Source organism: Eriocheir sinensis, unplaced genomic scaffold (assembly GCF_024679095.1).
Source record: "Eriocheir sinensis breed Jianghai 21 unplaced genomic scaffold, ASM2467909v1 Scaffold780, whole genome shotgun sequence".
NCBI classification, from domain to species: Eukaryota; Metazoa; Arthropoda; class Malacostraca; order Decapoda; family Varunidae; genus Eriocheir; species Eriocheir sinensis.
In genome coordinates this window covers 82,501-210,280 of record NW_026112143.1, presented here as the reverse complement: position 1 = coordinate 210,280, position 127,780 = coordinate 82,501, and the positions used below count along the sequence as shown (strand labels likewise).

At 44.7% G+C, this 127,780-nt stretch overlaps 1 pseudogene; it reads left to right on the top strand.

Annotated features, from left to right (window-relative positions):
- Window positions 1-30,597: 30,597 nt before the first annotated feature.
- Window positions 30,598-78,544, top strand: LOC126994365 (omega-amidase NIT2-like; annotated as a pseudogene).
- The last annotated feature ends 49,236 nt before the right edge of the window (window positions 78,545-127,780 follow it).

Genomic DNA, 127,780 nt, shown 5'->3' with positions numbered 1-127,780 from the left:
GATCAGGACGCTAGTATTCTCCAAGAGTGAACTCAACAGATTATATGACTGGAGCGGATAAATGGCAGATGGAGTTCAATGTAGGGAAGTCTGCAGTATTCTGAGTGTAGGTAGGAACAACCCTCACATAACTATTAGCAAATGACACTCTCATAAGTGAGGTCTGGGTGATTGCGAGAGGATTTAGGGGGTCTTAGTGAGCTCTGATCTCTCGTCCAAGGGCACAATGCATTTAAGCTAGAAATCGAGCGGCTAATAGGGTGCTAGGATTTATTTCTTAAGGCGTAAGCAACAGAAGCCCGAAGTCTTCCTCAAACTATATTTAGCATTAGTTAGACCTCATCTACTTGACTATGCGGTTCAGTTCTTGGTCACCTACTATAGAATGGATATCAAAATGTTAGAATCGGTGCAGAGGAGGATGACTAAAAGATGATTCAGGGGTTGAGAAACTTGCCATACGAGGAAAGACTCAAACAGTTAAACTTGCATTCTCTAGAAAGGCGAAGAGGTGCGTGGAGACATGATCGAGGTTTATAAATGGATGAAGGCTTTAATAAGGCGAGACATTCATAAGGTTTTGTTGGTAAAGAGAACCGGGTAGGACACGAAGTAACGTGTTTAAACTGGATAAATTCAGAATCAACAGGGATATAGGAAAAAATTTGTTTACTAATAGGTTGGAGGATGAGTGGAATATGATTAGCAGTCATGAGGTGAGTGCAAATACAATTGTCACATTCAAAATAGGACTAGATAAATTCATGGACAGCGATATTAGGTGGGGTTAGATACACACGGGAGCTTAGGGTCAAGGAGCTGCCTTATCGTACAGGCCTACCGGCCTCTTGCGAACTCTTGCCCGTTCTTTTTGTTCTTATGTTCTGATGTTCATGCTGCTCTCCAGTGCTCACCTCTGATGCACTCACAATCAAAGATGTGGTATACCTATGGTAGCATTGAGTAATCTTAGGTCACTTGGTAAAGTGTTCACGTAAGTCCGACCCAAGCTGACAACATAAACCTAAGCGTGTTTTCAAGCTGAGTGTTTAGAATATTGGCATAATAATAAAAGATGCTGAAATGGATTCCACTACTTTATTGAATATATGAATAATTATATACTGAATTTGTAATGGAGCCAAGATAAAAAGCTATGATTTCAGTGGTCATACCATGATCTCATGAAAATAATTAGGTTGATATATATAATTAATTACTACGTATTTTGGTATGATGACCATTGCACGTTAATATCATAGCTTTGGTGAGCACTGAGTAATCTTAGGTCACTTGATAAAGTGTTCACGTAAGTCCGACCCAAGCTGACAACATAAACCTAAGCATGTTTGCAAGCTGAGTGCTTAGAATATTGGCATAATAATAAAAGATGCCGAAAACTAGATTCCACTAATAGAGTAATTATATACTGAATTTGTAATGGAGCCAAGATAAAAGCTATGTTTTCTGTGGTCATACCATGATCTCATGAAAATAAATAGGTTGACATATATAATTAATTACTACGTATTTTGTTATGACGACTATTGCACATTAATACCATAGGTTTGAATCCAATGATGAATATCTTCAAGCAAGACACAAAATAGCAACAGATTGGTCACCAATTCACTCGGTAAACACAATACTCCAGAAAAGTATACACTGAATTCACAATAAAGTTTTCCACTTGGAACTTTGTAAACAGAAACCAAGTAACCTCGTTTTACTTCACTTATAAGTCATGATGTTCGCGATGTGGTCACCTCGACCTTGCGGTCCTCCTCCCTCAAAATATCAGACGTCTCTAACAAGCTTTCTTACCACCATTATCTCAATACGAAAAACCGGCAGGAGTAATTTGTTTTCTAACTTGATGTTAAAGCAACAATAATTATAAATCATATTCTAAATTACATTTTTAATGCAATTTAATGTCATCTTTTTCATTTGCATGTGTGTACCTTTCTGCTACAAATAAAAAAAATTCCCATGTTTTGTTTTCCTTAACTCAAATATTTCAATTTTTAATCAATAACAAAGGCATCAAACACTAATTGTTTGTTCAATCTATGTTTTTTTTTTCTGTTGACATAAACTACATCGTTTTCCTTTGGTGCAATTATTTTCACATGGTTGCAGTCTATCACCCCAAAACACCGGCAAGTTGGTACAATTCTGCTTGTTTTCACGGATCTCCACCCTATCAAGGGAGACTGGATAAACCTCGACTACCTACGGGGCACTGAGGGCGGCCAGAGTTTCACAATCACCCTGCTTACACTACTCTGGCTTACCCCAAACTCATCACTTGAACACTGCAGCATTTTCCTGTAGCCAAGCATCTTTAAGTCAAAATCACTTTCAACCCCGGGGTGAGGGAATGTCTTGAACTGGATCTGTAGCTCTTCACCAAATCAGTCACATACTCTATTCCTGCACGGTCTAATATGTATGTCTTGACAAGTTCACCATCGTTATACAGTTCCAAAGCGTCCTATCGAACTCTAAATTGCGGAGGCGGGCTAAGGAGGAAATCCGGCGGCCATGTTGATATGGGTCTGGGTCTGGGATTCACTATTAACTTTACTATTAAGTGTTTAGAAGTCCTCGCCAGCACTCCCAAGTTAATACCAAAGTTAAGAGTAGGTATTAGGCTAATAGTTGTTGAGGATACACTATGAGAGTGAAGTTAATACTAAAGTCGAAAGTTAATACCAATTTTAGTATTAATAGTTGTCGAGGATACGGGCCCAGGGGTGACCGGGGTGGGGGGAGGGGATGGGCCTTTTTGCGTGAGATAGTGGAACATTCCAAGCAGTAACGGTTTCCGGCGATACATATAGCTACTTACAATACTAAACCTACCTCTTGCTTCCTACATATCTATTTTTCCGTCCTTATTTAGATACTGACATTACACACACACACACACACACACACACACACACACACTAGGATTCAGTTGCTACAATATGTTCTTTGCAATTCCAAGGTACTGTGAAGATAAGTTATCAATGAGTTCAATAACATTTAATTTAATTTAATTGAAATACTTATTTTTTTTTATTACAAAAAAATAATACAGTAAAATACTAAAGCCATGTAAACGTGTTTCATTTTGCTTGAAAGTCAAAATAGGTTTAGAGAATATTGTAGGAAAATGTCTTCAGCATAATATAATGACATTGGTACCAATGAAAATGAAGACTGTGCAACCTTATATATTAGGCTATTAAATAAAGATGGACTTATAACCCAACCTAGAGGACTTTCTAGCTGAAGAGCCTCACATGAGCAAATAGTAATCTAACCTTTCACCGCTGAAATAGTAATATTTCCCCGCATTTTAAAATATCAAAAACGAGTAATAATAATGGAAACGGTTACCAGAGTGATGACTAGCAAATACGATCTAAAAAAAATATTTGTTAACTTTTAGAGTGAGTTGGGTGTACTTTTAGAGTTTTACCAAGACAGGTATGGCTCACCAAAAGCTGGCTTCTGTTCATCTAAACTCTTGTAACACGTCCAGTCTATTAGACTCTGGCCATTGTGGCCATTGTGAGCCTGTTATAACACCTAGAGCCCTGTGGGAGAGATCACAAAATAATTTTGGCTGTAGGGGCGGCAGGTTCCCTCATCAGCTTCGATGACTGGACCTGAGGTGAACGATTGTTTCAGTCCTTGTAGCTGTGCCTCTCTCACAATGATTTCCATAGACAGTACAAAGGGAGGGCGGTTATGACAACAAGACACACACAATGGGAATGTGTGTGTTTTGCTGTCATAACCGATGGTAAATGACCGGCGCGGTGCTCGAAGGGCCAATAATGGCGCCCAGCAGCCTTATACACAGGGCCGCCTATGTCGGGACCCAGAAGACGGACAAACAGAAGACGACCATAGCAGCACAGTTAATTAATAGTGACCCCAATCAGAGGCAAATACCGAGTGGAGATATGGAGACAAGAATTGTAAATATGATAGGAGAGGAAGAAAGCAATTAGTCAGATATACAAAGTCAAACATCTGATAAGCACTAACACTAACAAGAGAGGTTATGAAAATACCCAGACCCAGATATAGAAAACAGATACCCAGTAGGCGTGGTCAGAAAGTGTAGATAACCATTCAGAAGACTCTAACATGTCACGTGCTGTGTGACGAAATGCTAGAAGCGAATAACTGAACAGAGAAGTCACTGTGGGAGTGTCTTAAGAGTGAATCACGAATAGCAGGAGAAATAAACAATATAATATAATGAGCGAGCCAATGGTCGTTGACAGGAAGTATTGGCTACTATTTATGAAAATGAAGGTGTGTCAAGGATGTAGTTCCGCCTCAAGCAAGGAAAAATGTGACCTAGACAACAGTGGTATGGGCAGACCGAGCCTTGCACTCGCTTCAAGCAGTGCTGCTACTCACTCAGCTGAGAATGGCTGTTGTGATCTTGATCGTGAGTAGAAACTCGAGAATTTAAGGGAAACCGACTGTTTTGTCCTGGATATTATAATGTAGATGTGTAGTAGGATTGTGAGTGGTACAGGATAGTGATTATTTGTTTGCGATGTTACAGAGATGGAAACCACTGCGTGTGGTATGATTTGGTGTTTCCGTGAATTGCAGTAGATTATACTATAGGATGTGTTTTTAGGATTTCTGAGGAGAGTACTTAATTACTGTGATGTAAGCAGAGAGATACAAACCACTGCTTGTGGAATGATGAGTGTTATTATTATTGGCAACATTGAGCACATATTATAGTATTATGTTTAAGACATGTCGTTTGTCATATATTGTATCCACTGCTGAATATGCCAGTGCTATGATCGTCTGAGCACAGAATATTGCGTAAGGCAATTATTTTTATTTAATTTCAAATAAATGTATATTGTTTTTTTCCCTTGTCTATCCCCGAACATTAGTCTCCAATAACAACTTAAGCCGGATCACGCTACCAGGGATACGAGACAGTGAGATAATTTGAGTACTGATAAAGTAGGACAAAGAATTAAAGTAAGAAAAGGAGGGTCCAAAACCTATGTCCGGACTCTCAAGGAACTCTACCGCCCCATCGACTGAACTGATTTTAGACTTTTTTTTTAACAGCTAAAGAAACAGCTCAAGAGCAACAAAAAAAAAAAAGGTGTGAAGAAAAGCCAGTTAATCACTGTTCCTACAGATATTCAAGTTATGAGCGGCCAAAAGAGAGGTCAATTTCGGAAGGAGAGGTGTCTTAATACACTTCTCTTGAAAGAATTCAAGTCAAGGGCCGGAGGAAATATAGACGAAGGAAGGCTGTTCCAGAGTTTATCAGTATAAGGGATGAAAAAATGAAGATGCTCGTTAAAGGGATTTGGACAGTAAAGGGATGAGCTTGAGCAGAAAGTCGTGTGCAGCGGGGCCGCAGGAGGGGGGGAGGCATGCAGTTAGCAAGTTCAGAAGAGCAGTCAGCATGAAAATATTGATAGAATATAAAAGGAGAGGCAACATGGCGGCGGACTTTAAGAGGTAGCAGACTTCCAGTCAAGGAGGAGAGCTAATGAGACGAAGAACCTTAGACTCTACTCTGTCCAGCAGAGCTGTGTGAGTGGAGCCCCTCCACACATGAGATGCATATCCCATACGAGGGCGGACAAGGCCCCTGTAAATGGATAGCAACTGTGCGGGGAGAAGAACTGGCTGAGACGGTACAGAACGCCCTGCCTCGAAGAAGCTGATTTAGTAAGAGAAGAGATATGAAGTTTCCAGTTGAGATTTTGCGTTAAGATAGACCGAGGATGTTTAGTGTTGAAGAAGGTGAAACCTGGGTGTTGTCAAAGAATAGGGGATAGTTCTTGAAGATTGTGTCGAGTGGATAGTGGAGAAACTGTGTTTTTGAGCCATTGAAGAACACCAGGTTCTTCTTGCCCCAATCGGAAATAATAGTAAGATCTGAGGTTAAGCGTTCTGCTGCCTCCAGCCTGGAATCGTTTGGTTCCTGTTGGGTGGGTCTTCTATTAAAAGAAGTTGAGTAATGCAGAGTGGAATCATCGGCGTAGGAATGGATAGGACAGTTCGTTTTGGAAAGAACAACAGAAAGAGAGTGGGAGATAGGACAGAACCCTGTGGGACACCACTGTTAATAGGTTTAGGGGAAGAATAGTGACCGTCTACCACAGCAGAAATAGAACGGTCAGAAAGAAAACTGGAGATAAAGGTACAGAGAAAAGGATATAAACCATAGGAGGATAGTTTGAAATGCAAAGATTTGTGCCAGACCCTTTCAAAAGCTTTTGATATGTCCAGCGCAATAGCAAAGGTTTCACCGAAACGGCTAAGAGAGAATGACCAAGAGTCACTTAGGAAGGCAAGGAGATCACCAGTTGAACACTTTCCGGAACCCATACTGGCGATCAGATAGAAGGTCAAAAGTGGAAAGGTGCTTTTGAATCTTCCGGTTAAGCATTGATTCAAAAGCTTTAGATAGACAAGAAGGTAAAGCTATAGGTCGGTAGTTTAAGGGATTGGAACGGTCACCCTTCTTAGGCACAGGCTGTATGAAGGCATACTTCCAGCAGGAAGGAAAGGTAGATGTTAACAGGCAGAGGCGAAAGAGTTTGACCAGGCAGGGTGACAGCACGGAAGCACAGTTTTTAAGGACAATAGGAGGCACTCCATCAGGTCCATAAGCCTTCTGAGGATTGAGGCCAGAGAGGGCATAGAAAACATCATTCATAAGTTAAGAATCTTAATAACAGGCATAAAGGAGTCAGAGGGGGGATGAGTAGGAGGAATATGCGCAGAATCGTCCACAGTGGAGTTTTTAGAGAAATGTCAGGGGTTTGTCGTAGTTATTTCACTGGCTAATACTTATGTATTATTGTTAGGTATAATAACTGTGTATTATTAATAGGTATAATTATTGTTTATTATTATCAATGCTAATATTTCTTGTGTGAGTTGAATTATTAGAGAAGTACGAGTGAGTGAGTGTCTGAGATAGCTAGATGTTCGAAGCTCCAACTTCCACCTGACCAAGCTTCGAACAGAGTAGACTTGCCGCTGTCCCTGCCGCAGCTGGCCACTCGCTCTCTGGCTCGCTCCAACTTTGCCTCCTGTGGTGTGTACCAGTCCCGTGTGACTGTGGTACGCCGTCGCCCACTAACATCTGTGGTTGCGTATGGACGAACTATTAGACTGTGACGCCTTCGTCTCCACTACCCGCTGTGCGCTTCTTGCAGTGATGGCTGGGATCCGATGGACAGTGTAGCCACGCCTGCCCCGCGCCTTGTTCACTCCTCGACCAGCTGCGGGATTACGCCTGGGTGAATACGTCACGTTGTCTCACCTGCTCACGAAGACTGGCCCTGCGATGGTGAACTGTACTAGTTGACGTTACCAGCAACGCGGATCCCGGCGGCAGTGAGACACTACCCGCTCAACCCTCAGTATACCTACGAGGGCTCTGTTATCCTCCCGACGGCGGATGTGCCGTTTCAATGTTTTCCATTTTTGTTTCCTTTTGTTTTGCGTGAATGTGTGAGTGCATGTGTGGGATGCTCTTGTGTATCTTATCGTCATGTTTATAAACTTATTTAATTTATTATTTTGTGAATGAGTATTTCCCGGGTTAATATTGACAGAACTTGGGGTGTTGGCTTAACAACTTGCGCCGAACCCCTTACAAGTGGCGCAGTGAGTAGGATTAACCCACCTGAAATATACTCATCCGTTATTTGTTACTGAATTGTAATTGACACTTGTTATTTTTCCACAGTTATTTATTGTAAAGGGAGCGAGAGAGCTGTGGGTTCGCTGCAGCAGTGGCAGCGGCAAGCACAGGAGGCGAAGGTCAGTTGATAGTTAGTTGTATGCCTGAGACGAGTCATCGATAGAAGTGTGACAACAGGTTATCAGTTTATCACTTTGTGTTTATACCTGCGTCAGACGTGCTAGGACTCTGCGTGAAGCCGAGACTAACATTGCCTTCTTTGCTAGCGTTACGTGTGTAAGTAGCATTTAATTTGTGCCTTGTAGGCTTGTCCTTTGTGACTGTTTGACCCGAGCAATGCGTTCCGGGTGTATTCTGTTTTATGGAAGTGTGACGACTTGTTTTTGCCTGCGTCAGACGTGCTAGGACTCTGTGTGAAGTTGAGACTAACACTGCCTTCCTTGCTAGCGTTACGAGTGTAACTAGCGTTTAACATGTGGCCATATTGGCCTGTCGTTCGCGACTGTTTTACTCGAGCAGTGTGTTGCGGGTGTATTTTGATTAAGGAAGCGTGACGACCGGGGTCATAGTGTAGTTACCGTACATACCGGCGTCATACTTGATAGGACTTTGCGTTAAGTCGAGACTAACTTGCCTTCCTAAAGCAAGCATATATTTATAACTTGCTGTTTCTTTTGTTGGCTCTAATTGCCTATCCCTTGTGACTGTAAACTGAGCAGGGATTACCCTATTCAGTATTTTCGTGCCTCGGGTTATGAAGGGTTTTGAGAGGAAGAGTGACGATCCCTGTTTAGTGTTTCTCAGATACAGGCGTCAAACTTTGCGTTGTGTCAAGGCCATCATTTCTTCCTCCGCACGTTCGTGTGCAACTGTAGGGCCCAATAAGGGCTAAGTAACAACCGGAGGAGCTCATTAAATATGACAGCAGTTTTGGTTTAGCGTCCCTGAGGATCTGACCAGCCTGCTTCGTTGACGTTTTCTTGGAGATCCGGTTGTTAGCACCGTTTATAGTAAATACTTCTGCGGAGCTAGTTCTTAAGTATAAGCGTACATACCACCTTGTTCACGCCTTGTTCTTTTATTGCTTTGGACCCCTGAAGAATTTGGTTGGCCTAGCGTAATTTCTTTTGCAAAGAGCACCATGTCTTCCCTTAACTTAGTTGAGCTGATAAAGAATGCGAAAGAGGCTGGTCTTGAAGCCTCCGATATTCAGCTTTTGGTGGCTAAGGAAGAGGAACGACAACAAATTCAACAACAAATTGAGAGGGAAGAGAGACAGCAAGAAAGAGACTTAAGAAAATTAGAACTTGAGGGAGAGGAAAGAAAATTAGCATTCCAGAGAGAGGAGAGAAAATTAGAATTTCAGAGAGAGGAAGCTGAGAAACAGAGAGAGCATGAATTGGTTCTCGCCCCGATGAAAGCAGGTGAATCGAAACCACCTTCGATTCATGATAATTTTCCCGGCTTGAAGTTACCTCGTTTCCAAGAGGGAAAAGACGAGATAGATGACTTTTTGAGGCGATTTGAGCGATTAGCCGAAATTCAAAAGTGGGGTAAAGAATCATACCATGTTTATTTGGGATCTTTACTTAGTGGTAGGGCTTTGAAAATATAAGTTAGCCTACCAGACCACGTATTAAAGGACTACGAAGAGCTGAAAGAGGGACTTTTCAAAGCTTATGCAGTGGACGCAGAATTTTATAGGAAGATATTCAGAGAAAGTAAAATGAAAGATAATGAGACCTATGCACAACTTACTACTAGAATGAGACAAGATTTGGATAATTGGTTAAGTCTGAGTGATGTTGATAAAGATTATGATTCTGTTTGTGAGTTCATGGTTCAGGATCAATTACTTAGTAATTGCCCTTATGATTTGAGACTGTTTCTCAGGAACGAACATTTGACTCCACTCTTTCTCTAACTCGGTCAGCAGATCGTTTCAGATCAGCTCACAGAAGCGTGAAGCCTCGTGGCAAACCGGAAGGCTGACTCATCTAAATCTCAAGTAAAGTGTCACCACTGTCACAAATCCGGGCATATTAGACCTAATTGTCCCGAGATCAAGAATGTTTCAAAACCCGGGTCTCCTAAAAAGGTCAATAATATACTAACCTCTGAAGTTGCCCCTCGTACAGCTGTGATTGACGAAGGTACCGTGTTTGGAAAGCCCGCCAAGGTTCTTCTTGATACCGGTTGTACAGCAATCCTCATCGAGGATTCACTAGTCCCTCCATCTGTCAGACGAGGTAGAGTAGTTAAGCTCTATGATTACCTTGGAGTCGACAGAAGTTTCCAAGTTGTACGTTGTTACGTTAGCAGTAAATTCCTCAGTGGATGGGTTAATGCTGTTGCGGCCCCACTTAAATTTGCCGATGTCTTAATTGGAACAGTTCCTGGTGTTTAACTACCTTTTAACCAGGCTGGTAGTGAAAATGCTTCTGAAAGAGATCAGGAACGGGTGATGTTGTTATGGGTGTTCAGACAAGAGCCCAGAAAAAGAGTAGCGCCCAACCACCTAGAGAACTATTTGTTCCGGACGTTCCAGCCAGTAATTTTGATAGATCAGATTTGATTACTGCCCAAGCAAATTGTACAACTTTAGAGAAAATCAGGAAGCATGCCTCAGATCAGTCTATCATTGTGGTTAAGAATCGTTCGGTAAAGTATGAATACATTAACGGCATGATTTATCGTGTTTGTCTCATAAGTAAGAAAGAACACGAAGTAGGGATGAAACAACTAGTAATCCCTAGTACGATGCGTCGTATCGTTATGTCAACTGCTCATGACTCTGCTCTCGCTGGACACCTCTGCCACCGGAAAACAGCTGATAAAGTTTTCCATAAATTTTTGTGGCCAGGAGCAGGCGCTGATATCAAACGGTTTTGCCGGTCCTGTCATGCTTGTCAGAAATCCTCTCCTAAAGGTAACGTGGGTAAAGCACCCCTTGTTTCTATGCTCATAATTAGTGAACCATTTACTGAGTAGCCATCGATCTCGTTGGTCCCCTAACTCCATCTGGTGGTCACAGGTATATACTGACTCTCATTGATTGTGCTACTCGCTTCCCTGAGGCCATTCCTCTCAAGAATACTATTGCTGAAAGTCTCGTAGACCTCTTTTCTCGGTGGGTATTCCCGCAGAAATTTGAGCGACAGAGGTACGCAATTTAAGTCTGATCTCATGGCAGAGGTAAATATATTGCTGTCAATCAATGCTCTGTTCACTAGTCCGTATCATGCATGTTGCAATGGTACTGTAGAGAGATTCCATGCAGTGTTGAAGGCCATGTTAAAAAAGATCTGCTCCGATAAACCTGATGACTGGGATAGATATTTACCATCTGTTCTTTTTGCTTATAGAGAAATCCCTAATGACACTCAAATTCTCACATTTTGAGCTGTTGTAGGGACGTAGAGTTCGGGGCCCTCTAAGCATTCTCCATGATCTCTGGACAAAGACTGAGCTTAATGATGATGTAAAGACCACTTACCAATATGTTCTCGACTTAAGATCAAGTTGGAAAATTCTGCCCATAGCCTCAGATAATGCCGCGGTAAATAGTAGTCTATAAGACCTATTTTGACAGAAAGGCTAAGTCACGTGTGCTTACTGAGGGAGACGAAGTTCTGGTCTTACTTCCTTCATCGCATAATAAACTTAAAATGCAATGGAAAGGCCCTTACCAGTAGTAAAGTGTTATCAAAACGAGTAGATTATCTTGTCAAGACTCCTATCAATGTTAAACTGTACCACATCAACATGCTAAAAAATATATCAGACGAGACGAAGATCTTCCGATAAACCCTCAGTCTGTCAAGTCTGTATCATCGATGACACCTATCAATGTTAAACTGTACCACATCAACATGCTAAAAAATATATCAGACGAGACGAAGATCTTTCCGATAAACCTCAGTCTGTCAAGTCTGTATCATCGATGACACGGAAGTCCCTAGTGATGCGTGTGACGTAACTGTGGTGAACCACATAACACAGTAACGTAAATATCAACCCTAAACTTACAGCTGAACAGGTATCTGAATGTAATGATATGGTAAATAATTTCTCTGTTTACTGATACCTCTGGTCTCACCACTACAATCACTCACAAGATCCACCTGACTTCAGAGATTCCTGTACATCGTAAGCCTTATCCTGTACCACACCATCTGCAGACCTATTTTGATGAAGAAGTAGATAACATGATCAAACCAGGAATTATTGAACCCAGTACTTCACCATATTGTTCTCCCTCAGTGCCCGTTAAGAAGGCCGACAAAACTTGGAGATTCTGTGTAGATTTCCGAGGCCTTAATGACGTCAGTTTATTCGACGCCGAACCAATGCCTCGTATGGATGAAGCCTTGGGTAATTTTGTTGGAGACAAGTATTTTTCAGAAATAGATCTATGTAAAGGATACTGGCAGATTCCCCTTTCAGATGATAGTAAGCCTTTAACAGCTTTTGCTACTAAACAAGGACTTATGCAATTCACCAGGATGCCATTAGGACTTAAGACCGCTTGTGCCACGTTCATTAGATTAATGAGGAAAGTATTAGTGGGTTTAAAGAACACATAATGCTATTTTGACAATATTGTGTTTCATAACTCTAATTGGAATGATCACTTAGCAGATCTGAAGGCATTACTTGAGCGACTACGAGAGCATGGTCTGAAAGCTGGACCCTGCAAGTGTTTCTTGGGTCATCAGGGTATTAAGTATTTCGGATTTTCTCTGGGTAACAATAGTTTGAGTCCACTTTCTGATAAAATTAGTGCCGTGAGAGACATCCCCCTTCCTCGGACTAAGAAGCAATTAAGATCTTTACTCAGTTCAGTGTCATTATATCGCAAATTTATACCTAACCTGTCTAATATCATTGCCCCTATTCAAATACTTTTATAAAAATATAGTAGTAACACTCTGCAATGGACGGATTTACAAACAGACATGTTGAATTTGCTGAAAGAAAAGTTATCAAACCCTCCTATCCTTGTTTTGCCTGACTATTCTAAGACCTTCTACCTCAGAACTGATGCTTCAGATACTGGCTTGGGCGCCGTATTGTTACAACCCCATGACGATATGCTGAGACCTGTTCCTTATGCCAGTAGAACCCTGTTGGAACGGGAGAGGAAATATGCTGTGATTGAGAGATAATGTTTAAGCATAGTATGGGCAGTCGATAAATTTAAGAACTATTTATGTGGTAAGGAATTAATCTTGCAAACAGACCATCAGCCCTTAACCTACCTCAGGAATATGAGGAATGGTAATAGCAAATTGATGCGCTGGTCCCTCTCATTACAGCCATACTCCTTTTCTCTAGATTACCTATATTAAAGGCTCATCTAATGTTGCTGATTTTTTGAGCCGCAGTACTATCCAGTGAAACCATACTCTCTAAAAAAATCCGTGATTTTTAGCCGGATTGGGGGGGCTTTGTCAGGGGTTTGTCGTAGTTATTTCACTGGCTAATACTTATGTATTATTATTAGGTATAATAATTGTGTATTATTAATAGGTATAATTATTGTTTATTATTATCAATGCTAATATTTCTTGTGTGAGTTGAATTATTAGAGAAGTACGAGTGAGTGAGTGTCTGAGTTAGCTAGATGTTCGAAGCTCCAACTTCCACCTGACCAAGCTTCGAACAGAGTAGACTTGCCGCTGTCCCTGCCGCAGCTGGCCACTCGCTCTCTGGCTCGCTACGACTTTGCCTCCTGTGGTGTGTACCAGTCCCGTGTGACTGTGGTACGCCGTCGCCCACTAACATCTGTGGTTGCGTATGGACGAACTATTAGGCTGTGACGCCTTCGTCTCCACTACCCGCTGTGCGCTTCTTGCAGTGATGGCTGGGCTCCGATGGACAGTGTAGCCACGCCTGCCCCGCGCCTTGTTCACTCCTGCCTCGACCAGCTACGGGATTACGCCTGGGTGAATACGTCACGTTGTCTCACCCGCTCACGAAGACTGGCCCTGCGATGGTGAACTGTACAAGTTGACGTTACCAGCAACGCGGATCCCGGCGGCAGTGAGACGCTACCCGCTCAAAGATTGGTACCTCGGTTCTCACTGACGAAGACAGGCAAAGCCTCTAAGAGGATTTGCACAAAATTTCAGCTTGGTCGGATAGATGGGAGATACCCTTTAACGTAAGCAAGTGCCAGGTCCTTCAAGTTGGAACGAGGAATAAGAAGTTCAATTACGAAATGCACGGCGTTAAACTCAAAAGCGTTTAATGCGTCAAGGACTTGGGGATCAAAATCGCGTCAAACCTCAAATTCTCACAGCAATGCATCGATGCAGCAAATAAAGCGAAGAGAATGTTGGGCTTAATTAAAAGAAACTTTGTATTCAAGAATAAAGATGTAATACTCCCGCTCTACAATAGTTTAGTCAGACCCCACTTGGAATATGCAGTACAGTTTTGGTCTCCCCACCATGCAAACGATATTGCTAAATTAGAAGGTGTTCAGCGTCGGGCAACGAAAATGATCCCTTCCTTGCGCAACAAATCCTACGAAGAAAGGCTTTCTACCCTTAACATAGTCTCTCTTGAGAAACGTCGCCTCCGAGGAAAACTGATCGAATGTTTTAAAATACTTAATGGTTTCACGAATATAGACATATCAACATTGTTTACGATTGATGACACTTTGCGCACGAGGAACAAAGGCGGAAAACTCAAATGTAGCCAAGTAAATTCAGACTGCACCAAGTTTTTCTTCACCAACGTTGTAGTGCGAGACTGGAATAAGCTTCCACCATCAGTGGTCCAGTGTAACACGATTGACTCCTTCAAAAATAAGCTCGACCGTCACTTCCTTCAACTTAATATCAACTAGAATAGAAATGCAACGTTTTGGAGCCTTCTGATTAATGTAAAATCACTTAGGTTTAAGGACAGACCACCTAGTCTGGACCGTAGAGTCTGTGTGGTCTGATTTTCTATGTAAATCTATGTAAATATACCTACAAGGGCTCTGTTATCCTCCCGACGGCGGATGTGCCGTTTCAATGTTTTCCATTTTTGTTTCTTTTTGTTTTGCGTGAATGTGTGAGTGCATGTGTGGGATGGTCTTGTGTATCTTATCGTCATGTTTATAAACTTATTTAATTTATTATTTTGTGAATGAGTATTTCCCGGGTTAATATTGACAGAACTTGGATTGTTGGCTTAACAACCTGCGCCGAACCCCTTACAAGAAAGTTCAGCTTTAGTGATAGATGAGACGGCGGTGTTGATGAGACGGCGGTGTTGCCGTCATGACTAAGGAGAGGAGGGAAAGATGAAGAAGTGAAGTTGGAGGAGATGTTTTTGGCTAGATGCCAGAAGTCCTGGAAAGAATTAGAAATAGCAAGGTTTTGGCATTTTATATTAATAAAGGAGGTTTTGGTAAGTCAGAGAATAGATTTAGCACGATTCCGGGCAGAAATGTAAAGATCATGGTTAGCGGGAGTTCGAAGGCTCTGGTACCTTTTGTGAGCTACTTCTCTATCTTTGACAGCACGAGAACAAGCGTGATTAATTCAATGCTTTAGGCATGAGGAGGTGAGACATGGAATGAATGCCTCCATTCCAGAGACAACCACCTCTGTGATGCGCTGGGCACACACAAAGAGGTCTCACTCCTGGAAGCAATAATCATTCCACGGGAAATCGGAAAAGTACATCCTCAGGTCGTCCCACCGAGCTGAATCAAAATGCCAGAAGCATCGCTTCTTCGGTGGGTCCAGAGGGTGTACAGGAGCGATAGGACAAGATACAGAAAAAAGGTTGTGACCGGAGGAACCCAACGGAGAAAACATTTTGACAGAGTAAGCAGAAGGGTTAGAGGTAAGGAACAGGTCTAGTATGTTGAGCCGGTCTCCAAGACGGTCAGGAATACGTAGGGTGCTGTACCAACTGCTCTAGGTCATTGAGGAGACCAAAGTTGTAGGCTTGTTCACCAGGCTGGTCAGTGAAAGAGGATGAAAGCCAAAGCTGGTGGTGAACATTGAACTATCCTAGGGTGGAGATTTCAGCGAAGGGAGAGTGGGTCAAGATGTGCTCCACTTTAGAGTTCTAGTAGTCAGAGAATTTTACATAGTTAGTAGAGTTGAGAGAATGATAAACAGCACAGATGTATTTAGTAATTAAATGACAATGAAGTCTTAGCCAGATGGTGGAAAACTCTGGAGTAAAGGTCGTGGGAGAGCAAGTGATGTCATTGAGCACGTAGGCGCAACATCCAGCTTTGGATTGAAATTTAGGATAGAGATAGTAGGAGGGAACAGAGTAAAGATTCCTGTGTTTCGGTGAGGAAGAGAAGGTGAGGTTTAGAGGAGGAGAGATGGTGTTCCACAGAATAAAAATTGGAGCGAAGACCGCGAATGTTGCAAAAATTGATAAGAAAGAGGTTCGAGGAGTTATCAAGACGCCTCTCAAGTCGGCAGCCAGAAGGGGAGTCCTCCCTGGGGGAATTTGTGCCCCCCCATGCGGGGACTCCGAGGCACCAGTATTGTACGCCATTTTGAATTTTGAATTTTGGGAAAAGGTGTGTATGTTGTGTGAATGTTCTGTGATGTGGATAGAGAGAGGATCCGTCTTTAGAGAGCATGCTGAACTACTCTCCGGTGTTGATGAGACAATAGGGAAACGGTTAGTGAGGACATGGGAAGGGTCTTTTGAGGGCTTCAGCACCCTCCTCACTTCCCATATATACCCATATATATGGGTCAAGGCGTGGCTTAGCAATAGGAAGCAAAGAGTGCAAATCAATGGTAAAAGATCTGACTGGGACTTTGTAACTAGTGGGGTACCACAAGGTTCGGTATTAGGTTCACTTTTGTTTATTATTTATATCAATGACTTAGATACAGGAATTAGTAGTGATGTTAGTAAATTTGCAGATGATACCAAGATCGGTAGAGTAATTGAGTCGGATCAGGACGCTAGTATTCTCCAGGGTGAACTCAACAGATTGTATGACTGGGCGGATAAATGGCAGATGGAGTTCAATATAGGGAAGTGCAGTATTCTGAGTTTAGGTAGGAACAACCCCTCACATAACTATTGCTTAAATTACACTCTCATAAGCAGGTCTGGGTACGAGAGGGATTTAGGGGTCTTAGTGTGCTCTGATCTCCGGCCAAGGGCATAATGCATCCAAGCTAGAAATCGAGCAAATAGGGTACTGGGATTTATTTCAAGGAGCGTCAGCAACAGAAGCGCCGAAGTCTTCCTCAAATTATATTTAGCATTAGTTAGACCTCATCTTGACTATGCGGTTCAGTTCTGGTCACACTACTATAGAATGGATATCAAAATGTTAGAATCGGTGCAGAGGAGGATGACTAAGATGCTTCAGGAGTTGAGAAACTTGCCATACGAGGAAAGACTCAAACAGTTAAACTTGCATTCTCTAGAAAGGCGAAGGGTGCGTGGAGACATGATCGAGGTTTATAAATGGATGAAGGGCTTTAATAAAGGGGATATTCATAAGGTTTTGTTGGAAAGAGAATCGGGTAGGGCACGAAGTAATGGGTTTAAACTGGATACATTTTGATTCAACAGGGACATAGGCAAACATTGGTTTACTAACAGAGTGGTGGATGAGTGGACTAGGCTTAGCAGTCATGTGGTGAGTGCCAATACAATTGTCACATTCAAAAATAGAATAGATAAATTCATGGACAGCGATATTAGGTGGGGTTAGATACACGGGAGATTAGGTTCAAAGGAGCTGCCTTGTACAGGCCTACCGGCCTCTTGCAGACTCCTACGTTTTTATGTTCTTATGTACCTCACCGGGAGTGGCTTGCGCCCGTTCAGTAGGTAAATTCCTACCTACTCCTGCTAAACTCGAGACTTGAGTTTGTTGTTGTTGTTGTTTTCTTTATTATTTTTGTTGTTGTTTTTAAGATATAGAGAGTAAAACAAGAAGGATCAAGGAGATTGGAGAAGAGATGCGAGAGAGAGAGAGAGAGAGAGAGAGAGAGAGAGAGAGAGAGAGAGAGAGAGAGAGAGAGAGAGAGAGAGAGAGAGAGAGAGAGAGAGAGAGAGAGAGAGAAAGGGAGAAAGGCTGCGGCTGTTATCGCTACACCTGTCTTCTGGGTTTATAGGGGCAGGTGAGAAACAGACAGGTGAAAGGAGGAGGAAGAGGAGGAGGAGGAGGAGAAGAAGGGGAAGGAAGAGGAGAAGGAGGAAGCGTATTGGTCAGATTATGCGGAGATAAGACGGTTTGTGAGTAAGGGAGAGTAATTGAAGGAAAGGGAGGGTGAGAGGGAAAGGGAGGAAAAGAGAGAGAGAGAGAGAGAGAGAGAGAGAGAGAGAGAGAGAGAGAGAGAGAGAGAGAGAGAGAGAGAGAGAGAGAGAGTTTAATAACATGTCAACAACAACCTTCAAGAGAGCTGATAATTGTCTCCTCTTCCTCCTCCTCCTCCTCCTTGATGAGACATCCTTGAGTAGTATTAGCGACATTGTACAAAGTGATATAGTATAAATTATCGATAATATTAAAGTAAACAAAACGCCCGGCCCAGATAAAATAAACCCGCGTATTCTTAAAGAGGCAAAACATCAGATCAGCAAGCCCCTCTTGAGCATATTCTCAAAGTCACTAAACACAGGAAATGTACCACTAGAATGGAAACTCGCTAACGTAACTCCTATCTTTAAAAAAGGCGACAAGGCTCAACCGGGTAATTATCGACCGATCAGTCTAACGTCCATCGTGTGCAAAATTTTGGAGACAGTCATTCGTGGAAAAATGGTAAAGTTTTTATTTTTAATTTTTAATAACAGAGTAATTAAGTAATGGTTTTCGAAACAAACGTTCTTGTTTGACTAACCTTCTCGATTTCTTCAACTACATTTTTAATGTATACGATGAAAGTCAATCAGTAGACATTGTATATTTGGACTTTCAGAAAGCATTTGACGAAGTCCCTCACAACCGCCTCCTTAGTAAATTGCAAGCTCACGGTATAACTGGTAATATTCATAAGTGGCTCAAAGACTGGCTTACTGACCGCAAACAGAGAGTTGTTATGAATGGTATATCATCTGACTGGCGAGATGTCAAAAGCGGTGTTCCACAGGTGTCGGTGTTGGAACCTGTTCTGTTTTTAGTGTACGTAAATGACATTGACGAGGGGCTATCGTGTAAAATATCGAAATTTCCAGACGACACAAAAATAGCCAGCAGAGTCACTACAACAACGGATAAAGAACACTTCCAAGCTGATCTCGAACGTTTAAGTAGTTGGGCACGAACATGGCAGATGAATTTCAATGTTGAAAAGTGCAAGGTTATGCATATCGGAATCAACAACGATCGTATTCACTATCAAATTAACGGAGTGCGATTTTCTGAAATCAGCAAAGAAAAAAGATCTTGGAGTAATAATTTCGAACGATCTTAAACCGAGTCAACATTGCACATAAGTAGTAAAAAACTGCCAACATACTGATCGGATTTATTGGTCGTACATTTGAACACAAATCAGAAAAAAATAATATTGACACTGTACAATTCGTTAGTTCGCCCACATCTAGAGTATTACGTTCAGTTTTGGTCTCCCTATTACATAAGATATATAGATAGACTCAAGAGGGTACAGCGTCGATCAACTAAAATGATCCCGAGACTGCGAAACAAACCCTACAAAGACAGACTTAAAAAACTGAACTTATTCAACTTATCAAAGTGCTGGACACGGAATCGCCAGCAGGTACAGTCGCGATATGAAGTGATGTCGTCGTGTACGCTTATTTTCGATCACGCAAGTATCGTTATATATTTTCAAGAGTACCATTATTTTCCTGTATCTTCATCATAACTTAAATAAATATATTTTACAAGCTAGAAAAAAAAATAGAAAAGAAATATTCAATGATGTCTTACGAAGAGTTGTCGAAATATTTTGACACAAAGTGTTTTCGTTCAGCAAGGAACAAGCCAAATGAAGTCGAAATATCGACATATTACTCAAACAGAAAGTAAAATTATCTTTTCATGATCATTATTGACAACAATAAATCTAACATATGCACAATATATAGGACATGATAATTAGTCGATATCCTAAACTAGGATGGCGTAATTTATTTAATTTATACTCTCGTTTGATGATGACATCATGGCCCGCGCACCATACCTATTATTCAGCCCTGAATCACTCTTTGCCTTTCGTGGTCAACATAACGATAACAAAAGCTTACCGTGGACTTCTAATGCATGATAATGATCAAGGGAAGATGCCCACAGCCTATAACTAGCGTGGGATAGTCGGAGATGGAAAAATAAGAATAAATAGCTTCAGAATAGGATAGTCGTGTTTTGTAACTCAAGCTCCTGACTCTTTGCCACCAATCGCAAACATCATTGCCTTTCTTGGTCAATATAACGATGACAATAGCTTCATGTAGACTTCTAATGCTTGGAGGTGATCCATGGAACATGTCCACAGCTCATAAGTGCCATAGAATAATCGAGGAAGATGGGGAAAAAAGAATATATGGCTTTGAAATGGAGGTGGTGGTCGTGGTGTGGGCGGGTAATCGCAGCGTTGCCAAACATTCGGCTATGGTCGAGTGTTCGTAGAGGCGTCCGGAATTTTGATAGTTCAGATATAGCAACTCTACCTATGAAGGCATTCTTCAGTCATCATCATTACTGAGCAATGTTACCACACATTCCAGTGCCCATGCTTATGATAAGAAGCCATCATAGTGAATAAAAGGTGTTAATGTGAAACTTTATTATTTGATCGTTTCAATCAATAAAACCCAAAATAATGACAGTAACTGTCCATTCGCTTCGTGTCATACTGTGCGTGTATCGCAACTGTATTAATAACTGCAGAAGACAGTTCATGGAATGACCCAGAAGAATATATATATATATATATATATATAAATATAGATATATATATATATATATATATATATATATATATATATATATATATATATATATATATATATATCGCCTAAATCTGAACGATGTATAACAACTGTTTTGCAAAGATAAGCACACGACTTGAGCTAAATCATTTCAAGGTTGTCTTCAGTACTGAAGACAACACATGACGTTCTCAGTCGCATTTTTAAAACAAATGAATGTATAATTGTAATTCAGGTACTACTACGTTATTTTACCGTCTTTTACATCACAACGTATTATCATTAAAAGGGAACATTATAGCATAAGCAATAAATACACATCACTTCCGTTACCTTCAAATGCTCCCCCTACGAAACATTCTGAAAGCGGCGACATCACTTCATATCGCGACTGTACAATGTGTAAGCATGTGTTTGTGATTTATTTGTCCACTGTAAAGTTGCATAACACTCAATTGACTGTGATGGCATGCTGGGTGGAGTTTGTGTCTGGCGAGTGATAAACAAACTGTTAATAATGCAATGCAGCAGCACAATCTTATAAAACCTCAATAGCCTTCCGATCCATAGAGAAGTGGCTGGAGAGATGCGGGCGTGGTGTTTGCTGTTGTTGGAACGCGGCGTCAACAGTTCTGAAGCAAGACTTATATCAGACGACGGTAGTTGTTGCACCGCCCTTAAAGTCTTCTCTCTCTCTTAATCCTCCTCCTCCTCCCTCCCCCGCCCCTCAATTCTTCTCTCTCTCTCCTCTCTCTTTCTGTCGTTGTTACATAAGAAGGGAGCACAGTGACCTTCAGTGGATAGGCTTAGAGAAAACATCAGATACCGACTATTAAAACAACATCCCTTCTTCCAGCTCATAACTTTTTTCTTATTTATATCATTATTACACTTTGTTATTGCTAGTTTTACCTTTTTATAATGTAAGCGTAATACAGTAACTTTGAAAGAGCGGATAGGCTTAAAACAATAGCTGCGGATAGTAGTAGTAGTAGTAGTAGTAGTTGTAGTAGTGGTAGTAGTAGTATAGTCTGTTCAGAGCATGAAGTCGGTTCAAGGTGTGGCACATTCTGGAATTCCCATGAGTGCGGCCATGCCAGTTCGACCGCCAATTATCAGATTAGCACCGTCTCCCTACCTATCCACCCACAACCCACCTGTTTATCTCTCTCTCTCCCTCTCTCTCCCTCTCTACCCGGGGGAGGGACCTAAGGGGACACACCGATCACCACCACCACCACCACTACCACCACCACCACCACTACCTCCAAAACGTGGCAACATGGGAAAAAATCGCTGCCACATATCATAGAATTTACACAAATCGTTGTTATAATCCTAAACATCGACACTCATTGTATTATGTAACTTCCTTTACTGTATACAGAATATATAAAATACCACTTTCAAATAGCACATGGATGGGAAATAAGAGAGACGCATGTACGAGGGTTGATTTGGCAGAATGTGTAGAGGTAAACGACCATACCAGCTCCACCCTGAACCGACTTCATGCTCTGAACAGACTGTAGTATTAGTGGCCTTTACAGCTATGAACATCAGTATACAACACACTTTTTTTCACAATTCCCCCTTTTATTACCTATTATTCATTACTTATTTATTTATTACTGTATTTTGATGCGAAGGGAAGGAAAAGGAAGGAGAGGGAAGGAAAAGGAAGGCAATGGAATGGAATGGAAGGGAAGGGAAGGGAAGGGAAGGGACGGGAAGGTTAGGGGAGATATCTGAAGGGATGGGAAGGGTAGCGAAGGAAAGGCAAAGAAAGGTAGACAGAAATTAGGTAAGGAAAGGTAAGGTTAGCGAAAGGGAAGGGAAAGTCAAATAAGGTAAGGTGAAATAAAGTTAAGGAAGGTAGGGTAAGTTAAGGGAAAGGAAGGGAAGGCAAGGGAAGGTTAGCGAAAGGAAAGGAAAAGCAAAATAAGGTAAGGCGAAATAAGGTAGCTAAAGAAAGGTAGGGTAAGTTTAGGGAAGGGGAGGGAAGGTAAGGAACGGTTAGGTAAGGGAAGGGAAGGAAAAGTCAGCGAAAGGGAAGGGAAGGGAAGGGGAGGTAAGGTAAGGTAAAATAATGTGAGGGGGAAATAAGGTAAAGAAAGGTAGGGTAAGTTAAGGGAAGGGAAGGGAAGGGAAGGGAGGTTAGCGAAAGGGAAGGGAAGGGACGGGAGGTTAGCGAAAGGGAAGGGAAGGGAAGGTAAGGGAAGGGAAGGTAAAATAAGGTGAGGTGAAATTAAGTAAAGAAAGGTAGGATAAGTTAAGGGAAGGGAAGGGAAGGGAAGGGAAGGTTAGCGAAAGGGAAGGGAAAGTAAAATAATGTGAGGTGAAATAAGGTAAAGGAAGGTAGGGTAGACTTTGGAAATAACTTTTATGATAGGCCTTAACACATCCACAATTGATAAGGCTTTAGTAGAGATTGTATCGTTTTTTTTTATGGTTAGTTTTCTGAGCCTAGTGATTTTTATTTATTTATTTTTTATTTATTTTTTACAGCAAAGGAGACAGTTCAAGGGCACAAAAAAAAGCAAACATTAATAAAAAAAAAGCCCGCTACTCGCTGCTCCTAAAAAGAATCCAAAGAGGTGGCCGAAAGATAGGTCAGTTTCGGGGGGAGAGGTGTCCTGATACCCTCCTCTTGAAAGAGTTCAAGTCGTAGGCAGGAGGAAATACAGATGAAGGAAGATTGTTCCAGAGTTTACCAGCGTGAGGGATGAAAGAGTGAAGATGTTGGTTAACTCTTGCATAAGGGGTTTGGACAGTATAGGGATGAGCATGAGTAGAAAGTCGAGTGCAGCGGGGCCGCGGGAGGGGGGGAGGCATGCAGTTAGCAAGTTCAGAAGAGCAGTCAGCGTGGAAATATCGATAGAAGATAGAAAGAGAGGCAACATTGCGGCGGAATTTAAGAGGTAGAAGACTATCAGTATGATAGTTTGACAAGGCTTCTGCACCATGAACCTAAAAACACTCATGAGAACCCGACTAATCTCAGTGGCCTTTGGAAATACTAGTTGTTGTGGGACCCCGAAAGCGCAAATTTCTCCCAACATGTCGCTCGTTTTTATTGGCAGTTGGGCAAAATGAGCAACCACCAACAAGATTTGGCGGATCGGGAAGGATGGACAACGGTTGGTTGGTTGGTTGGTTGGGAGAAATCGGGGTCAAATGATATATGTGCTATAAGCTGTAAATCTAAATTGAAAATCAATCATCGTACATATTTACTCAAATTGTCATCTGTCAATTGTCAACCAGTCCTCCGCGGCTAACCAAAAACCCACCCAAGGAAGATAGGCGACGGTGCACCCATATCTCAAGGCCTTGTCCCTCTCTCTCCCCCCTCATCCCCAGAGACCAACGACTGACAAGTGTCATCCCAAAATAACCTCTCTCTCTCTCTCTCTCTCTCTCTCTCTCTCTCTCTCAGACAACAATGAATCATACTTGGACTCGAATGAAGTAGTTGCCGCCGTTCTCCTGGTTTCAATCAGTCCTTTAACCATCTGAACCTCCTGGCCTCGACATTTGTGGCGACCTCGCCAGGATTATACCTCACTGATTTCTAAGGTTTTATGTTCTCTCTGCTGACCCCTTTAAGTCGCCGTGAGCGCGCACTCATTGTCCTGGCCCTGAAGTGAGTATTTGTAGCACCACTCTACCGCCGTGTGGTTGTTATTTCCACCGGCACTTGTTTCAGTCGCTAGCTTGTTTGCTGCACTGGTGTTTTGCTGTTTATGTGCAGACAGTCTGTCTTGCACTCGGTTCGGATCTTTGTGGGTTCGTGCTGTCCCGGGAGTGTGTCCTTCCGGTTGTTTTCTTTTGGGGCTTTGATTTCCTGTTTGTTGTGATCTAATCTTTAAGTCTCTTGCTAGGATGTCCAGCTTCGAAGAACTTAAGGCTCAGGCCCTGGGACTGGGCCTCTCGGGAGCTGAAGTCGGCCGCTATGTGTTGGAGCTACAGGCCGTATAAAGGGAAGAACGCGCCTTAGAAAGGGAAGAACGGAAGAGGCAAGAAGAAATGGAGTTTGAAGAACGAAAGAGGAGAGAAGAAATGGAGTATGAAGAAAGGAAGAAGGAAGACGAGCGAACGTTCGAGTTAGCGAAGCTTGAGGCCGAGAAGAAACTGGAGCTGGCTCGGATCGCCGCTTCGAGTAAGTCTGCTCTTCGTTTTGTCGGTGAGTGTGTTGACCGTCCTCGTTTACCTGCTTACAATGATGGAGATGACTTTGCTTCTTACCTTACCAGGTTCGAAAGGATAGTTGAGCTTTTGAAGGTTGACAAGGATGCTTATGCTGTAAGATTGGTAGCCCTATTGTCTGGTAAAGCTGCTAGGATTTACACTTAACTTTCTCCTGAGATTGTCGCTGACTACCATCTTCTGAAGAAGTCCCTGCTGAAGAGCTTTTGCAAGACTCCCGACGGCTTTAGAGTGGACTTCAGGTCAAGTAAGATTCAGCCAGGGGAAACTTACGACCAGTTCAGCATTCAATTTGGCCGCTCGTTTGAACAGTGGTTAGAGGCTTCCAGTATTGACTTCACCTACGCTTCTTTAAGGGGCGCATAGTCTTAAAAAGCATATGAAGTTTCATATTTTTGGCTGTAAATTTTACACAATTAAGTAGACCATAATCTAACATCTCTAACAAAGTTTGAGCTTGATTGACCAAAATTTTTTTTGACCGAATTTGAGTTCTGAACAACTTTTTTTGTATATAGGTTTTCAGCTTTTTTGTTCATTAGACAATGTAAAGTAACCTCAGTGCTAACATTTGGACAACATGTGTTGGCAATGTTTTGTTTCCATATATATAATAATATTTTTATTTATTACGTAACCAAACACATATCGCTGTTTTGGTATAAACTATATGAAAAAAATATTCTATGGCACTTAGAAGAGTTTTGTCTTGATGGAAATATAGTCCTACCATTACCCTATTGAATGAACTTATCCAATTGGAAATGTCTTTTATAGGTTATCAGAATTTTAACCAAAAATGCCAATAACTTACATTTCGAGAAATCATTGTTTTTACATTTCGTTACCATAATATGTTTAATATGCTATTTCTGAAATGTATTTTTTATTCTACAGATATTTCTGAGTTATGGTACCTGGTCCCCTCCTTTTCAAAGGATATTATACACTCGATGGTGTGGGTATTATGGGGTATCACCCCAATCATTTTAGATAAGTTTTTACTCAGAAGCCTCCAGGCTTATAATGTTTTTCTGCTGCCTCACTGGCTTGTTTTCTTGTCTTTTTCTTCTTCCTCTTCTTGTTTTTGGTTCTGCTTGTCATCTTTTCCTTCCGCTCAAGAGAATCTATGAAGTTGGAGGACCTCTTGAACCCAAGCGAGGTCAGGAGGTTGGCTTCACTGTGCCCAAAGTTATGCTCCAGGATTCTGACCTGGGACACAAAGACAGTCCTATGTAGGCCACAGAACTTGTCTTTTGAAGCCTTCCTCCAGACCTTTCCGTGCTGGTCCAAGCGGGGCGGGAGGGATTGTGAGCCGCCCGCCACTTCTCCTGCCGCCTGACGCCTACGTCCACCCGGGTCAGCCGTGAGGGGCAGCGGCGACTCCAGGCATGGTGCTGCTGCTTGCAGTTCGGGCACAATGCTGGGACAGCCTCCCCGGTCGCGTATTTGGCCAAACAGGCCTTGCTCATGTGCGGCCCGGAGCACATGCCGCACACGGCTGGGCGGTTGCAGAGGGATTGATGGTGCCCGGACTGTTGGCACCTGTAGCAGCGCATCGGCTCCTTGTTGAAAGGGCGCGTGTAAAACACGCCCCAGCTCCCCAGGTCGAGACTGCCCGGGAGGGTGCCCTTCATAGTGACGAGGACCTGGCGGGTGTCCAGCCCGTCGCGCGACTGGCACCTGTCCGCAGACACGACGTCCGGGTGTCGGAGGAGGGCCTTGAGGGGCATTGCCGCAGGGTAGGATGTCACCACACCCTTGGTGGTGGCGTCGCCCGTCTGCCGAAGCATGACCTGCTTCCCGTCGACGTCTGTCGTCTCCAGCAGCCGGCGGAGAACCTCCTCGGAGGGAGGGGTGACCAGCACGCTGCCGGACTCTAGGAATCGCATCTGCATGCGAGTTCCGAGTTGTCGTTCCAAGGCCTCCGCCAGGTCTAGGGCAGAGTCGAACCCTGGTGTCGGGGGCACAAGGACCTTGGGGCTGGCTGGAGTGGGAGCGGCGTGGCGTGAAGCAGGTGCATCGGGGTGCGAGGCGACACGGAGCGGGGCGGTATAGGCAGCAGTGGTAGTCGAGGGAGCAGCAGTGGGGAGCGTGGACGGCGGTGCGCGCGAGGTGTTGGGAGGAGCGGTCGAGGCAGGTGTGGAAGCAGCTGTGTTGAGGGCGGAGGGCGACGTGCGGGAGCCGTGAGGTGTGATGGGTGGAGGCACGCGGCGTGAGTGGCGGCGCCTGCGCCTATCACAAACTACCTCCCACTCGTCGTCAGACGACAGCGGGAGCGGGGCGCGGAACGCCTCATCATCACTCTCATACTCAAGGCGGAGCTGCTTCTCAGCGGGGGAGTACGACGCCGAGTCATCGGAGTCAGGAGCAGGGCGCTCACGCTTGTCAGTAGCAGTAGACATCCTAACGGCAAGACAGCCAACAGGCTGAACCACAGCTACACATGTAAAAAAAAGGAAAAAAAAGTGAAAAACAAACTGACCTATGTATAGCCGGGCTAAGTCTACAACAGCGGGAGGACTAAACTCCCCCACCCTCTAAAGGGCTCGGTAGAGCCTCGCTGTTGCCCCTTGCGGGTCTTTGGGGGACCCAACTACCTCTGCTGCCTCCTATAGCCACCCCTTTATCTTAAGGGGCCCCCTCGTGGCACTGCCCTCGGGGTTCGGCGTCGTACTACAGCAGAGCTACCGGCACACACACACACGCTAAAGGGCGTTGTAGCAGCGCGGCAACCAGGGGCGGACTATCCAGTCCCTAATGGACGGCGTCCCGGGACACGAGGTTGCTGAGTCACTTGTAACTAGTGACAGTGAACAGTGACGCGTATAGCGCACGAGCACTGACACAGTGGAAGCGGGGCCTGGCAGGAAGCAGAGCAGCTCGATCGCTCGCCCGCGAGACCAGCCTGCTTAGACGGTGGGGGAGAAGTGTTCGCGCTGCCAGGTCCGGGAATCCAATGAGCTACCATTACAAGCCCTCCATATATATTATCACAAGTGTTTACAGCAGGATATTTGATTAAATAGTGTAGAAGTTCACAATCACCACATATTCAGTGAATGGTATTATATACGGTTGTCACGTCCCTTAAAGCAATGTTTTGATAGCACTGTGACGTTTTCTTCCTTATTTTGGCAGCGGGTCTTCCTCTTCTTCTTCATTCCTCCTTGTGTTGTGGAGAAATCTGCCCTACGTACGGGTCACGATACCTTACGCCATGACTGGAGCTGCCGTAAAGTTACGGTGCCGGAAGAGTGTCGTAACTGTTTAGTGAATAGCCCAAAGCAGCCGAAGGTTGCCTTAAAACATTTTTTGTGACTTACGAACGTCGTAACTCGTTAAGCTCCAAATACACTGCCGAATTTTGTCTCACGAATGTGCGCGAATATGCAAGTCATCCTGTGTTGCGAACAAGTTCGGCATCTTTCTTGCCTGTTCTTGGCCGTTCGGGGACATGTCTGCGTCCACCACGCGACTTTTGACAGTTGGTCACGACCGCCACGAAAGTTTCATGTTGCATGAAAAATTCGCGGCCGTTCGCCGAATGTGCACGAATGCAAAATGGACGCCGAATTGTCGCCGACAATTCGGCGTCCGATTCGCGGTGTTCGGCGAATTGTCGCCGAATTTTGACCGTTGAAATTTAAATTTTATTGGCAAATTTGTCGCCGACATGTCGCCGACTATTCGACTATTCGGGGACATGTCTCCGACATGTCGCCGAATGGCCAAGACTATTCGGGGACATGTCCCCGAATATTCGGCGAATTAATCACGACACGGCAAACGGGTCGCGGTGGGAGGTGTACACGGGGGTCTGTCTATCTATCTATCTATCTTTATATTCTCTCTCTCTCTCTCTCTCTCTCTCTCTCTCTCTCTCTCTAATATATATATATATATATATATATATATATATATATATATATATATATATATATATATATATATATATATATATATATATATATATATATATATATGGAATAAAAAACTATAATAATAAATGGTAAACAAGAAAATATGAAAAACAAGAAGAATCATGAATACATAAAATATGTATGGAGCCAACATTTTAATTTATTTCATAATTAATCTACTATTTATTATTTTATTTATTTCTTAATATCATTATTCTGCCATTATTTAACCTTTGTTTCATTTTCAGTTATTTAAATTTATTTCTTCTTTCAGTTATTGTTTTGTTTACTGAGATTACGTGAACATTCATTTATTCTAAAATATTTGAAGGAGAGCAAAACAAAAACAAGTCACGTTTATACATTTTAGTACACATACTATCATACATATTACCACACATATTACCACACATGGTATTTACTCGCCCACAATTCTGTCCTGTCAGGCCACTGCTCCCCGGGTGTTGTAGTAGTCCATGAGGTAGGCGCGGATTCCCGTGCTTTTATATGCCACAGGGGCATCAGATGATCAGCTGTCAGAAATCTTGACACTGTCGGAGAATTGTCCCCGACATGTCGCCGACACTTCGGGGACATGCGAAGACAATTCGGAGACTTGTCGCCAGTTATTCCACGACAAAAAAAACGTAAAAATTTCAGATTTTGAGCTCGGCGACATGGACGCCGAATAGTCGGCGACATATGTCTCCGAACTGTCCCCGAATTGTCTTGAGTATTCGCCGACATGTCGCCGACATGTCGCCGAATGGTCACGAACTGTAAGAATCTTGGTCATGCCGGCGAATCGGTCGCCGAATTTTTTCACAAACTGATTCGGCGTCAAGTTCGTGGCCAAAATTCGGCAGTGTATTTGGGGCTTTAGTGAATCTAGGCCCAGGGAAACAGTTTTTCACGCAACACCGTGCCTATCACTCTGCTGGCTGGGGTGGGTTGGTGCAGGTGCTGTGACGGAGAGCTCAATTGAGTTTGTGTTATACCTTTGTACGTAGTTTGTATTATATCGTTGTATTGTTGTTTATGTACTTCAGTTTAATTTTTCATGATTTATGTTAATGGCAAGGGTAGAAGGCTGACTTATACCTGGAATCTACATTTCAAGGGCTTAAGGTCCATATTATCAAAGGTACTGAGCTCCCACTGTGACACTTTCCCAAGGTCACAGAAAATTAGCCAGGGTTTTATGGGCATTTTTCCCGTTCAAGATGCAGAGGTCCTGTCAAACTATCGCCAGCATCACTAAACAGTCCATGAAAATCCCAGCAACTTCTACGAGCGGCCTTTCAAACAGGCAAACTGAAGGGCTGATAAGTTTAAAAATACAGACTTAAGTTTGTTCCATAGTAGAACACAGCACAGCCTTGGGGCCAACCCTTACAGGAGGTTGACTTCCACAAGAATGTGCGTCAGTTCATCATTATAGTGATGTAGCTCTCATCCTAATGCATTTGCAGTGTTGTGCGCACTACCTGCTAAAAGTAGTGGCACTACCGCTACCACTACTTCAGTCAAATTGTAGTGGCACTACCGCTACAGCTACTCATTTATAAATGTAGTGCACTGCCGCTACTACTGCCGCTACCGCTACTTGTGAACAATAAGTACTGAAAAAACATGATTCTCTTTTATACATATTGTTACCTTCCACGTCCCTGATAGAGTTCTGAGTAAGTCACTTTACACTTTCTGTACGTGAGACAAGATGATTCACTCACCTCCCTCTGCTGTGCTAGTTAACTCTCCCAGTGTTTACCAGTTTCCAAGGCTTTGTGAGCCGTGATCAGGAATATCCACGAGTGACTAATCACTTACTGTCCACAGGTAGATAGGCAGCCACACCTCCAGTCACAGCTTCACTACTGAGCGAGCGTTGGTGACTGACAAGAGAAACGGGCCGCGGGTCAGCCCACTGAACTGTACACGTTTCATTCGCGTTTTCATCACGTACGTAGTTGGTCCACCCCGAGTAGCGAGTAGTGACTAGCCCTACCTAAAAATGTAGCGCCGCTACCGTTTTTGCCGCTCTTTCTAAAAAAGATTGGCACTACCGCTACAGCTACTAAAAAACGTATCGGCGCTTCTAGTAGTGCCTCTACGCCCAACACTGTGCATTTGTGTAATTCAAGTAATTTGTGATGGGTCAGTTAGGTAGATAAGTGTACTTTGTAATATTATAACATTTTACTTTCTTTATTTCAGGAGCATCTTGAAGTAAAACAACAGAATGGCATCCAGTGAGTACCATTTTACAAATCTTAATAATTTAGACCAGTGGTGCTCAACCTTTTTGGCTGGCAGGGCCACATTAGATGGGCAATGTGTGATGAGGGCCTCGTATTGCCTGCAATGTGAATACGCATAGTAATTGATATATTTTACACACTGATAACACTGATTATGTTGTGTATATACTGTAACCTTCCGGATAGAATTGTAATCAAAACACTTCTTACATAAATTGCAGGTCATGGGGAAATTAGCAATTATAAGCTACAATAAAGTGAAGACCTACATACGAGCGACAACTTTTCGCTGTTGAGCAGGGAGAGGGGAAACGTGGAGCGGCTGCGGTGTGCCGAGAGGGTGGGGGAACTCTATTGATTGATTGATTGATTGATTGATTGATTTAAATTAGGCGCCGCAACAGCCAGGGTCATATGGCGCCGCATTTAATGAGTTAAAAACTAAAGAAAAAAAAAACTAAACTAAAAGGGCTAAAAAAGGAACCTAAAAAAGTAAACTAAGAGCAAAGCCAAACAAAACGAGACGAAACAAATCACACAGAAAACGGTCATAACTCATGGAGAAGGCCAGCCTTCTCCATAAAGAGAAGTACCTCATGTCCCGGGGAAAGGCATCTCCCTCCCAGCATCAGCGAGAGACGGAATGATCCGTCTTCTCCCCGACACTGCGACAGGTATCATACTCGCAGGTTCCCCAAACTGGGGCACTCGACCAGCAAGTGCCGCACGGTCAGGAGAACCAAGCAGTCATCAGAATAAGGCTGCAGCCCCCGGGACATGAGGTAACCATGTGTTAGACGCGTATGACCCGTCCGAAGACGGGTCAAGGCTGTCTGCGAGCGACGGTCACGGACACTTTCGTATGACCAAGGACGAGACACAGTCCTGGTAATCTCTCCCATTTTGGAAGTCGCACCCCGAGCATTCCACCTCTCCTGCCAACTGGCAAGAATTGCCTTGCGAATCTCTGGAAACATATCTGTACATGGGACAGCACTAGGAGGGGCAGCTCTAGCTGCTGCCTCCCTTGCAAGTCCATCAGCTCGTTCGTTCCCGTGTACGCCAACGTGTCCTGGAACCCAACAAAACCCAACGCGATATCCCCTGTTGCTGAGCAAATACAGCCCCTCGAGAGCAGATAAAACTAGGGGATTAACAGAGGTAGCAGCGCAGAAAGAGCGCTACGAGAATCACTAAAAATCATAAAAGAGTCCACAGGAAGGGTAAAAATAATCTGTAAAGAGAGGACTATTGCAGACAGCTCTGCAGTAAATACAGAAGCAACAGAAGAAAGACTACCTCCCCGACAGAAGGAGGGGAACACAACACCAAAGCCAACTCCAGCATCCAATTTAGAGCCATCAGTAAAGACAGGGATGGAGTCCGAGTGTTCAGTGAAATGCTCTAAAAATAAGGCTCGGGACCCAGATGGCGGTAAATCCCTCTTACTATCTATAGTGGGAGAACACACAGATACACCGGGCAACTGCCAGTATCCAACCATAGGTACTCGATAAGGGCAGATAGGAATGGGAGGGAAAGACAACGGTGTCTTGGCAGACGCTACCCGAAACCCAAAAGGTTTAGGGAGACTAGGCCGGTCATCATATGCAGGCGAACGGGAATCCCACAAAATTGACACACAAGCAACTGATTCTGGAAGGCGTTGGACGCGGAACCAGCAACGGAATAGAGAGGACTGGCGTCTCAAATCCAGAGGCAGGACGCCAGCATCCACGAGGAGGCTAGGTATCGGTGAAGACCGGAATGCACCAGTAGCCAAGCGGACCCCGGCGTGATGTACTGAGTAGGGGTGGGCAGGTACCGGTACCAGTACCGGTACTAATGGTACCAGCTAAACGGTACGGTACCGGTACCAGATTGCTCGGATTTATTTATTGGATTTATTGATAATTCTTCATGTCCGATTCTTTTTTAGGTTGCTACTAAATATTGTTATTGTTATTAGACAATGATCGAGTACATACATAACTATATATGCAATTTTTTTATCGAAAAAATAAATATTCACTTCATTCAGAGAGAGAGAGAGAGAGAGAGAGAGAGAGAGAGAGAGAGATCACCACTCAGTGAGTGGATATCTCGGTGATATGGGTACTTGATCATAGTCTAATAACAATAACTATTTATTAGTAACCTAAAAAAGAAAAAGAATCGGACATGAAGAATTATCCAGTAACTCCAATAAATAAATAAAATAATAAAATAATGGAAACGGGAGCTGTGATGGAAACGGAAAGCAGGACAAAATGGTGGGAACTTGGGGGGACGGTCAGCGAGGCAGTGACTCAGCGTCTCCATACAGGGCCCATACCGCGTGATACCACATTCAGCCGGGCGGGCGAGCGCCGAGCGTCACTAAGATCCAGACGGTACCGGTACTAGCGGCAATGCGCAGTGCCGAGTGATCATGACGCTTCCCGGCACCCAAGTGATCATGAGGCTTCGCGGTACCAGGTACCGGTACCGGGTACCGCGAGGAATCGATTCCTCGCGGTACCAGGTACCGGTACCTGGTACCGCGAGGAATCGATCAGGCAAGACACCAACGACTCCATTAATAGCCACAACAAATAGCGTAACAATGAGAATACTTCCCTGTGGTACACCATCCTCAAGTGGACAAACCTCGGAAAGAGTACTCCCCACTCTAACCCGTAAAAGACGATGAGATAAAAACTCCTGAATAAAAACAGGGAGACAGCCACCAAGACCAAACTCAAACAGGTTAAGTAAAATTCCATGACACCAAGCTGTGTCATAGGCCTTCTCCAGATCAAAAAACACCTGGTGGTGATTATTGGCAAACGCCTCACAAACTGAGGACTCCAAGGATAAAAGAGCATCCGAAGTGGAGCGCATCTTTCGGAAACCATATTGCACCGGGGTCAATAAATTCCGGCTCTCCAAGTACCACATAAGCCTGACATTCACCATCTTCTCCATCACTTTACAAATGCAGGATGTTAAAGAAATAGGACGATAGTTAGTTGCTTGGAGATAATCTTTCCCAGGCTTCAGAATGGGGAGAATTACAGCCACACTCCACAGAGATGGAAAATCACCGGTACGCCAAATGAAAGTGTAAAGATCCAATAAAAATGTAAAACCACAGTCAGACATGTGGCGTAAGAAAGCATAAGGGATGTCGTCTGGACCTGGCGAGGAATCATGACACTGGGATAAAGCCGTCTTCAACTCGGAGAGAGAAAATGGGATATTATAAGATTCCCCTCCGGTGGAAGCGAAGTTAACGCCGAGTGATTCCAAATCCCGGCGATGACGTGCCCCTGGTGCAGTAGGATCTTTCCTAGAGACACTGGCAAAGTGCTTGGCGAATAGGTCAGCAACAGTCTTAGGGTCCGCCACCGTTTCCCCTGCATGCGATAACACTGGAGGGGGAGGGGGGAAAAACTTCCCAGAGATCTTACGAACTCAGTTAAAGACTTCTGTGAGTGTAGTTCTGGTAGTGATGGGAGAGAGATCAGCCTTCCAAGAAATTCGTTGAGCCTCCTTGAAAGTGCGTCGTGCTCGAGCACGCGCTCGCCGAAAAGCATCCAAACACTGGGGGTCCCCACGGTGACGACGAAGTCGAGAGAATGCAGCACGCTTCTCTTGCACAGCAGTAGTGCAAGCGGCGTTCCACCAGGGAACAGGACGTTTAGGGAACTGGCCAGACGTCCTGGGGACGGATTGAAGGGCTGCAGAATGTAGGGCATCAATGAAATAGGATACAGCCTCGTCAGAAGTTCCAAAGTCAGCCAACGGACGAAGAGAGGATCTAAGTTCCGTAAATCGCTGCCAGTCTGCTTTATCTAGACGCCAGCGAGAAAGGCGTGACTGTGGTACAGAATCAAAGCGTTCCAATAAAATTGGAAAGTGGTCACTGCTATACAAGTCCGGTAAGACCCGCCAACGAAAATCAGGAAGAGAATTAGAAATGCAAAGTGAAAGATTTATAGAGGTAAAAGTACCAGTCTGGCTATGAAAATGTGTCACCTCCCCAGAGTTTAAAATTTATAATCCCTGATCCTCAATAAAAGAAGCAACTGAAAGTCCGCGTGGGTTGGTAGCACCATCATCCCACAACGGATGGCGACCGTTAAAATTCCCTAATAAAAGTAAAGGCGAGGAAAGTTCCTGCACCAGGTCGTCAAGATCGTGTCTGTCAACAGGAACACCGGGAGGGAGATAAAGGCTACATAATGTATAAAATTTGCCCAAATAAACCTTAACAGCAACAGACTGCAACGTCTGTAATGGGACATAGGGGATATCACAGCGAACGAATATGGCGGTGCCACCATGGTGGCCCTGTCTAGGATTAGGGATACTGTAAACGGCACGATACCCAGGAGGACTAGAGTGAGTGTAGTCTCCGAGCATTGTCTCCTGTAAACAAAGGCAAGCAGGAGAAAACCGAGATATCAATGCTCGGAGTTCCTCCCACGAGGCCCATAGGCCTCTACAATTCCACTGGAGGAGTAGGAAGATGTCTATTTTCGAGTGCGCTCCAGGCGAGCCCCTGAAAGAGACTGCCTTTTACCCACCTGATTCGGTCCGGTAATACGACGAGAAGAGGAGACTGGGACCCCAGAGAAGCCGGGTCGAGGGACCTCGAGCTTTCTCCCAACAAAGGAACCTGCGCCCCCTCCGGACGCCGCACTACTGGAGCCAGACCGCACACCACTCCCCGAAGCTACATGCTCGCGGGGAGGATTCCCAACACTATATCCAAGGGATTCCTCAGTTTCCATATCCCGATCAGGAAAACCACTAGAAGCAACAGGAACTGGAACAGAGGGGGTCTCAGTAGGCTCAATATGAGCCTCCGCATCTTCCTCCATGGGCCTATCCTGAGAGACCCCAGAATCATGTATACCTACAGTAATCTTAGTTGGCGGAACAGATTCAACTGAATCTGTAGAACCGCGATGTCGCTTCTTCATACCTCTGGCGGACTTCGGCGAAGCAATGTGAGGTGCATGTACATCAACATGCATCACCTGGGACGAGGCCGGAGAAGCTCCATCAGAACCTGGAGGTGACTCGACAGAATCACAGGACAAAAGGGAAAATCTATGATGGGACATAATAGCAGTAGCTTCAAAGGGCGGGAGGAAACCGTAGAGGACACCTGAGCAGCGGGCTGGGCAGAAGAGCGAGTGCCTAGCGATGAGGTGTACGTCTTTGCTCCAGTACCGGCCTTCTGGCGGTAGAGGAGTTCACGGCGCGCACTACCAAGGCTGATAAACTGACTATTTGCAAGTTGCAAAATATCCTGTTCCAGGTGATATCGTGGGCACTGTCTGGAAGACAACTGGTGAGCATCCTGGAAATAGAAGCAATAAGCATCTGACTCACATTCCGCCGTGGAGTGTGAGCCTAATGCAGAACAATTACCCCACCGAGAAGGCTCAGTGCAGTATTTCTTACCATGACCAAACCCGTAACATGAAAAACACTGTAGAGGGCGGTCAACAAAAGGCTTTACCCGAAGATGGAGGGGGCCAATACTGACACGGTCAGGGAGGGTAGAACCAAAAAAGGTGAGAAGTATCATGTTATCTGAACCCTTCATCTTGGACACCTTATGAACAGAACTAGGGCACATCCCAAGTATTTCCTCCTCAGATAACTCATAGAGGTCATGATTATATATACTGCCTTTACTATAATTGAAGGTATGGTGTGCTTTGACCGTTTCAAACATGTTGTCAGCAGGGCATGGTAGATGTTGCAGCATTTTAGCTTGAGTAATATCTTTACCCCTGACTAACACTCCCTTCCCATACTTTTTCAGATTCCCCTCAGGGATCGTGCCAATTTCTTTGGCGAGGTACCTAGCAGCATGCATGAAGTTGCCACGCCCATTCCTATAGTATGCAACAAACCAACGAGGGGGAGGGACCTGGCTATCCCTGGGAGTTGGCTCTAACAAAGCGTCTTCGAAGAGGTTCGGGACATAGTCCATGTCACTGTCAGAAATATTGGAAGAACGGAGAAGTTTCGCTTGAAATCCAGCACCTGCGATAGGCAGAGTCGCAACAGCATCACACGCCGACTGGGCTTCAGCCCTGGAAGCAAAGGTCACATAGCATCTGTTTGACTTGAAGTCTCCATCATAAATGAGACGGATACGAAGGACTGTGCCAAATGGCTTGAGTAAGGAGTGCAAGGCACGGTAGGAAAACGATGGATCGATATTCACCATCTGAAGTGCGTCCAGCTTGGAAGAGGGACGCACATCAGAGTTACCCCCGGAATGGGAGGCAGCCTTGTCAGACACACGTGGACTTTTGTGTCGCACGGACTTGTTTTGGTCAGCCCCTCTAGGAGGTAGGGACTTTCCAGCGGCACCACCTGGAACGGTGAAATGCTCCACGGTGGCGACGAGAGAAGGCCGTGTAGGGGTAATCGGGGACAGGCGGACGTCAGGGAGAGAGGCAGGCCGAGGGAAGGGAAACTTACCTATACACAGGGAAGGTGTTTCACTCCCCCACACCCCCACCCACCACGGAGCCCAACAAGGGGAGGCTGAATGTTGGGGCCAAACCGCACCCAACAGCCCCAGGGGTAATGGGAAAGTATACGCATCCACTGCCAGGTGTTTAACGGCGGCCGCGGGACCGTTGCGACCGCCCACCCGGCAATGACTACTTGACTCTACCCATCGCATGACCAGCCGATTGATTCAGTGGGGCCACACTGAACCACCCGTCTTACCCCAACCCTCCCTCCAAAGGAGCATGTTGCCCACCGAGGGGAACTACACCCTGCCCCACGGTGGACTCAACCCCCAGATGAGAGGGCAAGGGGAGTATACGGGACGCCACGCACGGCAAACACGTGGGGAGACAGTAGCCCTGCCCTAGGTGGTAAAACGGCAGGGCGGGCGAAGGCAACATCACCAGTAGGTCTCCTCTACCGGTGACGAGGGGGGAGCATTTGGTCCACGAGGCCAACGGACATCGAGCCCTATCGAGGTGGGCAAGCCACCACGGTAGGTGGTACCGCCGACCTCGCTTCAAGCCCCGTCACCACGACAAGGTGACTCCCCTTCGACGGGGAGAAACTCTATTGGGTAGGGGAGGTGGTGTGGAAAACGACGGGTAAGGGGAGAGGGCTAGGAGTGGATGGGCAACGGTGGGGAAGGCCCGGAAGGGAGTGGTTGGGTAGGAGAGGGGTAGGGAGCCAGAGACCAGGACTGATTAAGAGGATAAGGGCGAGGTGTGCATGAGAGGGCAGGACACGAGCGAAGGGAATAGCGAATCAGGAAAGAATGAAAAAAAAAAAGCCTAGATTAGCCTGTTTTCAAGGGAAAAAAAGACAAGGCGCCAAAGTCTCAGCCTAGAAGCCAAGATCTAGTAAAAAAAAGCCAAGAAGTGGCAACGCTGGTACGAACAAAATCAGTGAGGCTAGCCAGCCTTCAGGCTGCTATAGTCCATCGACTTAACTTGAGCCCTGTGGCTTGGGCCGGGGAAACCTCCATTGTTTACAGATCTAGCGATGACCTGCGCATGACGATCTGTCTCACTGTTAGTCTGTACGTTATCTATTTATGGAATATATATTCATAGTACGACTGCATGATGAAACAGTATAGTCTGTTCATGCGTGTGGCGAGGACGTTGAGATCTCAGAAAGTTTCACGTATCTTGGTAGCGTAGTTCATAACAACGGTGAGTCTGGCCAGGAAGTCTTACGGCGGATTGGTCTGGCCCACGGTGTTATGGACTCGCTTAACACGAGTATATGGCGTTGTCGATACCTGTGCAGAAGGACAAAGATCCAGATCTTCAAGTCCATTGTGCTCCCTGTCTTACTCTACGGTTGTGAGACATGGACACTTAATGGGGACTTGGAGAGGCGGATTGATGCCTTTGGTAATAAATGTCTACACAGAATCATGGGATATCGCTGGAATGACTTTGTGTCCAACCGGCAACAAATCTGTGAGACTGATTCGACATATATTACCTGCATAGTCCGTCATCGCCAACTCCGGCTATACGGGCACGTGGCACGTTTCCCGGAAGCTGATCCTGCTCATCGGGTTGTCTCTGTAAATGACAATCCTGAATGGAGGAGGCCAAGGGGACGCCCACGGAGTTCGTGGGTTGAGCAAGTCGATATATCCTGCCGGGAGGTACTCGGGTTGGGAAGGGGGCCTGCATGGAGACTCGCCCGGAGGGACTCCCGGGCTTGGCGTCGTAGGGTGGGCGAGGCGACGCGCCCCCCGGCGTATGCCCCCATTTATTGATTGCTGATGTTATGAAAGGCTTGGGGTCAGAGGGAAAGAAAGCATCGCGTCCAAGGGCTCAAGTTAAAATTGATAGACTATAGATGTGCAATAGCCTTTTTATCATAATAATACAATAACATAAGAAAAGTTAGCATATAATAAAATATGCAGTAATATGAATCATAATAAAATTTATATTGCTGCATATCATTAAAATCCAATGTGAACAAATAGTACGTATTATGATACTGATAAGTAGGTTATTTTTTGGTTACTTGCCGAGGGCCGCATTAAACTTCTTTGAGGGCCGCATGCCCTCAAACAGTGAGTTGAGCACCCCTGATTTAGACCATTAGTGTATGATTATTCAGTATGTTTGATCCTCTTCTATCGTTTATTCAAACTGCTTGTGACTGGTGGTTCAGTCACTGGTGCAGTGCAGTGCAATGATGTGAGTACATGACTGTTATGCTGCATAGTGCTGGTGCAAGCATGTGGTCACTACCCTGCACAGGGGACTAGAGCTCACTCTAAAATGGACTTCATTAATTAATTTTGTTCAATCCATTAATATAATCCATGTTTTAATGCTATTTGTATATGGCTGATCACTTTACAACCATTTTTTAACAAAGTAACCCAGTCCTGCAGTGAAGGACGCCTGTAACATATTACGACCTTCATGAATGTACACACCTGTCTTGGGGGGGATGCACCTTGCTGCCACCTTCAAGGCATAGACCTTCATGAATGTACACACCTGTCTTGGGAGTGATGCACCTTGCTGCCACCTTCAAGGCACAGACCTTCATGAATGTACACACCTGTCTTGGGGGGGATGCACCTTGCTGGAACCTTCAAGGCATAGACCTTCATGAATGTACACACCTGTCTTGGGGGTGATGCACCTTGCTGCCACCTTCAAGGCATAGACCTTCATGAATGTACACACCTGTCTTGGGGGGGATGCACCTTGCTGGAACCTTCAAGGCACAGACCTTCATGAATGTACACACCTGTCTTGGGGGTGATGCACCTTGCTGCCACCTTCAAGGCATAGACCTTCATGAATGTACACACCTGTCTTGGGAGTGATGCACCTTGCTGCCATCTTCAAGGCACAGACCTTCATGAATGTACACACCTGTCTTGGGGGTGATGCACCTTGCTGCCACCTTCAAGGCACAGACCTTCATGAATGTACACACCTGTCTTGGGGGTGATGCACCTTGCTGCCACCTTCAAGGCACAGACCTTCATGAATGTACACACCTGTCTTGGGGGTGATGCACCTTGCTGCCACCTTCAAGGCACAGACCTTCATGAATGTACACACCTGTCTTGGGGGTGATGCACCTTGCTGCCACCTTCAAGGCATCGACCTTCATGAATGTACACACCTGTCTTGGGGGTGATGCACCTTGCTGCGACCTTCAAGGCACAGACCTTCGTGGTTCATATGGTTGGAGTAGGTAGGAAGACACCTACCGAACGGGCGCAAGCCACTCCCGGTGAGATATATATGGGGAGTGAGGAGGGTGCTGAAGCCCTCCAAAGACCCTTCCCATTACCTCACTAACCGTTTCCCTATGGTCTCATGAACACCAGAGAGTAATTCAGCATGCTCTCTAAAGCCAGATCCTCTATCCACACCACACTACATACCCTGCATGGGGGACCACAAATTGCCCCAGGGAGGACTCCCCTTCTGGCTGTCGACCTGAGAGGTGTCTTGATAACTCCTCGAGACTTTTTTTTTATCAATCTCTGCAACATTCGCGGTCCTCGTTCTAATTTTCATTCTGTGGAACACCATCTCTCCTCCTCTAAACCACACCTTCTCTTCCTCACCGAAACACAGGTTTCTGAGGCTACTGACAGCAATCTCTACTGTGTTCCCTCCTACTATCTCTATCCTAAATTTCAGTTCAGAGCTAGATGTTGCGTCTACGTGCGCAACGACATCACTTGTTCTCGTGCCCACGACCTTGAGTCTTCTGAATTTTCAACCATCTGGCTAAGACTTCACTGTCTATTACTAAATACATCTGTGCTGTTTATCTCTCACCTAACTCTACTGACTATATAAAATTCTTTGACTATATGAACTCTAAAGTGGAGCACATCTTGACCCACTCTCCCTTCGCTGAAATCTCCATCTTGGGAGATTTCAATGTTCACTACCAGCTTTGGCTTTCATCGTCTTTAACTGACCAGCCTGGTGAACAAGCCTACAACTTTGCCCTCTTCAACGATATAGAGCAGTTGGTTCAGCACCCTACAAGTATTCCTGACCGTCTTGGAGACCGGCCCAACATACGAGACCTCTTCCTTACTTCTAACCCTTGTGCTTACTGTCAAACTGTTAGGACATAAGAACATAGGGAAACTGCAAGAGGCCGGGTGGCCTACACAGAGCAGCTCCAGAATCCCCCCCACTACTCACGATGGGTGAGGTGTAGTTTCAAGGGTTACAGGTAGAGGCTTGATCCTCGTTATACCGGCGGTAATAGCCACGCATCCAGTACCCCGTCACCTTACTGCACCCACACCTCACTGCCACCTCTCATCCTCGTCCATGTAGCTATCCAGTCTACTCTTAAAACAAGCCACCGTCCCTGCACTAACTATGTGATTGCTGAGTCTATTCCATTCCCCCACCACCCTACTACTAAACCAATGCTTGACTATATCTCCTAAATCTATACTTTTCTAATTTAAATCCATTACTGCGAGTTCTATCCTGCTGGCTAATTCTCAGTACTTTACTTATATCGCCTTTGTTGTAACCCTTGACCCATTTGAATACTTCTATCAGATCTCCCCGCACTCTTCGGCTCTCTAGTGAATGTAAGTTTATATGTTGCAGCCTATTTTGGTATGGGAGGTTCCTCAGCCCCTGAATCATCTCGGTCATCCTCCTCTGAACTGATTCTAGCAAGTTGATGTCCATTCTGTAGAGGCAGCTCCTTTGACCTTAAGCTCCCGTGTATCTAACCCCACCTAATATCGCTGTCCATGAATTTATCTAGTCTATTTTTTAATGTGACAATTGTATTGGCACTCACCACGTGACTGCTAAGCCTATTCCACTCATCCACCACCCTGTTTGTAAACCAATTTTTGCCTGTGTCCCTGTTGAATCTGAATTTATCCAGTTTAAACTCATTACTTCGGGTCCTACCCGGTTCTCTTACCAACAAAACCTTATGAATGTCTCCCTTATTAAAGCCCTTCATCCATTTATAAACCTCGATCATGTCTCCACGCACCTTTCGCCTTTCTAGAGAATGCAAGTTTAACTGTGAGTCTTTCCTCGTATGGCAAGTTTCTCAACCCCTGAATCATCTTAGTCATCCTCCTCTGCACCGATTCTAACATTTTGATATCCATTCTAAAGTAAGGTGACCAGAACTGAACCGCATAGTCAAGATGAGGTCTAACTAATGCTAAATATAGTTTGAGAAAGACTTCGGGGCTTCTGTTGCTTACGCTTCTTGAAATAAATCCCAGTACCTTATTTGCTCGATTTCTAGCTTGAATTCATTGTGCCCTTGGACGGAGATCAGAGCTCATTAAGACCCCTTAATCCCTCTCGCACCCAGATCTGCTTATGAGAGTGTCATTTAAGTAATAGTTATATGAGGGGTTGTTCCTACCTACACTCAGAATACTGCACTTCCCTACATTGAACTCCATCTGCCATTTATCCGCCCAGTCATAAAATCTGTTGAGTTCACCCTGGAGAATACTAGCGTCCTGATTCGACTCAATTACTCTACCGATCTTGGTATCATCTGCAAATTTACTAACATCACTACTAATTCCTGTACCTAAGTCATTGATATAAATAATAAACAAAATTGGACCTAATACCGAACCTTGTGGGACGCCACTCGTAACACATCCCCAGTCAGATCTTTTACCATTGATTTGCACTCTTTGCTTCCTATTGCTAAGCCACGCCTTGACCCAGTTCAAAACTCTACCCTCTACTCTGTGAGCCTGTAATTTAAGCAACAGTCGTTGATGAGGAACTTTGTCAAACGCTTTACTAAAATCAAGATAGATTACACCATAATTTTCATCTCTGTCAACCGCCTCAAATACTTTATTGTAGAAGGACAAGAGATTGGTGAGGCATGACCTACCTTTTGTGAACCCATGCTGCGAGTCGTGAATTAAGCTATGTTTCTCTAAATGCTCCCGAATGTTCCTGGCTATTATGGACTCCAGTATCTTGCCTACAACCGATGTTAAGCTAACTGGGCGATAGTTTGAAGCAACTGACCTGTCCCCCTTTTTGAAAATCGGCGTCACATTAGCTACTTTCCATAGGCTCGGCACATATTAGTATTTACCGACATCTTAAAGATGTCGGTTAGTGGGTCACTGAGTACATCACCTAATTCCTTTAATACCCTCGGAAATATCCCGTCAGGACCTGGCGACTTGTTCTTCTTAAGCTTATCTATCTCATCCTGAACTACTTGCCTGGTAATGATTATATCCCTCAATTTATCGCCATCCCCGCCCTCGTACACCTGAACCCTTTTCGGTATAGTCGTTCGATCCTCCTGTGTGAATACTGAAAGGAAGTAGTCGTTCAACAATGTGCTCATATTTTCGTAATTTTCTACTAGCTCCCTGTGTTTGTTTTCAGCGGTCCAATTTTCTCCCTTGTTTTGTTCTATACATCTGAAAGAAGCCCTTAGGATTACTTTTCGCCTCATTTGCTACTTTGATCTCATAGTTCCTTTTTGCTATCCTGGTGTTTTTCTGAAATAATCTAGATAGTTCGACGTACCGGCCCCTGAGATGTGTTTCACCATTCTTTATTTTCTGATAAATTCCCTTCTTTAACCCAATCTCGTGTTTTAGTCCACGAGTCATCCACTTAGGATCATTGTTTTCTTTTCTAAGTGTTCGTTGTGGTATATGCTGTCCTTGCCCCTCTACTATTACTCTAACTAAGTTATTGTAAGACATTTCTAACTGGTTCTCCTGGCTCTCCAATCCGCAGTTCTGGCCCTCATGAATTCCTAAATTATCCCAGTGTACCCCTTCAAGATATCTTCGAAGCTCCTCGTAATTTGCTCTTCTGAAATCTGGCACTAACACTGGGTTTGGTTCGCGGGTTACCGCCCAGTCTAAGCTAAAACGAATCGTTCTGTGGTCACTATTTCCTAACTCTCCGCCCACCTCCAACTCAAGTAGCAAGTTCCCATTATTGGTTAGAACTAAGTCTAATATGTTATCTCCTCTGGTAGGCTCAGTAACTACCTGCTTAAGGAAATTATCTTGTATAACTTCAAGAAAATCCTCGGCTTCCAGGTCACCCACTAGGTCTTCCCAGTCGATATTCCTATAATTAAAGTCCCCCATTACGCAGACATTTCTACTCCTACTCGCCCTGCCAATCTCTTGTAGTAATATACTCGTGTCCTGCCTGTTAAGGTTATGTGGCCTATACAGAACTCCTAGAGTTAGTTTTTCTTTCCCTTTGTAAACGTCCACCCAAACTGATTCTGAATCCATGTTAATTTTGACTGAATTGTTAACTAAACATTTAAGTGAGTCTTTAACATATAGTGCAACTCCACCTCCCTTTCTGCCCCTTCTGTCTTTGTGAAACATCTGATAACCCGTTATTTCAAATTCTGATCTAAAATTTCTATTGGCAGTGTCTATACATGTCTCAGTGATCGCTATTATGTCTAAATTTTCTGAACAAGCTTCACCCCTTAGTAAGTCTATCTTGTTTCTGAGGCTCCTGCTGTTAGTATAGAAGATTCTTAGCCCGTCCTCTGTTACTCCCCTATAATTACTTCTAAGCTGCCTGGTTATATTATGAGCTAGATGTCCTCTCCAATTACTCCTCCCATTGCTCCCATTACTCCTCCCCCCCTCGCCTATACTAAAAAATCCCTCAGGGTACCAAGTGCTCGCTCAAGGGAGTCTGAGAGAGCCTCAACACCCTTGAACGTCAAATGTACCCCGTCACGGGCGTAGAGGGCGTCGTTGCCAAAGAAGAGGTCCCAATTGTCGACGAACAGCCACCCATTGCGCTCGCAGTGCTCTCTCCGTTGGGCTCCTCCGATCACAATCCTATTTCTGTATCCTGTCCTTTCGCCCCTGTACATCCTCTGGACCCACCGAAGAGGCGATGCTTCTGGCATTTTGCTTCAGCTCGGTGGGACGACCTGAGGATGTACTTTTCCGATTTCCCGTGGAATGATTATTGCTTCCAGGAGAGAGACCCCTCTGTGTGTGCCCAGCGCATCACAGAGGTGATTGTCTCTGGAATGAAGGCATACATTGCACGTTCTTTCTCTACTCCTTATGCTAAAAAGGGTTGGTTTAATCATGCTTGTTCTCGTGCTATTAAAGCTAGAGAGGCGGCGCATAAAAGGTACCAGAGCCTTCGCACTCCTTCTAACCATAATCTTTATATTTCTGCCCGGAATCGTGCCAAATCTCTTCTCCGACTTACCAAAAACTCCTTCATCAATAGAAAATGCCAAAACCTTGCTTTCTCTAATTCTTCCCGTGACTTCTGGCATCTAGCCAAAAATATCTCCTCCAATTTCACTTCGGGAAGTGTAGCATTCTGAGGAATTCTGTAGGAATAATCCCTCACACAATTACTCCTTAAATGACATTCCTCTGAGCAGGCCTGGGCTTGAGAGAGACTTAGGAGTCCTATTGAGCGCTGACCTCCGTCCTAGGGCTCAATGCATTCAGGCTAAAAATCGGGCAAACAGAGTACTTGGTTTCATCTCAAGGAGCGTAAGCAATAGGACCGCTGAAGTCATCCTCAAACTTTACTTAGCACTAGTTAGACCTCATCTCGATTATGCAGTTCAGTTCTGGTCCCCCTACTATAGAATGGATATCAAAATGTTAGAATCTGTACAGGGGAGAATGACAAAGATGATTCAGGCGAAGGTTGCAAGGAGACTTGATCGAGGTCTATAAGTGGATGAAGGGGTTTAATAACGGGGATGTCAATATGATTTTGATAGTAAAAGAGCCAGGTAGGACGCGTAGCAATGGTTTTAAGTTAGACAAATACAGATTCAACAAAGACATAGGCAAAAATTGGTTCACCAACAGAGTGGTAGATGAATGGAACAGGCTTGGGAGCCATGTTGTGGGTGCCAATACCATAGATACATTCAAGAAGAGTTTAGATAAAGCCATGGATGGTGAGGTAAGGTGGGGTTGAGTGTACAGGAGCTGCCTTGTATAGGCCAACCGGCCTCTTGCAGACTCCTTACGTTCTTATGTTCTTATTGAAATGGTGCTACATCCTCCTTGACAGCTAAATGGTACTACATCCTCCTTGACAGGTAAATGGTACTACATCCTGCTTGACAGCTAAATGGTACTATATCCTCCTTGACAGCTAAACGGTACTACATCCTTCTTGACAGCTAAATGGTATTACATCATCCTTGACAGCTATATGCAACTATATCCTCCTTGACAGCTAAATGCAACTATATCCTCCTTGACAGCTGGATCTGGATCTGGATATATGATGCGCAGGGCACCCGTACAGGTGCATAACACGCATAATTGTGAATAATTGGGAAGTGAATCAAGTGTAATTTTTTTTTTTTTTTTTTTTTTTTTTTTTACGTCGCGGCCTATAGCGCCGGTAGGCTTCTTCCCGGTAGGGCCTGATGGTCGGCCCAAGGCTTCTTCCCGGTGGGTCCTGATGGTCGTCCCAGCCCGTTCTGGCGCAGGCGAGTGTTTATAGTGGCGCCATCTTGCATTGGCTCATGCTGCCCTCCCGGAGCTCATCTTTAATCCTAGAATCTAGAGTCCGGGTTGATAGGTGGTCTTCTGGACAGCATGTGGGTAGTTTTAAGCCACTCGGCGGCGGCTGAAAAATCCCAGCTTGGTGGCACCGAGCGGGGATTGAACTCGCGTCCTCCTGAACGCGGTGCTGTTACTCTGTCGATTCAGCCACCGCCTTTAAGTGTTGGTGTCTTGTGGTGACAAGTGATTGTGTATTTGTTTTCTGAATGAGTCATTTGTATCGCAGTCTAAAATCTGATGAGGGAGGTTGTTCCAGTCACGTATGGTGCGTGGAAAGTATGAGTGCTTGTATGCGTCAGTGTTTGTGTGATATGTTTGGTATTTATGGATGTGTGTGTTACGAGTACGTTGACTGTTTGCATTGTGTAGGTATGTTTGTGGGTCAATATGAGTGTTTGTGATCTTGTACATAAGTGTAAGTCTGTGTGCTTGTCTGCGTATGAGAAGAGGTTCCATGTTTATCTGTTGTTTCATCCGTGTTGTGATGCCAGGCGTTCGAGTGTAATTGTTTGTAATGAACCTAGCCGCCTTGGTGTTGATTTGTTCTAACCTATCAATGTTTAAGTGTGTGTAAGGATCCCACACCGTGGAGCAGTATTCCAGTGTTGGTCTCACAAGTGTGTCAGAAGCTATGTGTTTAATGTCAGGTGTGCAGTTATGTAAATTCCTCCTCAGGAACCCCAGCGTTCTGTTGGTTGTGGCACTGATATGGTCTCTGTGAGTGTTGAACTTCAAGTTAGTTGAGAGATGGATACCAAGGTACTCGTGTGTGTGAACTGATTCTAAATCTGAATTGTGGAGAGTGTAAGTGTGATGGATGAGGTTGTGCGCTCTGGTGAATCTTAATAGTTTGCATTTGCTAAATGCAACTATATCCTCCTTGACAGCTAAATGGTACTACATCCTCCTTGACAGCTAAATGATACTACATCCTCCTTGACAGCTAAATGATACTACATCCTCCTTGACAGCTAAATGGTAGTACATCCTCCTTGACAACTAGGTGGTACTATATCCTTCTTGACAGCTAAATGGTTCTACATCCTTTTTGACAGCCTTGCGCATTGCTCTGGTCCAAATGGCTGTGGCCGAGGAGAAGACCAAGAACGTGGAGCGGGCCGTGCAGTTCATCGAGGAGGCTGCCGGCAACGATGCCCAGCTGGTGGTGCTGCCGGAGTTATTCAACGGACCCTGCAGCCTCAGTAAGGAGCTTTGCTTACATGAGTATGAAGTGATTTTTTTATTTTTTTATATATATTTATTTATTATTATTATTATTATTATTATTATTATTATTATTATTATTATTATTATTATTTTTTTTTTTTTTTTTTGGTGCTGCCTCTTGCGCTGGTAGGCTCTCTTGATTGGCCTTTTGGAATGCCCCAGTTCATTAGCAGGCGAATTCTGTTTATAGTGGCTGCCGTGATATATGCCTTTATGCCTGGCCCATGCTGCCCCTCAGCGCAGCACTTGAACGATGTCGTTCAAGTTTGGGTTGATTGAAGATCTGGGCTGCATGTGGGTGTAACGGTGTACCGGGGGGCATTTAAAGGGCGTTGATTAAGACTTCAGCTTCCTTAAGGCGAATATATTCTTAGCCTTTATGTACAAGGAGCGTCGGAGCGAGAGCGACTGCCGTTGTGTGTCAGTCGGACTCTCGTGAAGGAGTGACGAGTTACAGGTTGGAAAATAATTGTTACAATTGGTCACGTATGTCAAGGTGACTTTCAAGCTTGATGAAATGCTTTGTATACAAACTGAGACGGTAAACACTGACGGATGACATTCCTATAAGGTGGCGTGATCTATCTGTCGTGGGTTTTTTCCATTGACAATTGTATGCCTAATTCGTGGTGATACTAAATAATAATAATAATACATTGATATCCTACTATAACACTGCTCGGTCACCTACCAGTGATCGCGACCTCGCGATATACAAAAATCTAACTAGCAGTCTAGTTACCATTAACATACATAGTGGGAGTTTGTTAAGCAGACTGCCTATGATACAATTACAGTAAAACACTGGCTATGTAAGAACATATGTGCAGTTATAATATAAATAGGGAGAGGTAAAACACAACGTGTGTGACATGAAACATAAGAAATCTCTCAAAAGATAAATATAAGGACACATGTATAAGAAGCTATCAACTGGCATAGTTACAGACAATGAAACGTTCATCTAGCTCCTAAAAAAAATACAGTAGTGAAACATAGTACAATGTTAAGTATAGGAGCAGGGGAATGCCAGGTTTCTGTCATTTGACTTGCTTGAGAAAAGGAAAAACTACCTTGCCAGTGGCCTCCCTGCATCCAGTCGCCGTGTCTGCACAACCAAATAATCGTGCAGGACAGAGTTCCTCCTAATAAGGGAGCACATGACGACGAGACTGACGAACATCAGAAACACTGGTACAAAAAATCCAGGGTACAAGTAGGGGAGATGCAGGTATTCAGGCAGCGTTTCCTTCAGGGTTTCCGCAAACTCTGTTTTGTTTGCGAAAGACAATGAATTAAGGGAATTAGTCACATAAGAGATGCTGGAGAAGTGAATGTCATCGAGAGACCGTAGAGGAAACACTCGATGGGAAATATTGGCCGTGAAAACCAGACGGATCCGGGACGGGTACGTTGTTATGTTAGTGGAGCGGATATAGCATGCTTCCGCTATGGCATAGTGACCAATAACCCGTTGATAAGTGGTACCCTCCGGGCAGATGACCGATACATAGAAGGACTGAGGGAATTATAAATAATGCAGACCCTGAAAGTTCTTATGGAACAAAGGCGTTGCTGTTAGCTACATGTAAGGGCACAGGGCAAGAGCGTCAGACGCTTTCACGCGGGTGAGGGCGTTCTTGCATACCACTCCCCGAACTGGTAGGAAGGCAAAGAGAGACGTAGAGCAATAGCAGCGACTGAAGAGCGTCTCCCTGCAATATTGCAAGAGTGAGTAGCTACCCGTTGAATACAGAGCGAAATCCTTCGCGATTAGAACAAGAGACGGGGACGTGTCCAGGGCTAACACACTGTCCTTAGCTGAAAAAGGGAACGGGACAATTTCGTGTGCCTCAAACACGTCCGCCGTCCGAAATTGAACATGAATGATTATGGCATCGGGGGTGAGGCTGGACTCAATCAAGGGTAAAATATTGACTCATGTCTGGGTTGAATAAAGGTGTGAGGCTATAATTTTGATAGCCGATCTGGACAGTCGTTCTCAAATCGTGTAGAGGGAACAAGGCAGGTGTGACTCTACCGTGCGCTGCATCAACCATGTTGCTAATAACCTGCTGATTTGCCGTTGCGACAGAGTTAATGACGTTTCCCAATACATGCAAGGCCTGATCTAGGAGGAGAAACTGATTCACCTGGTCGATCTGCCTGACAACTATGTCGATAACTTCTACCATCTTAGTTGTTTGCTCTAGCAGTTCCACAATGTTAGTATGCAACCGCGTAAGTTTTCTACAATTGGCGTTGATCACCCTGCGATTTCGGGCAGCAAAGGAAAGTACATGAGCGTAGTGGTCCCGCAAATCGCGCACGTCTTCGTCGGTTGCCGTACCGAAGAGGAACTTTGAGGCGGACCCGACGATGTTGAGCAACCCCCTCTTTACCCGAGAGTGAACTGAGTGAAAACTATAATCCATGTCTACCTCATCAACTTTTCCCCGCAAGAACAGAATCCTATCCTCCAGTAGTTGAAAAGATTCAGAGAGTTGGTACTAGAAGGTGCCTTTGATTCCCTAATCTTGGTAGCCCGTATGGCGTCTGCCATGCCGAGTAGTTTTTCTGAGACTATCCTGATTGTGTCTGTGGTGTTGGTCAATGAAGTATATGGATATTTTACGAGGAACACATCTTCTATGAGGAAGACCTCTCCTATGTGTGCCGTGAGGGCACCAGGCTTCAGGTGGATGGGTGTTGTTGCAAGCAGGGAGCCGAGGAACAACAAGATGATCAGAAAACGCAACATCATGATCTGAAAGTGGTGGGAATGAAGTATTTAAACCCGTGGTCTCAAGTTATAGCTATGGGTTTTGGGATTATCTTGTTGAACATTTGACTCTGAGGGGGAATTACCAATATCAAGGTCCAAAGGTGAGGGAATTACTTTCAGACGATCACTGTGAACTTCTAGACTGACCCTACTATTTGACTCAAGAACCTCGAACCGATTTCCCCTGACATTCCGAACAACTCGGTAAGGACCCACAAATTTAGCCCCCAGTTTCGAACTCCTTTCCGCTTGCTTAATCATGACTGTGTCACTCTCTTTTAATTTCACCGGGAAGGCCTGTTTGTGTTGTTTTGACATCATTTCAACCTTCGTAGCTTTTAACGTACATCTAACCTCTGAGTGTATCTTGGAAAACATATGCATCTGCTGTTGTGCGTACCTATCAGTGTTGTAGAAAGGTTGGTGAGGTTTTGTTAGGAAGTCGTACGGAAGACGTTTCTCCACCCCATATAAGATGTAGTAGGGAGACTTCCCCGTAGAGTCGTTTACCGACGTATTTATGGAAGCGGCTATATGCGATAGCCAATCCTCCCAGTTATCGTGGAGATCGTTCACGATAGGCCTGAGGACCTGTAAGATATTCCTTTTAGCCCTCTCCGCCAACCCATTAGCAGCTGGGTGGTAAGCAGTGATAAAGGATTGCGTGATGTTAAACTGAGCGCATATTTCGCTCAATACTGAGTTCCTAATCTCGGTGCCATTGTCACTCAAAAAAATTCGAGGAGACGAATGTGGACACAACACGTGAGTCACGAGGGGCATGGGCCACGCGTGTGGCTGTCTTGTCCTTGAGAGGCGCTAGAACTAGAAACCTAGAGAACTGGTCGACGCACACCAATAAGAACGCGCGAACCATGTTGGCTCTGGGGGAGCTGTAATGAGTCTATATTAACAACATCCCATGGCGCCTCTGGTACTGGTTATTGTAACATAGGCGCTGGCCCTTTTACGGAACCCTTGTGCTTAGCACAAACGACGCAATGTGCGACAAGTTTTTCTACATCAACCCGTAATGTGGCCCAGTAGAATTTTCGTCTGGTGACAGATAGCATTTTGTCTTTTCCTGGGTGACCCGCAATGGGTGTGTCATGGACCAGCTTAAGCGTCACGGGGACGTATTTGTCTGGGATGACCAGTTGTTCTATAGGTACCGGTTTGGTTGGCCATGATCTACAAAGGAGGTTGTCCTCTGATAGGAAGAATTGTGAAAAGGGAACTGGCAATTCTGGAAGGTTTGTTTAGTCTCCCGACTCTTGGGCGTAAATTAACTTCTTCCACACCGGGTGGTCTCGCTGAGCAGTGTGTAGTTCAGGTGAAGTTAAGTTGTGGATGACCTCTGGAGTGGTAATCGCGCCTATTGAAATATTTCGAAATAAATCATCTGCGACCACATTTGTTTTCCCGGTGATATATTTTATCTCCGGATTGTATTCTTGGATCGTTAAGAACCATCTTGCCAGACGACCGTGTAGGTTTTTTCCCTTGAAAAGATCAGTGATGGCCGTGTGGTCCGTATACACCACAATTTTGTACCCCATCACTATGTCTCGAAAATGCTTCAGAGCCCACACAGTGGCAAGAGCCTCTAGGTGGGTAACAGAATAGTTCTTTTCCGGAGCTGTTAGTACTCGACTGGCGAACGCTATTACATGCTTTTTGCCGGACTTATCTGTTTGCATAAGAGCGGCTCCTAGTCCACTAGCCGAAGCGTCGGTACAAAGCTGAAAGGGGTCCTTGAAATCCGGAAAGACAAGGACCGGAGCCTGTGTAAGCGCTTTCTTTAAATCCTCAAAGCTCGTTTGTTGAGCTGGGAGCCACTGGAATGGTACGTCTTTCTTTAATAGATGGGTTAGGGGACTCGCGCGTGCTGCGAAGTCCTTTATGAAAGGCCTGTTATAACCTGCGACACCCAAGAAAGACCGTACCTTGTCCGAAGACGTTGGCTGAGGGAACTTGGTAATAGCTTTTATTTTGTCGTCCACTGTGTGGATGCCGAATTCGTCCACGACATGCCCCAAGAACTTGATCCGAGGCTTTAAGAATTCACATTTGGTGATTTTGACCTTTAATCCGACCTCTTGAAGTCTGTGTAGGTCTGCTTTTAGTGTTTCCATGTGTGCATGCACGTCTTTACTTGCTGTGATGATGTCGTCTAAATACACATAGACAGAGTTGCCCAGCAAGTCACCAAAAATACTGTTCATTGTCCTTTGGAAGGTCAGGGGAGCTCCTTTGAGCCCGAACGGCATCCTCGTCCACCCATAGTGGCCATGAGGCGTGCTGAAAGCCGTTATTTCACGTGACTCGGGAGCCATGGGGCAGTTGCCAGTAGCCACTGACCAGATCAAGACTCGTAAAGACTTTATTTCCTCTACCGAGACACATCAGAAGATCTCTAAGAATGGGAAGCGGAAAATGATCATCCATGGTTGCGTTGTTCACACGCCGGAAATCAATCACAGGACGATAAGAACCGTCTTTCTTTGGAACCAGAAACAAGGGTGAATTCCACGGGGAATTCGATTCTTTGATGACACCTTGTTCTAACATTTCAGAGATAAGTTGCTGCACAACCTCCCTCTGACTGTGGGGGAGCTTGTACGCATTGATATATACAGGATTTGTATTGGGTTTTAACTTAATGTGGTGTTCAGCACACGGCTGGCTTGTGACTCCTCCCTTCCTTCTACGCCTGCTCCCGGAGTTTGTTGGTGAGTTCTCGTGGCTTGGAGCTTGGAGGAGAACGGGCTAGCGAAGGCACAGGCGCGGTGGGGACCGCTGCCAACCAAAATGTAACGGTGTACCGGGGGGCGTTTAAAGGGCGTTGATTAAAACTTCAGCTTCCTTAAGGCGAATATATTCTTAGCCTATATGTACAAGGAGCGTCGAAGCGAGAGCGACTGCCGTTGTGTGTCAGTCGGACTCTCGTGAAGGAGTGACGAGTTACAGGTTGGAAAATAATTGTTACAATTGGTCACGTATGTCAAAGTGACTTTCAAGCTTGATGAAATGCTTTGTATACAAACTGAGACGGTAAACACTGACGGATGACATTACTATAAGGTGGCGTGATCTATCTGTCGTGGGTTTTTCCCATTGACAATTGTATGCCTAATTCGTGGTGATACTAAATAATAATAATAATAATAATAATAATAATAATAATAATAATAATAATAATAATAATACATTGATATTCTACTGTAACATGGGTAACCTTCAGACACTCGGCGATGGCTTGTAAAATCAGCGTGTTTCGGTGGGACTCAAACCTTGGTTCATGGGCTCACCACACCAGCACGCTGACCACCTGGCCACCGCCTCCCCATGTATAGAGAGAGATCAGTTCATTAGTGTTTCGGTGGGACTCAAACCTAGGTCCACGGGCTCACCACACCTGCACGCTGACCACCTGCCCACCGCCTCCCCATGTATAGAGAGAGATCAGTTTATTAAACATATTATATATATTTACAATACTGTTTGTTTTTTGTAACAGTTCAACAGCGTCGTCTCCACAGGTGAGAATCCCAATTACGTGGAGACCGTCCCCGGCGAGAGCACCGCCCCCCTCGGTGACGCGGCGAAGAAGTTTGGCGTGTTTGTGGTGGGCGGCTCGGTGCGGGAGAGGGAGGGCGACAAGATCTACAACACCTGCACAGTCTGGGGGCCACAGGGCAACATGTTAGCAAAGTACAGAAAGGTAAGTTATGTTCATTTAATTTTGGAAGCAATGGAGACGATGATCAAAGCTTCCGTCACAGTCCGAGATGTCCGGTGATCACCACAAGTGTCTCGTGCCCCTGACACTGATCTGCCACACCCACTCCTCCTCTTCCTCACACCCTTGCTTGTCTGTCTGTCATATGATTTTGGAGGAACTTGAGACAGTGATCGAAGCTTCTGTTCACACACAAGTGTCCCTTAAGACCTGTGCGCCTTGCGCCTGGTTGCCGTGCATCTGCCTATGTATCTACGCATGCAACACGCACGCTCAAGCATGCCTCTAGCTGCATGCTTCTTCCTCGATGGATGTGCATGCCTCTTTCTGTTCACACCTGGAGTGAAGCACACACTTCAGTCGTCAAGGTGTCTGCTCTGAACCAAGCAGTTGCTGCTGCCGCAGCTGGTCATTGCCGTCTCGAGTATAGAGAAGGCATGGCAGCTTGCTGGGTTCGTTGCCGATGAGTCATCCAAGTAAAGCCGAGTGTGTCCCGCGCTGTCCAACTAAAATGTTATTTTTTGTGTGTTTTAATGCATATTTTGTGTTAAAAATATTTTTTCTGTGATAAATAAAGGTTTTCCAACATCAATATCTTCGAAACATCATCAAATTAGACCTAAAATAGAGGAGAATTAATAATATATTGTATAAGGAGAGGGAGAAATATTCACATAAAAAATTATATAAATAGGCTACATTGACAGTCGTAACTGGGTAGACTCCTGTTATTTTCATTTGTCACCGTTTCTAAACATCTCTTTTGACATTCATAACGGTGTCGTTACTATTACTATATTCAACAAGCTGATCTTCCATCCCTATGCTAGGCAACTCAGTCACCTGCTATCTGGCAACTACAAGTTACATAGAGGTATTATTATTATAAACGTAAACTATTTCATTACTAATATACGAATATATCTTCCTAAAAAAATATAACGATAAATATACCATAACACTGAGATCCATGTGGCCATTATATTGATTGATAGTGCATTGTTGCAAGTAAACAACAAAGGAGAAGGGAGGAACGTGCCATCCCAACGACTATGCCTGAAGAACAAGCCTCCCATAACCCACTTAGCCAGTGGGGTATATCTTTGGCCGACTCGGTAAGGAGTGGCTCTCCCGTCACGCTGGTCGCGGGTTCAATCCCAGGCAGCCGGCGAATACCCTCTTCTGGTCTTGATATAATTTCTCGTGTGTTTCGATACACGCAAAGGACGTGTTGGGATATAGAAGAAAAAGAGAAAATAAGCTCTATGGGGACATTGTCTCTTCATTAAACTGGTGGCAGCGATGGGATCCTATCCTGCGATTCTGTTGAGTTTCCCCGAAGGGGTAACAGGGAGGATGGCCCATGCTCTCCGAGGGTAATAGAAAATGGGAGAGTTGGAGGTATATCTCTACGGGGACGTTGTGGAATAGTGTACCGACAGTGGTCACTATCTAAGGTCTCAACACACAGAAATTAATCTACATAGAGGGGAAAGTCGTGTAGTGCGGCGACTATGCCTGATCAACAAGCCTCCCATAACCCACTTAGCCAGTGGGGTACCTCTTTGGCCGATTCGGTAATGAGTGGCTCTCCCGTCACGCTGGTCGCGGGTTCAATCCCAGGCAGCCGGCGAATACCCTCTTCTGGTCTTGATTAACTTCTCGTGTGTTTCGATACACGCAGATGACGTGTTGGGAAAAAGAAGAAAAAGAGAAAATAAGCTCTACGGGGACATCGTCTCTTCATTAAACTGCCAGGAAAGAACGTCAGGATTTGCCGTGCCCCCGGAGTAAAAGCTCGCTCGTTTTTTGACGACCCACGTATGGATGAAGTGCTCGAGTGGGAACGTGATTTGACCATTTTGTGGATCGGCAGCAATGATATCACTAGTAGTATTGACCCAGCAATTGTTTTCAACCACATTAATGATATTTGTCACGCGATCGAAGAAAACTACAAGGATGTAGTGTATGAATGTCAAATTGAGCCTTCACTCCAACCCAGAAATCTTTCCCCTGACCAGTATAAGATAATTCAGTGCGGGATTACTAACCGAATTAAGAAAGACCTTAAAAACATAATTTTAACAACAAGCAATTTGCGGATGAGCTATCGGAGGACGGAGTCTATTAGAGCGAAGCCGGTCGAATGAGGATCGAAGAGAAATTCAAAAAGGTTATCCAGGGATTCATGGGAGAGGATGACTCCGATGAGTGAGGTGTAGGTACGGAATGGTAACAGGATACTGGACCGACGGTAAAACGAGGATCGAGCCTCAACCTAGGACCCCTGAACTACATCTTACCCATCGTGAAAAGTCACATTGTCAAAAACGGCCGAGAAACCACTGCCGGGGAAGTGGGGTTCATACGATCAATTAGTAGAAACCAAACCCCCGCCAGGACAAGACCCCACGGCCGATAGGCGGTTTGCAAGGGACATAGATGCCTTAGAGCAGGAAGTAAGTTGCCTCAAAGATGTATTAACCCGGCAGAATGAAGTTATTGAAAGCCTTGGGGCGCAGTTACAAAATCCCCCACGTCAAGTCACAGGGAATACCAAACCGCGAGACATCCTATTCTGGAGCTGAACCAACTACAAGGGCTCAATTCAACCACACAGCTCCAGATATTTTTTGAACTAGTCGAGCAGGTTAGCGACGACGATCTGAGAAGGGTGCAAGTAGCAAAGGGCGAGTAAGCTCTGAGCTAGCAGCTCTCATTCACAACCATCAGACCCAACATCAATGTATAACCTGGGGAATACCTTAAAAAGTTATTAAAAACAGAGTTCTCCACCGACGTGAATTTTGATGAGCATGGCAAGAAATAGACTCCCTAAAATAAATTCATTGATCGAGTGGAACATGAGCGTCAGTGGCCCGAAGCTACCCACGCATCCTCTCTATATAGAGTTAGAGAAGAGCGAAAAACGGCCACTGAATCACCACCTGCGAAATGTCCACCCAACCCTAACGATACGTCTAAACCAAATGCTACACCCACCGAATCCTCAGAGTTAGAACAACTTAAAAGGCAGATTAGGGACTGAACGGAACGGGTAGGACAATTACAAGCCTCAACCCGTCAGTCACGATCAGAACGATATTGCTCATACTGTCGGTCCCACACACATTTCTTGAGATAATGTTGGCGGAAACCGACGCGTGGTACTTGCTTCGATTGCAAGAAGTACGGATGCTGGCGTTGAAATAAAAAAAAACTGCCCAGGTCGATCAGCCAGCCGAACATGACTAACACAGGGACACACCTCCCCTATCATCAGTTTGGCTATTATCAGTAAAACCATGAGAGCAGTGGTAGACACGGGTAGTGGTCATACCCTTATCAAAGAATCGGCTGCAAATAAACTAGGGAGTGAAATAAATAAAAGACGCAACTTACCTCGTTTACGAGGCGTCACGGGTTCCCCCTCTCCGAGTTATTGGCATGGTTTGGTTAGAAATCGGGGTAGGTAGCGATCATGTACACAAACAATGGGTTCCAGTAGTCCCAAACAGTTACCTTGATGCAGAGCTACTGCTGGGTACTGACATCAGAGGGAAGGCTCATTTTCAATGGAACGGAAGGTTGGACGAGATAGTCTGGGGTAATGCTTCATACGTAGTTGGTCACATAAGACGACAGAAAGGGAAAGTAGAGAGAATACGAAGCATTCCCCTGCCCACGGCGACATCCCTAAAGGGGTAAATCCCACAAAGCCTCTTCATATGGAACGCTATACCTCACAATTTATCCCTATCCAGGTGAAGGAAAACCCAAATACCACCTTGCTGGTTCATCCTCAACCCAAAATCAGTCAAAACAGTTTACCGTTCTTAACTAAAGTAAAAGAGCAAAACACCATCTACCTTCCTTTCGTTAACAACACCAAAGCAGTAAAGGATTCAAACCGGGAACGCTATTAGGTTCATATAAATACCTCGACGACGAACCAGACCATGCGAGTGAGACGGCCGAGGTTATCCACTACCAGGAGATTCAACATGACCTCCTCCCAACCACCGATCAAGTGAACATCCAGGGTAGCAGAACAGTACGACTAGCAGAAATTATAAAACAGCAGAAATGGAACCATCTTACTCATGAACAAAAGGAGGAACTGAATTCAGCCATTCCAGACCACACCGAACTTTTCATTCTGGGCAAAAGTGAACTAGGGTTAATGGCAGGCCCCCCTGCGAAAATTAATGTAGCCGACCCGAGACCGAGTCGAGGCCCTAGATATCGTTACCCTGAACAGGCAAAAAAGGTGATAGCGGAAATGTTACAAGACATGGAGAATAGGGAGATCATTGAGAAGTCGACATCTGCGTGGCTTTCACCCATTGTCTTAGTGAATAAGCCTGATGTCTGGACTACCGACACGTTAACACGCACCTTAGTACTGATGTTTATCCCTGGCCGAGACTGGAAGAGCTAGTAGAACAAGCAGCGGGCCAGCAATTTTATGCCACCCTTGACATGCGTGAGGCTTATTTTCAAATTTTATTAGATGAAAACAGCAGGGACGTTACCACCTTCAGCGATGGCGTCACATTGTATAGATTCAGGTGACTACCGTTTGGCTTAAGCTGCTCCCCTGCGATTTTTTTCTCGCCATATGGCTACCCTCCTATCTCCCCTGCTTAAAGAAGGCTGGATTAAAAACTATTTGGACGATTTAATCATTTGGGCACCAGATTTTTCTACCTTAACAAGAAAGGTTTTTTCCCTACTCACTGAGAATGGCGTCAAACTAAACTTAAGTAAATGCGAATTTGGGAAGAAGGAAGTCACATTCCTAGGATACAAGATCTCAAAAAAGGGCAGCCGACCTAATCCTGAGAACGTAGAAGCTATCTTAAAAATGAAACTCCCAACTAAAGTAAAAGAAGTCAGGAGATTCTTAGGAATGGCCGGGTTCTATCGAAAACATGTAAATAACTGCAAAAATAGCCACCACTCTCACTAACCTCACTCGGGCCAAGGAAAGCTTCAATTGGAACGAACAATGTCAAACAGCTTTCGAGATACTTAAGGAATGCCTTGCTAATGCGCCAGTGCTAGCCAGAGCGCAAACTAACCAGCCGTTCATAATAACCACCGACGCCAGTAACACCCATGTAGGCGGAGTCATAAGTCCGATCCAACCATGCGGAGTCACCAAACCTCTCGGCTACTTCTCGAAGAAATTAAATCACACTGAGTGGCGATACTCCGCCACTGACAAGGAAGCACTAGCGGTCCTGCTTACCTGTCGGCAGTTTCACCATTATCTGTGGGGTACTAGATTCACCATAGTAACCGACCATCAACCCCTTACCAGTATTTTTAAAAGGAAGACCAAATCCGCGAGAATGAACCACTGGGTCTTAGAAATGATAGAATACAATTATGAGATACAGTATTTAAAGGGAAGTACAACTTCGTGGCCGACCAACTTTCAAGGCCAGTGCTAATCATCCAACGTACTCCTGAAACCACATTCCTAGGTCATCCCAAATTAGTCTTTAAGAACGTCAGTGAGAAGTGAAATGGAGATAATTAATTGAATATAAGAACATAAGAACATAAGAACGCAGGAGTCTACAAGAGGCCGGTAGGCCTGTACTAGGCAGCTCCTTTAACCCTAAGCTCCGTGTATCTAACCCCACCTAATATCGCTGTCCATGAATTTATCTAGTCTATTTTGAATGTGACAATTGTATTGGCACTCACCACATGACTGCTAAGCCCATTCCACTCATCCACCACCCTGTGAGTAAACCAATTTTTACCTATGTCCCTGTTGAATCTGAATTTATCCAGTTTCAACCCATTACTTGTCCTACCGGTTCTCTTACCAACAAAACCTTATGAATGTCTCCCTTATTACAGCCCTTCATCCATTTATAAACCTCGATCATGTCTCCACGCACCCTTCGCCTTTCTAGAGAGTGCAAGTTTAACTGTTTGAGTCTTTCCTCGTATGGCAAGTTTCTCAACCCCTGAATCATCTAAGTCATCCTCCTCTGCACCGATTCTAACATTTTGATATCCATTCTAAAGTAAGGTGACCAGAACTGAACCGCATAGTCAAGATGAGGTCTAACTAATGCTAAATATAGTTTGAGGAAGACTTCGGGGCTTCTGTTGCTTACGCTCCTTGAAATAAATCTCAGTACCCTATTAGCTCGATTTCTAGCTTGAATGCATTATGCCCTTGGACGGAGATCAGAGCTCACTAAGACCCCTAAATCCCTCTCGCACCCAGACCTGCTTATGAGAGTGTCATTTAAGCAATAGTTATGTGAGGGGTTGCTCCTACCTACACTCAGAATACTGCATTTCCCTACATTGAACTCCATCTGCCATTTATCCGCCCAGTCATACAATCTGTTGAGTTCACCTTGGAGAATACTAGCGTTCTGATCCGACTCAATTACTCTACCGATCTTGGTATCATCTGCAAATTTACTAACATCACTACTAATTCCTGTATCTAAGTCATTGATATAAATAATAAACAAAAGTGGACCTAATACCGAACCTTGTGGGACCCTACTCGTAACACATCCCCAGTCAGATCTTTTACCATTGATTTGCACTCTTTGCTTCCTATTGCTAAGCCACGCCTTGACCCAGTTCAAAACTTTACCCTCTACTCCTTGAGCCTGTAATTTAAGCAACAGTCGTTGGTGATGAACTTTGTCAAACGCTTTACTAAAATCAAGATAGATTACATCATAATTTTCATATCTGTCAACCGCCTCAAATACTTTATTGTAGAAGGACAAGAGATTGGTGAGGCATGACCTACCTTTTGTGAACCCATGCTGCGAGTCGTGAATTAAGCTATGTTTCTCTAAATGCTCCCGAATGTTCTGGAAGGAGGTTCTGTCCCTACTAAACGTTACCATAAAACCATCTTGTAGCAATTTGAAATAAGGGATGAGATTCTATACTATACTAGGGATACAATTGATGGAGGCATACATTACACCCTGGTAGTACCTCACAGCTTAAAGACCGAAGTTTTACAACACACTAGTGGCATAAGCGGTGGGATGTCTCATCATTATTTCCCTAAGTGCATACTCATCACAGACCATGTGGAAAACAGCTTTAATAGGCCATAACCAAATTCGAAAACAGCTCAACTTTTAAGTGAGAATTTTTAAGGTTATTTCCGAGTGAAGAGCGTGTATGCAAATGCAGAGTTTTATTACTAAAGTTTAAAAATATTAATCATTATTATTCTAAGATTAAAATTTATTTACTAGACTTACATACTCATATACTTCGTTTTACTAAATTTACCGGTCTGGCAAAAAACTTGTGAATAGGCCTCCTATTACTACAAGTTTAATGTGGTTTTAAGAATCTGGCCGAGTATAAATATGTAAAATTTAAGTTAGAAATAGGATAGGTGATCTTACTTAAAAAGGATCCATCATATTATAACTGTCGGTTGAAGCAGTTTCTAAACATGGGTTTGGAAGTGATAATTTTCGTTTGCTAAATGAGATATTTAAATTTGACCTCGTGTAATATTTCTTGGAAAAATCCTCTCTCCATTTTGATACACGCTTAACTTAGTCTGTTGATCAACAGTAAATGTTCCACATCGGTGCAACTTGAAAGTAGTCGTCTGTCGCTATGTAGTACAAGGTCCAACTAGACAACAATTCAAGGACTATAGAGGCCCTGGCAGGAATTACCCTCAGTAGGGAAACCGTTGTATAAATGCGTCTATCTGACCGACCTGTTTGCGGGAGGTCAGAAAACCAATATGTGTTCACCATCATCAGTCATCGTAGTCGATTCGTAAAATTCCACCCACTTAAGTCTAAGCACACACAACAAGTGGTGGAGGCTCTTGGACAGTATGTGACTGACTACGGGACGCCCGAGAAGGTATCGACCTGGACAACGGGGGCGAGTTCATATCGAACGCCTTCCCAGATTTCTGCCAGCAACACCTCAAAACACTATATTCCCCTACCACCTACCGCCCCGTTGGAAACGTCGTCATGGAGAGGATGCTTCGCACACTCAAGTCTCTCCTGGCTGTGCTGTGCCAGGGTCGTCTTTTACGGTGGCCATGACTTCCCCAGACGAGTTAGAAGTGACGATCCAGTGAGACATGGAAAGTTTATAATGTTTGTAAGGCTACTGGTAACCCTGTGGTGCACTAACACACCTGGCGGAGACGCGAGTAGTAGTTGGAAGGTTTTTGTGATATGGAAGCCACTTTATTTCGCAGAAATTGGCTGCAACTAACAGTCAACACGGGTCGCGCCGGGGTGGGACGACTTCAGGACGTGACAAGCTCTCGTATCCCCACCTTAGGAGACCTGACGAAATGAAAGGTTAGAATGAATGAGGGAGTGATAGTAGACTAGAATGAAAGGAATGGGTGACTGAGGTGACGAATCTTGCCATCGAGAGTACCAAGGGACTTAAGGTTAAGTCCCCACACTGCCGGCGAATCAAGAGGTCCGCTGGGGTGGAAATGCCTATCACTAATCTTGGTGTTATATCTCAAATGGACATTGTGGAGTAGTGACCGGATTGTGATCACTGTTTGGGGATAATGAGCTCCGTCCAGAGTAATGTTAAGTGCAAGGGGTTACTACAGTCAGGGAAGAGAGATAACTCCCCTACAGGGGAAAGGCAGAGTGGACCTTGGATTGTGAAGAAAGAATTTGAGGGGTGAAAAATTCTTCATGGGGGGAAAATGTCGTGTAATGCGGGGAAAATTGAGAAATCGATAACTTATAATAACTGATGTGTTGCTTGTGAATCAGGTGGTTACGAACCGCTAGACAGACAGACGAACCAGATGTGGAGCTGGTGGCGTGACTACGCCCCAGCCGAAGGTGCCGAATGATCATTAGTTGAGTTTTATTCACGGAGGAGGGACTAGTAGAATTTTTCACCTGTATTAAGTGAGAGAGAACCAGTTGCTTCGGAACTCCTTCTGAACTGGTGGAACAGGCCAATTGTATGTTAACTAAACCACCGATAAATGCGTTCACTAGCCTCTGGCTAGCCCGCGGGCAGTGGGGGGAGGTGAGAAGCCGACGGTGTGAGCGAGTCTCCCTCACACACCGCCTCAACCTCACTCCATAGCTACGTTGAACACAGCTCCTAGGGACCAAGCTTGTTAGTGTGTTATCTTGATACAATGTTAATGTTACTGATACGAGTTGAATTGACACACACCGCCTCAACCTCACCCCACAGGTTCCCTAGCATACTGACTGAGCTGGCACCTCACTTGTGTGTCATTACATAGAGTACGTATGTGAACATCCCCTTTTGTGTGGGCTTATGATCACCCCCTTGGTATCTTAACCTCACACGAATACCTTGCCCCATGATCATCTTTGTGAACAGTGGCTAAGCAGTTGACAGTTACATAGATGGGCACACCATGAATAAGAACAGTTTTTGGAGACTCCATCAAAGGCACCATGACCTTCACCTGAAAGCCCTGCGTTACAAGCTGATCGTACACCGGCCCATTATCCACCGTGATGTCGGGAACGTTTCGACCTTCCTTAAACAGCGGGTTGGCCTCTGGGTGCTGTTTGAGGAGACCCATGAACCACAAGTGCTTGGCAGCCGTCGTGTCCTGACCTGTGTTGAGAGGCCACAGCAAACTCCGTCGCTTCCTGTCCACCTTTCCCTGGTTAACAGGAACGTCTGCAGTCTCTGAGGTGTCCATACCGTGGGCCTTACTCTCTCGCGGGGGAGAAGGAACGAGGGCCTCTCCTTCTGGGGCGGGGGGATTCAGGGAATCAGCAGCAGGGGGCGGGGAAACCGCGTCCGTACGGGATTTTTCTTATCTCGGCCCATGGCGGTGGCGGCCGCGGGAGGCAAGGAGGCTGAAGTGGCGGCGCTGTCGGAACTGGTGCTGGTCGTGCTGGTGGCAGGGCTTCGAGAGCGATCTCTGGGTCCCTTCCCAGAGAGGGAGTAAGCATGCTCCTGGGATACAAGGCGCCGAGAACGAGCAATGCGACGTTTGCGAGCTTTGGGCCTCATGTGAAAAGGCAGAGCGGAGAGCGGCACGAAAACACAGCCGACCCGCCAACGGGGTGCAAGCAAACTGTCCATTATATGAGTAAATTATTTTCAGAGATGATCTTCTTTTGACCTGTAACGGCTTCTCAACACTTCTATACTTCACAACATGCACTTAGTTACTTCACAGTGCACACTTATACACTTCACCCTGAACCTAAGTGTTTTTTCTGTTATTTTCTTCCCCTGACTTTGCTTTTCTATGCCCTTTTGTTAGTTTCCACTATTACACTTTTTTTTTTCACTTCCCGATTACGGTATCTCCTGTGCCAGGTAGGTATGCTGTCTTCTTCTTTTGACCTGTAACGCTTTGTATCGCTTCTTAGGTCCTCCTTCTCCACACTTCTATACTTCACACTGTAGTGCAGCGACTTGCCTGATGGGCGAACCTCCCATAACTCACTCTGCGAGTGGGGGTACCTCTTTGGCTGACTGGTTATGGAGTGGCTCTTCCGTCTCTCTGGTCGTTGGTTCAATCCCCTGCGCCGGCAAAACCTTACCTTGTCTGGATTAATTTATCGTGCCTTTCGTTACATGCAAGAGGTCGTGTTGGAGTATCGAAAAAATAAAATTCTGGCATTTCTCTGGTGGTAAGGCGGTGGCATCCTCTCTTGTGATTCTGTTGTGTCACCCCGAGTGGGTATATAACAGGTAGAGTGATGGCCCATGCTCTCCGAAGTTCATAGAAAATGGGAAATCTTAACACACATAAATTAATCTAAATAGGAACGGGGAGCCGTGTAGTGCAGCGACTTGCCTGATGGGCGAGCCTCCCATAACTCACTCTGCCAGGGGGGTACCTCTTTGGCCGACTGGTTAAGGAGTGGCTCTCCCGTCTCCCTGGTCGCGGGTTCGATCCCCGGCGCCGGCAAAACCTTACCTTGTCTGGATTAATTTCTCGTGTGTTTCGTTACACGCAGTGGTCGTGTTGGAGTATAGAAAAGAGAAAATTCTGGCATTTCAACACAATGCACTTATTTACTCCACAGTGCACACTTATACACTTCACCCTGAACCTAGGTGCTTTTATGTTCTTTTCTTCCTCTGACTTTGATTCTTTATGCCCTTTTGAGAGGGCTGTTGCAGCCCCCTCACTCGTAGTTGCCAGATGGCAGGTGACAGAGTTGCCTAGTATCGGGATGGAGGATCGCCTTGTTGAATATAATAACTGTAACGACAGCGTTATGAATGTCAAAAAGTGATATTTAGGAACGGTAAAAAAAATCAAACTAATAGGAGTACCCAGTTACGACTGTCAATGTATTTCTATATTTTTGTGTGTGAATATTTCTCCCTCTCCTTATATCTTATTTATGTCCTCTTTTTTATGTCTAATTTGATAATGTTTATTAGATATTAATGTTGGAAAACCTTTATTTATCAGAGAAAAAATATTTTTTCACAAAGATATGCATTAAAACAAACAAACATTTTTTTTTATTGGAGAGCGCGGGACACTCGGCTTTACTTGGATGACTCATAATTTGAGCTGTCAGGCCTTCTCTACAATCGAGACGGCAATGAGCTGGTATTATTTTGCGACAAAGATGAAATCGAAGGAAAAAACGTGAGTGCTGGGTCAGTAAATATCTTGCACGTATGTGTGAGTGTAGAAGAAGAGGGAGTACGACCGAAGGCTTTTAATTTTGTTTAGGACTGCCTATAACGTCCCTTTTCATATATATTTTTGAGGAACTGTAGAGCATCCTTCCGTTTCACCCTGTCTTTATAGTCTGCGGAGCTATCCATCCAGACAAGTAGATGAACGATAATCCTCAATAAAGATTATATTTTTTTCATTGGACCAATCCGCCATACTGACAATATAAAGGAGGACCTGAAAATTAGAAAACACAAGGTATATTAAATCGTGGCTGACTGGCGACTGTTGCACGAGTCTCCCCGTCATGGATGGGGAAAAAATTGCGCTCCATTCGTCTGCGCACGTTGGCCTGTGCGCACAGACTTGAAGCATGCCTTACCTTGCTCCGATTCATGCCTCTGCTTGCCTCTTCATGCAATAGGCGCATGCCTCCTGTGCGCACGAAAGGTTGCACTGGTCTGAACGCGCTTTACAATGACCTGCCACACTCACTCCTCTGCCTCAAACCTTGATCATATGTTTTGGCTGTTTACCTAGATCCAATTCTCACTGTTCCTACGATCCATTTTGGAAACTTATTTTACAGTAGTAGCAGCTCGAGGGCAAAAAAAGACCAAAACAAAAGCAAATTGAATTGACCAAACTGAACAAATTACGAATTGATGTTTTGTCTCCAGATGCACCTTTTTGACGTCAATATGCCTGGTGAAATAGTCTTGCAAGAGTCCAGCGTGTTCACTCCTGGCAACACCTTGACCACCTTTGAGCTCCCTCACTGTAAGATTGGTCTCGGCATCTGTTACGACATGAGGTTTCCAGAAATCGCCCGACTTTATGCAAAGTTAGGTGAGTGCTTACATTGTGCTGCATTTGCCAACTCTTTTGCATACTACTTGTTATGTTTGTCATTGCCTACTGCGTATTTGTTATGTTTGTCACTCTTTCTCTCCTACATGTTATGTGCTGAAGTTTACAAATCACATGTTCGTCTTCTGTGCTTGTTCCCATTACACAATCCCGTGACGTCAGCAAGGTTAGCAAGGAGACGTAACATCCCAATTCCTCTTGTACAAAGCATTGGTCTCAGTCTAGTACTGATATTCCGTGCATAACATACTCACACTTAGCGTTCTGGGATACAGTTTGTCACTTTGCAGATTGTACCGTGTATTATTTCACACTTTTCAAAGCAGCGAAAATATATTATGAGATGGTTTGGACTTGTAATGAGAATGAAGGAGAGTGATTTTGTAAAATAGTTTGTGAGCGCAGGATTAAGGTGGAGGTCAACATGAACTAATTTCTTGGTTTGATTGGTGGATGTTTGGCTTGGAGGCTTTATTTTTGTTTTTTTCATTATTCAATATTTTGGTATCCATATTTTAGTGCACGTGGCAAGGGCTTTGGTAGAATTTGTCCAGCAGTTCCTTGGTATGACTGATGGGTGGGTGACAGCCAGGCATGCAGTAGTTTTAATCTGTAATTCTTATCATTTCATGCTCTGTAAAGTTTGTACATTCGTTATTTGGGGGGCTAGTTTCCTGCCTAAAAATATCTGAACAGGTTTTTTAAATCATAGCTCCGTGCCTTCAGGAATCCAGACTATTGATGTTCTGACCAGTGGCATTTGTGGGAACTGACTTATGCTTTGTTTCAAGGAATCGATACATTTACTTGTGCTAATAGGTATAGTCAGCATACACTAGAGTGACCCAGAAGCCCTGCCCCCCCCCCCCTCTTTCATAGCTATGGGAGATGACTGGTTGGGTGAAAAGAGTTTAGGTCACATTGGAGCAAGGGTGAGGGAGGAGGCAGGGCTGCTGGACAAATTTAATGTATAATGACTGCATGTAATGACTGATTCATTCATGTGATATCCCCCAACCCCTGCATATAGAAAATGGACTGTGAGCTTTCTATTTTATTTCTTAATGCAAAAATTGTGTATCATACAAGTAAGGCTTAATATGGAATTTTTTAGGGTGCAAAGTGGTGATCTACCCGGAGCCTCCTGCAATGTAACCGCCCGGACCACTGGCAGCTGCTGCAACGAACCCGTGCCATTGACAACCAGGCGAGTGACGCTCCTTTTGGTGTTTAAAAGAGACGTCTTGTACACGGCTGTGCTCTGGTGGCAACTGCACGAGCACCGCTGTGTTGCTGATGATTGCTGGAGGCGTTGCCTGTCCCATGCCACAAGGCTGTTAGTGCTGCACTGAATTCAGGGGGAAAGTAATTTTTACGGTCGTGTTCGGACATTTTGATCTCCTGCGGGCGTAATTTTTCGTCTAGACCAATGCTTTTTTTTATAGTTTAAACACTAGACTGTGAGGTACCCGATATAATTTTCATAAAAATTGATGGAGTATTTTTTTAAAGTTTTACATATGCTTAAAAAATTCTTATTCACGGAAAACTATTCAAAGTAAAGAAATATACTTTATATGAGATTTGAAAGACACCCAACGGGACACTACTGCATATCATCATTTGTATATCGCTAATAATAAGTGCACAAAACAAAATCAATTCAAACGGTAATTTTTTCTGTAAAACTACCGAAAAAAAATTCACAGATCCTACAAACTTCGACATTAACGAATCTCAATATGCAGTTTTGTAGATCATTCTTCTGAGTATTATGGTGCAAAAAAATCAAATTCGTCCCAATACAAATCGAGATATATATTTCTTTACATTAAAATTTTCATTTTGAGAAAAACGCACTTTTATGTTGAGGTGACAATGTACGGTACAGAGATGTTTTCTGGCACAACACAACTATGTCTCGTTCCTTATCTAACCCCTCTGATAATGTTCAAGAGGTCAGCTTTCCAAGGAAGCTCTTTCAGGTCATCTCAGGTCACTGCTACGGGGAGGGTGTGCTCACAATTGATTTTCCTCGATGTAGATTTAGGCACCTGGTCCCCTTTTGTCTCTTATAATACATGTAGGAATGCACAATGTATTCTAAAATACAATATATTACTCCCTCAGAGGGGAGGGTATCATTGGGCGCCACCCAACTCATTGTCGCCAGGTTTATGCATCAAAGCCACCTGGCTGATAATCTGCAGACTCGCGGCTTTTTGTTTCATTTCTCTTCTTTTTTAGTTGGTGTGGAGAAATCCTGGCTTTATCCATTTGTTTTCTTGTTATTGTTGCCTCAGGAGTTGAAGGGAAGCCTATATAGGCAATGTAGCTATTTGCCTCATTTCCCAAGTTGTGCTCAAGTATTGTGAGCTGAGACATAAATCTTACCCTTTTTAGGCCAGCAAACTTTGCTTTATTTTGATGTAGCCACAGCTTACTATGCTCACTATGACACATCAGTAACTTACAATTGTTGCATCTCACTTGTACTACACAGTCAAAGTACTTATTTGTGATCCTCGTCTGTGCCTGCTCTCCACATACTTCACACGTCTTTCCACTGATAAGTTCTTTCAGTCTCCCAATGGAAATAAGCACAAGGGCATTATCATTATCAGTTTTCCTGCTAAAAGTTTATCTCTGTATGCTGCGGCGGTCAGCTGTTCCTTCTCTGCATCACCCACACTAGGCTGTGGTGTTACCGCATCTTCACTTTTTTCCTCTTTCACTTTCTCCCAGTACACCTTCATACGTTTCTTTGCAGCCTCACTCCACTTCACTGCCTTTGCTTTCCGCTTCCCCATAGTGTCTGAAAATCCACTGGAAGACGGTATAAGCAGGCTAAAGCGAAATGCAGTGTGAGTGCAGAGCGTGTGTACCCTCCCGCTCCACAAAATCAATACTGCCTCCCCGCTACACACTCACTCACTCTCTTCCCGCGTGAGATGTGAAGAGACTATCATACAGTACCATAATTACATATAATCACAAAAAAAATGGAAAAAGAGGATGCAAATAGAAGATACACGAAGAGAAGTGACAGTATATATGTTTAAATCCTCCGTGCGTAGGGTAGTAGGTATTTAATTAAAGGCCACCATGACGCTCTAATGCTTGGCAGTGCGGCGGAAGTTCATACTAAGATTTTCAAAAAATCGATTTTTTCAACCGTAAAAATGACTTTCCACCTTCAGCTGTGTGGCTCCAGCCCATGACATGCATTTACTTGCCTTCTACTGTTGGGAAGTGGATCTTACACCATCACCATATCAGCAATATTGGACAAATAACAAATATCAAAAGTGTGAAGTGATGATGGGGTCTGGCTTGTTTTGCTGTATGTGAATCATATAAGTGTTTGAATGTCAGTCCACAAAACTAGAGCATTTTAGGAAATCCAGCATCCTATAACCAGCAAAAAATGGCTACTATTTTGTGTCCACTCAACCAAAATCCCCAGACTTGCACAGAGAAAATTCAAACTGAAATCCTGAGACCTCCATACCTGCTGTGTACATCCTCGACTTTTAAACAGTTTTTGAATGGTTATGGTTAAGGTATGGTTAGTTTGTTTCTGCTGAACCTAATTCCCAAAAGACTTTTGCCAAGAAAAACTCGCATCAAAACCCTGGGACCTGCTGTGTACATCCTTGACTTCTGAACAGCTGTTTGAATACCGGCTGTCAACTTTCGCCATCAGTCTCAATCTTTAATCCTCTACCGCCAGGTGTACGTGGCGAACGTTTCTCCCGCTCGCAACACAAACCATTTTTTCGTCACCTGGGGCCACTCCACGATTGTCAACCCCTGGGGGGAGGTCATCGCCACTTGTGAGGAAAAGGAGACCATCATCTATGGTGACCTGGGTGAGTGTGACCTTTTTGATGAAAAAATATTTGCATTTCAAGACTGTTCCTGATAGTCATTTCCACACAAAAATATAACCTTACCATCACATACTACAGTGCCTTTTCGCCATATCTCATACCCTCCATATGGACTATATATACATACGGTCCCAAACAACTGCTCTCTTGACTGACTCTTGGTCATCCTCTCTTAGCCGTTTCGATGAAACTTTCTCTGTTGCGCTAGACATATCGAAAGCCTTCGATAGAGTCTGGCACCAGTCTTTGCTTTCTAAACTGCCCTCTTTCGGATTCTATCCCTCTCTCTGTTCCTTTATTTCCAGTTTCCTTTCCGGCCGTTCTATCTCTGCGTTGGTAGACGGTCACTGCTCTTCCCCTAAACCTATCAACAGTGGCGTTCCACAGGGCTCTGTCCTATCACCCACTCTCTTCCTGTTATTCATCAATGATCTTCTTTCCATAACAAACTGTCCTGTCCACTCATACGCCGACGACTCCACTCTGCATTATTCAACTTCTTTCAATAGAAGACCCTCTCAACAGGAAGTACACGACTCCAGACTGGAGGCTGCAGAACGCTTAACCTCAGACCTTGCTATCATTTCCGATTGGGGCAGAAGGAACCTTGTGTCCTTCAATGCCTCAAAAACTCAATTTCTCCACCTATCAACTCGACACAATCTTCCAAACACCTATCCCCTATTCTTCGACAACACTCAGCTGTCACCGTCTTCAACACTAAACATCCTCGGTCTATCCTTAACTCAAAATCTCAACTGGAAACTTCATATCTCCTCTCTCGCTAAATCAGCTTCCTCGAGGTTGGGCGTTCTGTATCGTCTCCGCCAGTTCTTCTCCCCCGCGCAGTTGCTATCCATATACAGGGGCCTTGTCCGCCCTCGTATGGAGTATGCATCTCACGTGTGGGGAGGCTCCACTCACACAGCTCTTCTGGACAGAGTGGAGTCTAAGGCTCTTCGTCTCATCAGCTCTCCTCCTTCTACTGATAGTCTTCTACCTCTTAGATTCCGCCGCGATGTTGCCTCTCTTTCTATCTTCTATCGATATTTCCACGCTGACTGCTCTTCTGAACTTGCTAACTCCTTTGCTGTGAAAAAAAAAAACATATTGAAGTTGTAGGTAAAAACAGCGTGCAGGATGAATTTTTAAATGTAGCAGAATTTGTATTTCTGGGACAACTCCCTCCCCAACCCTGCAGCAAGAGACACATGCATTGTGGCAGTGGCTTCTTGAAGCAAATAAAAAAAAATCTTCGCGGGATGGAAGACGTGTTTCAGAAAGTCGTTCCATCGAATCCACATAGTCATAACAAAAAAACCTGCTTTCCCTTGATCAATAATGGCAACGCAGGTGTTGGCACATCTTTCAACATCTGTTGTGTGCATATGGGTTCGTTCCATTACTGATGAATTGGTTCGCTAAAGCCGCGAGTGAACCAGACATAAAGACATACGAGTCAATAAATCTCAAGTCATTTATGATGACTTCATGGTATTTGTGAACTGAACGTTTTGGTCTTAGTTTGATTTTCAAGTCAGGTAGCGTTAATTCACGCAGGATTAACGACATAGTCGTAATCCGCATTATGTGCAATGAGAGTGACCTTCAATTTGTGATTTTTCATTTGAAGGTTGCATCCATCACAATAAACTCCAATGTAATTGTTTCCTGATTTTTCATGGTCATGATGTTTTACTCCTTTATCTTTTAAAAACCCTGTTTGCAGAGAAGACAGTAAGTTTGCTCATTGTGACGTGTCGTATCTTCATCGGTCAAATTGATTTTATTGTAGCCTTTAGAAAATTTTAACTTCTTCCAGGAACGCTGCATTGTATGAATAAAATGGTTTACATCATTACTTCCACAATAGGATCCGCTTTTTACTGTTTCTCCGTTTCTATTCACTATAATGTAAGCATACGCTATGGCAAAGTGATGTCTCTTTACACATCCAGACACATTCGGAGAAGGCTCTACGAGAATACTCTCAAAGTCATAGAATGCTAAATAAGATGGCTCATATGCTTTAGCATGATTAATAAATTTCACAGTACATCCCGCGGGTGGGAATCTTAGTCTCGTGATCATCATTGGGTGCTCAGCAAGCGTTGTCTTGATCTCACAGGCACACAAATTTCCATGCAGTTTTTCCATGCTGCATGGTTCTTTTTCATTTCCTGCCAGCTTTGGCTGGAGGAGCCTTCGCCTTTGCTGTCCTTCATCTTCCACCTTTGATTAGATAGTTAGTGTAGCTTGTCACAAACAGCCTCGTAAGGACCAGCAGGTCTGCTGTTGTTTGTTCTTCCTTTGTGTTCTTTTGTGTGCCTCCTCCTCCTCCTCCTCCTCCTCCTCCTCCTCTCCCGGAGACCAAAAGTCACAGGATTTGTTAGATGTGAGGCACAGGATTTGTTAGATGTGAGGCACAGGATTTGTTAGATGTGAGGCACAGGATTTGTTAAATGTGATGCAGGATAGTTTCCTTAAGCAGTTAATTAGAACACCAACGAGCGAAGAAAATATTTTGGATTTGTTGTTAACTAATAGAGAAGACATAATAAGCAATATTGAGGTTGGGGATTCATTAAGTACCAGTGACCATAAGGAAATTAGATTTAATATTAAATGGGAGGATAGAGTCAGCAGAAACAATACTTAATTAATTAATACCTGACTTCAGGAAGGCGGACTTCGAGGGGTTAAGAAAGCAGCTGCAAAGGCTTAGGCGAGTAAGACCAGAAGTAGCTGAGAGCTTAAACCATAGGGTTCGTTATGTTGGGAGTATAGAACGTGTAAGAATTCCTTCTTCCTGGAGTTCACCATTGGAATACGCGTTCACCCGGGGGTTTTCCAACAATGTTTGAGCGAAACTGTAGGGATTCAGGAGTATTTATACCCAAATCAACAAGAAGATATCCATAAGGACGTGAATATACAGCATATTTATATATATCTACAAACTAGATTGCCTTCTCTTTTCCGAATATTTGTCTGCCCAGACAGTGAATTTGAGATAAATCTGACTTATTTAATAACACGAGGGAAGGAAAGGGAAGGGGAGGGAGGGATGGATGGGGAGGAGAGAGAAGAGGAAGGGAGAAAGGTATGATGGAAGGGAGAGAAGAGGAGGAAGAGGAGGAGGAGGGAGGAATGAAAGGTAGAGGGAAAGGAGGGAAAAAGAAGATATGGAGGGAGAGAGAGAAGGGAGGGAGGAAAAGGGGAATATAAAGGGAAAGGTAAGGGGTGAAGGAGAGGGAAAGGGAAGGGGTGAAGGGGAGGGAAAGGGAAGGGGTGAAGGGGAGGGAAAGGGAAGGGGAGGGAAGGGAAGAGAAAGGGGTGAAGGGATGTAATGGAATGGGAGGGAGACGGGAAGGGTATTGAAGAGAAGGAAAGAATGGAGAGGGAACAAGGGAAAGGGAGGATAGGAAAGGGAAGAGGAGAAGAAATAAGAGAAGGGTAAGGGAAGAGGAAAAGAAGGAAAGAAAAGAAAAAGGAAGGAGTCGAGGGAAAAATAAGAGAAATGTAAGGTAGGGAAAGTGAAGAAAGGTCACGGTTGGGAAAGGTCACGGTAGGTAAAGTGAAGAAAAGTCAAGGAAAGCAAAGGGGAGGGGGAAGTAAAGAGAAGAGGGAAAGAAGAGAAGGAAAGGGAAGGGATGGGAAGGGAAGGGAAGGAGGGACGAGGTAACAGAGGAGAGCAGAAAGTTAAAAGAATCCAAGCAAAACAACACATAAAAACAATTGATAAAAAAAATGATAAACACGTACAAAATAAGAAACAAATGAAGGCAAAATCAGAAAGAAAGGAAAAGGAAGAAGAAATATAACACTAAAGAGAGGAATGCATAAGAGAGAGGTAAGGAAGAACAGGAGGAGAAGGAGGAGGAGGAGGAGGAGAAAGAGGAGAAGAGGAGGAGGGAACGTGAATTATCTATCCTGGGAGAGAGAGAGAGAGAGAGAGAGAGAGAGAGAGAGAGAGAGAGAGAGAGAGAGAGAGAGAGAGAGAGAGAGGAAACGATAAAAGGGAAGGAAGAAGCACATGTCGTTTCGAAGATGTCAATCAGCATATATCTAAACCCATTAATATTGACCGCGCTGTGTGTGTGTGTGTGTGTGTGTGTGTGTGTGTGTGTGTGTGTGTGTGTGTGTGTGTGTGAGGTAACGCCTTTACCCTTTTCCATGATTATAATCTTGCGGTCATTCGAGTCCTTTTTTCCGCGATCATATCTTAACCCTTCAACTACCCCCTTTTCCGTCACCCCCCCGCTGGGCACCCCCACTCCCGTCACCCCCCCGCTGGGCACCCCCACTCCCGTCACCCTCCCGCTGAGCACCCCCACTCCCGTCACCCTCCCGCTGGGCACCCCCACTCCCGTCACCCTCCTGCTGGGCACCCCACTCCTGTCACCCCCTGCTGGGCACCCCACTCCTGTCACCCTCCTGCTGGGCACCCCCACTCCCGTCACCCTCCCGCTGGGCACCCCCACTCCCGTCACCCCCCCCGCTGGGCACCCCTACTCCCGTCACCCCCCCGCTGGGCACCCCCACTCCCGTCACCCTCTCGCTGGTCCAGTACCCCAACTTCCGTACGCTAGCCCGAGAGGGGTGGGTGGGTAGGGTATGCGAAAAAAGTGAAAGACTTGGGGGGTAGGGGGGTAGATGTAGGGGGGTAGGGATAGGGAGGGGGGGTCCAGCTACCCCCTATTCCGTCACCCCCCCCGCTAACCCCCCCTCCTCCCACTTCCATGCCCCCCACTTCCAATTACCCCCACTTCCGTACATTTGTTACTACTGATCTCCGTATGGGATCTATGAAATCTAATTTATATTACTAACAGGTTAACAATAATTAACATTTTGTATTAGCCTGGTTGGGGCTATTCTTAAAAAAAAAAAAAAAAGAGAGATCCAGGGCTATCCATAAAACATTCGGGGCTATAGCCCCGAAAGCCCAGGCCTAACTATGCCACTGCTGATACTCAAAACACAGTCTTGAGATAGCGTTGAAGTATTAGAATTATGCCATAAATTTACATGTCCTATGATACCTCCTCTTGCTGCTAGACCATCTCGGGTTGGATATTTGGTACATTGCCGTACTGGGAATCACACTGATTTTGCCCTATTCCAGACCTTACGGCATTGTGTAGTAAGGATCGAGACATTTCCACAACAGCACTAACAAGCCCTAAACCCTTTCAGACATGGACTACGTGGATAAGGTGCGACAAAGGATTCCTATCCTTAAGCATATACGGGACGACGTCTACGAGGTGACGGCCAAGTAAAAACAAGAGGCCATAAAGTGTGTGTGTGTGTGTGTGTGTGTGTGTGTGTGCATGGTGATGATCAACATTTGTCGCTATACTTATTGTTTTTATGTGTCAAAGGTGACCCTGAGGCTGGGATGGGCCTCAGGGATGGAGAAATTTAACCCACTAGAAAAATAGTAATATTATTATTATTAGTAGTAGTAGTAGTAGTAGTAGTAGTATTAGTAGTATTAGTAGTAGTAGTAGTAGTAGTAGTAACCCCTTTAAAATTAGTATTCCTGTCAGGGTTGCCGGTTTAAACCAAATGGTTTAAACCATGGTTTAAACAGTGGTTTAAACCAACTAATATTTTTTTTTAATTCTTTTCTTTAGTGCAGTGGTTCCCAACCTTTTCTAGTTTGCGGCACCCTTGGCAAGCCTTTCAAAACTTCCCGGCACCCTTATAAGGAAATACATATTTAAAATCTCCGTTGTTTTTTTATTATATCTTAAATTAGTTTTTGATACTTAGGTAGAAAGCGACAAACACGGTTTTAGCTTATCTCAAGAATTGCAAATGATCACAAATTTACGACGTGTTTACATTTGGTATTACAGGAGAAAATTATTAAATTTTGCTTTTGGTGTTATAAAGCATAGAGAAATTCATTACTAATACTTCGTAATTAATTACTAAAAAAAAGAAAAAGATGAACAAACGACTCACGAACTCAGCTAGTTAGCAATACATACCAGGTATGTATTGCTAACGAGCTGAGGGAGGAGGATATGTCATACCTTCTGCTTCCTTTGCGTCACCAATCAGTACTGAGACATTCTGGGCTCTGGCCAGTCCGCCAGTGGCGACTCGCTGTGCGCCCTGCCCTGTACGTGTGTCATACGCGTCAGTCTACAACCCTCACTCCCCTCCCTCCCTCCCACTCTCCCGCCAAGCTGTTCTCTCCAGTGTCCGTACAATTATTACACAGCAAAATCATATAATTAGTATTGTTCTCCTGGATTGTAATTTTCCATAAGTACAAATTATTATACAAATTCAATGAAAAGTAGCTAAGTTGAAAATTCGATCGCTAAATTGTGCAGCAGCAGCAGAAGCAGAGAGAGTGAAGTTAATGCAATTTTTTCCCCTGAATTTTGGCGGCACCCTCAAAAGATCTCACGGCACCCCTTGGTGCCGCGGCACACCGGTTGGGAATCACTGCGTGTGTATCTTTGTTAGTTTCCTAAGTATTGTGGTTTTAACTATATGAAAGATTTTAATTATGTACAGCAGGGTTGGCGGTTTAAACCAGGGGTGTCAGGGCCAATTCATATTCTGAAGTGCCGTCATGAGGGCCAAGATTGAAGTTACCGTGATACCGCGGGCCATTTATGACTATCCCGCGGGCCATGAGTTTGACAGCCCTGGTTTAAACCAAAAACCCATCAATAAAACCAGTGTTTTTTATGTACCTTTGTTAGTTTCATCAGGTATTGTGGTTTTAATTATATAGGGTTATGAATTTTTTTATTATGCACAGTCATTTTACTAATACCAGGATGAAGACATCAGTTGGTAAACTCAAATCTCTATTCAATTCACACACCCACACCCACACACACACACACACACACACACACACACACACAGAGAGAGAGAGAGAGAGAGAGAGAGAGAGAGAGAGAGAGAGAGAGAGAGAGAGAGAGAGAGAGAGAGAGAATTTACCGGAGCGAGCGGGAGAGAGGGACTAGTGGGGTTCATTCATTCATTCCGGTGGATAGATCGAAGGAGGGGTGAAAAAATGCAAAGGGGGAGGGGAAACTAGTATAAATCAAAAGTATAGAAATATAGTACGAGAGAAGAGTGGTGGGCTTAACCACCTTGCTCTGGAACTTTTTATTTCATATATCCATGCCCTGCACCTTGTCTCCATGAATCTTTAAGTATTTACGGCAAGCTATTCATTTATTAAGTTGGTAATAATAAAATTTAATGCAAAATTTGTTTGTTAATTCTCCCGAGACCTAATACAATATAAAACACCCTTTTTTTCTCCCTTATACATTGAACAAACCGCTCTGGTGGAACCAAAACTAACCTAACACAGAACAGCTAAATAATCCTACTAAAACCCTCTGCGACCTGAGACCAACTTAACCCAACCGACAATACAATCGACAACGTGTGGAACGACTTCAAAGATAAGCTTTTGGGAGTAGAAAAGCCTACAGTGCCTACGAAACACAGGCGAGTAAAAGGTGCCGTAGATCCACCGTGGATGACCAGAGAAATAAAAAGGGCGGTTAACTTAAAAAAACGAATTATAACCTAATGAAAGAGAATGACACGGCCGAAGCTCGTACACAGTACCACAACAGCCTCAGAGCTTGTTGCACCCTTATTCTGAGTAGTAAACGAAACTACGAAAAACAAATAGCACGACATCAAGACAAACTTTTTAAAAATCTTCATATACATCAGATCGAAAAAGAAAGTGAAATCCGATATTGGTCCCCTGACAAACGAGACTGGATCTGTAACTCAGGAAAGTAAACAGATGGCCAGAATCCTCAACAGTATTATCGCATCCGTATTCACAATCGAGGACATCGAAACCATGCCCGAGAGCCCTGACCCGCCGAGGGGGATCACGCCCCTGGAAATTGTCTCAATATGCGACCAAGAAGTGAAAAAGTATCTGGCCAAACTCGACACGAGCAAGTCAACAGGACCTGACGGTTTGTCCCCGCGGTTATTAAAAGAGCTTAAACAACAAATACTTCAGCCACTCACTAATATATTCAACCAGTCTGTTCATTTGAACAAGGTCCCGGAAGAGTGGAAGATGGCGAACGTAACACCGATTTTCAAAAAAGGAGACAAAAGCGTTGCATTACACAACAGGCCCATAAGTTTGACATCAGTGGCAGGAAAATTACTCGAAAAGATTATTAGAGACAAACTTGTTAAATTTCTAGAAGACAATAATATAATCTCCGACACCCAGCATGGCTTCAGAAACAAGCGCTCCTGCCTAACGAATTTATTAGACTTCTTCCAAGGTATATCTAAGAACTGGGATGCCCACATCCCCAGTGATGTTATATACCTGGACTTTCAGAAAGCCTTCGACAAGGTACCGCACGAGCGACTCCTTAAGAAACTGCACTCGGCGGGCATTGGAGCCAATCTCATCGCGTGGATAAGAGATTGGCTTACCGACAGAAAACAACGAGTACTACTCAACGGACAGCCTTCCGATTGGCTTCCAAACACTAGTGAGTGCCTCAAGGGTCAGTGCTGGGGCCCATCCTCTTTATCATATATATCAATGACCTAGAATCAGGACTGAAATCCACAATATCCAAATTTGCTGATGACACCAAAGTGGGTGGAAAGGCCCTCACAAAGACCGACTGAGAAATCATACAGAAAGACCTCAATCACATCATTGAATGGTCGAAAAAATGGCAAATGTCTTTTAATGTTGACAAATGCAAAGTCATGCACATTGGGTCCAGAAGTAGCAACCACACATACATCATGAATGGGAAACCTCTGCAGGCGATGCAGGAGGAAAAGGATCTTGGACTCACTATCAGCAGTGACCTGAAACACGCGAATCACTGTAAAAAAGCATATAACAAAGCCAACACTATGCTCTGGTTCATGGCGAGGAACTTCGAGTGTAAACCACCAGACGTGATACTATCCTTGTATAATTCCATGGTAAGACCGCACCTCGAGTATGCAGTACAGTTCTGGTCTCCTAATTACAGAAAGGACATTGCTTTACTGGAAAGGATTCAACGACGCGCCACAAAGATGTTTCCAACCTTAAGGGCTCAACCGTACGAGGAACGACTCAAGCGACTCATTCTCTTTACATTGGAGAAAAGGCGCCTACGAAGGGATATGATTAAGTCCTCAAGTATCTGAAAAGTTCAATAACGTCCATTACTCCAAATTCTTTGAACTGCAAACCAACTCAGGAACTAGAAATAACGGTTTACCCATTCAGTCGAGTCGATGTAACACAGACACTGGAAGAAGTTTCTTCAAATATAGAATCGACCGTCATTTCGCTGCATCGGGAGTAAACTGAATAACGATCTGCTCCTCAATATCGAGGTGCTTTCATATGCTCCTCAAGCCCCAAGTGGCGGTCGAGCAGATTAAATCACCCAAGCGGGCGACCTCGTAATGAGCTAATAGGCTTTATGTTGCCTGCATTTCCATGTTTCCATGTTGCGCCGACTTAACGAAACTTTCCAACTTTTTTCACGTCGTCTGCGTATTGAACGTTTATGCATCCCCATGCAGGTTGAGGGAGCTCTGAGGTGTACATTATGTATAGCATTGGCGAGATGGCTGACTGAACCTTGGGGTACACCGGCTGTCAGAGTGAACTCTTGTCCTGTATAGTTGCCTACTTTTATTTTTTGCCTTTTGTCCTGTGATATAGTTAATTAGGTATTTGGTGATGGTGAGAGGTAAGTTAAGGTGTGCAATCTTGTATTGTAGACCTGCATGCCACACTTTATCAAAGGCTTTTGCAACATCTCGTAGGACTAGGTAAACCTGATCTCTCCGTGCTATATGGTCCGCTATTGTTTCGTGTATGACCGTGAGAGCCGTGCCCGTGCCTCTGCTTGCTCGAAAGCAACACGTTGTGTTGTATAATCTTTATCTCTTCCACGTTGTATAATTAGTTTTGTGTGTTTACTGGGTTCTTGTTGTTAGGTTTCTCCCTCTACTTTCTGTAAGTGTTTTTTACCCTGTGTTATTTATTATTCTTAGTCCTTTTCTGGGTGGTGGTGTTTTCTCCTCAATCAGGCCAGATCTTATTTTACTGAAAGTGCTGTTGTCTACTCTTGCGAACCATTGTGCCGCGATGTCCATTGACTTTTTCTCGATCATCCTTATTACTACATCCTCATCTGAAAGTTCTCTGTCCGTGCATGTATATTTGTACTTCTTGTTTTGTAGCCCTTTACCAGTACTTGTCTTGTAAAGTCTTCTTTTACTGGTCATCCCTCACTCTGTTTTGTATAGAGCGTTAACCCTATCTCTTCCCCTTTGATTTGGTATTTTCTCTTTCCCTGTACCATTATTGTTTCTTGCATTATGTTTATTGTTTCTTGTGCTTGTTCAGTGTCTGCTCCTGCCTCAACCATCTCTTCCACATTTTTTGTTTCTTTCTCTTTTTCCCGAGTACCTGCTGCGCTTGATCCTCCTTCCGCCAAGCTTGCTAAGTTTGAGTTAGGCCGTTGTGACATCACGTTTAGGATTGCTTGTGAGGGGGGGATTGTCAGGTGTTTTTATTGGTGGTAGGTTGTTCATCTTGAACATTTTGTTGACTTCTTGCTGGAAGGATCCTGGATTTCCAATGTTGACTATGTGTGCGTACATGAAGCAGGCGTATATGAGGGTGTGTGTGTTTGGAGAGACGGACGTCATTTCTGGGAAGTTCGTTTGTTGGTTGTTGGTGTTTCTTTTCGCCATACTGCTGTAAGTTGTGCTTTCCTGGCCCTCTTTTCTTTTAAAATTTATTATGTCTCTTCTTTGTTGGCATTTCATAGCCAGTGTTTTATGGTCACCCTTACAGTTTATTCATTTTTTGTAACCATTGGAGCAGTCTTTCCAGGTGTGTCCTTCCTCAGAGCATTCCGAACATATTTTATAGTCGTTTGGTTTGGGACATTCAGATGAATTATGATCCTCTAATTGGTAGTACCTCGTGCATGATTTTATTTCTATAAATGTGTCTTGTTGGATTTGATGAGATGAAATGTTCATAGAGGACATTCTCACCCCAATCTCAGTCGCCTTCTTTGCGACGTTGGTCTCGGTGAATGTTATTTTAATGTTCTTTGCTCTAGGGAACTTCATCAGGTCTGTTACTTGATTGTTGGTGTAGGCGTTTTTCTTCTTCCAATATTTCATTGATCATATCATCCACATCGTTGTTATAAATATGAGCATCTACGTTGAAGACTATAATAGATCTTGGTTTTAATTCTGGTGGAATGACTGGAGTAAATTCGTTATTTTCTAGGTATTTGTCGGTTATGCCGTTAAACAGTCTGTCTAGGTCAGTTTCGTCATTGGTATAAATGGTAAAGGCATCTGTGGCAACAAAGATTCGATTAACATATATCTCATTTTCCGAGAGCAGTTGTAGGAGTCTTAGTTTCCTGTTCGGGTCCTTTAAATTGTTAGATCTTATCCTTACTCTTGTCATCTTGCATGTCTTTGGTCACTGTCCGCGCCTGTGTCCAGTCCGTGACTCAGTTGTCCCGTCAGTTCGTCCGTTGTTATCCTTTCCCCTCAGAAGGTTGGGGCCGCTTTATGAAGAGCGACCCACTTTCCTTCCGAGGCGGTAGCAGAACGATCAGCGCGACTTTTGGAAAAGTCCCGGCCCCGGTTGGCCTGCACAATCCCTAGCCTAAGGGGTGCAGGTTGCTCGGGGAGACTCGGAGCGAATACGAGACCGAAGTCTCGTCGGCTCTCTGCCCAGGGCGAAAAGTGAAGGAAAGTAGAAGAAACAAAAACTGCAAACACAGTACAGCCGCGCCTCCTACCGGGCCCCCGCAGCTTGTGGGACTGAACCCACAAACGCCGTGAGGGGGGCTGCGTGTAGTGCCGCGGACAATCCTGCTAGCAGGATGTCATTCTCTTATGCGTCAACAGTGTTGGCAAGGCAAAAATCCGGACAAGGGCAAACTCCTCTACTTTAGGAAGAAGAGTTTCGATACACGAGCCCGGAGGGACCACAAGGGGTAGTTGCAGGCAGCAGAGCGTGACCACTGACCACTCGACCACTGACACCTGACCAGTGATCAGCGTCGAGTGAGGACTCCGCCGGCTGTAGCGCAGAGAAGAACATAAGAACGTAAGGAGTCTGCAAGAGGCCGGTTGGCCTATACAAGGCAGCTCCTGTACACTCAACCCCACCTCACCTCACCACCCATGGCTTTATCTAACCTCTTCTTGTATGTATCTATAGTATTGGCACCCACAACATGGCTCCCAAGCCTGTTCCATTCGTCCACCACTCTATTGGTGAACCAATTCTTGCCTATGTCTTTGTTGAATCTGAATTTGTCTAACTTAAAACCATTGCCACGCGTCCTACCTGGCTCTTTCACTCTCAAAATTTTATTGACATTCCCTTAATTAAATCCCTTCATCCATTTATAAACTTAGATTAAGTCTCCTCGCAACCTTCGCCTTTCTAGAGAGTGTAGATTTAACTGCTTCAGCCTGTCTTCATAAGGCAAGTTTCTCACCCCCTGAATCATCTTTGTCATCCTCCTCTGTACAGATTCTAACATCTTGATATCCATTCTATAATAGGGGGACCAGAACTGAACTGCATAATCGAGATTTTTTATTTTATTTTTTTTTATTTTTTACGTCGTTGCCTGTTGCGCCGGTAGGCATCTTCCTGGTGGGGCCTGATGGTCGGCCCAAGGCTTCTTCCAGGTGGGGCCTGATGGTCGGCCCAGCCCGTTCTGGCGCAGGCGAGTGTTTATAGTGGCGCCATCTTGAGGTCGAACTAGTGCTAAGTAAAGTTTGAGGATGGCTTCAGCGCTCCTATTGCTCACGCTCCTTGAGATGATACCTAGTACTCTGTTTGCCCGATTTTTAGCCTGAAGAGGCGGGGAGAACCTGCTGCTGTGAGAACCTGCTGCCTGCTGAGAACCTGCTGCCTACCTGGTTGCCAGCAAGCTCATCTTCTTTTATATCCGTGGAGGGAGAGAAAGAGAGAGCGAGAGGAGGCTCCTCCCACAGACCGGCTGACGTCACCTAAGTTGTGCGTGGGTTGACCTCCCTTTCTTTAGATCGTGGGTAGGCTATGTACGCTTGGCGGGGTAGCGGGTGGCGGAGAGCGCTGCAGACGACGCACCACCCAAAGTCTATATATACCAAGTCAAAACTGCGACCAGCACGCGCAGGGGTTGGTTTGGGGCGGAGCAGCGGGATGACGTCACTTGAAGCCAGTTCACGGGTGACTAAATTTGCGTCCGTGTGTGCACTTTGGATGTGCATTCTCGCCTTCTTTCACCGCCCATTCAGGCAAGCCACTGACGAAAAAATATGCCTTTTTTTATTGTGCTATGCATGACTGTAATTCCAATGCCTACAGACGGCGGTGCAGGGTGTGAGAGGGGTCATGTTGAAGTGATTGATTTAAATTAGTCCGCCTTTCTTCGTTTTCTTTAAATCCCTGTTTCTATATTCTTCAGGTTTGCCTCCAAGCAACGTCACGTATAAGCCACGCCTCTGCCGTGTCTCCTCCCACAAAGCTGCGTATGACTTGACTTGGTGTATATAGATTTTGGCACATCCCGTGTCTCCAAGCCACAAATACAAAACTTACTCCTTAATACAATGATTCCTACCTGTATGAAGTTACTGTAAAAGATACTTTTTTATGTGATTATATTTAGTATGTCTATGTGAATGAGCTATGTAGCATATAATGACGGAAAGTGTGCATTACTTTATAGATAGCCTACTATCGCCTTCAATGCTGCTGCTGTATTGTTTTGAAGGCCCGTTCTCTCTTGAAAACTGGTAGTAGTATTAATGTAATTTGTTTCTTATGTGATGTCATTGATTGTTAAATTAGAGTGCCGTCATTCAATTAAATTACTAATATTGTTTTATCATAAAACTAGCTAGAGTAACTGGCTCATATATATTTGGTACGTGTCTCTGAAACAATACATGACGTCATGAACATCCAATCGGTTGAAAGGGGGCGAAGCTTAGCCAGTATGGGGGAGGGGCTTCTCGGTGCAAATTGGCCTAGTTAATTTGGACAGACTATAGAAGCAGCTACACTAAGCAACCCACAAATCTCCTCTATTGCATTGTCATCAATCTTTCCTTTTAATACACGCCACCATGAGCAGGAAGTAAGATGAGAAATGACTGAGGAGTCAAACAAGTAGGCTTTGTTAAAAGGATATGCTTTAGCTTTCATTTTAAGTATAATGGACAGTAAACCTGGATATTCTTCTTCTGCTAGAGACATTGCCCTACTCTCTTCCTCTTCTGTGATCCTTTCCAAGTCATTTTGAAAACGGGGATCCATCAAATATGCAAGAAGATGATAACCAGTCATTGCTTGACCATATCTTTTCTTTGTGTTCTCCAGTTTCTTTTCAGGAAGTATTTATTCAAGATCAAAATTATATTAGTTGTTTCCAAATCTTCACGGCATCACTTATTTTGCACTTATCACTTTGTAAACTTGAAAGGGCAATAGATACAGGTTTCAGCCTGTTGGCTAAATCTTTTGAGTTGTTTTTAATGTTTTTAATAAATATATTGCTAAATCCATCTCTAAATATATATAATTCCTTTTCAAATATATATATATATATATATATATATATATATATATATATATATATATATATATATATATATATATATATATATATATATATGGATAGAATTACTGCAATAAAAATACTGGAAAGCAAAAACAAAACAAAACTGTGGTTTAAACAAAAAATATGGTTTAAACAAAACAAAAAAAAAACATGTTTTTTAAACCATGTTTTTTGCTAAACCTGATTCCTGTGATGAATTGTCTTTGGAAGTAGTTAATACAGTGTCATTGAAGGAGATATTTTTATAAGAAGGCATAAAAATATGACGGTGCAATTGTCTTTAAAATTGTGGCATCACTTGGGGGATCCAAAGACTGAATGAATACTACAAATAAGTGGTTACTTTGCACAGCCATAAGAATGAAAGCTGCTGAGAGCATATCAAGTTTACAAAGCCCTTGTTTAAATTTTCAGATTAGGGATGATGTGAGCAGAGGAGGAAACACAGCCCTCAGACCCCATCCTAGAGACCTGGCGTTAATGTCAAGGATAGTAATTATGTACAAAAACTTTAAGGAGCAGTATCATGCACGTACTGTTGTAAAAGTCAGTCTTGTAAAAATTCTCCCCGACACTGTTCTTGAATTGCATTACTTGCTTAACCTTACACTGTTTGGGGCCCTACTGTACTGGTGATTTATTTCCCAACCTGGGATTGGGAAGAATGCTGTCCCTCGGATCTTTCCAACACTTTAAAATTATCATCTGGCATTTGTACAAATGGTCAGTCTACCATTATCATATTATGGTTTATAAATTAGGGTAAAGTGGGGTAAGATGCCCCCCTGAGATGAAAGGCCCCCCCTTGGTTTTGTCTTTCTTTCTTTCTTTTCTCAAGCAGTCACATGATCAAGTAGGCAACGCCAACTCTCTGTGCTCACGGGAACTACTGGAGTAAACAATGAACAGTTGCTGTGGCCGCAAGGGGACATTTCTTCTTTTTGACTAATTTCTTGTAAGTTTTAAGTGATTTTAATGATACCTAATTAACGACAAAGAACTGTAGAGTTAGCCTGATGGCTATGGCTAATTGCTTTAAGATGTCTAGACCATATTGCATGTTTTTATACTCTGCCTACTTGTAGGAAAGATGGTGACATTTTGTGTATATATGAGTTGTCAGGGTAGGAGGCCACCTGTGCCTTTGGGGTAAGTTGCATACAGGGAGGCCTTTTACCACACATGTGGGCCTTTTACCCCATTATCAGCAATTTGGCAAATGGCCTTGTTTGGTGTGTGGGAACGATTTGCTAAAAGCCAGAAAAATGGGTCCAATGTCGGAGTTGTAGAAATTGGTCACATGCAGAATGTACAACTGGACTAGGCCTAGCTCTGTATGCATGTCAAAACTGCGAGTCTGATTAGGCATTACGGTATTGCTATAAATATAAATTGTTAAGTTTTTTAAAGACATCCATAAGTGAACACTTTTGAGTTTGAGACTAGTATATGGACTCATGGAGGTTGGTGCGGTGGTCTAATATTACTAATCTAAAAGAAGGGAATACCTTTTAGAAAATTAATTAATTGTTTAGTTCTACATTCTGTTCATTAGGAGACACAAATTTGATTGTGTTCCTACATTTTACATCGACAGATTTATAGGGTATAGTTTTCAAAAAGGGAATACATATTATATTTTTATGTGAAAAAAAAAATATGTTCCTTATGTTTCTGGGAGTTTTATAATTGTACGCCAGAGTGGGGTAAAAGGTATACCCAGAAGGTGTTCTACCCCACATGCGGGGTAAGAAGTCCCCTTTATTATTTTTTTTAAATTGTCATGATAATAATGTGTAAATCATAATGAGTGGATAAAATATATACCATAGATAGACCTTAGCCTAAGATTTCAACAACTTTTTTTTCAAAATTCTATTGCAAAAATTGTGGCTACAACAGACAATCTCTCTTAAGGGGGGCAACTTATCCCACCTTACCCTACGATTTTATTACACATCGCACAATAAAATTGAGCATTTTATGCATTGCATCTTTGTTGATGTATTCCTAGCCTTCATCCCTGTAGTGGTGTGTGGCATTAGTGCATGGGGATGGAAGAGTTACGGTGGGGGATGTACCATCTTTGTTGGGTACTCCTGGGCCTCATCCCTGTAGTGGTATGTGCTATTAGTGCATGGGGATGGAAGGGTTACGGTGGGGGATGTAGCATCTTTGTTGGGTACTCCTGGGCCTCATCAATGGTGGATGTAGCCTCACTTCTAAAAACTCCACTCTGGACGATTCTGGGCATATTCCTCCTACTCATCCCCCCTCTGACTCCTTTATGCCTGTTATAAAGATTCTTCAAAATGATGTTTTCTATGCCCTCTCTGGCCTCAATCCTCAGAAGGCTTATGGACCTGATGGAGTGCCTCCTATTGTCCTTAAAAACTGTGCCTCCGTGCTGTCACCCTGCCTGGTCAAACTCTTTCGCCTCTGCCTGTCAACATCTACCTTTCCTTCTTGCTGGAAGTATGCCTTCATACAGCCTGTGCCTAAGAAGGGTGACCGCTCCAATCCCTCAAACTACCGTCCTATAGCTTTACTTTCTTGTCTATCTAAAGCTTTTGAATCAATCCTTAACCGGAAGATTCAAAAGCACCTTTCCACTTCTGCCCTTCTATCTGATCGCCAGTATGGGTTCCGCAAGGGGCGTTCTACTGGTGATCTCCTAGCTTTCTTAACTGACTCTTGGTCATCCTCTCTTAGCCGTTTCGGTGAAACTTTTGCTATTGCGCTGGACATATCAAAAGCTTTTGATAGGGTCTGGCACAAATCTTTGATTTCTAAACTACCCTCCTACGGTTTCTATCCTTCTCTCTGTACCTTTATCTCCAGTTTCCTTTCTGACCGTTCTATTTCTGCCGTGGTAGACGGTCACTGTTCTTCCCCTAACTCTATTAACAGTGGTGTCCCACAGGGTTCTGTCCTATCTCCCACTCTTTTTCTGTTGTTCATTGATGATCTTCTTTCCAAAACGAACTGTCCTATCCATTCCTACGCCGATGATTCCACTGCATTACTCAACTTCTTTTAATAGAAGACCCACCCTTCAGGAACTTAACGACTCAAGGCTGGAGGCTGCAGAACGCTTAGCCTCAGACCTTACTATTATTTCCGATTGGGGCAAGAAGAACCTGGTGTCCTTCAACGCCTCAAAAACACAGTTTATCCACTTATCCACTCGACACAATCTTCCAAACAACTATCCCCTATTCTTTGACAACACCCAGCTATCACCTTCCTCAACACTAAACATCCTCGGTCTATCCTTAACTCAAAATCTCAACTGGGAACTTCATATCTCATCTCTTACTAAATCAGCTTCCTCGAGGCTGGGCGTTCTGTACCATCTCTGCCAGTTCTTCTCCCCTGCACAGTTGCTGTCCATATACAGGGGGCTTGTCCGCCCTCGTATGGAGTATGCATCTCATGTGTGGGGGGGCTCCACTCACACAGCTCTTCTGGACAGAGTGGAGGCTAAGGCTCTTCGTCTCATCAGCTCTCCTCCTCATACTGATAGTCTTCTACCTCTTAAATTCCGCCGCAATGTTGCCTCTCTTTCTATCCTCTATCGATATTTCCACGCTGACTGCTCTTCTGAACTTGCTAACTGCATGCCTCCCCCCCTCCCGCGGCCCCGCTGCACTCGACTTTCTACTCATGCTCATCCCTATACTGTCCAAACCCCTTATGCAAGAGTTAACCAGCATCTTCACTCTTTCTTCCCTCACGCTGGTAAACTCTGGAACAATCTTCCTTCATCTGTATTTCCTCCTGCCTACGACTTGAACTCTTTCAAGAGGAGGGTATCAGGACACCTCTCCTCCTGTATTTGATCTTCCTTTCGGCCACCTCTTTTGTTTTACTTTAGGAGCAGCGAGTAGCGGGCTTTTTTTTATTATTGTTTTCTTTTTTTGTGTGCCCTTGAGCTGCCTCCTTTGTTGTAAAAAAAAAAAAAAAAAAACTTCTTCAGCTTGGCTGCTGTATGTTATGGCCCAACACTTGATGTAGATGATGGCAGACATCTTGGGACTAGTGCTGTGCCAAGAGTTTTAATGTTCTTGTTAACCATTGCAATCATAAGGACATTTTGAAGAACATTGTCAAGGCCAGGAGGTTCAGATGGTTATAGGACTGATTGAAGCCAGGAGAACGGCGGCAACTACTTCAGTCGAGTCGAAGTATGATTATACCTTCACCAGGTTTCTAAGGAAATATGATCAAAACAACCAAAAGTGTAAGTGTCAACATGTTAAGGTACAAAGACCAATACACCTCCCGTACTCTCCAGTAGAACGCGACAGGACCAGGGAAAGCGGCAGCCCGACCCGGCAGTTGTGAGTGGCGCCTCGTGGGAAGAGACGCCCGTTGCGGTGATGTAGAGACGCACACTGCCTCGTAAACGTCACTCGATGGAGGAGGACGGGCTCAACAGAATGTCAACTCCCTGAGTGCCCGTAGATGATGACGCCGGTGTAGACGGGGAGCCAAGGACGAACAATGGTGTCAGCTCGGCGAGGAGACGAGACTGGGTAGGTGCGACGGAGGCGCAGGCAGGCCGTGCCCAGTGGACTGCGGGGCTCCAAGGTTGAGAGGGAGGAATGGGGATGCAGCTCCTGGACCGCTCTTGGGTCAGTTCCGCTCTGCCTCAGCTCTCGGGCAACCACAACACCTTGGCTCACTTCGACGCCGCGTGGAGTCGGGGCGCCGGCCGTGAAGCCGAATGAGACTGCATCGCCACCAGGAGCAGCTTCGGGTCGGCGAACAAAGCAGGCTGGGTGTAGCGGCAAGCTAGGAATAATCGAAAGAGCATCAACCCTTATGGCGGTGTGTGTGTGTGTGTGTGTGTGTGTGTGTGTGTGTGTGTGTGTGTGTGTGCGCAATAATAATAATTGATTGATTGATTGATTTAAATTAGGCGCCGCAACAGCCAGAGTCATATGGCGCCGCATTCAATGAGTTAAAAAAAAAAAACTAAACTAAAAGGGGTAAAAAAGGAACCTAAAAAAGTAAACTAAGAGCAAAGCCAAACAAAACGATACGAAACAAATCACACAGAAAACGGTCATAACTCATGGAGAAGGCCAGCCTTCTCCATAAAGAGAAGTACCTCATGTCCCGGGGAAAGGCATCTCCCTCCCAGCATCAGCGAGAGACGGAATGATCCGTCTTCTCCCCGACACTGCGACAGGTATCGCACTCCCAGGTCCCCCAAACTGGGGCACTCGACCAGCAAGTGCCGCACGGTCAGGGGAACCAAGCAGTCATCACAATAAGGCTGCAGCCCCCGGGACATGAGGTAACCATGTGTTAGACGCGTATGACCCGTCCGAAGACGGGTCAAGGCTGTCTGCGAGTGACAGTTACGGACACTTTCGTATGACCAATGACAATACACAGTCCTGTTAATCTCTCACATTTTGGAAGTCGCACCCCGAGCATTCCACCTCTCCTGCCAACTGGCAAGAATTGCCTTGCGAATCTCTGGAAACATATCTGTAGATGGGACAGCACTAGGAGGGGCAGCTCTAGCTGCTGCCTCCCTTGCAAGTCCATCAGCTCGTTCGTTCCCGTGTACGCCAACGTGTCCTGGAACCCAACAAAACCCAACGCGATATCCCCTGTTGCTGAGCAAATACAGCCACTCGAGAGCAGATAAAACTAGGGGATTAACAGAGGGAGTAAAGGAGCCCAGCGCAGACAGAGCGCTACGAGAATCACTAAAAATCATAAAAGAGTCCACAGGAAGGGGAAACATAATCTGTAAAGAGAGGACTATTGCAGACAGCTCTGCAGTAAATACAGAAGCAACAGAAGAAAGACTACCTCCCCGACAGAAGGAGGGGAACACAACACCAAAGGCAACTCCAGCATCCAATTTAGAGCCATCAGGAAAGACAGGGATGGAGTCCGAGTGTTCAGTGAAATGCTCTAAAAATAAGGGTCGGGACGCATATGGCGGTAAATCTCTCTTACTATCTATAGTGGGAGAACACACGGATACACCGGGCAACTGCCAGTATCCAACCCTAGGTACTCGATAAGGGCAGATAGGAATGGGAGGGAAAGACAACGGTGTCATGGCAGGCGCTACCCGAAACCCAAAAGGTTTAGGGAGACTAGGTCGCTCATCATATGCAGGCGAACGGGAATCCCGCAAAATTGACACACAAGGAACTGATTCTGGAAGGCGTTGGACGCGGAACCAGCAAAGGAACAGAGAGGACGGGCGTCTCAAATCCAGAGGCAGGACGCCAGCATCCACGAGGAGGCTAGGTATCGGTGAAGACCGGAATGCACAAGTAGCCAAGCGGACCCCGGCGTGATGTACTGAGTCCAACACGCGTAGGTGAGCCTCCTTGGCGGAGGGGCATACCTTGCAGCCATATTCCAACTTGGAAAGGATGAGTGTTCTGTGGAGGAGGAGTAGCGTGTCCCTGTCTGCACCCCAAGAGGTATGAGCTAAAACACGAAGGAGGGACAGGGCTTTCTGACAAGCCGCCTTAACGTAACGTAAATGAGGCACCCAGGTTAGGCGGCTATCAAATAAAAGACCGAGGTAACGAGTTGTCTCTACACAGGACAGTCGCCTATTACCAAGATACAAGTCAGGGTCCGGATGAACGCCTCGAAGACGACAGAAATGCATAGCAACTGTCTTTGAGGACGAAAATCGAAAGCCGCGCGTATTTGCCCAATTGGCGACTCTATTTAATAGTCAATTGCAGTTTTCATTCAATCAACGACATCCTTGCCGCAGAAAACGAAATGGATAAATCGTCTACATATAAGGAGCTATGAACTCCATCAGGCAGGACACCAACGACTCCATTAATAGCCACAGCAAATAGCGTAACACTGAGAATACTTCCCTGTGGTACACCATCCTCAAGTGGACAAACCTCGGAAAGAGTACTCCCCACTCTAACCCGTCAAAGACGATGAGATAAAAACTCCTGAATAAAAACAGGGAGACGGCCACGAAGACCAAACTCAAACAGGTTAAGTAAAATTCCATGACACCAAGCGGTGTCATAGGCCTTCTCCAGATCAAAAAACACGGTCACCTGGTGGTGATTATTGGCAAACGCCTCACAAACTGAGGACTCCAAGTATAAAAGAGTATCCGAAGTGGAGCGCACCTTTCGGAAACCATATTGCACCGGGGTCAATAAATTCCGGCTCTCCAAGTACCACATAAGCCTGACATTCACCATCTTTTCCATCACTTTAGAAATGCAGGATGTTAAAGAAATAGGACGATAGTTAGTTGCTTGGAGATGATCTTTCCCAGGCTTCAGAATGGGGAGAATTACAGCCACACTCCACAGATATGGAAAATCAACGGTAAGCCAAATGAAATTGTAAAGATCCAATAAAAATGTAAAACCACAGTCAGACATGTGGGGTAAGAAAGCATAAGGGATGTCGTCTGGACCTGGCAAGGAATCATGACACTGGGATAAAGCCGTCTTCAACTCGGAGAGAGAAAATGGGATATTATAAGATTCCCCTCCGGTGGAAGCGAAGTTAACGCCGAGTGATTACAAATCCCGGCGATGACGAGCCCCTGGTGCAGTGGGATCTTTCCTAGAGACACTGGTAAAGTGCTGGCGAATAGGTCAGCAACAGTCTAGGGTCCGCCACCGTTTCCCCTGCATGCGATAACACTGGAGGGGGAGGGGGGGAAAACTTCCCAGAGATCTTACGAACTCTGTTAAAGACTTCTGTGAGTGTAGTTCTGGTAGTGATGGAAGAGAGATAAGCCTTCCAAGAAATTCGTTGAGCCTCCTTGAAATTGCGCAGTGCTCGAACACGCGCTCGCCGAAAAGCATCCAAACACTGGGGGTCCCCACGGTGATGACGAAGTCGAGAGAATGCAGCACGCTTCTCTTGCACAGCAGTAGTGCAAGCGGCGTTCCACCAGGGAACAGGACGTTTAGGGAACTGGCCAGACGTCCTGGGGATGGATTGAAGGGCTGCAGAATGTAGGGCATCAGTGAAATAGGATGCAGCCTCGTCAGAAGTTCCAAAGTCAGCCAACGGACGAAGAGAGGAGCTAAGTTCCGTAAATAGCTGCCAGTCTGCTTTATCTAGACGCCAGCGAGAAAGGCGTGACTGTGGTACAGAATCAATGCGTTCCAATAAAATTGGAAAGTGGTCACTGCCATACAAGTCCGGTAAGACCCGCCAACGAAAATCAGGAAGAGAATTAGACGTGCAAAGTGAAAGATCTATAGAGGTAAAAGTACCAGTCTGGCTATGAAAATGTGTCACCTCCCCAGAGATTTCTAATCCCTGATCCTCAATAAAAGAAGCAACTAAAAGTCCGCGCAGTTTGGTAGCACCATCATCCCACAACGGATGGCGACCGTTAAAATCCCCTAATAAAAGTAAAGGCGAGGAAAGTTCCTGCACCAGGTCGTCAAGATCGTGTCTGTCAACAGGAACACCGGGAGGGAGATAAAGGCTACATAATATATAAAATTTGCCCAAATAAACCTTAACAGCAACAGACTGCAACGTTGAGTGAAGCTGTAATGGGACATAAGGGATATCACAGAGTACGAATATGGCGGTGCCACCATGGTGGCCCTGTCCAGGATTAGGGGTACTGTAAACGGCACGATACCCAGGAGGACTAGAGTGAGTGTAGTCTCCGAGCATTGTCTCCTGTAAGCAAAGGCAAGCAGGAGAAAACCGAGATATCAATGCTTGGAGTTCCTCCCACGAGGCCCATAGGCCTCTACAGTTCCATTGGAGGAGTCGGAAGATGTCTATTTTCGAGTGCGCTCCAGGCGAGCCCCTGAAAGAGACTGCCTTTTACCCACCTGATTCGGTACGGTAATACGACGAGAAGAGGAGACTGGGACCCCAGAGAAGCCGGGTCGAGGGACCTCGAGCTTTCTCCCAACAAAGGAACCTGCGCCCCCTCCGGACGCCGCACTACTAGAGCCAGACCGCACACCACTCCCCGAAGCTACATGCTCGCGGGGAGGATTTCCAACACTATATCCAAGGAATTCCTCAGTTTCCATATCCCGATCAGGAAAACCACTAGACGCAAGAGGAAGTGGAACAGAGGGGGTCTCAGCAGGCTCAATATGAGCCTCCGCATCTTCCTCCATAGGCCTATCCTGAGAGACCCCAGAATCACGTATACCTACAGTTATCTTAGTTGGCGGAACAGATTCAACTGAATCTGTAGAACCGCGATGTCGCTTCTTCATACTTCTGGCGTACTTCGGCGAAGCAATGTGAGGTGCATGGACATCAACATGCATCACCTGGGACGAGGCCGGAGAAGCTCCATCAGAACCTGGAGGTGACTCGACAGAATCACAGGACAAAAGGGAAAATCTATTATGGGACGTAATAACAGTAGCCTCAAAGGGCCGGGAGGAAACCGTAGATGACACCTGAGCAGCGGGCTGGGCAGAAGAGCGAGTGCCTAGCGATGAGATGTACGTCTTTGCTCCAGTACCGGCCTTCTTGCGGTAGAGGAGTTCACGGCGCGCACTACCAAGGCTGATAAACTGACTATTTGCAAGTTGCAAAATATCCTGTTCAAGGCGATATCGTGGGCACTGTCTGGAAGACAACTGGTGAGCATCCTGGCAATAGAAGCAATAAGCATCTGACTCACATTCCGCTGTGGAGTGTGAGCCTAATGCAGAACAATTACCACACCGAGAAGGCTCAGTGCAGTATTTCTTACCATGACCAAACCCGTAACATGAAAAACAATGTAGAGGGCGATCAACAAAAGGCTTTACCCGAAGATGGAGGGGGCCAATACTGACACGGTCAGGGAGGGTAGAACCAAAAAAGGTGAGAAGTATCATGTTATCTGAACCCTTCATCTTGGACACCTTATGAACAGAACTAGGGCATATCCCAAGTATTTCCTCCTCAGAGAACTCGTAGAGGTCATGATTATATATACTGCCTTTACTATAATTGAAGGTATGGTGTGCTTTGACCGTTTCAAACGTGTTGTCAGCAGGGCATGGTAGATGTTGCAGCATTTTAGCTTGAGTAATATCTTTAGCCCTGACTAACACTCCCTTCCCATACTTTTTCAGATTCCCTTCAGGGATCGTGCCAATTTCTTTGGCGAGGTACCTAGCAGCATGAATGAAGTTGCCACGCCCATTCCTACAGTATGCAACAAACCAAAGAGGGGGAGGGACCTGGCTATCCCTGGGAGTTGGCTCTAACAAAGCGTCTTCGAAGAGATTCGGGACATAGTCCATGTCACTGTCAGAAATATTGGAAGAGCGGAGAAGTTCCGCTTGAAATCCAGCACCTGCGATAGGCAGAGTCGCAACAGCATCACACGCCGACTGGGCTTCAGCGCTGGAAGCAAAGGTCACATAGCATCTGTTTGACTTGAAGTCGCCATCATAAATGAGACGGATACGAAGGACTGTGCCAAATGGCTTGAGTAAGGAGTGCAAGGCACGGTAGGAAAACGATGGATCGATATTCACCATCTGAAGTGCGTCCAGCTTGGAAGAGGGACGCACATCAGAGTTACCCCTGGAATGGGAGGCAGCTTTGTCAGACACACGTGGGCTTTTGTGTCGCACGGACTTATCTTGGTCAGTCCCTCTAGGAGGTAGGGACTTTCCAGCGGCACCACCAGGAGCCGTGAAAGGCTCCAAGGTGGCGACGAGAGAGGACTGTGTAGGGGTAATCGGGGACAGGCGGACGTCAGGGAGAGAGGCAGGCCGAGGCAAGGGAAACTTACCCATACACAGGGGAGGTGTTTCACTCCCCCACACCCCCACCCACCACGGAGCCCAACAAGGGGAGGCTGAATGTTGGGGCCAAACCGCACCCAACAGACCCAGGGGTAATGGGGAAGTATACGCATCCACTGCCAGGTGTTTAACGGCGGCCGCGGGACCGTTGCGACCGCCCACCCGGCAATGACCACTTGACCCTAGCCATCGCATCACCAGCCGATTGATCCAGTGGGGCCACACTGAACCACCCGTCTTACCCCAACACTCCCACCAAAGGAGCGTGTTGCCCACAGAGGGGAACTACACCCAGCCCCGCGGTGGACTCAACCCCCAGATGAGAGGGCACGGGGAGTATACGGGACGCCACGCACGGCAAACACGAGGGGAGACAGTAGCCCTGCCCTAGGTGGTAAAACGGCAGGGCGGGAAGGGAAGGCAACATCACTGGTAGGCCTCTACCGGGTGGACGAGGGGGAGCACTTGGTCCACGAGGCCAACGGACACGAGCCCCATCTAGGTGGGCAAGCCAGGTAGATGGTGCTGCCGACTGGTAAGCTCCAAGCCCAAGGTCACCACGGGGAGGTGGCTGAGGGTGGGCGAGGGGAGGTGGGGGAAGATGGGGGGAGGAGGAGGAGAGGAGGGAGGCGGGGAGAGGAGGAGCTGGGGAGGTATCGGTGCAAGAGGAGGGAGGTGGAGTGCAGGGAGGACAAGGGAGAGAATGAGGAAGAGCAGGAAGAGACGGAAAGGAAGAAGAGGTGGAGGCAAGGGGAGAGGAGGTTGAATGAGAGCCTGGGGCGGCGGCAGGGAAGGGAAGGGCAGTATGGTGGTGTGGAGAGGAGAGATGGCGGGAAGAGTGAGAGAGGAGGGGAGGAGGAGAGAAGGCTGAGGAGTGGAGGGGAAGAGGGAGATGCAGGAGGAGGACAAGGAAGTGAAGGAGAAGGTACTCACAGGAGGGGAGGCAGGCGGGAGAAGGGAGGCTGCTTGCATGGGGAGTAGCTAGGTGGAAGGAGGGGGAAGAGGTAACTTGAGTAGAACACCCAAGATATCGCCGTGACTTGCTCCGCCAAATATTTCATGTCCTGTGTTAACGAGTGATCGTGGATTCCAGGTGCTGTTTTTTCTTTTCATCTGCCTCTGCCTTTATGCAAAAAACGGCAAGTCTTTACTTGTCCCGTTACTTGTCCCTAAAATACTGGCGGAGGCTTAAGGAAGGCTACAAAGTTAGGTTAACGTTTCAAATTTGAGGCATATTGGTTGATCCTCACTGCGATGTATAGTGAACAAAGGGCTTCCGGTGAAACAAAATCCAGGGGAATATGAATATGAAAGGGTGTCGTCTGGTGGCCTGAAATTCCAGTTTAACATGGAAAATTACATAGCCTGAAACAGCACCTAATATAAACACTTCCTGGAAAATGAAATAGAAAAAATACGTGTAGAACGTTTAGAAAAGGAGCTTGCGTACACCACTGTGAAGTTGTGAGGCGGTTAGTACAGCGAGGGCAGGTGTTAGTGGTGATGAAATGGGACGAATCAGAAATAACACTTAACAGATCACAGTGTTGGGTAGTAGTAGTTGTTGTTCAGTCACCGCAAGGCCACCATGCGCCAGAACAGCCCAGGAACCTGGGTAGCAGATACGTTATTGAGCATGTTTGTGAATTCGGGGCCCAGGAGCCGCGTCCCTTCCTCTCAACCTTGGAGCCCCTGCAGTCCACTGGGCAGGCTCGCCGGCGCCTGTCCCACCTGCGCACGTCTCGTCTCCCTCGCCGAACTGACACCGTGTTCGTCCTAGGCTCCCCGTCTACCCTGACGTCATCATCTACGGGCACCAGGGAGCTGACATTCTGTTGAGCCTCCGTCCTCCCTCCATCGAGTGACGTTTACGAGGCAGCAAAAAGTCTCACATCACCGCAACGGGCGTCTCATTCTAATGAGGCGCCACTCAATTGCCGGGTCGGGCTGCCGCTTTCCCTGGTCCTGTCGCGGTCTACTGGAGAGTACGGGAGGTGTATTGGTCTTTGTACCTTAACATTTTGACACTTACACTTTTGGTCGTTTTGATCATATTTCCTTAGAAACCTGGTGAAGGTATAATCATACTTGGACTCGACTGAAGTAGTTGCCGCCGTTCTCCTGGCTTCAATCAGTCCTATAACCATCTGAACCTCCTGGCCTTGACATTTGTGGCGACCTTGCCAGTGTAATGCCGGGATGTGAAGGCAGGAGAAGAACCTTAGAAGTATAAGGACAAGACGTAGTTTAAGTCATTATAAGTGATTACAAGTAGTTGTAAGTGAGCCTAAGTAGTTGTAAGTAATTATGAGTCACTGTAAGGCCATCATAGATATGTAAGAATGTAAGTAGGTATTCTTCATCACAACCCATAACAGAATACATCCCCCACCCCCGCAGACTACAATTACACCATATGGCGCAATACCACGCCAAGACTTTCCCGCCAGGGACCTTCGCGTCGGTCACCCCTCCCTTTCCCCCTTCCCCCAGCGCACGCACTCGGAATTGTTACCAGCCCTTGCTGGTCAATCCCCTATCAATTAAAATCATCCACCCTTACATAGATTTTTTCCGCTGCTCCACATGAAATTTCGTCACCTTGCACGTTAAGAAACCGTACCCATATATAAACTACCCTAGTCTTCTCTTCATTTTGAATTAAAACGTGATAGATTATAAATCAGCTACTTGGGCCCCTTGTCTGCGCGACGGGGCTGCCCCAGGGCGGGTATAAAAACACGGACCAGCGTCTTCCCGGGCAGACTCGAGGTTCATCCGCTGTGTTTTACAGGTATGTACGTGGCTCTCCCGCTTTCGCCCCCCATTTGTTCCCCCCTACGTGATCCCCAGTTCACTTACCGTCTCCTCTTAAGCCAATGTGTATCTTAATTACCCTGTAAATGCATTTCTGATCCCAGTAAACGAAATGGCAGACTCGAGGCTCATCCGCTGTGTTTTACAGGTCCGGGCGACCTACTCCCTGCCACACACACACACACCCCACACACACCTACACGAACCAGTGTATCCATCCCGATGTGTTCTTTTAGTTGTTAATCTCAATAATTCTCTTCTTTCCGCGGTAGGAGCTGTAGGAGAGAGCCCTGTATTTTTTTTTTTTTTTTTTTTTTACGTTGTTGCCTATTGCGCCGGTAGGCATCTTCCCGGTGGGGCCTGATGGTCGGCCAAGGCTTCTTCCAGGTGGGGCCTGATGGTCGGCCCAGCCCGTTCTGGCGCAGGCGAGTGTTTATAGTGGCGCCATCTTGCATTGGCTCATGCTGCCCCCCGGAACTCGTACTTGATTCGCTTGGACGGCTTCCTCTAGAGTCCGGGTTGATGGGTGGTCTTCAGGACAGCATGTGGGTAGTTTTAAGCCACTCGGCGGTGACCGAAAAATCCGAGTGGTAGCGTGAGGATTCGAACCCGCGTCGTCCATCACGCGGCGAATGTGGGTCCAGTACGCTATCACTTCGGCCACCGCCTACCCCATGCGTTCTTGGAGCCATAGCAGGGTTAGGAACGGGGAGTCGAGTCCCCCTTACAATTCCCTCCTGCACCCCCTATTGCGGGAAATATTGTGGGAGTATATAGGCCAGTAATCTGTGCTTTATCTGTAGTGTAAGAAGTGTTAGTGAAAAAAGAGGCTGTGTGTTTGGTCTTATACACGACGAGGGTGTATGGGTTTTCCCAGAAATGTAACGTTCCCCCTCTCTGAGTCTCTTTCATACATCATATGTACCTGGTTTTACAATAATTGTACACCCTCACAAGGGTAAAGATTTCGTGGAGAATCCTCAGCCTTAGTCTGGTTACCATTGTGAGAGGAGAAAACAAGAAATCAGTCGTGTGTCCATTCGCGCACTTCCGTCAGTTTCGGGTAAATCGTGCCTTCAATGAGGAATTAATTGTAAACCGTGTCGCCATTTACCATTTACCGCCCCCGAGTCTGCCCCGCTCACCTCGCTACCCTGCCCAAGGGATCAGAGTCTTGCTCTGGGTCATTTTAATCCCTTATTAATTCCTTAGTCCTTTATATATGCATACTCTTAAGGTTCCCAGTGAGCTACCGGTGACATAGTTCATCGGTAGATCTCTGGGTGGTAACAGCAAACTACCCCAGAGTGAGGCCCCCTTTTTTTCCCCAGATATCCATAGGTGAATTCCTTCTTTTTTAACATTATTTAGTGCCCCGAATTTCCGGGCACGACACCAGGATTGTACCTCACTGATTTCTAAGGTTTTATGTTCCAGGTCTCTGCTGAACCCTTTAAGTCGCCGTGAGGGCGCACTCACTGTCCTGGCCCCGTAGTGGGTATTTGTAGCACCACGGTTCCGCCGTGTGGTTGTTTTTCCCACCGGGACTTGTTTCAGTCGCAAGCTTGTTTGATGGACTTTTTTTTTTTTTTTTATGTTGTTGCCTATTGCGCCGGTAGGCATCTTCCCGGTGGGGGGCCTGATGGTCGGGCCCAAGGCTTCTTCCAGGTGGGGCCTGACACGTTTGCTCAGCCCGTTCTGGCGCAGGCGAGTGTTTATAGTGGCGCTATTCTTGCATTGGCTCATGTTGCCCCGAACTCGTACGGATCTTGCTTGGACGGCTTCCTCTAGAGTCCGCCAGATGCAGGCGGTCTTCAGGACAGCATGTGGAAGGTTTTTAAGCCACTGCGGCGGTAGACCGAAAAATCCGAGTGGCAGCGTGAAGCAGATTCGAACCCGCGTCGTCCATCACGCGGCGAATGTGGGGTCCAGTACGCTACTCACTTCGGCCACCGCCGTACCCCATGCGTTCTGGAGCCAAGCAGGGGTAGGAACGGGGAGTCGAGTCCCTCTTACACCTCCTCCTGCACCCCCTATTGCGGGAAACATTGTGGGAGTATATAGGCCAGTAATCTGTGCTTTATCTGTAGTGTAAGAAGTGTTAGTGGAAAAAGAGGCTGTGTGTGTTTGGTCTTTAATAACCTAGATGGTTCTCGTCGTGTATGGGCTTTCCGGAAATGTAACGTCTCTCTGAGTCTCTCTTCATACATCATATGTACCTTTTGTTTTACACACCAGTACAATTTCTCACAAGGGTAAAGACTTTCAAAGAGAACTCTCAGCCTTATTCTGGTTACCATTGTGAGAGGAGAAACAAGAAATCAGTCGTGTGTCCATTCCAAGCCTACTTCCCGTCAGTTTCAAAATGGGTAACTGTGCGTGCCTTCAATGAGGAATTAATTGTAAACCGTGTCGCCATTTACCATTTACCGCCCCTGAGTCTGCCCCCGCTTCACCTTCGCTACCCTGCCCAAGGGGACTCAGGAGTCTTCCCTTCTGGGTCACTTTTTAACTCCCTTATTAAATCCTTAGTCCTTTATATATACATACTCTTATGTTGCCCCAGTGAGCCACTGGTAAGACATAGTTCATCGGTAGATCTCTCTGCGTAAGGCAACAAACCACCCCCCAGAGTAAGGCCCCTTTTTCCCCCCAGATATCCATAGGTGAATTCCTTCTTTTAACATCATTTAGTGCCCTCGAATTTACGGGCACCGACAATTGCAGGATTGTAAATTTCACTGATTTCTAAGGTTTTATGTTCCAGGTCTCTGCTGAACCCTTTTTTAAGTCGCCGTGAGCGCGCACTTCACTGTCCTGGCCCTGGAAGTGGGTATTTCAGGCAATCACGTTACCGCCGTGTGGTTGTTATTCCCACCGGGACTCTGTTTGGTCGCAAGTTTGTTTGCTGGTACTCTTTTTTTTTTACGTCAGCGCTCATTGCGCCGGTAGGCTTCTTTCCTGGGGGCCTGATGCTTGGCTCCAAGGTTGCTTCTTCCCTGTGGGCCTTGATGGTCGGCCCAGCCGGTTCTGGCGCAGGCGAGTGTTTATAGTGGCGCCATCTGCATTGGCTCATGCTGCCCTTCCCGGAGCTCATCTTTAATCCTAGAATCTAGAGTCCGGGTTGATAGGTGGTCTTCTGACAGCATGCGAGTAAAGTTTTAAGCCACTCGGCGGCGGCTGAAAATCCCAGCTTAGTGGTGCACCGGCGGTGATTGATCCCACGTCCTTCCCTGAACGCAGGCGCCGTCACCTGTCGATTCAGCCAATCGCCTCCCCTGGTGTTTTGCTGTTTATGTGCAGACAGTCTGTCTCGAACTCGGTTCGGATCTTCGTGGGGTTCTGTGTTGTCCCAGGGAGTGTGTCCTTCCGGTTGTTTACGTTTCTTTGTGGCCTTGATTGCCTGTTTGTTGTGATCTAATCTTAAGTCTTTGCTGTAGACGTCCAGCTTGAAGAACCTAAGGCCCTGGGACTGGGCCTCCTTGGAGCTGGAAGTCGGTCATGCTGGTGTTGGAGCTTACAGGCCGTCACAAAGGGAAGAACACGCTTTAGAAAGGGAAGAACGGAAGAGGAAAGAAGAATTAAAGAACGGAATAGGAGAAGAAAAATTGAAGAAGTTGGAAAAGAAGGAAGAAGAGTTCGAAAGTTCGAGTTAGCACTTGAGGTCAGGGACTCTGTCGACCTCGTCGTTCGGTGGTACCTAAAGTGTCCCTACTATGAAGGCTGGCTGATACACCATCCGCAGCAACTGAATCAAGTTTGCAAACTGCTAGGGATTGGTGACACTTCCTGGGGCCCGCTAAGCCTGACTGACCCTGTTTTGTACCATCTGATTTAACGGCGCCTGCCTCAATCTGTACCCCAGGACATACAGATGCTTGTCCTCCTCCATGCTACGCCTGTTACGCAAGATTCCTCTGTTTCGCTTTTTTAGGTCAACCTCCTCCTTCCGAGTCTGAATTAGCTCTGTGTTATTGTTCAGGACTCGCGCTGCTTCAGCACGTGTGTGAGACGCCTGCATCCGCTTGTTCTCCCGGACTCTACAACCACCTCAAGGTAACGCCCAACGACTTTGCTTAGTTTACAGGAGGCCCTGCTCCTTCCCCTCGGCGCTGTGCGCCCCAAGGCTACTGCTGCCGGACTGCCCGATGTAGCCCGGAATGGAGCGTCCTAAAAGTTCTCCTGACGAATGGACTCCGTAGAGACTGTGTCGCTTCTAGCCGGCCCGGCAAGGTCGGGACTCGGTCGTTGGTGCTCCCTTCTGACTGCATCGTCATATCGTGCTACAAGTGGCCCACGATAGTCCCCCTCGCCGGTCACTTCTCCCTCATCAGAAGACGGAATTGAAGGTGAGCGATAACTTCTTCTGGCTCAAGGGGGCCAAGCATATCCGGGGTTTTTACTATCGGTCGTGCGACATATGCCAGCGCGCAAGTCTTATAAGGGCCGGGTTAAAACCCTGTCCCCTCCAAACCATTACTTTCGCCTGGTCGCTCACGGGAACCCCTTCTTCAGAGTTAGCTGTGTGGGATGGGTGGGCCCTTTCTCTCCGCCGTCTGCAGAAGAACACAGGTATGTTCTCACCCTGATTGACTTTGCCACAGGGTTCTTTTAAGCCATTCCCCACTCAAGGATGTGGAATTCTGTTTCTGTTGTTATAGCTTTTTTGTCTATATTTTCCAGGGTCGAAATTCCCCCTGGAAATCCTGGAGTGACAGAGGTAATGCAATTCACCTTCCTGAAGCTAATGGCCGAGCTTCACAAGCTGCTTGGTGTGAAGCCCCAGCTCACCGCTACACACCGTTTCATCCGGAGGGTAATGGTCGAGTGGAGAGGCTGCATGGGTCCCTCAAAGTTGTTCTATTTGAAGCTTTGCAGCGAGAAGACTAGATAGTGCAATCGCTACCTTTTTCCAGGACTTTGTTTGGCTCCTCAAGGAAATGCTCCAGCGACCGCACTCCGGCTTTCCTCGGCTCTTCGGACTCCCTCTACGAGGGCAGTGTGCGAGGGCCCTTGACTGTCCTTGGGAAGGGACTTATGAGAAGACCGTGACCTGCAGGAGGGGAAGAGAACGGACGAGTCTACAATACGTCATCGAGCTCAGGGAGAAACTGACCGAATCGTGCTCAGCCTGCTGCCCGGGAGGCTGACGTAAGTACTGCAAAGTACAAGTCTGATTTTTATCTGCGATCCCAAGATAGACAATTCTAAGCTTAAGGCGACGAGGTCCTAGTTCTTCCCCCTGACCTCTACCAAGAAAGTTGTTTGCTCTCTTATGTACCCATCATCAAAGTGTTGGAACGACGGAAACAAGGTGGACTACCTGGGTTGATGACCCGTTGTACCACGCCAACCTCCTAAAAAGGTACCTACATCGCCGCGCTCAAGTAAACTTTGCGTATGTCGGACGATACCCAGCGCCGGATGATGACTGTTCACCCACAGGACCTATGGAAGCAGAGAGGACCTTGACGACCTTGTCCCCTGTCCTTGGTCTGTTCCAGTTCGACTCTGCCCTCAACCCGGCGCGCGCTGGACATCAACAAGTCCCTGGAGGGAACCAGCGCGCATCGCTAGAAGAAGACGTACTTTCCACCTTTTGGCGATCGGTATTTCACAGAGACTCCAGGTTTGCACCAACACCTCCTGCAAAACATGAGATAATTTTAACCACCACCAACAGAGTCTGCACGAAGAACTACCCTTGTGCCGATCCACCTCCGTCTCATGTTCTTTGAGAAGGAAGTTGATGTAACCTCCGCCAACTAGGCATCATCCAGCCGTCGTCCCTTCTCCACACTGCCTTGCGTGGTAATGGTACAAGTCTGACGGGCTTTCACCGAACTGCCAGTAGACTTCAGGCAACTTAACTCCGTTACTGTTTTTGATGCTGAGCCCACCTTGTTCCAGTCGAAGAGGACTTCTGCACAAGTTTGCAGGAGCTTACCCACTTTCGAGCTTGACTTGTGCAAGGCCTACTACCATGATCCCCTTTTCACCGGACTGTGCAAAGCGTTAAGTCTTCTCACTGTTTTCTTTTCCCTGAACCCACCGGAGGATTGATGGAGTTCTGTCGACTTCCTTCTGTCTCGTCACCGCCTGCTCCACCTACATCCGCCCTTACGCAGGACTGTTCTTGCCGGATTCTGCTTCTAACATCTCCTTTTTATTTCTTTGATAACGTCTTCATTTACTCGTCAGATTGGCCCAGTCACCCAACAGCTCTAACCTCTGTCCTTGAGCGGCTCCGTCATCACCGGCTGATTTATGAAACCATCAAATGTCGGTTTGGCTTCCTTTATCCAGTACTTAGGGTTTGCGATCTGACGGGGTGGGCACCTTCTGCCCTATGTAGACAAGACTGAGGCCCTGAAGCAGATCAGCCCCTCCGACTACCAAGAAAAGTTCACAGCTTCCTTGGGGATGGTTTTGTTCGCCACCACTGGTGTTTCATCCCCATGGCTTCCGGACCAGTCACGGACCTTTTCTGACCTTCCTTCTCTGGAAACCCCAACGTGAGCCGCTGCCGTGGACTGAAGCACCTTACATCACGGTTCGAACAACTGAAGGGTGCCTTGTCATCGCAGCCAGTCCTACGATTTCTAACCCTGCCTTTGGCTTTCTTGTTCTTAGGGACAGACGCTCGAACTTCGGGTTGGGAGCCAGTATTGTTGCAGTACTACAAGGACACTTCCCCATCCAGTCTGGTATGCGCCAGTCGGAAGCTGCTTGACCGGGAAAGGAGATATTTTCACCATCGAACAAGAAGCCCTTGTACATCTTGTACGAGATCTCCAAGTTTGACATCTACCCTTCTATTTTAGAAACAGACCATAAACCTCTGGTAATCTCCACAAGTCCAAGTGTGCTCCAACGACAGATTGATGAGGTGGGCCCTTCAGTTGCAGAACTACCCTGTTCCGGGTTGGTTCATCTCTGCCATTTTCGCAGACAACGTGGGTAGACCTTTCTGAGTCGCTTCCTTAGGGAGGTGAACGTTAGCCGTTCCTCTTTGTCATTTCTGGTTGCTTTAATTCCTGTTGTATCGTGTTAGTTCAGTTTAATATACCTACGGTAGATTTTGTTGGTAAGGGGGCTATGAGGGCTGGAACTACCACACACACACAATAATAATAATCAATAATAACACCGGTATAAGGGTTGATGCTCTTTCGATTATTCCCCAGCTACGCTGCCACACCCAGCCTGCTTTTGGTTCGCTGGACCCGAAGCTGCTGCTGGTAGCGATGCAGGTCTCATTCGGCTTCACGGGCCGGCGCCCTGACTCCACACGCGGCGTCGAAGCGGAGCCAAGGTAGCAGTGGTTGCCCGAGAGTTGAAAGCAGAGCGGAACTGACCTGAGAGTGCCGATCCAGGACCTGCGTCCCCATTCCTCCCTCTCCTCAACGTTGGAGTCCCGCAGTTCACTGGGCACATTCTTGCCCGCTGGCGCCTCCGTCCCACCTATCCAGTCTCGTCTCCTCTGCCGAGCTGACACCGTTTGTTCGTCCTGGCCCCCCGTCTCCCTGGCGTCATCATCTACGGGGCACTCAGGCAGCCGACATTCTTGCTGGAGCCCGTCCGTCCTCCATCGCGTGACGTCTACGAGGCAGTGTGCGTCTTTTCCCCACGGAGGCGCCACTCTGCCAACTGCTGTGGTCGGGCTGCCGCTTTCCCTGGTCCTGTCGTTAGTCTACTGAGAGTAATGTGGGAGGTGTATTGGACTTTGGTACCCAACACAGTTGACACCCTTAAACTTTTGGTTGTTTTTTTGACTATATTTCCTTAGAAACCTGGGTTTAGGTATAATCATACTTGGACCTTGATTGAAGTAGTTGCCGTTGCCCTCCTGGCTTCAATCAAAGGTCCTTTAACCATTTTGAACCCTCCTACGACAGTCATGAACAACCGAATCGGGTGAAAGGGGGGGCTGAGCTTAGCCAGTACGGAGGAGGGCTTTTTTGGCAAACTGGCCAAGTTAATTTGGACAGACTCTATACCTGCAAGTGTTGAAAGAATGCTTTTCCACATTTGGCCTGGTACACTAAACTTTATTCAGGAATAGACTTTGGGAGGAAAAGAAGGCCGGAAGCTTAGTTTTCCTTCAAGATTTTAAACCAAGATTTCAAATTTATATTGGACAATTGAATTTTCTTTGCTATAGGCCAACTGCTCATTATTATGTTGATAGTTTATTTTCTCTTATTCTTTAACGCAAGTGGTTTCTGTTGTTTCTATCCCAATAGCCTCAGCCCAGGTGGGCCTATGGAAAATATAATGCTTGTGTATGCTATTGAAATTTAAATACCAATATTTTTTTTTTCTGTGGATCAATATAGTACTGTATGCACATATATAATTGCTCTGTAGTAATGAATATAAATTTCTGTTAAGTTCTCTCCATTATAAATTACACATACCTGATTTTTGTGGCTTAATGCAGTACTGTTGTATGTTATATGCATTTGCTCAGTAAGTTTGAGAAAGCAATATGTATGAATAAGCATTACCATATTTAAATTTATGCATATATTTAGCTACCAGTATTTTTCTTGTCATGCATGGTTGGAAAGGATGTTTCTAAACAATTTATCTGCTGTTTAGTGCAAGTGGCAAATATTACATTTATTTATTTACTATTTATTTATTTGATATAATGTACCAAAAATATGTTTTCAGTTACTTTTTGAAGCTGCAGCATTTCCTCCTGGAATAAAAATTTGAGTTGACCAACTGATGTTTTCGCATCCTGCGTATATTAGTAAATGGACTGTGCAAAGTATTAATCAAAAAATCAACAACTCTAGGCAATTAAAAAACCACAATACCTCCGATGAAACTAACAAAGGTAACATAAAAAACACTGGTTTTATTGATGGGTTTTTGGGTTAAACCAGGGCTGTCAGAACTCATGGCCCGGCGGGATAATCAAAGTAAATGGTCCGTGGTATCACTGATAACTTCAATCTTGTCAATGTATTTTCAATTTTGTTAACCCCTCATCGCCGCACGGTACTTCAGGAGGATGAATTGGCCTGCGAAGGGTTTTGTGTTTGACACCCCCTGGTTTTAACCGCCAACCCTGCTGTACATAATTAAAAATCTTACATATAGTTAAAAAACCACATACTTAAGACACTAACAAAGATACACACTAAAAGAAAAGGGAGAAGAAAAGTTTTATTAGTTGGTTTAAATCCACTGTTTTTATAGGGTTTAAACCATGGTTTTAACCTCTCACGCGGTCAAGACGTGTCACTGATGGCGCTCCCTATAGCAGCCAGTTGGTGTCAGTCCTGTTGACCCTTTTCCTTTCCCCTTCGCTCCCCATTCCCCGCCCCTCTTTTCATTATCTTTTTCGAGGGAGCTCATCACTCCAAAGAACTTTTTGTGAAATGTTGTAATGTATAGACATACAGGAGTGCAGTGTTAGGTGGTGCTGGAAGGATAGCGAGCTGTGTCGCCAACGCCTCGTCATCATCTCAGCAGCGTCCCAGCCGACACCCTCAAGATCCGAAGGATACCATCATCTAGGTCACCCAGCAGCAGGGGAAGGTCTGAAGTTCAGGTGGCAGGCAGTGTGGCAGTCTTCTGTCACTCAGTTTCTGGTTAGCAAGATGTAACAGCAACTATATCAACGCTGTGCACCCTGTTCCCACGACTACATCTACCAGCCTGTCCAGCCGGGCAGCACCCACCACCTGTGTCTTCTGCCGCCCCAAGCAGCTTAGGACCTCCCTTTACTAAGCCTGGGTATACCTGGAGTGACCCACTTCCACAAATCTGCCCACCTGCAATTCACCACCATTATCAATCTGTCACCTGAACTCCAAAGCGTCTGACCTGAGGACGTAACACCTGACCTGACCTCACCTGTCATCTGAACAGACCGCACCTTCCCCTGCTCTCGGCACCACTGCACTGTGACTCTCCAATCCGTGCCCCCTCCTCCCCCAGAACCCCAAGCTCCGCTGCCCCAACCGCCCCAACCCCCAACTACTAACCCCATTCCCTGTCCCTCTTTCTTTTTTGTACTTTGTTTCATTAGCGAAGAAAAAAATTGTATTTATAATACGTAAATTTTCAGCTTGACGGCTGCTGCAACCAAATAAAACCCTTTATTATTATTATTATTATTATAACACCTTATGGCCTCTTTTGTTTTTACTTCTTACTAACACCTCGTAGACGCGCCGTCTCTGCATCTGCTTGAGGACAGGAATCATTTGTCGCACCTTTATCCACGTGGTCCATGCGTCTGAAAGGGTTTAGGGCTTGTTAGTGCTGTTGTGGAAATGTCTCTGATCCTTACTACACAATGCCGTAAGGTCTGAATAGGGCAAAATCAGTGGATTCCCAGTATGGCAACAAAATCAAATATCCAACCCGAGATGGTCTAGCAGCAAGAGGAGGTATCATAGACATGTAAATTTATGGCATAATTCAAATATTCTCAACGCTATATCTCGGCGCATCTGTGTTTTGAGTATCAAAGCAGGTGCATAGTTAGGTTTGGGCTTTCTGTGCTATAGCCCCTGGAATGTTTTATGCGAATAGCCTGGATCTTTTTTTTTATTTTTTATTAAGAATTGCCTCAACCAGCCAATACAAAATGTTAATTCTTGTTAAGCTGTTAGTAATAGAAATTAGATTTCATAGATCCCATACGGAGATTATGGTTTGTCTTCCCGTCCAGTTCAGCATGTTCCTGTCTACGTATTCACGGCCATCAGTCAGGCAGTGGTGCCACCGTGCCAGGGCGCCAGAAGCGTGGGTATCCCGGCCGCGCACACCGCGTGGGCGAGATAATTTGTTGATTGGTAGTAGCGAGCAAGACCTGTGTCCTGAGGCTATGAACAATGTAAGTGGAAGTTTTTTTTCAAAAAAGAAAGGGGACCAAGGCAATGAGGTGCAGCCTGCAAGGGCAAGAAGCAGGCAGAGGAAGAGTTACTTCCTGCTGTTAAGTTGCAACTGGCAGATGAGTCATGACGGAGACTCGTTTCACATGCTCTTTTACATTGTCTGGTTAGCTTAGGTTGGTGGAAGCAGAGGGCTTTTTAGCCAGCCAGCTAGTAGCCATAGTCCAGCTGAGGGGTTTTCAAACGTTTTAGTCACCAAGCATACACTAACTCAAAAAATATATAGTTATGTATAATTATATAATGACGGGAAAAGTCGTACACTGCAACTGAATTGCTCCAGCATTCAGCAGTTCGAAGTGGAACGAAGGACCGTAGTTTTTCCGATTTCCAAAGAATCCACCAATTATTTAATGAATTTCAAGAGGTAATTGCACGAGACTCGAATTCCTCGTTGATATAAAAAAATAAGTTAAAAGCATAAATAGTAAAGTTTTTAATACGTCTTTTAACCCTGTATTTAATAAACTTGCAGTGAATCTGATGACATGGCAGGAGGAAAATCAGCATCTCAAATTTATAAAATGTAGTAGTAGAGTAGGTAGGTCACCTGAGATGAAACTTGGACAGGCCACATTATTAACTATCGTGATATATTACCTAGGCTATGACAACGGGATAAACAATACGTCTACTATATAAGGCTAAAGGCTGAAAGTTTTTTTTTTTCCTTCTTTTCTTTTTTAGGTGAGAGTGGAGCAATAAAATAAATCGATCGTTCCATAAGTTGCTGCTGGAGTGTGAACAATAAGTTGTGGCTACCTTATTAATACTAATATTATTATTTCAGCAAAATAAATGCTTATTTTCCTATTAAAAAGGGGTATTATGTTGAACGTGTTATGGTCTAATTTCCAAATACGGACAATTTTTTTACGAGCAAAAACAAGAGAGTTAAGTGCAGAGGTGTGCGCGGTACTAAAAAATCAGTAGGTGAGGTTGCGGTAGTGCGGGTACTTTTTTTCCTGGAGTAGTGCAAGTGTTATGGTAGTGCGGTCCCATTTTTTTCTTTCCCAGTGCGGTACGCGGTGTGCGGGACTGCGGTAGCGGTAGTCACTAGTCAAAAAAAAAAAAAAAAACTTCAGTGCCTATCCTGGCTATCCATTGACTAACTAATAACTTGTGAGATACACAAAAAAAGAATAAAGGCGGACTGGGGGAGGGAGAGAGGGAGGTGAGGGAGGAGGAAAGGGGAGGACAGGCCGGGGAGTAGAGGACGGGAAGGGGAGGAGAGGGAAGGGAAGGAAATACAACTTTCCGAGGGAGAAGGGAGGGGACAGGGAAGGGGGAGGAGGAGATCAGTGTCATGTGAGAGAGGAGAAAGTGCAAGGGGGTGGGAAGGAAGGAAAGGAAGGAAGGAGGGAAGGAAGGCCGAAGGAAGGCCGAAAGGCTTAGGAAGCGAGGCTGCAGGGATATGGGGGAGTGAAGGGAAGGAGGAGGAGTGAAGGAGAGGAATATTCTCCAAGCGTTTGAGAGCGAAAACGAAAGATTACTAACTATAAAAAGTCATGACAGGAAGAGTGTAACATTATTCAAACTGTCCAACATATTAAGACAAAACACATCAACTGCGGGTAATCACTGTTAATTAAGCGGCTACCATGTGGGAAAGCTGTAAGCCCTGGTGTCTCATGCCTCAAGTGAAGTGAAGAAAACCACGTGGGAAATTTCAACGTGGAGATAATATATTACATACACACATACACACACACACATAATAATTTATTATTATTATTATTATTATTATTATTATTATTATTATACTATTACATAATCAAATATTGATCTTGAAGGCTACTAAGAGAGAGAGAGAGAGAGAGAGAGATTGAAGAGAGAGAGAGAGAGAGAGAGAGAGAGAGAGAGAGAGAGAGAGAGAGAGAGAGAGAGAGAGAGAGAAAGAGAAATGATAAAATAGAGAAGTTACAATGAAGTTATAAAACAGATATAGTAAGCGTACTATGGTCTATGTTAATGTTTATGCATCAGAGAAAAATTGTGCGGGATATGAGATTGAGCGGCCATCATGTTAGTGTTGCTTGTACTTGTTGTACATCATACATGTACAGTCAATGTCAGAGGCAATATTATAGCGTTATTCATTTAGTATTTAATTTTGAACAATAACTGAAAAGTCAGAAATGATTGAATCACTGATTCTGATGCTGACTCGATACCGATTGGACTGATTGAGTCCGACTCACTGTATATAAAAAAATAAAATAAAAACATTTATGTAGAGCATGTTGCGCTGCAAATGTCTTCGATGGTTTTAAGTACCGCAAAAAGTACCGCAGGGTTTATTAGCTGCGGTCCGCGGTAGTGCGGTATTTTCAGAAAGTTTGCGGCAAAGTGCGGTAATTTTTTTGTGATGCGGTAGTACCGCACTAAATACCGCACTTGCCCGCCTCTGGTTATGTAAGAGTGCTGAGTTGTAGTTTTCAATCTCCTTGGGTAAATAAATTTAAATAAAAAAAACTAGATGAATTTGTGAAAAAAGTGGTAGTTTTCTGATTGTTAATCACTTGATGCTTCCTACTTACTCAGATGGTCCTTATTTTACGTAGTACAAAATGTAAAAATGGCCAATTGCTTTTTCATCAGTTTTTAGTGCTTGTTCCTTGCAAACGTACCTGAGAATAAATTTTAATTTGGAGTTGTTCGTACAGTACATTTATATGTAAACTTCTTACCGCTATTATTTGACGGAGTGACACTCATTCAGTTTTGTGTGTTTTTGAAAATGGCATAAAAATTCCGCAGACCTCCAACAAATATGGTATCAAATTCCCATACAGACATTATTTCAGCGACTTAACTGCAGAAACAACGAATACTGTTGCCAAAAGGTTCTGGATATTAAGCTATTCTACCACATTATCTCAGCGTCTTATATACCGTAGAAATAACGAACACTGATCAAAACGCTGTGGATATTAGATTATTCCAGTACATTATCTCAACGGCATAATATAAAGTAGAAACAACGAACACTGACCAAAACGCTGTGGATATTAGGCTATTCCACCATATTAAATTATCGGTTTATATACAACAATTACAACGAATACTGTGAACAAAACGCTGTGGATATTGGGCTATTCCACCACATTATATCATCGTTTTATATACAGCAATTACAACGAATACTGTGATCAAAACGCTGTGGATATTGGGCTATTCCAGCGTCTTATTTAGCCTTCTGTAGAAACACAGAACACTGATTAAAACGTTCTGGATATATTAGGCTATTTCACTTCATTATTTCAGCGTCTTATAGCCTACTGTAGAAACAAAGAACACTGATTAAAACGTTCTGGATATTAGGCTATTCAACTTCATTATTTCAGTCTTATAATCTACTGTAGAAACAAGGAACACTGATTAAAACGTTCTGGATATTAAGCTATTCCACTTAATTATTTCAGCGTCTTATATAGCCTACTGTAGAAACAAGGAACACTGATTAAAACGTTCTGGATATTAAGCTATTCCACCACATTATTTCAGCGTCTTATTTAGCCTACTGTAGAAACAACAAACACTGATTAAAACGTTCTGGATATTAAGCTATTCCACCACATTATTTGAGCGTTTTATATAGCCTACTGTAGATACAATGGATACTGATTAAAACGTTCCGGATATTAGGGTATTTCATTTCATTATTTCGGCGTTCTAAAATATCTTAACAGCAATCTCCAGATATTTTTTTTTTAATGTAAATGAAACAAGATTGTCTTATTCTATCATTACTCAGCACGTTTTAGTCACATTATTGGTTAGTTTTAATACTCTTTGCCCATTCTGAAAAATAAGTCAGTTTAATCTTTTTTTTTTTTTAATATTCTTCATTACTATTTACCATTATGAATCATGTTTTACGTTTCCTTCTCTCTCCTTCTCATCCCATTCCTAGAAAAAATAACATAACATTCCTTCTCTTCCTCTCTTCCTCGCCATTCCATTTCCTGTAGAAACAACGAACACTGATTAAAACGTTATGGATATTAGGCTATTCCACCATGTTATTTCAGCGTCTTATATAGCCTACTGTAGGAACAACACACACTGACCAAAACGTGCTGTATAATAACAAAAAAATAATAATAGTAGTTTGTTTGCCTTTTAAAAGAAATATATCCAAAATTGTACTACGGGTGAGAGGATATATTAGGCTAGCGCACCACATTATCGAATTGTCGTATACTGTAAAACCAACAACGAAACCTTTACCCAGAAGAGCAAACAAGAGAAAATAAAAGTCAACAACGATCATGAAATATAAGTTTGCCCAGAATTATATAGACAATTACAAGGCTTTGCTAACTACCCGTCAGCCTTTTCTCTCATTTTTTAATTTACATACAAAAGTTTACACAAGCATGGAAGGCATAAATAAATACTCAACAATCGCAAAATCAACAGAGAGAGAGAGAGAGAGAGAGAGAGAGAGAGAGAGAGAGAGAGAGAGAGAGAGAGAGAGAGAGAGAATCAAAGCTTGAATTAGTGATCAAACAGACCGAATATAATCATACTATTCACACAAACAAAAATGAACAAATAGCCAAAACTAATAACAAATCCCTCGCTATAAATAATAATGTACGAGAGTCGAAAATAAAATGAGAGAAAACGGGAAACCAAAGAATGATCACAGGGCGGATACACAATAATTACCAAACACAACATGAACAAAAACACCACCAATAACAAAACGAAGCCTATAATCCTTTACCGGAAACAATAATTAAAGACGGGGAGTAGAAATGGAGAAACAGTAATAGAAACGAAATGGGAAAGTAATTAAGCTGAAACGAGCCATCCACAATTCCACATGATCCATCCACTCAGTCGCACACAGTCAGTCAGTCTTGAGACACTCGTGGTGGCGTGTGTTGTAGTAGCGTGTCGGCACGGGGCTGGAATTGGTGATTGATTTTTGGGATTAAATTCGTGGACTGCCTCGCCGTGTCCAGCAGTGAAGGGTGAGCGTGATGTAGGGTAGGCCTTTGTGCTCACGTTCAGGCCTGGAGGGTAGCCGGGGACAACGATGCCAGATTGTCGTACTCAGGGCATAGGATTTACCGGTTTCTGACGCCTAACTATTGCCAAGAAACATCAGGATCTAGGTCTTTTAACGATAAGTATAAGTTAGTTGCGTTATTGGAGCACAGAAGACAGTTTTAGGGTAGGAAGTCGGGAAGTATAAGAAACTGAATACGACAATCTGGCAACGTTGGCCGGGGGGGGAGGGGGGGGGGGGAGGGGGCAGCGTAATAACAGGAAGTGTAAACAAGAGGGAGCCATTATTAACCAGTAAACATCGGCAAACCTATATTGAGGCTCTACTGGAAGGCTGAGGCGAAACTCACTTAAAACAATTATGTACCAAAACCGCGCCATTGCTTGGGAGTGACTCAAAATTGGGTGACATGCTGCACAACATGTCATCTCGCTACCACCTCACGCCACCACCAGTGTTGCCACAAATGTTTTATTTTTTTTGTTTTTTTGCATTAGTAGTTTTGCTTTGCTTCAAGCCAGAAATTTTGGAAGATTTTATGTAGGCATATTAACTTAATTACAAGTTAATGTCATGAAATTATGAGCTAATTAATAAAAAAAACGTAATTAATGTTGCGTATAGAAACTGAGTCATGATTCCGGAGACACGTTGGCTGCACTCAACGTTAGCCTAGTCGACCTTCCCAGCCACTTGGTTTTCAGTTTAAGAGTTTCTTACTTATAATTAAGTGTAATGGAAATGTAGGGACATTTTTTTTCACTAAAATAGGAACTTTTAGTTGAGCTATGTATCTAGGGAATTTTAACATCATCCAGTGCCAACACTGCCGCACACCCTACACCCCAGTGGTGGCCGCAAGGTGTGGCCCAATGACTCCCGCGCCAAAGATGCAACTAATGACCACAACCACGCAAAAAACAACGTGGTTTATAAATATTGAATTATATATGGTTTGATGTGGGGATCTATTTTGAAGTCATTGAGGTACATTTCAACCTATTTATCAATATAATTTTTTTTTCACTATGTTCTGGCTCAGGGTGTTGCTTGCCAACACCCGCTGCAGTTTACGAGTTACAGGCCTTTCACACGAGCGGTTTCTGCTGCTCCGGCACATGCCAGAGCAGCAGAGACCGCTCGTGTGAAAGGGGCCTTAGAGGTGGTTTAGTTACTGGTTTAGGTGGGGTTGCTTTCTTCTTTTATTTTTCTTCTCTTCATTTTTTTTCCTCCTATTCCAGGCCATCCCAGGCCTCCACTACTCTTTGTGAAAAGCTGTCCTTAATACCACTTGCACAGGCACTCTCATCTTAGTGCCATGTCCTCTTGAGTCTCTTGTACCTAATGTTATTAGGTTTTCCTTGTCCACCTTTTCCACCCCATTCAGCACCCTATACACCGCTATCAGATCTCTCTCTCCCTCCTTTGTTCCAATGTCGGTAAATTCAACAGCCTCAATCTCTTTTCGTATGTTAGATCACTTAGTCTTGGAACCATCTTTGATCCTGCCCTCTGAATCTTCTCTTATTTGCTTATATTCAACTTCGGACGCGGCGACAACACTGTTGCTGCGTATTTTTTCAACCTTAGGCGTATCATTGTCACAATCAATTTCTTCATCATTTCCTCATCTAAATATTGAAAAGATACTTCTATGTTCATTACGAGGTTGAATGTCTCACCTACAGTTCTGTTTATGTCTTTCTCAAGCGAAAAAATATTCGATCAGTTACACGCAGATCCCTTTCCGTGACGTTTTCTTTTTGCTTTCATTCCCCATTGTATAGTCACCTGAAGTTCTCTTTTGACTCTTTCCAAATTCCATCACACTGCACTTACCGGTGTTAAATTCTATTTTCCATCTACGACTCCTCTCCCATATCCTGTCCAGGTCCTGTTGCAGTGCTTGACAATCTTCTCCACTTCCAACCTTCTTAAGTAACTTGGCATCATCAGCAAACAAACTCATAAAACTGTTTATTCCCTCCGTCATATCGTTAATGTAAATTACAAACATGACCGGAGCCAGCACCGACCCCTGTGTACTAACTTCACTGATCACTTTCCTCCACGAAGACCTCTGATCACTGTACTCATTTTCCTGTTTTCAAAAAAATCTTTCATCCATCGCAAAAGTCCTCCTCTCAGTCCTCCGATGTTCTGCATCTTCCACAGCAGTCTATGTAGCATCTTATCGATTTTTTTCCCGTTGATTAAAATAAATTCCGTCTGCTAAACCATCCCTTTCCTGTGCTATGTCTATCACTCACAAGTAAAAACAAGTACAAGATCTTCCTTCTCGAAAGACAAACTGCTTCTCCGTCAATCTGTTCTCTTCCTCCTCTATGATTACAAGGGTCTTCCCGGCATCATCCTTTACAAATTGGTACGATATCTGCTATTTTTCAGTCTTCTGGGACCGTACGCTTTGCTAGTCTCTCTCAGGACTGAGCCTGACACACCGTCTGGTCCCAATGTTTCTCACACATTCAGACCTTCCATTATTCATCACACTTCTTGGACTGTAACTTGTATTTCTTCCAGGTAGTCTATATTTTCATCTATTCCTTGTCCATCAAAGTCACTCTTCATTGTAAACACTGCCATGAAACAGCCATTCATAACTTCCACCATTGCTATCGCATCTTCGTACTCCTCACCATCCACCTTAAGGCCCCTTTCAGGAGGAGCTATGAGGTTTCTAGTTAAGATTTTGAGTTAAGGATAAACCAAGGATGCTTAGTGTAGATGGTGACAGCGCTTCAGCAGCTCTACCGCCTGTAAATACTGGAGATTATTGGAGGCATTCACACGCAGCCACGACAACAAAAAATTAGCGCTGCAGACAGCTTGAGTGGTTGCCTTCCCCGTCGGTGGCGACCACAAAAATTAGTGCTGCTCGTAACGATACATGGCATTCAATTGCAGCTTTCACACGAAGCTGCAGCCGCGCCAGTACCTATCTTAGCAGCGCGTACGTGGCTCGACCGTAGCGCTGCTAAGGCTTCCAAGAGATTATGTTATGTGGTCATTCACCTTAACCTCCGCATCATCTCAAATTTCAGAGCCCCAGAGGTTCCGACATAGACTGATTCGCTTCATCCTCCCAATTCATCTCAAAACAACACGTGTCCAATGGTTTCTGTTGTGTGCTGATTCGATTACTACTCGCAAAGTTGGAAAAAATTACCTCCTATTGAAAACTTAATTAAGGGTGACCTAAAATGAAGCTTTACCGAATGAAGATACAAAAATACGGTGAAGTTTATTGGAGCGAAAGGAAAGTTAATGCTGTAAATTGACACTCCGTGCTCTATAAAAGACTATTACCTTTTAAGAAGAGATAAGGAGCGCTTCAAATGCGCGTTAGCACACCACCAACGCTCGTGAGTATAGAGCTACAAATCCGCGTTAAAATTTTTAGCAGGGCAGCGTTCCTGAAATTTATATGTGGCTCCACCGACACTCGTAAGTTGCGGCACCGACGGTCGTGAGTTGCGCTGCTACATGGCCGCGTCTGAAAGGAGACTAAGTTTAATATTCCTTCTCTATTTTCCAGCTTGCTGTTGACATATCTCTGAAGTATCTTAGGCTGGGTTTATAGTTTTCTTTTACAAACACTTCCTAGTTCTTCTGTTCCTCTTTCCGTATTCCTATGTATTAATTTTTTGCTTGTTTGTACTTCACCCAAAGGTCCCGTCTTCTCCCTTTTCTCCACCTGTTCCAAGCTGCATCTCTTTCTCCCTTCGCTATTTCACAACTATTAACCCAGTAGCAGCGGGGATCATGTTTCCTAATGGTCCCTCTAAACGAGAAAAATGAGAAAAAATCATCACTCACGCAAACCATTTCATAATATATATCGAAGCATTTGTGATCAGTTTATTTATCATCTATTTTTGGGGGGTTTAAATCATGGCACAAACTTGGCCCGTCGCTGCTACCGGGTTAAACCAATCTTTATTTCTAATCTCTTTTCCCATTTTTGGAACGTGTCGCCTTCCTCCCTCACTGTAGATCTCAAATAAAGACAGCCACTTCATTTCCACTCCTCCAGGTCCGGTAAAACTATTCCAGTCCACTGCTTCAAAAGACTTCTTCACTTGTGCAAAAGTTACCTTGCTGTAATTGGATCTCTCAATTCTGCGGTCTTCTCTTCTCCTCAGCGCTCTTCTGTTTTTCATTTTAAACTTTTACTTCATGTGAAACTTTCTACTACTTCTGGTTCTTTTGTAAACACTAGGGGTCGTATAATAAGACACTTCGTCGCCCAAGAATACATGTTTGACAAAGCTTTCGTAGGAGTTGTGGGCATTTCCAGGAGTAATTTCATGACCCTGGTGGTAGTTTGACCCTTCTTCTGTACCATGAACCTGAAGAAACACTCATTAGAACTCGAGTGACCCCCTCTTTGACCTTTAGAAATAGCTGGTGTGAGAAGCGAAAGTCTTATAATACCGACCTAGATCTTGCCTTGATCGTTCGTCGCTACCTTGAAATCTTGCGTTCCCCTTGATCCAGTGTGTCAGAGTGCTATCCATTGCCATCGTCAATAGCATATCGTCACCTTCGTAAACAAAGCGCCTAAGTCATTATTTTCTACTTTACAGGAAATCAGAAAAGAACTGTCATCATCTCATTTGGCTTAAGACTTAGGCAGAAATGAAATGGCCAATTCTAGAACACTCGAACCCTGAATAAAAGGCAACTATACAGAAATGGGCGTCACATGATGAAAAATTTATGAAAACAAAAACCTGGAAATCGCTGAAAATTACTTAGGCGATTATTTAACCTGGTAGCTGCGGGGACCACGTTTCTTAAAGGTCCCTCTAAGCGAGAAAAATGAGAGAAAAATCATCACTCGGGCAAACCATTTCATAATATGTATCAATGTAGTTGTGATCAGTTTATGCATCATCTTTTTTTGGGGGTCTTTATCATGGCACAAGTTTGGCCCGTCGCTGGTACACGGTAGAACCACAAATTTGGCCCGTCGCTGCTACACGGTAAAACCACAAATTTGGCCCGTCGCTGGTACACGGTAGAACCACAAATTTGGCCCGTCGCTGGTACACGGTAGAACCACAAATTTGGCCCGTCGCTGGTACACGGTAAAACCACAAATTTGGCCCGTCGCTGCTACACGGTAAAACCACAAATTTGGCCCGTCGCTGGTACACGGTAAAACCACAAATTTGGCCCGTCGCTGGTACACGGTAAAACCACAAATTTGGCCCGTCGCTGCTACCGGGTTAATGAGAGTGACGATATTCCTCCATGACCTCTCCCTTCCTGACGCCCACTCCTCTCAAGACACCTCTTTGCAGTTGAAGTCCCCCATCATGGTAAGTTTGTCACTCCCACTTATCATTCCCTCCATGCTCTCACTTGTGTCTTTCATGATACTCTCAAATGCTTCCCTGCCCCTTGATCTGGTCTTGGGTGGAGCATACACTACAATAAGTCTCTGGGCCGTATTACTAAACACTTCTTTGCCCAAGTTCACATATTTGACATGGTATTCGTAGGAGTTTTGGGCATTTCCAGTAGTAGTTTTATAAGCCTGGTGGTAGTTTGACCCTTCTTCTGTACCGTGAACCTAAAGTAACACTGATTAGAATCCCACTGACCCCCCTCTCTGACCTTTAGAAATAATTGATGTAAGAACCGTAACTGTCTTACAATACCGACCTGTATGTCTTAATTCTTCCTTCTCGTATTACTTTTACTTTTTTTTTTACAACAAAGGAAGCAGCTCAAGGGCACAAAAAAAGTAAACAATAATAAAAAAAAGCCCGCTACTCGCTGCTCACAAAGAGAATCCAAAGAGGTGGCCGAAAGAGAGGTCAATTTCGGGAGGAGAGGTGTCCAGATACCCTTCTCTTGAAAGAGTTCAAGTCGTAGGCAGGAGGAAATATAGATGAAGGAAGATTGTTCCAGAGTTTACCAGCGTGAGGGATGAAAGAGTGAAGATGCTGGTTAACTCTTGCGTAAGGGATTTGGACAGTAAAGGGATGAGCTTGAGTAGAAAGTCGCGTGCAGCGGGGCCGCGGGAGGGGGGGAGGCATGCAGTTAGCAAGTTCGAAAGAGCAGTCAGCGTGGAAATATCGATAGAAGATAGAAAGAGAAGCAACATGGCGGTGAAATTTAAGAGGTAGAAGACTATCAGTAGGAGGAGGAGAGCTGATGAGACGAAGAGCCTTAGGGCCGTATTACTAAACATTTCGTTGCCCAAGAACACATATTTGACAAGGCTTTCGTAAGAGTTGTGAGCATTTCAGGTGTGTGTGTGTGTGTGTGTGTGTGTGTGTGTGTGTGTGTGTGTGTGTGTGTGTGTGATTATGTTCTCGTCTAAACTTAGTTACATTTTTAAAATATTTTTTGTGTATTTTAAGTTTTCTCCTATATCTTTATTTTCTTGAACTTTTTCCCTGGCTTCTTCACGCAGTGTGTGTGTGTGTGTGTGTGTGTGTGTGTGTGTGTGTGTGTGTGTGCGGGTGGGGGGGTGTTTTTCGAATCTGCTGTATTTTTTTCTGCATTCTAACCCATTTTTTTCTTTGTATTTTTCCTTGCTTCCATTTTTCTATTTAACCTTTTTCCTGTCATTGTTCCCACCAGCTTCGCGTGAGTACTTTCTTTTATTTCTCGTTTGTGGTCTGATACATTCTATTATACCTTTGTGTTTTTAACTTATTTTCTTCTGTATATGTTGCTGTCTTTTTCTCATTTTCTTTATTATTTTCTTTATTATTATTTTCTCTATTATTTTATTTATTCCCACTAGCTTAGCGTGAGTACTTTCTTTTATTTCTCGTTTGTGGTCTAATACAATTCATTATACCTTTGTGTTTTTAACTTATTTTCTTGTGTATATGTTGCACTTTTTTTCTCATTTTCTTTAACATGGCTATTTTTCCTGCTGTTCTCTATGACCTTTTCGTGTCAGTGTTTTCTGCAGCCATGCGCGTAAACTTTCTTTCCTCTCCTATGAAAGTTGGAAAGTTTCGTTTAGTCGGCGCAACATCTGTGGTCATATGCCGGAGAGAGACAGAAGGGGAAGGAATTATAGGAGAAAGGAACAGACCCCAGGAGACGGGACACAACCCCCGATTAATACCTGGTACCCATTCACTGCTGGGTGGACAGGGGCGTTTGGTATCGTGGACAGGGGCGTAGGGTATCGGAAAAGCCGCCCAAATTTTTCCACTCCGCCCGGGAATCGAACCTGGGCTCTCTCGGTTGTGCGCCGAGTGTGCTAACCACTGCACCACGAAGCCCCCTCCTCTCCTATGAACTCGGCTCCATTTTCTTATTCTCTCACTCGTTTTCTGTTTCCCATTTTCCTTACTTTCCTTTTGTATTTTCCCTTTTTAACGTTTTTCTTTTTCCCTCTCACTTTTTCCTTTCCCTCTTTTTTCTAACCGTTTTCCTTTATTTCCTTTAGTTTCCCTTTTCCTTTTCCCTTTTTAGCGTTTTCCTTTTTCCCTCTTTTCTAACCGTTTTCCTTCATTTCCTTTCTCTTTTCCTCTTTTCGTTTCCTTGTCCAGTTTTCCAGTTTCTGTTGTATTCCGTTTTCTCTATATCCCTTTCTCTGTTTCCTCTCCCTTCTTTCATACCGTTTTCCTTTACTCCGATTCCGTTTTCTTTTTGCATTTTAACTCTCCCCTTTTCGTTTCCCGTTTTCAGTCTTCCATTTTCTGTTGTATTCCGTTTTCTCTATATCCCTTTCTCTGTTTCCTCTCCCTTTTTTTCTTACCGTTTTCCCTTACTCCGTTTTCGTTTTCGTTTCCCGTTTTCTGTTTTCCAGTTTCCAATTTCTGTTTTCCCTTGCCCTTTTCTCCTTTCCGATATAATCAATATTTTCCCTTCCCTCTACAACCTTTCTTTTCCTGTCCGTTTCTTCAGCTTCCCTTTCGCTCCAATAAACATCTCTCCTTATTTTTCTATCTAAGCTTCATTTTAGGTCACCCTTAATTAAGTTTTCAATAGGAGGAGGTAATTCTTTCCAACTTTGCGAGTAGTAATCGAATCAGCACACAACAGAAGCCTTTGGACACGTGTTGTTTTGAGATGAATTAGGAGGATAACGCGAATCAGTCTATGTCGGAACTTCTAGAGCGCTGATATTTGAGATGATGCGGAGGTTAAGGTGAATGACCACATAGCAATCTCTTGGACGCCTTATGAACACTCGAAGCAAACTATTGACGGAAGGAGAAAGGAAAGGAAAGAGAGAGAGGCTGTGGGTTGTAACGCAATGGTAGAGATGAAAAGAGAGGGACTGGTAGGGATGGGAAGGAAGAGGTAGAAAGGAAAGGAATGACAGAGGTGGAAAGGAAGGGAAAGAGAAGGGTGGGATGGAAGGGAATTGTTAGGATAGGAAGGATAGGGAAAAAAAGTTAGGATTGAACGCTTGTGAGTTTAACGCCGCGCATTTCGTAATCGAACTTCTTATTCTTTGTTCCAACTTGAAGGACCTGGCACTTGTTTACGTTAAAGGGCAGAGAGAGAGAGAGAGAGAGAGAGAGAGAGAGAGAGAGAGAGAGAGAGAGAGAGAGAGAGCACTGCCGAGTGGCCTAAGACTACCCACATGCTGTCCTGAAGACCACCTAACAACCCAGATTCTAGAAGCTGTACAGCGCAAGTGAAATCAAGAAAGAGTTCCGGGGGGCAGCATGAGGCAATCATAATGGCGCCACTATAAACAATTGCCTGCGCCATGACGGGCTCGTGCCGACCATCAGGCCCATATGAATTAGCCTATCGGCGCTATAGGCCATAAGTAAATCTCTCTCTCTCTCTCTACTGTAAAAACGTAAAAACGGAGAGTCCTGTGCTGTCACGGGAAAAGGTTGCTTGACAAACACCCAAACAATTTCAAATTATTAACTTATAAAAAGATATGTGGAGAATTGTTTTTTTTTATTGTCTAAAGAAAAAGATGGTCTAAATTAATTCCTTGACTACTTCAGTTTACAACACAGCAAAATTATATTCACAGTGGAGCATGAAGCCACCTTTCCTTTTTTTCCTTTTCCTTCATCTTCCTTTCCATTCCCTCTCTTTTCCTATCTCCTCCTTTCCCTTCCCTTGAATTTTTGTCTCTTCCTTTCCCTTTTGTTTCCGCCCTTTCCTTCTTGTGGCTTCCCTTCCTTTCCTTTCCTTTCCTTTCCGTTCCGTTCCGTTTCTTTTCTTTTCTTTTCTTTTCTTTTCTTTTCTTTTCTTTTCTTTTCTTTTCTTTTCTTTTCTTTTCTTTTCTTTTCCTTTCCTTTCCTTTCCTTTCCTTTCCTTTCCTTTCCTTTCCTTTCCTTTCGTTCCGTTCCGTTCCGTTCCGTTCCGTTCCCTTTCCTTTCCTTTCCTTTCCTTTCCTTTCCTTTCCTTTCCTTTCCTTCTCTTCTCTTCTCTTCTCTTCTCTTCTCTTCTCTTCTCTTCTCTTCTCTTCTCTTCTCTTCCTTTCCTTTCCTTTCCTTTCCTTTCCCTTCCCTTCCCTTCCCTTCCCTTCCCGTCCCTTCCCTTCCCTTCCCTTCCCTTCCCGTCCCGTCCCTTCCCTTCCCTTCCCTTCCCTTCCCTTCCCTTCCCGTCCCTTCCCTTCCCTTCCCTTCCCTTCCCTTCTCTTCCTTTCTCTTTCCATTCCTTCCCTTTTAACATCCTTGTCCTTTCTTTATTTTCTTTGTGTTTCCTTCCTTCCATCGCCCCCATTCTTTTCCCTCCCTCTCTCCTCCCCTACCTGCGTCCAATCAACAGGCCCACCTCGCTTCTCAGGTGACAATTGGGAAGGAAAAAAGGATCTCTTAATTAAGACGGGCTGGGTTACCTGCAATTACGGCGAAGGGTTGGCGCGGGGTGTCAATCAATCAGGTCACCTCCTTATACGTGCGAATGAGTGTGAGGAGGAGAATGTCAAAGAAATACCTGAGATGCTCGGGCCGGTAATGGAAACTGGATGAGAGGCTTAGACGGGAAGAGAGAAGAGGGTGAAAGACATGAACGAGAAGAATGAAGGAGACGCTGGATGTAAAAGAAAAAAAAATAGCAAACAAGAGAAAAAATATCAACATAGAGCGAGGGAATAATGTAGGGATCTAAGTCTATATACACCAAGTCAAGTCATACGCAGGTTTGTGGGAGGAGACACGGCCGAGGCGTGGTTTATGCGTGACACTGCTTGGAGCCAAACTAGAGAATGTAGAAACAGGGATTTAGAGAAAACGAAGAAAGGCGGACTAATTTAAATCAATCACTGCGTCATGCCCTCCCTCACACCCCACACCGCCGTTTGTAGTCATTGAAATTACAGTCACGCAATAGCACAATAAAAAGACATATTTTTTCGTCAGTGGCTTGCCTGAACGCGCTGTGAAAGAAGGCGAGAATGCACATCCAGAGTGCCCACACGGCCCCAACTTTAGTCACTCCTGAACTGGCGGGTCCTTTTTATTTTGGCTCCAAGTGACGTCATCCCACTGCTCCGCCCCAAAACCGCCTCCTGCGCGTACTGGTCGCAGTTTTGAAGCAGAGTGACTTGACTTGGTATATATAGACTTAGGTAGGGATGAGAGAGAGGGATAGTATAGATGGGACGAGGAAAGAAGGCGAAAAATATGAACAGACAGACGCTAAATACAAAATATATAAATAACAAACTAGTGAAGAAATATTAACAAATGCCGAGGGGATTATATGGACAGGGGAGACAGGAAGATAAACAGGGATATGAAAGCTAGGAAACGAGGGAATGATTGATAAAAATGTCGAGAAATGAAAAGGTAAACATCGCTAAATAAGGAGAGGAAAAAAGAGTTGTATTTAGAGGTGAAATGATGGCAATATAAGAGAGAGGAAAACGAGGAAAACGATGAACAAATTGACCAAATGCGAGCTAGCATATACGTATAGAGATAATTATATTTATAGACAGTTAGTAAGAGAAAAAATAAGCAAATATGAGAAAATGAGTGCCAGAGTAGAGAAGGAATGCTGGATAGATAGGAGGAGGAATGTGACGGAGGAGGTTATGGAGGTTATATTCAGGGTGGAATTCGAGAGAGATTGGAGAGAGGATGACGAATTAGAAACGGGTAAAACGTTATTGTATGATGAAACAACAGCATATAGGGGAAGATATGATAGGAGGAGGAATGTGACGGAGGAGGTTATGGAGGTTATATTCAGGGTGGAATTCGATAGAGATTGGAGAGAGGGTGACGAATTAGAAACGGGTAAAACGTTATTGTATGATGAAACAACAGCATATAGGGGAAGATATGATTAAAAATAATGATCCCCATACTATTTAGAACCACACTTAATTGCTTTCCAAATATTATAATATCTATTCAAAGGAAGAAAAAAAAGGATACAACTGAGTGCTAATCAATGAATGGTAATACTAATATTATAATGGAAAATAATGTTAATGGTAGTAGTAGCTGCAGTAGTAATAGTAGTAATATCATCAACATCATCAGTCGTAGTAGCAGTAGTAGTAGTAGTAGTAGTAGTAGTAGTAGTAGTAGTAGTAGTAGTACAGTCAGCAGTATTAGTTGCATTATTATTATTATTATTATTATTATTATTATTATTATTATTATTATTATTATTATCATCGTCATCATTAGTTGTCGTAGTAACAAGTGTTAATATCACAAAAACTGTGCTAAATCGGCGTCACATGACCTTCCAACACGCCCCCAACAATTTATTTTATGCAACTTGGTTATAAAATGAAAAATGCTGAAAAGTAAAGATGGCGCCACTATAAACACTTGCCTGCGCCACAACGAGCTGGGGCCGACCATCAAACCCTACTATGAAGGCCTACGGGCGCCACAGGCCAAGAAGTAACCACTGCACCACGAAGCCCCCCAGCAGAGGAGAAGAAATGAGATCGAGAGGGTCAAGGAAGACAGCAAAGGGCAGGCTACCTAAAGGGCACGATACCAAGACGTGAGTTGGTGCCCTCTGAGTGCCTCCAGCCTTCCCGCGGCCTCGTTGCACGCGACTAATAAAACGACTCATAAAACAGATCACCAGTATCTTCAAAGCTTCATCCGATTCAATGAGAAATTATTGGCCATCATTCCTATTTCTTGCTTGCGCTTTGAACGCTTTGAAAACCGGTGCGCGTCAAGACATCTCTCGCATATAAGTTGATGACGCATATCCAGCAGCGTCTTGTGAGCCTTTCTCTGTGTCCCTGGCTGCCCGCTTTGCTGTAAAATGCTAGGAGGGAAAGTGTAGGAAAGTGTAACAGTGGAGTAAAGGCGTGAATGTGAGAGAAAAGGAGAGGTAA